At 37.6% G+C, this 144,179-nt stretch overlaps 3 protein-coding genes and 1 non-coding gene across 9 annotated transcripts in view; 3 read left to right on the top strand and 1 right to left on the bottom strand.

Moving 5' to 3' along the window:
* Positions 1 to 60,483: 60,483 nt before the first annotated feature.
* Positions 60,484 to 135,916, bottom strand: cd276 (CD276 molecule). Of its 6 annotated transcripts, none has more exons than XM_066701662.1 (10): positions 135,351 to 135,913; positions 133,093 to 133,172; positions 129,011 to 129,114; positions 119,505 to 119,602; positions 118,193 to 118,543; positions 115,216 to 115,512; positions 89,611 to 89,745; positions 79,466 to 79,507; positions 76,812 to 76,849; positions 60,484 to 61,690 (listed from the first exon to the last, which is right to left on the bottom strand). In XM_066701662.1, exons 4-9 carry the CDS (start codon positions 119,554 to 119,556, stop codon positions 76,827 to 76,829), a joined length of 900 nt encoding a protein of 299 aa, XP_066557759.1. In that variant the 5' UTR covers positions 119,557 to 119,602; positions 129,011 to 129,114; positions 133,093 to 133,172; positions 135,351 to 135,913; the 3' UTR covers positions 60,484 to 61,690; positions 76,812 to 76,826. The 6 variants fall into 6 exon arrangements, with proteins under 6 accessions (XP_066557759.1, XP_066557758.1, XP_066557757.1 ...); XM_066701661.1 differs by having other exon boundaries at positions 76,817 to 76,849; positions 129,011 to 129,109; XM_066701660.1 differs by having other exon boundaries at positions 76,817 to 76,849; positions 135,351 to 135,911.
* Positions 135,917 to 140,535: 4,619 nt separating this feature from the next.
* LOC136748796 (eukaryotic translation initiation factor 4 gamma 1-like) lies at positions 140,536 to 143,522 on the top strand. The gene is made up of 5 exons (XM_066702841.1): positions 140,536 to 140,541; positions 140,663 to 140,895; positions 142,319 to 142,430; positions 142,745 to 143,053; positions 143,328 to 143,522. The coding sequence occupies exons 1-5, from the start codon at positions 140,536 to 140,538 to the stop codon at positions 143,520 to 143,522; spliced, it is 855 nt and encodes a 284-aa protein (XP_066558938.1).
* On the top strand, positions 143,134 to 143,210 carry LOC136749001 (small nucleolar RNA SNORD66). The gene has a single exon (XR_010816712.1). It is a non-coding gene; the product is annotated as a small nucleolar RNA SNORD66 (small nucleolar RNA).
* Positions 143,523 to 143,575: 53 nt separating the features above from the next.
* LOC136748795 (uncharacterized) overlaps positions 143,576 to 144,179 on the top strand; it is a 6,142-nt gene continuing 5,538 nt past the window's right edge. The window contains exons 1-2 of the mRNA XM_066702840.1: positions 143,576 to 143,605; positions 143,930 to 144,076. Coding sequence (XP_066558937.1) covers positions 143,576 to 143,605; positions 143,930 to 144,076 — 177 coding nt within the window. The remainder of the gene's footprint in view (positions 143,606 to 143,929; positions 144,077 to 144,179) is intronic.

Here is a 144,179-nt window from a genome sequence, read left to right as displayed (position 1 = left end):
GCTGAAATGACACCATGCCAAAAATTGAACCCATGCTTCCCTATGAATCTTGTCACACTCAATCAAATGGATGTCACGAGAAAATTGAACTTGTCTCCATTTTCTGGCAAGTCTAGCATCTTTGTCTGGCAGATGTTTAGACATTAACCAATCATAAGCCATTACTCTCTAGTGAAGAGAAAAATATACACATATTTTCAACACAGTAGGTCTACAACTGTTTTATTCATAAAGTGTAATACTCCATTATATTCTGATATTGTTTTCATTTAAAAAGGCAATACACTTTGCAGGCCTTAGACATCCTTAGACAAAGGCAATGGCTGCCCTGTAATAACATTTACAATATATAAGACTTGTGGTACACAACATTCACTCCTAGATGGCACCATCAAAGCATCGCCCTCTGAGAAGATATTACTTAGTTGATTGTTTTTCTCTTATTCACACAATATAACACATTGAACCGTATGTGTCATTTCTTGTAAATAAACATTTCACCACAAATATACCTAGTTATACAGTTGACAAGCAAAGACTATGTTCAATATAGCCTATTCTGTATATCGTAATCAAACTGAAACACGCACTCTGTTGCAAAGCCATTCAAAACATGGATTAAAAAGTACATTTTACAAATAGGTGAGTGCCTTTCATTGGTGAAAAAAAATATATAATCTGTGTTAGTATCAGTACAAATGAGGCAAATTGACACTTTTGTTGTTGGCGGCATTATGAATTATTGACAAATTAGTGTTAGTGAGTGTAATAGTTTATAAGCAAGTTCCTTTAAGAGCAGAAACACAGAAGAAAGCAAAAAACAAAGACATCCAGGCAACAAACAGGCAAGGGTCTGTAAGAGGACATTTTAAGATAACATGGAAAGTTTTAAAATACTGCAAGCAAGGATTAAAAAAAAAAAAGGAAATATTAAAATATTACTCTGAGAATATGAAATGTAAATCTGTAGAGGATTAGTGCAGGTATTATGCAATGCCTGCCTGTAATGAATAATTTCTTCCTGTAGTTTGCCTTTTAAGTACTGTACTTTGGAGTGGATTATGAGGTGGTCTTTGGAGGGTTTTTTCCCCTTACTTTTCACTTCTCAAGAAGAATTTGAAAGAAATTCCTCTGGGAAGGCAGCCTGTAGTACAGTGCATTTCTGATAAAGACAACCTGTCTTTCAACCCCATTCAAAATCCATTGGGTTAAAGAGCCTAATACTGTGTCTGAAATTACATCCATAGCAAGGGTTTGTATGAATTGCCTAATAATCCCACTTGTTCAAACAACTTGTCATTTATCATTGAGATAATGTCAGAATTGCAATGCAGGATACAGATCATATGTTTTATTCTTCAACAGGAAAACAAAGCCCTTGGTTCAATATAACTACATTTTCTTGTTTGTTTATTTGTTTTTGTTGCCTTGTGGAGTCAAATTAACAGACAACAATGTGTAGAATAAGAACATAAGGATATCTTCTGCTTGTTAAACCTGGACATTTGTCCATATATGCTAGCTAAATGAAATAGCCATCAGCAAAGCTTCTACATACCACAGTATGAATGTGAATGTGCATTACTTTAGAATTCTTCCGCATACATTACAAACAACATTTTATCAGCCCTCGAACAAATCCAATATTGTCACAATTTGTTTGTTTATTTTTGTTCCGTGCAGTTTCTATGAATCTCTTCTTACTCAGGAGCAACAACAAAAATGATATTACATGCTATATTTACTGGCCTGCAAACTCATTACATTCCAGTTATGTTAGGATGAACTAAACAACAACAAAAAAAAGGTCTAAAAATATACCGGATGTAATTAAATCACACACTATAATTATCATGGTCATCTAGACAAATGCTTCCAGATGAACCACAATTGACCTTTGTTATGGGTTGGACCAAAACTACAGCAGTCAGACTTTCAAATGTTATAAATAGCAGCAGCTATGACCAATGTTTCCTATGGACAAAGAGAAGTACACTCCACTTTGCAGGGTTCTGCTGTTTTACTTTAGAAGGTAAATAGTTATTAACCAATTATTGAGTGCAATAATGAAGGAATACTTGTTCCGAATATTCTAAAAAGGTCCGAAACTGTTAACTGGTAATAAGAGTCAGGTGTGTGGAAACCAAGAGTAATCAAAAGCCTATGTACTAAATATTCATGTCATTTGTTACCGATTAATAAAAGCCGTAATTTCACAGAACAGTGGGGTGTCATGGTGCAGTCAAGTTATCTCCTACAGTGGGCTGGCAATTTAAATTATGAAGCAAAATAAATTAAAAGTGACTGAAAAATTTCAAGTCATGGCATTTATTAGTTTGACCAAGTCTCTACCCCCATTTCATCTTCATGACAACACTCAAACTGTGTGTGTCTGCCTGCCGTGTTAAAAGCTCACCTATAGAATACGTGCTATCGTATGAGGTTTCACTTATTCTCAATTGCTCTGATTTCTTCGACACATAAAAATCAAGTTGCTCAGAAATCCTCGAAGTGCCTTGTTAATGTTTCTTTCACTTCACCCTCCCTCCCTCTCCCTACCTAACCACTACCAGCTACTCCTATTAGTTGCTCATCTTTCAGCTTCATTAGAGCATCTGCCTTTTTTCCTCTCTGTCTCTTCTTGCTCTCTTCATTTTCATTAAAACAATGCAGATGAGGTCCTGAGCCCAATTAATTACATTAAAAACCCATTGCACAACCCCTCCATTAATCATCATGCATGCCGTGCTTTGGATTTCAAATGCTTTTGCACACCCTGCAGCAGGTACTTGGTTTCTTCCCAGATAGCAAAGTACATGCTGGAGACATACAAGAACCCATTTAGAAGAGTAATGCTTCAAGATCCCATTTCTAAGATATATATGTCTTATACACAAACACACACACACACATATATATCTTTTGTTCTGTTGGCATAATGTGGTGAAACGTTTCAGTTGTGCAATGACTATGCAATGCCTTGTGATGCCCTAGTTGAAAATGTTGTCTTGTATTTGCTTTAAAAAATAAATAACAGGGTTTAAAAAAACATTAAAGGCAAAATATATATTTCTTTGTGAACTACATTGCATAACCTGACATTCATTCTTGATGTGGTTGTTGTAACAGAAGCCTATATCTTGTGGGAATCTTGCTAATGAATTCTAAAAGAAAAGAACGGTCACATGCATAAAACTTACCATCTGCTTTACCATGCCCATAATTGTCCTTTAATTAATACAACTTTATAATGTTACACTTTAATCACTTTTAGTGGCACTAAAACTTTACTATAGCTTGCCTTAGGAGACCTATTTTCTTGTTAACGTTTTTATCCTGCGCTGTTGCTGTCTGAGAAAGGCAGGGGGTATAGTTTTAGGGTCTGTACACTGTGGCAACTGTTGTGTCATTTATTTATTGCTAATAACTCCTAACAACCTTTTTGTTATTTCGTCTTTAGCAAAATGAACATTCAATCTTTAGGCATGGGCTTTGTTACATTTTTATGATTATTGCGATTACAGAAACTGCATTTGCAATATTGTTTGTATGCACAGTTATTTTTTAGTTAAGAAATTATTACATTTTGGGACAATTCAACCTGTAAGCAAACAAGGAAGCTATTTTGACATTTTGTGTTCTCTGCTTTTGGCTGATCATATTTGATGATTATCAATATAATTCTATTCCCCCTCTTTTTACCAATTTGGGCAAAATCCTTTTACATAGGTTTGGTTCATTTTTTATAGTTATTGCTACCATAGCAACAGGGTTGAAATGCTATTTGTGCAGGGATTTTCAAACAACAAACTGTTCACAATGGCAGCCATTTTGAAATTTTCTAACGTTGTATTTACCTCAGTCTGTACTGACAGTTTTAAAGTACAATGTTATGAAACATATGCTTGTCATTTATAAATTCGTATATCTCATTATAATCTCCTCATCAACAATTAAACAAATATTTCTCATGTAGGTTCTGCGTTTCAGCAATGCTTCTCTGCATGCCTTTTCTTGTTAATGATTCACAGAGGTGTTTGTCACCCATAATATTGTGGATGATGAAAAACATCAGTTTTTGCAAGCAGTGATAAAAATAATACATAATTTGTACTTTTCTTCTGTAAATGGCCCATTCTTAATTGCTTGGCAAAAGTCCAAAGGTTGCACAGTCCTATTAGCCAAAGACTTAATTTTACTCAACTGCATACTAGTGACATTTACTGGATCTGCCTTTGTTGAGATGAACAGAGACATGTATTTCTAATACTGTAATCTCTTTATTTTGATCCCTTTGGTGCCTGAGTAGGTGAAAACTGACTGCAGTTTGATTCCTTGTTGGCTTGATTTAGAACTAGACTAAATCAAAACTTTGACCTAGCTGCAAATCATAAAGTACAAATCTATACCCTGTGACAGTTTAATTTACTGGCAAAATCTATGTTATAATATAAAACAAAACATAATAGGGTACAACTTGGTAATATGTGATTTGCAGGTGTGTTAAAGGTTTCATTTGGTCTAGCCTTACCTGTTGGTATTGTAGGCAAGCCTGACCACATAAAGAATACAAAAAATAATATGTAATATGTAAAACAGTTAATCAATGGATCATTAAATATGTTTTTAAATAAATAGATAGCAACCTTAAACAAAGCTTGTGTTTTCTATTTTCCTGGGGTGAGGCAGGGAGAAAGCTCTGTGTTGTATTCAGGATACAACATCTTGATACAAGTAAAACAAAGCAGCATTTATAGTAACTAATAGTTATGTTAAGTTTAATAATGAATATATTTGGAAATATATAACAAAATATATTTGTTTGAAAATCATAGCAGTACAATAGTTGTCATTTTTTTTTGTCTGGTCTTATTATTGTGTTTGATTGCTGCAGTGCAGAGCCAGACACCCCGGGGTTAATTTATCTTGTGACCTTAACAGAAATGTTGAAATGACAAACTCCCGAGATAATTAATTTTGTGATCTGCACATGACAGATTTGAAATGTCAGAATTCTTAGGTATTTTATCTAGTCACCTTCACCGTCTTTTTGGCCTTTTTCATTTTCCTTGTTTTCAAAGAGCCACCAAAGAGATTAGATCAGACTTCCATTTAACTGTTTCTTTGATTGAGTGGAAATAGTTTTCCAATCCACTCTGCATTAAGTAGTATTACGCATCTTTAGGGGGTTGATTTTTACATTATAAAAGTCTCAGAAGGGAGTCACATTGTAAAAATGCTTGAATATATTATGGAAGTACATTTTAACTGGACTGAACTTAAGTTTACATTATTTGTATTAAAACAAATAAATACATTGATATGTTATTCAGCAGAGGTTATCATTCATTTTAAATGACCGTTTCATCCAGAACACGGTGACGGTGAACTAAGGCCTAACCCAGCAGGCATCGGGTGCAAGGCAGGATACACCCTGGATGGATGCCAGTCCGTCTCAAAGCAGCAGTATTTACCTAGCTTTTAAAATAAGATTGTGAACTTTTTGCATTTGATTCCTTTTGAATTGGCAGTGCCCACATTATTTCAGTTGGCTGCTAAGTATGCAACAGCTGGAAGGGTGGAGATGATGCGATAGTGCTGAAAAAAATGGAACCAAATGAAGACATGCATAGATGATTTGGAAAACATATCCAGATGCTTAATAAAAGCACAATTAGGTAACATAACACCTGCAATTCTAGAGACTGTACTGCTCACGTGTCATTCATGTTCAGATGGTTTCTATAGAACATGGAATACAAGTTTGAAACAGACAAACCATACCTCTTCAAGGTGGGTATAGGAGTCTAGTCACTGTTTATATTGTAAAAGGCTTCCTAAGTGATGTCAAGGGAGACACCTGCGTATCTTAAATGGCCCTTCATAGAGTGAAAATGTATTTTTTGCAAAATATGAATTGTGAAGGGTGGTGTGGTGGTTAGTGCTGCTGCCTCACAGCTCTAGGGGTCCCAGGTTCAAGTCCTGGCTTGGAGTGCCTGCCTGTGTGGAGTTTGCATGTTGTCCCTCTGTCTGTGTGGGCTTCCTCTAGACACTCTGGTTTCCTCCCACTGTCCAAAGACATGTGGGTTAGGTGAATTGGCCATGTTAAATTGCCCTGTAGGTCTGTGTGTAATGGCCTGGTGTGTGCTGTCCTGGGTGTATTCCTGCCTTGTGCCCTATGCTTACTGAGACTGACTTCCCTGTGACCCTCACCAGGATAAGTGGTTTTGACAATGGATGAATTGTGAAATTCAGCAATTTTTGAAAAAAACAGGATATGACTGTAACTGGGTGTATTGAACATACTATTTTAGAGGAACAAGTTACCAAATGGATGTCTGTGGGTCTACTTATTTTTACATAATTTACATCATAGATTCTCCTCCTTTATTCCAGTAAAACTGTCAAAAAAGTCCACTCTCTGCTGATCAACACTGAAGTTCCACAAGGATTTGAAAATGTGAGTGTATATATGGAATTAATGATATCATCACGTGGTCTCAAACTGATAACCAATGCTTAAATTGCACTGATAAAACAGATTATCAGACCTAATAGCATTTAGGTAGTAAAGCTACTAAAATACCCATTGCCCACTGTTATTTTTTTAGGTTTGGAGATCAGATTCTGCCAAAATTCATTTTAGCCTGCAGCCATGATGGAGAAACACACTGCACCAAAAGAACAGCTAAAGTTCAAATAAGGACCGTGTTAAACATTATGCTTAACACTGAAAGGAACAGAGAATTAATTTATCTCTCTTGTCCCCCCAGGGCATTCTCAAAGACTGGGGATTCAAATTAACTTTAAAATGAGTAGACCAGTCTTTCCCACTCCTTGTGTTAACTAGCAGGAAGAGAAAGGAGGAAATAAAACCTGTTTTCCAAATTACAGGTTTTAATTATATATCAGACAAAGACACTGGTAAAATGGAAAACAAATTATAATGTTGTTGGCCTTTTCTATTAATTAAACTAATGGTATAATTTATAACATGTTTCTACCTGTTAAAAAAAAAAAAAACATCTCTGACAAAGATGAAGTTTGAAAACCCATTAGGTTCTTTTAGCAACCTGTGAAAGCATATCCCAGAAAGGAATACACTAATCTTTACTAAAAGATGGGTTTCTTTAAAAAAAAAAAAATAATATATATATATATATATATATATATATATACACTCACCTAAAGGATTATTAGGAACACCATACTAATACTGTGTTTGACCCCCTTTCGCCTTCAGAACTGCCTTAATTCTACGTGGCATTGATTCAACAAGGTGCTGAAAGCATTCTTTAGAAATGTTGGCCCATATTGATAGGATAGCATCTTGCAGTTGATGGAGATTTGTGGGATGCACATCCAGGGCACGAAGCTCCCGTTCCACCACATCCCAAAGATGCTCTATTGAGTTGAGATCTGGTGACTGTGGGGGCCAGTTTATTACAGTGAACTCATTGTCATGTTCAAGAAACCAATTTGAAATGATTCGACCTTTGTGACATGGTGCATTATCCTGCTGGAAGTAGCCATCAGAGGATGGGTACATGGTGGTCATAAAGGGATGGACATGGTCAGAAACAATGCTCAGGTAGGCCGTGGCATTTAAACGATGCCCAATTGGCACTAAGGGGCCTAAAGTGTGCCAAGAAAACATCCCCCACACCATTACACCACCACCACCAGCCTGCACAGTGGTAACAAGGCATGATGGATCCATGTTCTCATTCTGTTTACGCCAAATTCTGACTCTACCATCTGAATGTCTCAACAGAAATCGAGACTCATCAGACCAGGCAACATTTTTCCAGTCTTCAACTGTCCAATTTTGGTGAGCTTGTGCAAATTGTAGCCTCTTTTTCCTATTTGTAGTGGAGATGAGTGGTACCCGGTGGGGTCTTCTGCTGTTGTAGCCCATCCGCCTCAAGGTTGTACGTGTTGTGGCTTCACAAATGCTTTGCTGCATACCTCGGTTGTAACGAGTGGTTATTTCAGTCAAAGTTGCTCTTCTATCAGCTTGAATCAGTCGGCCCATTCTCCTCTGACCTCTAGAATCAACATGGCATTTTCGCCCACAGGACTGCCGCATACTGGATCTTTTTCCCTTTTCACACCATTCTTTGTAAACCCTAGAAATGGTTGTGCGTGAATATCCCAGTAACTGAGCAGATTGTGAAATACTCAGACCGGCCCATCTGGCACCAACAACCATGCCAGAAGCAACATGAGGCTGCCTAAATCCACAGAAGATTTGTGGTTAGTTCTCCAAGATGTTTGGGCCAACCTATATGCCGATTTCCTTCATAAACTGTGTGCAAGTGTACCTAGAAGAATTGATGGCAAAGGATGGTCACATCAAATATGGATTTGATTTAGATTTTTCTTCTGTTCACTCACTTTGCATTTAGTTAATTGATAAATATAATCTATTAACATGTCTATTTTTTTAAAGCATTTTTACTTTACAGCATTTTTTCACACCTGCCTAAAACTTTTATATAGTACTGTATATATATATACACTCACCTAAAGGATTATTAGGAACACCTGTTCAATTTCTCATTAATGCAATTATCTAACCAACCAATCACATGGCAGTTGCTTCAATGCATTTAGGGGTGTGGTCCTGGTCAAGACAATCTCCTGAACTCCAAACTGAATGTCTGAATGGGAAAGAAAGGTGATTTAAGCAATTTTGAGCGTGGCATGGTTGATGGTGCCAGACGGGCCGGTCTGAGTATTTCACAATCTGCTCAGTTACTGGGATTTTCACGCACAACTATTTCTAGGGTTTACAAAGAATGGTGTAAAAAGGGAAAAACATCCAGTATGCGGCAGTCCTGTGGGCGAAAATGCCTTGTTGATGCTAGAGGTCAGAGGAGAATGGGCCGACTGATTCAAGCTGATAGAAGAGCAACTCTGACTGAAATAACCACTCGTTACAACCGAGGTATGCAGCAAAGCATTTGTGAAGCCACAACACGTACAACCTTGAGGCGGATGGGCTACAACAGCAGAAGACCCCACCGGGTACCACTCATCTCCACTACAAATAGGAAAAAGAGGCTACAATTTGCACAAGCTCACCAAAATTGGACAGTTGAAGACTGGAAAAATGTTGCCTGGTCTGATGAGTCTCGATTTCTGTTGAGACATTCAGATGGTAGAGTCAGAATTTGGCGTAAACAGAATGAGAACATGGATCCATCATGCCTTGTTACCACTGTGCAGGCTGGTGGTGGTGGTGTAATGGTGTGGGGGATGTTTTCTTGGCACACTTTAGGCCCCTTAGTGCCAATTGGGCATCGTTTAAATGCCACAGCCTACCTGAGCATTGTTTCTGACCATGTCCATGCCTTTATGACCACCATGTACCCATCCTCTGATGGCTACTTCCAGCAGGATAATGCACCATGTCACAAAGGTCGAATCATTTCAAATTGGTTTCTTGAACATGACAATGAGTTCACTGTAATAAACTGGCCCCCACAGTCACCAGATCTCAACTCAATAGAGCATCTTTGGGATGTGGTGGAACGGGAGCTTCGTGCCCTGGATGTGCATCCCACAAATCTCCATCAACTGCAAGATGCTATCCTATCAATATGGGCCAACATTTCTAAAGAATGCTTTCAGCACCTTGTTGAATCAATGCCACGTAGAATTAAGGCAGTTCTGAAGGCGAAAGGGGGTCAAACACAGTATTAGTATGGTGTTCCTAATAATCCTTTAGGTGAGTGTATATTGGCATATAGTGTTGCCTAAATATATTACCAAATTGTCTGTTAACAATCAGTCTCCTCAATCATTTGATATAATTTGCGACTTTTAAATACACATAGCAAAGAAAAAATCATGTGTTTATGTATATCAGCACAAAAATAAATGTTAATCTTTGCATTAAATAGGTGCAATAGGCAAAACTGCACAACTGAGGCAAGGTGCAATGTTATTGTATCACAGACAAAAGACCTTATGGCTGTTTACTGATAATATTTTATAGACCACTAATTACAAGTGTGTTTCCACTGTTGTGTTGTTGTGTGGATATTACAAACAATTGTGTTCTGAAGCATAGTTTTAAATAATTCATGTTTGTGTTTTATACATATTAAAATATACTCTAGTTGGAATTACATTTGAGATGTGTCACTTCTGCAAAGAAACCATTTTGAATATAAATGCTCTCTAAACATCCGTTCTGCTCTGGTAAATGGACAAAGTGACATTTAGAGTGAATGTAGTGTCTCAGAACACCAGCTCTCTATTCCGCTTGTAAAAACCAATGACTTTTTCATCAAAAACGTAATCTTGAGAGCAACTTTGAGAAACTAACTATGATTGTATAGCACCCAAGTCAGTACATATGCATAACTAAATATTATCTATAACCAGATGGTTTCATTAAATATTGTCTACTTATGAAAACATCATTCAATCTGACCTAAGAGGATTAATATTTCACACAGGCCTTGCATCATAAAAATCCATCTGCTAGAATTTTGTATGTTGTATTTTAAGGTTTTGAAGGATTAACAAAAAACAATCAGTAGTGTTAAGAATAACATTAAAAACTTAAACTTACATACATATATATATATATATATATATATATATATATATATATATATATATACTCAATTACAGATTCTTACATTGAATTCTATTACTATTATAACCCTTTCCCAAGCAAAATAATTACTAGGTTTGGTTTGTGGTTTATTATGGAATAACAATCTCTAAAGCATAACTTTTAAACCCTCAAAGTTATCATTTCAAGATATCTAATTTAAAAGTACATTTAGAGATATCTTTAAATCATTTCAAGATATCTCTAAATGATTTGCAGATATCTCTAAATCATTTAATGATATCTGTAAATCATTTAGCGATATCTGCAAATAATTTAGAGATATCTTCAAATGCCTTCCTGTTCATTTAGAGATATCTTCAAATCACTTCCTGTGGGTTAATGACAATTCGTCGTCCCCATCATTATACACTCACCTAAAGGATTATTAGGAACACCATACTAATACTGTGTTTGACCCCCTTTCGCCTTCAGAACTGCCTTAATTCTACGTGGCATTGATTCAACAAGGTGCTGAAAGCATTCTTTAGAAATGTTGGCCCATATTGATAGGATAGCATCTTGCAGTTGATGGAGATTTGTGGGATGCACATCCAGGGCACGAAGCTCCCGTTCCACCACATCCCAAAGATGCTCTATTGGGTTGAGATCTGGTGAATGTGGGGGCCAGTTTAGTACAGTGAACTCATTGTCATGTTCAAGAAACCAATTTGAAATGATTCGACCTTTGTGACATGGTGCATTATCCTGCTGGAAGTAGCCATCAGAGGATGGGTACATGGTGGTCATAAAGGGATGGACATGGTCAGAAACAATGCTCATGTAGGCCGTGGCATTTAAACGATGCCCAATTGGCACTAAGGGGCCTAAAGTGTGCCAAGAAAACATCCCCCACACCATTACACCACCACCAGCAGCCTGCACAGTGGTAACAAGGCATGATGGATCCATGTTCTCATTCTGTTTACGCCAAATTCTGACTCTACCATCTGAATGTCTCAACAGAAATCGAGACTCATCCGACCAGGCAACATTTTTCCAGTCTTCAACTGTCCAATTTTGGTGAGCTTGTGCAAATTGTAGCCTCTTTTTCCTATTTGTAGTGGAGATGAGTGGTACCCGGTGGGGTCTTCTGCTGTTGTAACCCATCCGCCTCAAGGTTGTACGTGTTGTGGCTTCACAAATGCTTTGCTGCATACCTCGGTTGTAACGAGTGGTTATTTCAGTCAAAGTTGCTCTTCTATCAGCTTGAATCAGTCGGCCCATTCTCCTCTGACCTCTAGCATCAACAAGGCATTTTTGCCCACAGGACTGCCGCATACTGGATGTTTTTCCCTTTTCACACCATTCTTTGTAAACCCTAGAAATGGTTGTGCGTGAAAATCCCAGTAACTGAGCAGATTGTGAAATACTCAGTCTGGCACCAACAACCATGCCACGCTCAAAATTGCTTAAATCACCTTTCTTTCCCATTCAGACATTCAGTTTGGAGTTCAGGAGATTGTCTTGACCAGGACCACACCCCTAAATGCATTGAAGCAACTGTCATGTGATTGGTTGGTTAGATAATTGCATTAATGAGAAATTGAACAGGTGTTCCTAATAATCCTTTAGGTGAGTGTATATTCTCCACTTGAGCATTTGTAACCATGAGTGCATTCACTTATTGTAGACTCATAGAACACACGTATGTGTATATTATTATTATTATATATATAATATATATATATATATATATAGATATATATATATATATATATAGATATATATATATATATATATATATATATATATATATATATATATATATATATATATATATATATATATATATATATATATATATATATATATATATATATATATATATATATACACACACACACACACACACACACCTATTTTGTATTATGTATTAATAATTAATGTTTTTACTCGATACATTTATTTGAAACAATAACCCCAATAACTACGTTGTATACAATTAGTCACGACAGCTGCACACCACTTAAAATAGGTTTCATGCAAAGGCTGTAAGTCAGGTGTCGCAGCGGTTAGGAAATAGCACTGTAAACTGAGTGATCTGGGATCAATTATTGATTGGTAGGTTTAGTTTTCTTACGTGTACATTATTATTATTATTTTGTTATTCTTTAATTTAAGCGTTAAATTCAGTGCATATTCAGTGCCTTCTTCTTCTTCTTCTTCTTCTTCTTCTTCTTCTTATTATTATTATTATTATTATTATTATTATTATTATTATTGATTTCTTACATTAATTTTGGCTGAATTCGAATAATGATCCACTCTAACTGGATATTAATGAGTGGATTTGCCTTGCTCTCTAATTCGCTACTAGTTCATGTTCCCTCAACCGTGTTATTGAAACGCAATTCTAATTAGGATAATTTAAAATCCTTATTACTCGCCTTCCAATTGTTATTTCTACTCTGATACCGTTTAATTGCTGGAAATTATATATTTTAATAATAATAATGTACACGTAAGAAAACTAAACCTACCAATCAATAATTGATCCCAGATCACTCAGTTTACAGTGCTATTTCCTAACCGCTGCGACACCTGACTTACAGCCTTTGCATGAAACCTATTTTAAGTGGTGTGCAGCTGTCGTGACTAATTGTATACAACGTAGTTATTGGGGTTATTGTTTCAAATAAATGTATCGAGTAAAAACATTAATTATACTTAAATGATTTAGAGATATCTTTAAATGATTTAGAGATATCTGCAAATCATTTAGAGATATCTTTAAAAAGCACCTTATTAAGATATCTCTAAATGATTTGCAGATATCTATAAATGATTTAAAGATATCTTGAAATGATTTAGACATATCTCTAAATATTTGAAGATATCTTGAAATGCATTTAGAGATATCTCTAAATGATAATTTGGCTTGCCATAGAGAACAGGGTTCTAGTCCCCGTCGTGGCAGCTACCCCTGAAACACTACAATATTTATTAAAAACAGTTTAGTGACCAGCCTCAGACTGCCCAGGAATGATGGTGATATTGACCACTATGCAACATGTTTGTTTTCAATTTTTTTTGCTATTTTTTTTATAGCAAACAGATGTTTCAGTACATAATATAATTCATAATTATTTACACATTTAACATGTTCAAATTTAAGTTGTATGTAGTACATTAACTGTTAATTACATTTGTTACACCTGTAATTTTGTGAGTGTACCTTGTGTAATTGATCTATGAACAGATCGGGGATGATTGTACATGACTGAGATCATTACAAGTTTGGGGGGAAGGATGTCTGAAAGGGGGGATTAATAAAAGCATGACATCATAATATGAATTGTTTCACTCCTTTCAAGGTAGTTGAAAATACAGATGATGAACCACTGCCAAGCTTATCAAAATACCCAAGGGTACAATTTATATAGATATATTTATATCTATCTATATATACATACATACATACATTTTCATTTAAAGAACAAAGGAAATTAAATAAAGATGTACCTTTTGTTGTTGTTTTCAATTACATTGGATAGAGAATCCCCCTGAGCAGCATGATTTCTGATTAAGACCTGGAAACTGGTACATACAATTATGAACATATTGAGCTTTATTTTAAAGGTCTTCTGTTATAAATGTTTCACTGAAGTACTGATATGACAGGTTTACATTATAACTAATAATTCTTGATACTTTTAAAAAGTTTGGACTTGGTATGGGCTTCCATCTGTGTACTTGTAGAACAATGGAGTTGGCCATCTTGCAGCCCCCATAGCCTTCTGGGATATGTAGTGGAGGAGTGGAGGCAACTAATATCCAAAGAAGGGGGGAACAGTTTCTTCTTGACATATATAATTGTTTCCCCCTATGTTGGATATGTGCCCACCCACCAATCTAATATGTGCATCATGCATAATAGCTTCTTCTGCTTCAGAATATGTTTCTAATGTTTTATAGTAACATTTTGTTTAAACATAAAAAAACAATGCTTCCAGGCAGAGAGGCTTCATTTATTGTTTCCATCATTCAAATAGACTTGTAATCCTTTGTTTCACAGTTTAAGCTTTTGTAAATCTGCAGTAAAGAATTGAGTATTGAAAACATGTTGAACATTTCATGATAAAACTATATTTATATAGATATATATTTCTTAGCCCTTATCCAGTGCAAATTACATTATATCACATTTTTATTACATATAATTACCCATTTATACAGCTGGGTTTTAACTGGAGCAATCTAGGTAAAGTACCTTGCTCAAGGGCACAGCAGCAGTGTCCCCCATTGGGGATTGAACCCATGACCTCCTGCTCCAGAGCCCTAATAGCTACTCCACACTGCTGTCCACATGGTGTAAAAATGGTTAAAATACTGCTTTTGCATATTTGTTTTTGTTTTTCTTTATTTTGGGAGCATGACAAGATGTTTAGTACACAAAATTTGATTTGTCCCAAGGCAAGCTTCCACAGATGTTATCTAGTCTGACATTGATGGTGAATAAACACAAAATGTTCATAACAATGCATCTCAGCAAATATAAAGCTGTGTAACACAATCTGTTTAATCAAAGAAGAACTAAATCAAATTTCAAGTGTTAAATTAAGGAAAACTAAAATAAATTTTGAAAATAAACAGCCTTTGAAAACTAGCAACAGAAATTAGCAGCCAATTAGTTATATGCATAATGTTTTAACACTTCACTCACTATATCACCACCATGTCAAGACAGAAAATATTGACATTTTCTTATTAAAATACAGCAAATATTTGCAATTTGTTTAACTTATATCTTATATCACAAAGGAAAATGTTGCTGTATTTCTCAGAAATATGGACACAAATGTTAATCTGTGGACATCTGGACATCTTTGGTGTCAGCAGAAGAATGGATTGACCCAGCATAGAGGACTCATAAATTGACATTTAACATCTTGGCACAACTCCAGGACCATCCATAATAAGAATGCAAAATTAGATGATCGTTTATTTCTGACAGATGGGGATTTCCTCAGTGTGGAAGAACCACAGATGGACTGCATTCCTGTGCTTGGTCTGAACTGCATTACGATGACTCACATTTTCATCCCATCCTACTTTCAGGACTGTAAACAAAGTGCATTTGAGACTTTTTTTCGTTTGAGCAGATGGATATTCATGACGTTCCGATAATCTAAATATCCAAACTTTTACCTTTATCATAAATCCAGAATATAATCATATACATTAAAATGATTCATAATGATAATATTGTTTGTCTGGATGCATTTCTCCATTGTTATTAAACTACATGTTTTATATTTGTTGAAATATAGGCTAACATATAGTGTAACATAAAATATAAACAATATATATTTGATCAAACTATTTGTATGACATATGCACAAGAGTAAAGCTAAATTGTTTAAAAATAAAGACTTTTGTCTAATATTATTCCCTGTACTAATAGTGACATTACATTATTTTATTTAGTTTACCATTATTCAATAGTGTTGTTTTTAAAAACACAATCAACAAAGGCAGGGCAGGACATTCTTCTTATTATACAGTATAAACCAAGATGGGAAATTCTCTCTGTGGTTGATCAAGCCTTCAAAATGTCAACACAGCCTGTGCAAATGACCTTAAGGGTGGACTCCACACATGTTGTATGTTGTTAAGCAAATTACAGAATATTTTTTTGTTTATATAACATGTACCTGGGGACTGTGTGCCAAACAATAACTGCTTTATAATTGTTGACATTGTATTGGGAGCTCCTTGACTACAGGTAGCATGTAAATGTTTGTGTTTTTTGTGGTTTGCAGTTTACATGCTACATATTTAGATAGCTGAGCATGTACTGACCTTTTGTGAGCGACCCAGTAGGTAAGAGCAAATGATCATCCCCCAAGCTGACCAACTCAAGTTTGTCTGCTAAAGGGGTTGATAGACTGAAGCTCTGTCTTTATATTCCTGTGTACGACTACAAGAACGTGGGAAATAATTAGGGCTGAGCTATTGCTTATCTTGCTTAATTTTTTGTTTGCAAAGCCATCCCACTATCCTTTGGAAAACTGCCTTGTATTTGGCTCAAACCCCACTGAAGTGTGAATATTTTACATTGCACCTGCAGTTTCAATTTGATAAAAATGCATTTGATGAAATAAAATTGTACACACATTAGACATCAAATACAGCTCTTTTCACAATTAACAGGTTTATTAATGTTTTAATTTAACAAACCAAATTCACTGATTAATAATAAACAAAAGCACACTTAATTTAGTCAAAGAATTAATTAATTTAGCCAAAATGATATTGAATTGATATTGATATTGAAATTGAATAATTAATTTAATTTTATGTAAATTTGAAAGGGTAGTCTGGAGTCATTGCAATCAATATATTTTCCCTGTTTTATGTAGCATGGCTGGGGAGCCTAAACCTTGCAATCAATTTTGGCAGAAAAATCTGTGCTTTCAAAAAACTGATGAAATATTTAAAGATTACAAATCGCTAATGGTGAAACAGAGAATTTCCTTCCATAATATCCAAATATCCTCTCAGTCCCTGAATTGTATTATAAACAGATGAATCAGGCATGATGTGTCAGTGCCATAATCTGATCTGCCTGAATTTCCAATAAGGGCTCCAGTAATGGACTAAAAATATCACATGGATATAGAACAACTGTGATGCACTTACCTTTCATTAAACGTATCAGAAGACATCAAAACTAAACAGCTTAGACTGTCTGTGCAACACACTGCATGTTTTTCTAATAAACAGAGTTCCAGGAGCGTAAGTTATCAGTTCACAGTTTAACCACCCTTGAACAAACACTATTCTGTTTCCTTCCATACCAATAGAGCAGGCTACACATTTGCACAAAGTAGAAGTAGACTAATTGGAAGTGTTCCAGTGGACTTTGTCATACAGGACAAAATATTTGTTCGAGCATGAGAGTGATTAATTTTGTATCTAATTACATCAGATCATCTATGGTGATATATAGTTTCCCTTGCTGCATATACTATAAAATAAATGTGAAGACTTGCACACACAAAAAAAAGAGATCATGTCTTTTTTATTTTCTACAGCATGGAGACATTAATGGCATATGTGCTATGAGTTTAGCAAACCGTTACACTGCTGCCAAGAACATTACCCTCTTTAAGAGATGGAGAAAAAAATGAAGAAACAAAAAACCTTGGAGCCTGGCTGGGTAGCCTGTGGGCTCATTAAAACAGAGCATCTTTCTTCTTAAAAGCAGCTCACCCATCTGAGAGAGATGCAGCAACTCGTAACTGACAGAATTTTTCATTAGGTGGCTTGAATATTTCATTGGATACATGTCCCCAACGCATTCCCGCTTTCCTCTTATACATTAGGAATAAGAACTGCAACAATTAGATACACCGATCTGCATATGAAGGGCCCTTTGTGTTTTCCAAGCATGGCTGGATGTTTGGCTTTGCGTTCTGCGATTCAACCTGGGATTCAAGGTTACAAATGAAACCTAAACCCTATAGACAAATTGAGATTTACACCACCGTTAAAACATGTCATGATGATATTCAGGATTTCTTTAGAATATTCGAATTTAGACTAGTAGAATAGATCAGGGAATTAGTGTTTACTGCATTTCTGCAGTTGGTTGTAATTTATTTGAAATATGGAAAAGACTAAACAGGAAAGTTTATTTATTTATTTGTAATGTATCACGTTTTCAATGTATTGAAAAGATCCTTTAACAATGTGTTGTTATAGTGGTTTTTTTTTTGTTCTTAATAATGTCAGGTAAGGTAAGTACTTAATAATGTCATAAAAGAAAACAGAAGACTGCACATATAATGCTCATACTGTATCGGTTATTCAATAGTACACAGTCGGTAAGTAGATAACTAGTAAGTTGTAAATGTTATGCTTGAAGTATTTCTCCCGAGACTTGGCTTAGAGCTTGGAAGAGTACAATCAAAAAATAGATACCAACAGAAAAACACTGCATAACTGTTCTTCAATTATAATTGATAGTGTTAAATAATGAATTGTATCTAATAAAAGAGCTTGCCAAATCTGGCCAGCTGCTCATAAGAGCACGAAGCACCTTCACAGAAACATCCCCTAGAAATAATCAAAAGAAGACATACATCGACTCACAAAACAAATTTCAAAGGTAGGCTAAAATAACTAAAGCTTTTTATTGTACAATATTTTTTTTTCCATGTACAGTACCTGTCAAAAAGTTTGAGATCTTGAAGTGAACCGCCGACAAGATAGAAGAATGATTTGAACTGTCAAGCCAGTGAAAAGGATGGAGAATCATTATGTGTTCATTAGAAACTTTTTTTTTTTGTCTGCACTGACTTTTCATATCAGAGAAAACTTCACTTTTATCACCAGGCACAATTTCCCCTTTGATCAAAGACTGACAAATACATTGTGCTCATTGGAGAATTTGTTTGTATTGTTTTATTTTGTTCTTATTTAGAGATTTCTTCGAATAGGGGTGAGTGGAATTCCTTTCTATGTTAACTCCTGTGCTACAGTGTGTAATGTGAGTTACGCGATCCAGGGGTCATTAGTCCTGATAATGATAAGTAACAAATTATAGATGTGGACTCCACACAGGAGGTTGCTTTTCTCTTCAGGCTGAGGAATAGAAAATATGGGCTGGGAATTGAATCTGATCAATGCATCACAGCACTCCTTACTGGGCAGGTTCCCATTGGGGCCAGACAGACCATTCAAACCAAGACCTTCGATAATTAGTTTGGAAAGATACACAAATCAGTTTCATCACTGGAAAATGGCCTGTGGTCAGGATTCAGAAGTTGGCAAATGATCCTTAGTTCAACTCAAGCAGCATACGAATTAGGTTTTAAAACTGGAGATGGAAAATTGAAATATTATGATAATTCCCTAAGATCAAAATATGTCTTATTCTTATTTTCATTCTTGTTCTCATTCTCAGAAAATTGCCAAACTTTATGTTAAGATTTCAGCCTGACAATGACCCCTGGAGACGTGTAAGTTGTGAGATACCACGTTTTAGAAAACATGAATCCACTGGCACATAACAGCAGCGTCCCTCTCGGTGTATTGTACTGTCTTTCACTGAATTAGCCTCTGCTGCAAGTTGTAGCATAGGAGGTCACCTGTGCTTCCCAAAGATTTTTTTTTCTTCAGAATCCTAGCAAGCAATCCTTGCGTTTTGCAGCTTTTAAAATTCAGAAATGTGGCATATCGATATAAGCTAAAAAACAGGTAAATATGTTTTTGTAAAAAATAAACAAGGCTTCTAGTTTTGTAGGTAGATTTTTTAAATTGCTGTATTTTAACTTGTTTGTGAGTGAACATGTCATGACCTCAAACATTTTTTTCTTTCTACTCGAGTTCCAGATATATTGGAAGTAATAATGATTGATTTTAATTGTGTGTTGCCTCGTACTCTTGTTTACATGTAGTTGACCAAAAGCAATTGATTAGCTTGGGTTTCTCAGTTTCTCAGTTTCTCTATGGTGAGAAAGTCCAAACTATCTGTGATCTGATGACTAGTGAGAGCAAAAACCTGCTGAAATCTGCAATCTGCATTCTACGGTTTAGCATCCACATTTAGATAAGCGATGCCTCAGAATAACTAGACATTCTAATTGGAATTTTTGATGGATTATCAGGAGTTACTGGACGTACCTCATTTCCTATGTTAATTTACCTGTCTCTTTCCTTTTGTTTTTTTCAGCCTGCAGTCTTTCTGAAAAGCAATGCTGCCTGTAGAGTCCATTATTAGTGTCTTATATGTTAATCAGTCATTATACCAAAGACTGCTTAAACATTTTTAGTTTGTATTTTTTAATTATTTTATTTATATACAAACATAATACATGTTCCTATATATATATATATATATATATATATATATATATATATATATATATATATATATATATATATATATATATATATATATGTATTGTTTTTCATCTATGATGCGTCTGTATTATGAAATACCTCATTTAAATTACTTTCCTTATTAACAAATCAAGCTGTGTAACATGCGTAATAAGGGACCCATCTTGAATATCCTTGACTATATTAACTGAGCAACAGACAAAGCACAAGCCACAGAGTTTGACTTTCAGCCTGACAGCAGGTTGTCCAAGATCTACTGCAGTAACAAATGACCAGAAATTGGAACCTACAATTCCAGTTCAGTCTGTTATGTTGTTAAGGGAATATATAGGTCTTACCATTGCCTCAACCTATTGTAGATCATATGCAGTTATCTCTTTAGTTGTTCACCTTTAATTTTAATAAGGACGCTGTAATTGCTATGGCTTCATTTTGGATATCAAAGTACAATAAAATTAACATCACCCCTGATCTATTTCACAGTGCAAGTATTCTGCTGTCTATCTAGATTGTTTGTCTTTGTTTGATTTCCTTTTTGTGCTTGTTTTCCTGCAGAATACCAAGCAAAATATGTAATTGACAATGTCATTCAGACTCAGTTTCCTGAGATGATTCAATAATTCTAATGTAGCAGAAAAGACTCGATCTGTGAGCTAATATGTGCAATGGTTTCCCATGGAGAATGTATGTGGCTCCTAGTTGTAAGAATACCTCATTGGAGAGAGAAAAAAAAAAAGTAACTTTGAATTCAGGCTTATATTCCCTTTATTCTTTGCATAAAATAAGTTTCCCTTTGAAGTGTAAACTAGAAACTAGAGTAATTGATTTATGTCTCATTTTCTGACCTCAGAATGATTAAAAAAAGGCTGCGTGTTTCTTGTGTGTGTCTTTTGTAAGTTTCTGATGATTTTCTGCAGTATTAAATATTATAATGAAACACTCACATTTATGTTACCATCATTACTATACTTTTCTTAAATAATATTCATGTTATTAACCCATTTTGTAGCTACACTGATTGATTCATCTATAGCTGGCCCTTATTTTAATACTATATGTCATTCCCTCCAGGGGACAAAAAATATGTTTTACTTCTCCAAGTAGGACACCATTGTTTTAGAATAGCATGTTGCAATATGTTGATTACTTTAACTTAACACAAGTATGTGGCAGCAATAAGCAATATAATATTAATAACATGATTGCTATTGACATTGTTATTGTTGTTAATAGTAACACTACATTTTACATTTTATCATTAATAGATTCCCATCAATAATGGTTCACTAATTTATTCTTAACCACAAATTGCAACCCATACTTCAGCTTTTGCAGAGCTTTCAGATGTTGTCTTTCTTGTTTATTTGCTGGTTTGGTCCCCTCCCCTTCTTTTCCAAAGCATATTTGGCAAGCAGACACGTTTCTTTTTAGTCCACATTTCACTTTGCAGCTGGCATTACCTTAAGTTCAAAGCACCAATTATCCATGGGTGAAGTGATTCGACCCTGAGGTGTAAAAGTGTATACAGTTCTTTCTTCTGCCACTACAGGATGAAAGAAGATAGAAAAGTGGGATTAATTAATGTAACAATAAAACAAAGATGCTTACATAAATCTCTTTAGCACAGTCATTGACATTGAACAGTAGAAGGGATTAATTTAATTTGCAATTAGTTTATATTTCAGGTGTACTGCCCAGGAAAATAAGTTATGTTTTTCTAAATATGTATTCAGTTCAGAAAGTAAATAGGCAGCAGTAAAAGTGATCTTATTTAAAAACATTTAAAATGTGATTCCTGTTCTACATTTGTCAATTGACATGTGCTACAGTTCCATATTTAAAGCTTAACCAAGTCAATGAAAATATTAGTATCCATGTAAAACATCAAACAATTGTCTGTGGTTAATAAACTATTTGTTTTCAAGTAGACAGACAATTAAAATTCTCCCATTTCAACCCTTTCCTATAGGTACAAATTACTGATTGGGAATCATGACTTTCAAAGAGTATAGCAAATTACTTCTGGTACAGTACATTGAAGGCAGAGGGAGGCTTGGTTATACATCAACTTATACATCAGTATAATATTAGCATAAACATCGCCTGTTTAATTCAAATGTTAAATGTAACATTAATGAAATGTACTTACATCGTTTAAATTAGGTTAAATGAGAATTTCACTTGTTGTAAGCTGCTAATTCCTGTTATGATGGAGAATAATGCTTGCTCACATGGGTCTGGTTTTTCTTTTGCCTGTTGTTATTTATTTCTGAAAAGTGTCATGTACACTGTCTACTTAAATTCAAATGCCAACTTAATATATTCAAGTAAGAAAAGGATTTAGGCAAAAAAATTCTCTTAATAATGAACCATTCACACTTCAAAGAAAAAAGCATTATGAAAAATAACAATAATAAAAATTGATATGTATTATTCAGAGCTTTAAATTGGTGTACAGTGACAGTTCTTAAAATGTACTTCAAGACGCATATCTATAAAATCATTTCTAAAGGCATTTCATGGCATGATTACAACACTAGTATTTAAGGTATACATTAAACAATAATCATTAAACAAACCTAACAAACCAAAAATATGTTACACTTGCCTTTAAAGTAGAATTGTGTTTGTAGTTTATATGGCATTGTGTTTAAACAGAAGCAAACAGTAAAACAGGGTTTACGAATTTATTTTGTAAACCCTGTTTTACTGTTTGCTTCTGTTTAAACATAATAAATTAAATGCATTATTTAATAGGGACTATGCTGTGCTAAAAAAAGTCTAGCTGTAAGCTCTAACTCTAAACTCAGTCTTTTTTAAGGAAATGTCTGCAACAAAAGTAAAATGTTGATCAACCAAAGTGCCAAAATGGTGGTTTTCAAAGTGGCTCAGAATGATAAAGCTTTAATAGAATCTCATTTCTTAAATTTAGACAGCACAACAACAGCTGCTTCATGTGCAGAGCTTGAATGATTTGAAGCAGACTCCACTGAAACATGCTTAATGCTCAAATCATACGTTCTGCTATTTGGTAGTACATTCCAGTTCATGTTACTAATATGGAAATCAGATGGTTTGTGATGCTGGTGTAATGCGTGGAAAATAATTCTGAAAGTGAAATTGCACAAGCCAGAGAGCAAACAATACTTGGAACTGATATGTTTGTATCAGCAGAACTGCACCTGCCTGCAATTATAAATAAATAAATACAAATATTCAAATTCCAATTCAGGTACAAAACAAAGACTATGAAAAAGATACAGATATTAAAGACTGGAGTTTTGGATAAACCCAGAAACAGCATTCATGCCTGGGTGGAAAAAAACAATTCCATTTGAGAAATTTAAATGCAAATTCAAATGCTGCAATGGTTCAGGGACTTTGTGTTTAAAGAAGCACAGACAGGGGTGTAGAGAATAATGTGAGATCAGGAGTGTCCGTTCGAGTCACGCACAGTCTCCATCTTCACCTTGACGTCACCTGCCATAAGGAGGCACCAGGGAGCCAACATCATTTTGTTCATTCAGATTATGCTGTCTAACTTACATTCATACAGTATTGTCAACCAACCGTGGTAAAACGACATTGGAATAACTACTGATACAGAACTTGCACTTGCCTTGTGTTCCAAGGTTATATGAGGTAAGAAATGCCCTTACTCTACAAATATAAAAACAAGTCGTCAGTCAATAATGAATTATTGTTGGCCCCAGTGGATGATAGCTAAATGGAACCTAAAACTACCAAATCAAGTCATTGTATGGTCCATTGGCCTTATCGGAGAAAGGAAATAAAGTGAAAGAGGAATGGGACCTTCTGAGATGGATACAGTAATTGTAGTAAAGCTTTTCCAGCTTTCCCTGTGAAGGACTCATGCATTCACCCAAAGCCTTTAGGAGGAAGCTAGGCACACAAATCCTTTTACTTGTATAGGATTAAGAGAGGTGACACCGAACCAGTCATTACTGAGATCCAGTAAAATGTCTGAACTTGTATCATAGTTTGTGGCAATGTTTTCCTTTAAAAAGTAATGCTCACCTTACATATTTATTGGTACATACTTATATTTAGTGAGTGCATGTAAAAATGGCAATAATCAGAGCAGTGTCTCTTGATGTTGAGGAGGATTCCAGATTTCCGGATTTTCCAGATTCTGAATTCCGGATTTTCTTCTGAACATAAGATTCACATTTTGTTTTCTTTTGACCAAATGTTAGCAAACCAAAATGAAGATTCACACAATACAATATTGATAGTGACACAATTCTTCACTCTTTGATTAACTTTAGAAACAATTTTAAAATGTAATGCTTAGTTCTTAGTTATACTTCATCAAGGCTCTGAATAAATGTGGATGCTACTGTATATGTTCTAACACCACATGTCCTTTACTTACCAATAGTCTTGAAACAGCGATTACCTTAATCCAGGGCACTTTATTGCTGCCTGGGATGTGTGCTTTATATGTATGTTGTACTTTGCAGTCAGGGTCTGAAATCTGTATAATAGCATATCACCTGCGGCATTTAGCTAATGCATTACTGACATTTCAGATACCATCTATGAAATACACAAATAATTAACCCCCTAAGCTTGTTTCACAAATTAGCAAAATAACCATGTTTACTCTGAAAATGATCTAAATGCAATAAATACAAGTTGTTTTAATAAAAACATATATCTGGCAGTTGTCTTCAATGCAAAGTTTCAGCTATAAAATCTGAATATTAACAAATGCTTGGAGCCTAGTTTGGATGAATGGCATAATGTGCAAACAGAAATGCAAAGTAGATGTGCAACTGATCGCAAGGCACACTGAGTTTTTAAGCAAAACATGCAATTTTGTTATTAAGTATGATTGCCATTTCTTATTTTCTTAAAATAAAAGGACACTTCATTGTCAAGATCTTGCTAAACCCAGCTCCAAAACTTTCTATTAATAGTGCTCTCATTTTAAATGAACCAATGTATGAGATTCATAGCTTTGCTAAAGGCTTTACATAACTTACTGTTAAGCTGCCTATTATGTAATTTAGCAACTGTCTCACTTCTACTGTCACATATAGATATTATAAAAGTGCTGGTGCGCTCCAATGCAGTATATCTGGAAGAAGATAATGAAGGAGTAACAGTAATACATCTCCATCTACGGCAGAGTACTTTCATCATGAGATCTTATAGCATCCAGCAGTTCATTAAACTAACACAATTAGTTAATTCATTATTGAAATACTGTTCACGCTAAAGGCAATAGGTGTGTGTGGATCAGTACAGGAAATGGTGGATATGATCTCATGAATTGATCAAACACACATTACAAAGATTGGTAAAGTTGTTCACACATCAGGAAAGATCTCTTTCAGGAAACCATGAGAAGTTCAATTAATGGACTCAAATCTCCAGGTAGCAGGTTTATCTATGCATTCTGGACACTCTGTTAATCTAAAAATACAATAGGACTTGTTTTCCACACAGAAGAAAAGTCTCCATGGAAAACACATAGCTACAGTCCATCCAATGTCATGCTGTTCCATACTGTCAGTACATCAAATAATCCAATAATAATCATGATTTTGATATGCAGATGTTTTTTTGCAGCTGGATTTCCACCAAACTATCCTCATTTTTTCTTCAGTGATGCCACCAAATTCTATATTGCATTTTATAATAAATTCTAATTCAACTGTTTCCCTCAATTGGTCCAAATACATTTTGGACAGGTGATTTACCACTTGACGATGCAGTTACCCCCACAAAGCCATCTTCAAACCCTGCCCGGTTCACTAGCTTGGCATTGCCAGCTGATTACGGTCCCCAATAAATCAACCCTAATGTGACAGTGTACTCATTTTGACACATGGAGAAGGAGGGGAATTGCCATTTGATTTAAAACCCCCGTGTCATTTTTTTTTCTGTCTTTATGATGACGTTGGAGGACACTTATCAAGAGGGATCATTAATCCCTCTTACATCAGTGTGGGCCACCGTTTTAAGGTGAAATTGAACTTGGATTTACAATTGTGCAAAAACTGAAATAAGGTTAATATGATAGAAGTGTACACAAGTGACTCCTACATTTCCAAGAGACATTAACAAAGAGTCGCACAAGTTCAGTGTCCTGTTCACAAATTCTTCAATTTTACAAGAAAGGCAGACATTAAAGGGTGATAAGCACTGTATTAATAGAAGGTTATATTCCACATTAAAAGGTATAGAAGAAGAGCCCACAAAAGAGAATTAGGATAGTGAGCATTACATTGAGTGGCTCTTAACATTGCAAAATTTAATGACAAGAGATCATCATTTTAGATTCAAATAATAGATTGGTTTTAGACAATAGATCCTATGCAGAGTTATTATTTTCACAGATGAAAGTTTATTTTGTGGACTTGCAATCAGTATTTTGTTTTACTATTGTTATTATAATGAATGATTAAATATTTATTGCCTACATGTCAGTGGGGAGCAATTTAGCCCCATGTACAGAAGATTCCTGTTAATTAACATAGCCCATTTGCCTAACAGTTTCCTGCAGTTAACCAGAATATTCATCTACCAGGTATGCAATTAAATGGAATGCAATCTACAGGGCATTGTAATACTATTTAAATATTCATTAATAACTGTTTTCCTTGACCTAGTTTATCAAATAAGGTCATTGATTAATTTTGGCTGCAAACACATCTGAAAAATGCAATTTTAATAGAGTATGACTCGCTTTAGCTAATGGTACAAATGATAATGTTAACATTTTCAAACTTATAAGAATGCTATTTAAGATACGCATTCTCGTGAATGATCTTTGAGGGCAGTACAAACAAGAAATGGTCATGGTGCTCTACTACAGTCAATCTATCCATAATTATTATTATTATTATTATTATTATTATTATTATTATTATTATTATTATTATTATTATTATTTCTTGGCAGACGCCCTTATCCAGGGCGACTTACATCATAAGTGTAAAACAAATTGCAAAAATACAGTTAAGTAAAAGGCATCAATCATTACAAATTCAATTAAACTAAAACATAGCAATTCAAAATAATACATTTTACAAATTCCAATTTACAATTTAAACAAGCAAGTACAGTAAGTGAGGTCCTACATCCTGGAAGGTAAAAGCTAAGTGCTGTCAAGATGTAGGGTCACAGTCAAGGGCTACGGGAAAGGGAGCAAGGAGGAAAACAAATCGAAAACACAAGAAGCATAATAAAACTGAGAAGTGCTATCTAGCAGGGATAGAGGACAAATATTACAAGTACTGTTGGAAAAGATGTGTCTTGAGTAAGCGCCGGAAGGAGGTCAAGGACTCTGCTGTTTTGACTTCGGTGGGCAGGTCATTCCACCATTTAGGGGCCAGGGATGAGAAGGAGCGGCTCTGGAGGAAGGGGAGTAGGGAGGAGGCAGAGTTAGCCTTCTGGCACTGGAGGAGCGCAGTTGTCTGGAGGGGATGTATGGAGAGCAGTGTAGACATTTGAAAACACAACTTAAGTGGTTTTTGACTACTTCATGGTTTTCATGGACTATTTCATACTGTTTCCTTTGCAGATCATGGGAGTCTTCCCTTAAAATCTCTAGTAGCAATGAAAAGAGGCATCTTTAACTTATTAAAGAGCATAGAGTGCTTATGTAAAGCTAGCCTCCCATTGAGAGATTCAGCTGCACTTGTAGGTAGAAATGTAAATGCTCTCCAATCTTTTACAGGTTCATGGATGTTGCAGTGGTGAATGCAGGTGGGTTGTTTTGCATAAAATACAAACTAATAAGAATCTATAATGAGATTTTTCTTTTTTGCAACAATGAAATAAAGGCGTGGATGAAGGTGTGAGCCAAACTAAGAAATATATCTGCAACAAAGTATTAAAGTCATTAAAACAATCCCAGTTCTAAATGAGACACTGAAAATTAAGATCCCTAGTCGCTGCATCTACTAGAAAACCACTGCCTGGAGTTAAAACAAGTTCTATAGCCATAAAACTGTCAGTGGCTTGGAATCCCCTGTGACAGACCAGGATTGTATAAATATCACTGGGGTTGGATGGAGTACAGCCTTCTTTAATATTTTTATTTTTTATTTTCCCTTGATCTTCCCCTACATATTTCCTCTCCAGTCTCTTTTTGTATTCTTGATATGTTCACAGGTTCTCATTTTTTCCTACCTTTGCAAGCTTGTGGATCTGTTATCCTCACACCATGACTGCTGTGCAATCAGGGTCTGTCCTTTAGTTGACACTGAAACAGTATTCTGTGCAGACCTGTGGTGGCAATAAGAGTTGGGCGATATGTGTTTTGCAAGTTGCGATTGTTCCTAAAGGTTGTACCATGGCGTTCAGTGGTGCATCAGTTTAACTTTCCATTTTTGATTCTCATTTGTTTAGTCCAGTTTAACAGTTGTTTTTTGTAGTTTTGATTAAAACTGCTAATGTCACATGTTGTCTGGTGCAAGACTATATTAGATGCCATATGTTAATTAGGTGTCCAATCATAATGAATGTCTGCATTAGCTTTCTGTCTGTATCTTCCAATTTCTCCCCCAGTGATAAATCTATTCAGTGTGTAACTGGTTGATGGGAGAGCAATCCTCTTGTCTCCCAGCATCCCCCATAAATTAGCAAGGGTCCTCAGGTTATGCAATCCTCCTCATCACTAACAGCATAATTTGGCTGGCTGTCAGATGTCGCACTACTGATGTAATACTGTAACATCACAGCTCACAGGCTGCGGAGGGGACTTCGAGAGAAGGATGCAATCCTTTGGACCACAAGGTCACAATGAACTTAGAAATGCCAGAATCCTGAAAGATAACCATCTATGACGAATGGCTGAAGCAAAAAAAATGGCTTTCAATTGTCACATGCAACAGTGTAGTTTGTAAGGTGTTTTTATAGAGGCTGGGAATTACATTACCATAGTAATGCTCAGCAGATAACCAGAAGTGAATGTGCTAATCTGTTCAATCAGTTCTCTCTTAAAATGTATTACAGTGTAAGTGAAACAAAACAATTACTTTAACTTGCATTTCATTCTTGCCATTGCCAACGGGATATCTTATCTTTGTGCTTTTATTATTTTCCTCACTAGTGTTCCTAGAGAAGTCCTGATAACTTTTATTTTCCACATAATGTAGTTAGACACAGAGTTCACACTAAACTTCAAGTATAGTTTTATATGCATTAGGATAAAGAGTTGATTTAACAGGTTTTCTGAGGACAAATTGAAAGCCAAGATTGAAAAAAGCCATAGTTTGAAAGGCCTGATTATGTGAAACTCCACTAAGTTGTTCACCACATTTCAGTAAGCTTATGCTGATAGTCAGCCACTAAACATTCTGCAGTCTCTTCTGTCTAACTGTGTGTATGCTTTCTTTGGAGTTGCCCTTGCTTCATTCTGCGTTCCTTGTCAAACTGACAAAGCTAGCACATTTGACAGGTATTTCAAATGACTCACATTTATAATAGCACTGAAACTGTTCCGGAGAAAAAGTGCAGCCTTAGTAGAATTAAAATAAATAATTAAATTCATAAATGCTGCCATCACATCACCTTTTTAATACACAGCTACATTCATTATTGCTGTTCACAAACAATTTGTGGTCCACAGGAGTGTTACCTTTGCTACTGAGGTATACGTTTGTGCAGAGGGCTGCTGCTGGATGTATTTGTTAGTTCAGCTAATAAATGTTTTTTTTTTTTTTTTGTACAAAATGTATAGATGAGGAAAACACATTTTATGCATAACTGTAACGAACAGCTTGCATTTTGATGAATTGATTGATCAATAGAAATTCTCATTTAACTCATTTAATTTTGTGCAAATTTTGAATCAACAGATTATGCTTTGGTTATGTATTTTTATCAAAGAGCAAAACAAACTATATTGTTGAATTAAAAAAATACCATTTCACAGATTTCAAAGAAATGGCAATGATCTTATTGTATTTTATTTTAATTTTTAGTTTGTTATAAAACAAGATTTGACATTTTGACATTTACAAAATTGAAATTGCATACGTTAAGTTTAGTTCTTATGTTCTATAGTTTGTATAATTTAAGTAATTGAATCTACACTTGCAGGTTTTCTTCTTTGTCAACAGTTTTGCCTGCCAGTCTCATCTATTACATTTATGTTGCATTACATTATTGTAAACCATTGAAACAATTGAATTTTGCTTGATAAATAGATGTTGTTGTCCCTTACACAGATTGTAACACCATCCTATTATACATTACATCTGAGAAAAATTATGTTTTTTTCCCTCCTTGTACATCTCAATTATTTTTACAATAATTAAATAGCCAGCTTCAGTAACATTCTAGATTAATTTCAACAGCCTTGTAAGGAGAAGATAATCATAGCCTATTTAGGAGATGATCGGCTGAGATAACTGAATAAATTCCAGTACCAAGAAACATTCACACACACACATAAAATGCAGATTAAGTTTAAGGTGAAATAAGAGGGGACGAATCTGATTAGCTGTATCATAGCTTGAAGATCATTTTACAAAAGCCGATAACTATTCATACATTTGCATTAATGTTGCAGTGTTTAATGACTCTATCCCAGGTCCTCAAGGCAGTAGAGAGTTCATCTCCTGGGACACTAGCCTCTTGAGAACAGCATGAATGGTTGCAGATCAGGAATGGTTGGGCAGCTGATGACGATTCCCCCTCAGAGGCATTTTATCAACGGCCTTCCTTCCTTTAGGGGGTGACACAAATGGTCACTTTAACTGTCGTACATCATACTTCATCTCATCATACTCATCAACTTCTAAAGATAATTTTGTCCATATGACCTTTCTTGCATTAAAATGGCTACCGCTGTTTCTTGCAATTGCACAAAGCTGGATCAATTGATTCAGTAAGAATGAGGTCACCATAGACCAACAGTACTTCATTTTGGTAGCTCCTCTGTTGGGTAGCAAAAGTTGTTCATTATTGCTTTCGCTATCGATGCTACTATATCACATTTTCTATGGATTTACTTGGTGCTAGAGGCTGAGGAGCAAGATCAATAAAAAATATACTAAACACACAGCACATACTTCTAAAACACCTCTCATGTATGGACCAATCTACAGATGCCTTCCTTACTTCATCTGACTTATAAATAGTAAAAACAAAACAAGAATAACAAATTCTGCATAGATAAATTTTTCATATGGAAAACACACATATGTATAACACATTTCTATAGTTTTACAGAATTACAATTACAAATATATGAAAACATATAATACATATATGAGTTTTTCATATAGTTAATTTGGTCTAGTATATATATTTTGTAATGTCCCTACTGCAGGTAGAGAAAGAGAAACATAAAACTTTACAATGTAGATCCACCTGCAACTTAATAAAGTGAAAAACAGCATCAAAGGTAAGATAGTTTTATGAAATTGAATCTTTAAGCAATGGTGAACTATGTAGATTTATTTGTTGGGCCTTTTAAAATCTGAATTCTTGACAATTGCTGACAAAAATGTCAAGGTCTTTATAGTTAATTAGGTATCTCGCTTTTCCTAGAGTTTCCTATCAAAACAAAATAGAACGAGTATTTTTTAGAAAATGTTTATTCTGGCCTTAGAAATGCTGAACAAAATGACAGCTATTATATTTCATGACTGGAAGTAAAACAATGAATTGCTTACAGACAGACATATTAGTGGCTAAAAAGAGTTATTTTCACATTTATTAAAATAATAACCACTTTAAATATGACAATTAAAAAACAACTCTCAGCATGAACAATACCCTCTTTCTATGAGAAAAAGAAGAAGTTGTTACATGTAAAGTCTCAGCACACTTTAAGAACAAATATATATATATATATAGATATATATATATACACTCACCTAAAGGATTATTAGGAACACCATACTAATACTGTGTTTGACCCCCTTTCGCCTTCAGAACTGCCTTAATTCTACGTGGCATTGATTCAACAAGGTGCTGAAAGCATTCTTTAGAAATGTTGGCTCATATTGATAGGATAGCATCTTGCAGTTGATGGAGATTTGTGGGATGCACATCCAGGGCACGAAGCTCCCGTTCCACCACATCCCAAAGATGCTCTATTGGGATGAGATCTGGTGACTGTGGGGGCCAGTTTAGTACAGTGAACTCATTGTCATGTTCAAGAAACCAATTTGAAATGATTCGACCTTTGTGACATGGTGCATTATCCTGCTGGAAGTAGCCATCAGAGGATGGGTACATGGTGGTCATAAAGGGATGGACATGGTCAGAAACAATGCTCAGGTAGGCTGTGGCATTTAAACGATGCCCAATTGGCACTAAGGGGCCTAAAGTGTGCCAAGAAAACATCCCCCACACCATTACACCACCACCACCAGCCTGCACAGTGGTAACAAGGCATGATGGATCCATGTTCTCATTCTGTTTACGCCAAATTCTGACTCTACCATCTGAATGTCTCAACAGAAATCGAGACTCATCAGACCAGGCAACATTTTTCCAGTCTTCAACTGTCCAATTTTGGTGAGCTTGTGCAAATTGTAGCCTCTTTTTCCTATTTGTAGTGGAGATGAGTGGTACCCGGTGGGGTCTTCTGCTGTTGTAGCCCATCCGCCTCAAGGTTGTACGTGTTGTGGCTTCACAAATGCTTTGCTGCATACCTCGGTTGTAACGAGTGGTTATTTCAGTCAGAGTTGCTCTTCTATCAGCTTGAATCAGTCGGCCCATTCTCCTCTGACCTCTAGCATCAACAAGGCATTTTCGCCCACAGGACTGCCGCATACTGGATGTTTTTCCCTTTTCACACCATTCTTTGTAAACCCTAGAAATGGTTGTGCGTGAAAATCCCAGTAACTGAGCAGATTGTGAAATACTCAGACCGGCCCGTCTGGCACCAACAACCATGCCACGCTCAAAATTGCTTAAATCACCTTTCTTTCCCATTCAGACATTCAGTTTGGAGTTCAGGAGATTGTCTTGACCAGGACCACACCCCTAAATGCATTGAAGCAACTGCCATGTGATTGGTTGGTTAGATAATTGCATTAATGAGAAATTGAACAGGTGTTCCTAATAATCCTTTAGGTGAGTGTATATATATCTATATATATATATATATATATATATATATATTCAAGTTAGATTAGTTAGTGAACAAAATTGATAAATAACGACCAGGATTGAGGATGCCAAAACTAACCTGCTGTGTAAATTGGAACTGCCATCTCCAGGTGCCAGTCATAATAGGCCTTCTTGTCAACTTTTTGTGTCTTCCTGTAGGCACACAAAATCGCCTGTTTTTGTTGTCTCATTCACAGACAGGAAGTAAGTCAATGTGTTGAAACTCAGCATATCTCAAATGATATATGGAGGTAGGTATTCATCTCTCCTTGGTCAGTATAATACGGTCATACTAACTTGATGAAGGACAATTACAAGAATCTTCATAAGAAACAGTCAGATGACTGCATTCTAATCCATTCCAAATGGATTTAATGAATGAAAAATGGCTTGAGATGATGTCACATGGTTGGACATAATGTAGCAGGCCCCACAGCTGGGAAACCCACACACCTAATGTCCCTTAGCTACTTTGCTTCCTACTTCCTTCTGCTATTAAAACCATGTATCAAATATTGCATTGAGAAAGTGTGTTTTTATTCCGGACAGCATTTTGTATTAGGATCACTACGCATCAATATTTTGGGAACATAGGATAAAGCAAGAGTTCACCTAGTCCCTTGTGAGAAACAATGAACTAATTACAGCATCTACCACAGCTGTCACCACAGCAGCAGTAAAGAAAAATGTATAGGGGATGGGATGCAGAAAATCTATTTGACCTGATTTTCTTTTTTCTGCTAATACTGTAGAGAAATGGGTCACAATGCAGTACAGCAATAAACAGCTTTTACAGATTCCTCTTTCCAAGCACAGTTACTTGTAAAGTTATTTTGTAAAATAATATGAAATGAAGGCTATATAGTGAATACTTAACTCAGGAAAGCGTTATTTTATCAGTACAGCAAAATGAGGCCATAAAAGATGTCTGCTTCCTATTAGAACCAATCAGCACAAGCTCTCCATTGTATACATACACAGACATGTATTTGTATTATTAATATTAACAATAAAATTAGCTTGTGCTTTATTCATAACACTCAAAGGGACCAATTATTAGAGATCATAATTACTGCCAGCCAATGTTGGGGGCCATTATTACAAGGTAATTAATCTCACCGGCATAATGAAAAGAGAAGGGGGGAGCCTTGTGAACAACAAGTTAATAGCAACTCTTTTAAGTTACATTATTTGCACATGAACAAATGCTGAATAATACATTAATGGAACCACCAGGAGTCATAATGAATAAACTACAGTGAGTGATTAAATTAAGAGGTGAAAATCATATTCATTAAGCGCATACCAATTATTGCATATATGATGGATACAATGCGAGATATTTGTCGGCAAACATGAAACGCCTGTGGATTGGTAGCCAACACCCCACACCCCTCCTGCATTTTTACCTCATTATTAGATTCCACAGAGAAATACAGTCATGCAGTAAAGCTTTGATATTACCTCAGGGGCTAGATCAGATCTCTGTGACCTGGTGCACTTTTTAGCCTTGTCCGGCTCGGAGATAGGAATGAACCTAAAGATCAGACATTCACTGAATATCAGCCATCGTCACTTACTTAATACACCTCACGTAACACTACCATGTTACAAATACATGCCAAAAAGGTATTAACATGTATAGATATTTGTATGTATCTATGTGTACCATATTACTCTCTGTAGGGGCCTCTCTTACCTCACTTAGCTTTCCCCTCAAAGGGATTGTTTTTTTTATTTCTTAGTTTTTTTTCCAATTCCAGCTTTGCAGAAAAAGCATAACTAGGAGTTAGAACGGTATTGAACAAGATCTCCGAGTCATCAAAACTGGGAATTTAAATACGCATATTTAAGAAATGTTCTGCAAGATATAATTTAAAGATAATCAAAAAGAAACTAGCAAATATGTGCACTTCAGATATTTCTGTACAATGCATACAACTGCCTAATGACAGAAGAGGCATGTTTAATTCCAATAACAAGGAAGTGGTTCCATTGTAATTTCATGCATAATATATTAAAGCATTCACAAAGCAAATGCACAGCTATCCCTGTGTTAAATCATTTAAGTTTATGTGCATTATAAGATGTATACTGTAGTCTCAGGCAACATAAAAACATGGTTAGCAAACTCATATTATGTACCCTGAGCCCATGTTACCACACAGAAGAGTTCATATGGCTTGTTTAATGTAGGTTGCAATACACATAGCACATATGACAATAAAAGGGTTACGTAAGAAATCCGCATATAAAGTAAGGTAGAAAGCAGATAGCATTCATTAAAATTAAATGTACAGTTCAGCAATTCAGCAGTTATATTACATGACTGCACGATGAAACAGTTACCTTGGGAATTACCTACTATAAAACAAGCGTAAACTCACAAAGCTGGATATGAACTTTTGCAGTTTGCAGAAGGAGTAAGTATATCAAATAAATATATACAAAAGGTATGCAGTAGCAATATGCAAGTACATAGATGGACTAAGGAAGCTATGCAGGGTATCCTAAGAGACAGATAACCAAGACTACAGAGAAGATGGTAGGATGAAATCAGAGGTTTTGCTGGTGTACATATATATGTACTCTATATGTGTGTGTATATATATATGTATAAGGGGTTGCAGTGAATATCTGAAATGTCTTAAAAATAAATTAACTGATATTCATAGTACAGTCAGAATGTGTAGATGTTACTATAACTACTATTTCTTTGTAGCTTGTTTTGTTTTGTTTTTTCCTTGATACTATTATGTAAATCAGGAGCAATAACAATTATAATTAAAATCGGTTTGTAATTATCTGCTCATGTTGTTTGTCTTCTCTATTGGAAAAGGTTTTTTTTTTGTAAAGCATCATTCATAATTAATTGATGCAACTATAATACATGTAACCACAGTTAGCTACATCCTCACTGAAACTGAATGCTAACTGTAATGCACTATATATATATATATATATATAAAATATTTAATCGTGATTAATCGCATGATTGTCATGAGTTAACTCGTGATTAATTGCAATTTAATCGCACATTGTTATCTGTTCTAAATGTACCTTAAATTAATACTTTTCAAGTTTTTAATACTCTAATCAACATGGGCATGGACAAATATTGATGCTTTATTCAAATCTATGTTATTATTAGTGAAACCATACTCAACATAGAGCATGAAGACTAGACATGTTTCAAAGGTCTTAGATGTTTGTTCATGTCTATTAGACACATGAAAAAAATAACATAGAAATACCAGGTTCTCATTACTTCTCTTTCTTTGCACTGAGCAATTTACTTACACAAGCCTGTTTACATTTAGTTATTTAGCCACCCATTTAGTTATCGCTGTGGTGAGTCTATTGCTAGTGGAGTTGTCCATCCGTCTCCGCTGCACATTATCTAGTGTGGTCTACCTTTGGCGAGGGTGAGGAGAGCTCTCTGCATCAGTTGTATGCTTCGCCATCAAGTGATATTTTAAACTCGACGTGCTGCGGTGATAACTTAATTCACATTGACAATAAATGCAGACAACTTTTGTATTGTCGACAGGACCATCAGAATTCGTTTTGTATATGAATTTTCCATTCAGAAGAACTTTTCTTTCTCCATTTCTTTTTGCTGCTGCATCCTTTCCTGTATTATGGCTCCCTATGGCTGCATCTCCATTTCTTCAACTACGGGCTAGGCTACGGGTCAAATGCGTGCTGCATTAATCGCCCGTTAATAAAATTAGTGCCATTAAAATTAATTTGCGTTAATGCGTTATTAACACGTTAATTTTGACAGCCCTAATATATATATATATATATATATATATATATATATATAGGTTTATAGAATGTTAGGCCACAACATACTGAATCTGATCAGGCTGTTTCTTGAAAGGTCTTTGTGAATCAATATCCAAAGTTCTGCAAAGCATTTTATGGAATACCAACATTCCTTCAGCACAAGAGTATAGACAGATCCAACATCAATTGACTTAAATTGTGCGATATTGAAGCTTTTCTCCTTTGTTCTAAACCTATTCCAATATCAGAGCTAGTGTAGGTAGAAAACCACATGTGTGGTCATACCATCGGCCAAGTTTGGAATTATATCCTTACATGATTGGCTGGGGGAAGCAGTGGGCAAAATAAATAAATAAAATCGATAAGCAAGAGATTGCACAAAACTCCTGGGAAGAAAAGGTAGCAGACATTTATTTAGAAGAACCAAGCATTAAGTGTTGAAAAGCACATCAAATATTTAAGGACTGCTGTGGAAGCCAAAAGTTAATCTAAATGCAAAATAAAAAAATTCTTTCCACTGAACTCCAAATAGATGCCACTGAGAAGGATGAATGAGAGTGTGTAAAGTTCGCTGTGGAGAGCCAAGGCTCATTTACCAGCTTTTTTTAATGCATTAGATATCATTATATATGGCATGATAGGCCAGGGAGAAATACTGTTTTCAGTGGATATTACTGTAGCTCATTGGTACCTGAAACGAACTCCTTCTACTCTAGATCTTAAACTGAAATGGGGGAAAGAAGATTATCAAACGAGGCAAATAGAAAACCTGTTGTTTTAATATGGAATATCTGATAAAAATAAATTAGAACAAAAGGGAGGGAGATGAAGAATTTATGATAACATGAACAACATACAATTGAAGAGTGCCTAAGTATAGGCAATATAATGGGTAGGCATCAATGATAAATATCTGATTTTATAAAGTGTGAGTTAATATAATAATAATAAAAAAAAGCTTCTGGATTTTCTTTCCATCTTTTGTTGCTGCTGATTAGGCTGGGGTTTGATTTCCACAGATGACTTTCTGCTGGATGAATAATAATCAGGTGAAATATTGTTACTCAGCTGATTTGGAGGGCTGGTAGATAGTGTTATGGTGTGTTTAACATGAACATGTGGCTTTACATTCTGTAAGTAAGAAATGTTTGGAAAATGTTGATTAAGAGTCAGCAGTTTTGTTAGTAATACTACACTGCTGTCCTCTTCCTGCATTGTTTAAATGCAATTTGGACAGTGTATTCCCAATAAGCAACTAAATTTGGTTTCTTGGATGCTATTTTAGGAGTAAGATTGCCAGACATGCAATCTTGCTGACATGGACTTGGCCATCCACTCAGTAAAAGGCTTAGTTACTTAAACATGCCACTATTGCTTCCATTAGAGCAGTGGTTCCCAAACTGTGGGGCAGGCCCCCCTGGGGGGGGGGGGGGGGGCGCGCAAGACCCTTTATGGGGCGTCGCAGCAAAAGAGCTGAATATGTTAAAAGTCAAGACGAGACACAAGAAATCCACGAGAGCATCTGACAACTGTTGATTGCAGCCCCACTGAAATCTCATTGGATAAACTGATATCTTTTGCATCAACCTCTCTCTGTGTAACGACTTTTTCTACACTTACACACATTAAAAACAAAATTAAAACTGTACTGTTGCGACTCACAAGAGTGGAAATTGGGTCTTGGTTATTGGATTCTTCCATATCCAGTCCTGGCCAATCAGAATAGAGGACTGTCAGGTAGCAGTGTCTGTGAAAGCTGCTAATTGGTAGTTTCAGATCAAAATACACAGCAGTTTATATGAGGTGATAATTACGGTAAAATAAATACATAAGAATAATTTGCAGCTCCAAAATGCCATTGAGTGGGAAACGAGCTCACCAGGACTCTCTGCTGCAATATATTGGAAACGCATTAATAAAAATACATTACATGTGAAATAATGCAATGTGACAATTTTTGCAATTGCAAGAAGTTCTGAACTTTATTTTAAAATACTCATCTAACACAACAACTTTATTAAATACATTTGGAAACATAACTGTGTGTTCAAGTACCAGTGAAAACAAAATATATAGCAATAGCTGGCTGTGTGTGTTTTAATAACATTAGTTTGTTTGTTGCGCCTCTTTCCTTTTCTGTCATTGCTAGTTTCGCAGAAAGGTGTTTGGCTTTTAGGTGGGTTAACATACCAGCTGTAGATTTGTGGTATATTAATTGCACTGCACATATTATACACTTAACAGTGTATAACTGGACACTCGGGCAAGCCAGCTGAGTAGTCGCCGCAGTTAAGTATCGCTTTTTCTCTCATGTTTCTTAGTTTAGTTGTGAGTGAAATTGATTGTTTACATGGTTACTTGTTTAGCTAAGAATTGTATATCTTGCACCTGTATTGTAGTATGAGCAGCGACTGTTTGTCAGTTAATTTAGCAACTTACGTAGCACACTCGACACACCCTTTCTGTAAATCAGAAGTGTTACATTGTAGGCTGTGATTATTTAGCATTTATTTAGCATTACTACGAGCTATTGTCCAGTGTAACTGCGTGTGTCCGGCTCAGTCTTTGTCTGTATTCAGATATAAAGCTGCCATTAATTGTGCAATTAGCTTTCCTGCGTGGGACCCCTGCGCCAGAAGTCAGCGCCAGCAGCCTTCAGTGCCCCCCTTCCGAAGGGCCCCATCTCCAAAGGACAAGGACTCCAGCGAGGAGAAGACTGCGAGGAGACGCCACACAGCAACAGCAAGAAGCTATGACGATCTCTCTGATTCTCGTCCTGCTTGCTTGCTTTTTGGCGTGCACCTGCACGCCATTCCTTCCCTATTCCCTCTAACCTCATCTCCCTGCCTCTCCCCTCCTTCTCCCTCTCCTCTACTCCACTCTCTGGAGGCCTGTGAACTGCCTCTAAGCTTCCAACAAAGCCGACTTCATCTCCGCCTTCACCTACCACCACTCCCTGGATTTCCTCGCTCTCACCGAGACAAGGATCTCCCCAGACAACTCAACCACCCCTGCAGCCTTATCCTCCCTCTTTGTCCTGTCCCACTCCCCTTGTCATACTGGGCGGGGAGGAGGAACAGGGCTCCTGCTCTCCCCTTCTCTCCTCTTCTCTGTCCACCCACAGCTTTGAATTCCATGCAGTGGGAATCACCTCTCCCTCTCACCTCTTACTTATAGTTCTCTACCGTCCTCCCGGTCCGCTCAACTCCTTCCTGGATGAACTCGACTTTCTTCTCTACTCCCTCCCCTTGCTGTCCTCACTTACCATCCTCCTGGGAGACTTCAACATCCACCTCTCCAATCCTTCCCACTGTGCCAGATTTCTTCCTCTCCTTCACTCCTTTAACTTCTCTCTCTCCCCGTCTCCCCTCACTCACAGGGCTGGCCGCCAGCTAGACCTAATCTTCTCTAGAGGCTGCTCCCCGTCAACACTCTCCATGACACCTATGGACATCTCAGACCACCACTTCATCTCCTTTCCCTCCCCTCCCTCCCCACTCCCTCTGTCACCTTCTGCCATAATCTCTGCTCTGTCTCCCCCTCCACCCTTGCTTCCACTGCCCTCACTCTCTTCTTACCTTCCATTGACTGTTTTTCCCATCTATTTGTCAACTGTGCTACCTCCTCTTTGTTCTCTTCCCTCACCTCCTCCCTTGACTCTCTCTGTCCTCTCACGTCTCATCCTGCCCATCCCTCCCCTCCTCAGCCTTGGCTCTCTGCTGTTCTCCGCTCAACCCGAACTAGTCTGCGTGCCGCCAAACGGAAGTGGAAAAGGACCAAACTCCCAGCTGCCCTCGAAGTCTACCGCTCTCTACTGTCTACATTCTCCTCCTCACTCACCTCAGCCAAGAAGTCTTACGTCCAATCACTCTTCGAATCCACTGTCAACAACCCCCGCAAACTCTTCTCCACCTTCTCCTCCCTCCTTGCCCCCCCACCCTCCTCCTCCCTCATCTCTAACTGCTGATGATTTCGCCTCCTTCTTCTCCTCCAAGATAGCAGACATCCGCAGGCTCTTCAATACTCCACCCTCATCTCCCATCACACCCAAACCTCCCACCAATCAAGCTTCCTTTTCTTCATTCTCACCTGTCTCGGACTCTGATGTTTCCGATCTCCTCCTACGTCACAAAACGTGTGCCCTGGACCCTCTCCCTTCTCGCCTCCTCCAAGCGAACACTCCTGATCTTCTCCCCGTCATCTCCTCCCTCCTCAACTCCTCACTCCTCTCTAGCTGTTTCCCAAGCTGCATAATAAGCTGCTGTCATCCCACTCCTCAAGAAACCTACCCTTGACGCCACCTCTCTTCAGAACTACCGCCCTGTCTCCCTTCTCCCCTTCCTCTCAAAGACTCAAGCGTGCTGTCCACTGTCAGCTTTCTGACTTTCTGTCCCAACACTCACTCCTTGATCCTCTGCAATCCGGCTTCCGCACAGCTCACTCCACTGAGACGGCTCTCCTGGCTGTCACTGACTTCCTCAGCTGTGCTCGGGTAGCCTCCCTCTCCTCAGTCCTCATCCTCCTTGACCTCTCCGGTCAAGGAGATCTCCTGTTTTTCCCCCACTCTTCCTCACCTTCTGCTGATCTCTCCATCTCAATCCCCTTGGAATCCACCACACTCTCTCCTTCTTCTTCCGCTAAAAATCTAGGAGTCACCCTCATCCTGTGCTCTCCTACACCCAGCACATCACCATGCTGACACGCACCTGCAGATTCTTCCTGAGCAACATACGCCAAATCCGTCCCTTCCTCATCGACTACTCGACTCAGCTGCTCGTCCTGTCCCTGGTCCTCTCCCGCCTGGACTACTGCAACTCCCTCCTGGCCGGCCTGCCTGCATCCACTACCCACCGCTCCAGCTCATCCAGAACTCTGCAGCTTGTCTGGTATTCTCTCTGCCCCGATTCACACACGCTACTCCACTGCTCCGCTCCCTCCACTGGCTCCTGATACCGGCACGCATTCAGATCAAGACATTGACCCTCACCTACCGCTGTATCGACCACACTGCACCAAGTTACCTTCAGACACTGGTCTCTCCATACATCCCCTCCAGACCACTGCGCTCCTCCAGTGCCAGAAGGCTAACTCTCCCTCCTCTCTACTCTCCTTCCTCCAGAGCCGCTCCTTCTCATCCCTGCAACCTAAATGGTGGAACGAACTTCCCACCGAAGTCAAAACAGGAGAGTCCTAGACCTCCTTCTGGTGCTTGGAATTGGAAGTTGTAAAATGTATTATATCTTGAATTGCTTTGTTTAATGTAAATTTGAATTTGTAATGTTTGATGCCTTGTACTTAACTGTATTCTTGCACTTTGTATTCCACTTATGTTGTAAGTCGCCCTGGATAAGGGCATCTGCCAAGAAATACAGATAATAATAATAATAATAATAATAATAATAATAATAATAATAACTGAGAGGATGCCATTGGTCGCGTTCTTGTAGCGCCGCAGATTTCCGCACAGCTGCGCAGATCTGCAGAATTCCACCAATCCCATTGGCGGAGTCATGCAGATCTGTCATTGTCAGTCAATCACAGACAAAGAAATAACAAATCCCACCCTCCTGTCAATCTTCATTACAGCTACACAGAGAGACAATCAACTGTACAGGCTTTAAAATAAAATCATCATCATTATTATTATTATTATTTTAACTATCGAATGTTAGATTCACTTGTCGATAGTGGCCATCTTTAACGAATAGTTGAATTTTCGACAATTCGGTCTCATCTTTAATATATACAGTGAGGGAAAAAAGTATTTGATCCCCTGCTGATTTTGTACGTTTGCCCACTGACAAAGAAATGATCAGTCTATAATTTTAATGGTAGGTGTATTTTAACAGTGAGAGACAGAATAACAACAAAAAAATACAGAAAAACGCATTTCAAAAAAGTTATAAATTGATTTGCATTTTAATGAGGGAAATAAGTATTTGACCCCTTCGACTTAGTACTTGGTAGCAAAACCCTTGTTGGTCAGACGTTTCTTGGAGTTGGCCACCAGGTTTGCACACATCTCAGGAGGGATTTTGTCCCACTCCTCTTTGCAGATCCTCTCCAAGTCATTAAGATTTCGAGGCTGACGTTTGGCAACTCGAACCTTCAGCTCCCTCCTTAGATTTTCTATGGGATTAAGGTCTGGAGACTGGCTAGGCCACTCCAGGACCTTAATGTGCTTCTTCTTGAGCCACTCCTTTGTTGCCTTGGCTGTGTGTTTTGGGTCATTGTCATGCTGGAATACCCATCCACGACCCATTGCTGAGGGAAGGAGGTTCTCACCCAAGATTTGTCAGTACATGGCCCCGTCCATCGTCCCTTTGATGCGGTGCAGTTGTCCTGTCCCCTTAGCAGAAAAACACCCCCAAAGCATAATGTTTCCACCTCCATGTTTGACGGTGGGGATGGTGTTCTTGGGGTCATTCCACCTCCTCCAAACACGGCGAGTTGAGTTGATGCCAAAGAGCTCGATTTTGGTGTCATCTGACAACAACACTTTCACCCAGTTCTCCTCTGAATCATTCAGATGTTCATTGGCAAACTTCAGACGGGCCTGTACATGTGCTTTCTTGATCAGGGGGACCTTGCGGGCGCTGCAGGATTTCAGTCCTTCACGGCGTAGTGTGTTACCAATTGTTTTCTTGGTGACTATGGTCCCAGCTGCCTTGAGATCATTAACAAGATCCTCCCGTGTAGTTCTGGGCTGATTCCTCACCGTTCTCATGATCATTGAAACTCCACGAGGTGAGATCTTGCATGGAGTCCCAGACCGAGGGAGACTAACAGTTATTTTGTGTTTCTTCCATTTGCGAATAATCGCACCAACTGTTGTCACCTTCTCACCAAGCTGCTTGGCGATGGTCTTGTAGCCCATTCCAGCCTTGTGTAGGTCTACAGTCTGGTCTCTGACATCCTTGGACAGCTCTTTGGTCTTGGCCATGGTGGAGAGTTTGGAATCTGATTGATTGATTGCTTCTGTGGACAGGTGTCTTTAATACAGGTAACGAGCTGAGATCAGGAGCACTCCCTTTAAGAGAGTGCTCCTAATCTCAGCTCGTTACCTGTATAAAAGACACTTGGGAGGCAGAAATTTTGCTGATTGAAAGGGGATCAAATACTTATTTCACTCATTAACATGTAAATCAATTTATAACTTTTTTGAAATGCGTTTTTTTTTTTTTTGTTATTCTGTCTCTCACTGTTAAAATACACCTACCATTAAAATTATAGATTGATAATTTCTTTGTCAGTGGGCAAACGTACAAAATCAGCAGGGGATCAAATACTTTTTCCCTCACTGTATATACACTGATCAGCCATAACATTATGACCACCTGCCTAATATTGTGTAGGTCCCCCTTTTGCCACCAAAACAGCCCTGACCCGTCGAGGCATGGACTCCACTAGACCTCTGAAGGTGTGCTGTGGTATCTGGCACCAAGACGTTAGCAGCAGATCCTTTAAATCCTGTAAGTTGCGAGTGGGGCCTCCATGGATCAGACTTGTTTGTCCAGCACATCCCACAGATGCTCGATTGGATTGAGATCTGGGGAATTTGGAGGCCAAGTCAACACCTTGAACTCGTGATTCATCAGACCAGGCCACCTTCTTCCATTGCTCCGTGGTCCAGTTCTGATGCTCATGTGCCCATTGTAGGTGCTTTCAGCAGTGGACAGGGGTCAGCATGGGCACCCTGACTGGTCTGCGGCTACGCAGCCCCGATATGCAACAAACTGCGATGCACTGTGTGTTCTGACACCTTTCTATCAGAACCAGCATTCACTTTTTCAGCAATTGGAGCTACAGTAGCTCGTCTGTTGGATCAGACCACACGGGCCAGCCTTCACTCCCCACGTACATCAATGAGCCTTGGCCGCCCATGACCCTGTCGCCAGTTCAGCCCTTCTCCTTCCTTGAACAATTTTTGATAGGTACTGACCACTGCAGACCGGGAACCCCGCACAAGAGCTGCAGTTTTGGAGATGCTCTGACCCAGTCATCTAGCCATCACAATTTGGCCCTTGTCAAAGTCACTCAGATCCTTACGCTTGCCCATTTTTCCTGCTTCCAACACATCAGCTTTGATGGCAAAATGTTCACTTGCTGCCTAATATATCCCACCCACTGACTGATAACGGGATTATCAGTGTTATTCACTTCACCTGTCAGTGGTCATAATGTTATGGCTGATCGGTATATATATATATATATATATATATATATATATATATATATATATATATATATATATATATATATATATATATATCTGAGCGACTGAGGGTCAGGGGGGTTGGGGGCGTTGGGGGCGTTGGGGGGGTGGCACGAGCTGTGACCCAAATGTTTTTGTGGGGGCGCCACCCAGAGAGTTTGGGAACCACTGCATTAGAATACAGGTACTTATTATGATCAATGGGTTCATTTGAGTCATAAAACTAAATTAAATATGAAAAAAAAAACTATTGAAAAAATGTATTAAGCATGTAAGTCTATGTTCTGCGACAGGAAGCTCAATACACATGAGAAGATGTTACCACTCTGGATGGCATTTTTGGTTGCCTGAAATTTGATAAACTGTTATGAGTTTTGTAGTTTTGAAGTTTTATTATACTCTTTTGATGAGAGCGCCAACAGTGGCACTTTATTACACAGTCGTGAAACAATGAGTCATCTATCACAACTTATCATATGCATGCAATTTGAACAGTGTTTGTATGCGGTGAAGTTATTTCTTTGCCAAGTAAACATTAGCCTTCCTCGATGCTGCTTTTAGATTATTTATAGTTGTTCTTAAACGTCAATTGCCCGGTGTCAGTGTGTTTAAACATACGTTTTCTCTTTCCAAATCCAAAGAGGAGTCATTTAGGGCTTTGGCAATGAACAAAACTAATTAATAGGTCCAATTCATGAACACCTACCTTTCAGCTTCCAAAGGGAGAAGGGAGGAGTGCCTGAATCATTTGGCCAGCAGCTGCCAGGGTATCAGCATTTATACAAGAAGCACAATCCACGCATGAATAATACAGTACTGTCAGATGTCCATGAATCAGAGCGATTCTGGCTTGTCAGGCCCTGTGCCATCTGTCTCTAGCTGTCTGTGATTCAAAAAGACGCAAATGATTTCCCATTTCTACTTCATGCACGTTTGAGATGCCATGGGTCTTTTTAGATGCTGTCCCTCACATTCCTCAGCTGTTTCTACCTGGCTTGTTGTGTTGTTTTCCATTTGAGAGGCTTGTCCTTTCAATAAATGGCCCGATTACAGGCGGCACATATACAACTGGATGCAAAATGTTCCCGGGTGTCGGGATGATGCATTCTTCGTTCTAAGTTCAGATCAACTTATATATATATCAACATATATATATAAGTTGATCTGAACTTAGAACGAAGAATGCATCATCCCGACACCCGGGAACATTTTGCATCCAGTCCCTGGATATTTATTTATATATATATATATATTATATATATATAAATATATCCAGGTACATTTACCAGGATCTCTTTCTAGTATGCAGTATTAGCAATAAAATCTTTACTGCAATTCAAACTTTCCATCAGGTGTGTTGCTGGTTTGCAGTGGATCAGTGATATCCAGCTGATTGCCTGTTTACATGTAAAAAATATTGAATCAGTTTTTTTCCAGATCTTCAGACATTCAGAGACGTTTACTTAAAGCTGAAACATGGAAACTGACAAGGATATTGAAATATATCTTGACTTTAAAGTCATGATAAACATCTAAAAGAAAATAAAACTAAATGGACTTATTCTTTTAATTTTCTAGCTGTGACTTTAGACTTTGATTAGATGGCAGGGAGCTTTGGATGTGCAGAATGCCAAATATATTCTACTAGGGTGATAAAAAAACAAAAAACGAAACAAGAACTAAGAAGCCAAAAACCTAATTAAAAATGCTTGTAGTTTAATGCCAAGAAAAATCACCCACTCTTGCAGGTTTCTGACATACATCTGTCCCATCAAATAGGAAAATGATGGATTGTGGATCCATCCAAGTGATGTTGAATTACTATTTCAGCTACAAAATTGCAAGCAGTGCATAATCCATGTCTCTTGATGACATAATATTTGACAAATAAGTTTTCCACGAGTATCTTCTCTTACTGGTTTCACAGGGTGGTCTTGTCAAGCATGCGTACTTTGATGACCTTTGTTATTTATCTTTTATTATGTGCATTCATTTTTGGTGATCTCTATCCCACCTTGAACAGAATCTTAGATATTTCAAGAACTTTCCAAACAGGTTACATTTTAAAATGCATTATTATTTCTACAGAGATCCCCCTTTTCTTGGCTTAATGATTCAAAAGCAAAAGGTCAGGCTGTCAATGATATTAAAATGTACTGCTGAAAGCTATTTTGGGTGGATTGGAAATCAGTCAGTGTTGATTTGACAAAAGAGAAAATTAGAATCTACTTTTTACACTTACTTCATACGTAATTTGCCATTTGACTAACTCACAAATGGTGCTTGACCTTTCTGACATAAAAAGCTTATTTAGATACATGAAGATATAACTCTAGTTTAGCAGCTAAACAAACAAAACCAAACACCCACAAAGCTTTTGTTATTTTAAGATATTACGGTTTTATCTATATTAGCAGGATTTATACAACTTTCTGATCCATAATAATGATCATATTGCAGTACTTCATCATTCCATTCTTGCTTTATTTGTATGGTTACAATAGTGTACATTACAAATTGCACAGAGAATGTCACTTGTTATTGAAATTTGTGGCAGGAAGAAATATTTCTCTTTCCTTCTCCAAGGGTAATTATGCTTCATTCTGCATCCCCACAGAAAAACGATCAACGTCTCCCATAGATCACAACAAATGCTGATATTATGTGCTGTAAATAACAGTAGCCAGAATGGAAGATTGGAACTTAAGATACATCAACAGAATCAGATTTAGAGAAAGGTGCTAAATATACAATACTAATGAAATTAATCTAACATAAATAGATAAGCATATCTATTAGATGTATTTAAGGAAATTTTTCTGCAAGAAAGGGAAGGGCCTTTCATATGTTTATTCATGTTTCACACAACTAGGCCTAAGTTGTCTTTATTCAGACTACTGCTGACTTTTAAGCAGTAATAGGGATTGCCCTAGAAACACTGTAAGTGTATGATGTTCCTGGAAAAAGCTTTACCTTAGCTTTGCTGTGAATCTTACAAAATGGTAATTTAACTTTCTAAGACAGAACATATCAGGGCACTGGTTAATGGCTGCATCCTGCCGTTTTAAAGCATATAAAAATCCCTCGAGAGAGATTTTTGAGCTGCTAGAAACTCAACACCAGCCCACAATCAGGTATAGTGAGGAGCTTTTATTAAAGCAAACAACTTGAACAAGAGAAAAGCTTTGCTTGTCCAACAGTGGGACCTTTGAAAGTCAGATAGAATGGGCACCACTTTTCTTACATTTAGATATAACCTCTCAACATCAATAAGACACCATGCACAGAAAAATGATTTGAAACATCTCTTTCTGAACCACTGCATTAAGCTCCCAGCACTGAGACACAATATACTCCTTTTGGTAGATGTATGGTGCCCTCACTGTTAAACCGTTACTGGAGAAACACTGTGAGTATTACAACATGAATTAGGAGCCATGACGCCCTTTGGTAATGCCAAATCCATTACAGGTACAATCCATTACTGTCAAACAGAGGCTTGTCACATTATTTATTTTCAGAAACAGTATATAATATCAATTAATATAAAAAAAATCAGCAGATCAGTGCTTTGACAGAAAAGTACAAAATCATCTAAGCTCCATTATCGGCTCTTTATTTGGAAGCATGCCTCCTTGATGTTGGGCAGCCACTTAGTGTATGGTATTTCAGTAGGTATTCTAACACATTTGATATCCATATTCGATTGTTTTAATTTGACTAGGGTGGGTAATTCATTTTGCTGAGCTCTATTTGCAATGTGATTTTAGTTTAAAAACATATAAATGCTTCACATACATTAAGTGAGGGATGAGTAATCTTTGTTTTAAGTTCCAATCAGACTTGTGTAATTTGTTCTATGAACAAAAGTAATTAGATCCATTTGATAGTGGAAATGAGGCTGTTTTGTTTTTTCTTCCTGTGGACCATTGCACCATGGAGTGGAACAATTTAATTAGGAAGACCACACCAGAACTAAAAGAGAGGAAATCAAACTTGCTAAACATAATTCTTTTCACAAAAAATGCCTCGTCAGACATTTTGAATTTCACAGTCTGCTGTTTAAAGGAATAGTTTTTATAAATATCATGTTACATTTTTTTCCATTTGTTACACTGGCTATAAACCTTAATTCTTCATTCATTCATTCATTCATTTTTTCCTTTTCTTCTCTATATTTGACATGTCCTGGCAATCAGTTTAGAGAATCATTTGTTATATATCATGTGGTATCTATAAAATTGGAAAACCCTCAACATATTTAGTTGATTATAACAATCACACTATATTAGCAACTAAGAACATATTTTAACGTGAGTCGTTCGCCTTACATTAATCAGAAAGCCTACATTGTTTCAATATGAGAAACATATGGAATCTTTACACTGCAGTCCAATAGAGCATTGTATTAGTTAATGTCACTGGGTTGATAGATATCATTACTATTTCAAAAACATCTATTTAAGTTGTGAAGAATTGTCCCTGGAAACCCTCTCCAAAGCACCACAGCAGTTTATAATTATATTCTGCATGCCATGTTTGATGCCCTTAGAACAGCAGGGATTCAAGAGCACATCCGTATATACTGTTCACATGCATTTTGCTTCAAATTGTGGTGCAAGGGTCTGTGAATTGACAATTAATGAGGCAACCAAGGGTATGGATAGTGCATGACATAGGCACATCTGTGGGATCCACCGGTACAGAATGTAAATTATTGATGTCCATCATTCAAAAAAATAAAATAAAAAAAATACGCTTCAATAAAATGGTCAATGTTGATCTGTCTCAATGTAAATTACATTAAGAAAAACTAAGTTTAACAGCTATACAATTTGTTAGAGAAAAAATACCTTGGACTCATCCTACTACTACTACTACTACTACTACTACTACTACTACTACTACTATTATTATTATTATTATTATTATTATTATTATTATTATTATTAATAATAATAATAATAATAATAATAATAATAATAATAATAATAATAATAATAATCTGCTATAAGATAATGGCTTTTCTCTATATATTCTGTTGCTCCCGTTACTGATTTTCACATTCAGAGGGCATTATGTGCTAACTTCATTAATTGTATAAACCTTTATTTCTATTTTGGGTAATCTAACATCACCCTTCTAAGCTCTGACCAGCTCCACATTAATTTACCTTTTAAAATCACATATGATTGAAATCAAGGCGGCGTGTTTCTGAGTAGAACTCTCTCCTGCCATTCAGTTGATGGAGCTTATCAACTTCACATGGGGGGAAAAATGGCATCGTAGCCAAGTTCTCAAGAGACACTTCCTGACAGGTGAAACACACAGACATCATCAGATATATACGATTGCATAAAATTGATGAAGACGTACAGTAACCATGAAAACCAAAGCTTTCTTCTTTTTTGATCTCATCATCTTAAGAAAGAGAAGAATACATAAAGTTGAGCATAAAACAATGCTGCTATTTCAACAGTAGCCAGGGGGTACGTATGGTAATTCTGAATTCTTCTGTACTGTGGCTGCTAAATCCATAGACAGTAAGCTATTTTTGGATCAAGAAAAAAAGACTGGCCATTGTACTATATTTATACAATGAATATGTAGGATGGGGTATCATGTAACTCAACTGAAGTAACTGAAGACTAAAAGGATACCATTTATTCTATACATTTCAGGATCTAAAGGAGGAATGTGGGTTGAAAACCACCTATAAAGCACAACTTGAACCCTACCACCAATGTGAAAAATGTATAGTAGAAAGTTTATCTATTTTATTTCGGTTCTATTATTAAAGTACTACTAAAACAATTATCTCTTATGGGTGTAATTTATGATTCAATTACAATTCTGTTACCAGTTGCTCACAGATATTGATGACAAAAAAAAAAAGTCAGATTTCCATTACCCTCTACAGTCATCTTCAGGGGTGACGCAAGATGTCCTTCCTGGGGTTCCAATCATTATTAGCTCTGTTCAGCCATCTTGATTCTGTTTTGAACTCTGCAATTTGAATGGATGTAGTCACAAGATTATCCACAACTAGTACGCCTTTTTTCTCTCTCTTTGCAATCGACCCATTACATTTTTGTGTTTTTCTTTTTTTTAACTTTGAGGCTTGGCTGAACTTATATCTGCAATGCTAAATCATTCATGTTATAACATTCATATCTGTATCTTACCAGAGAGCACTTGAGATCTAGGAATAACATGAAAAAAACTAAAGGAAAAGCTTGGAAAGATTGTGGTAAAACAGAAATCAGTGAAGGTTGAGAGATGGACAAAAGTGACAGTAATGAGAGAACAGTGTATGTGTGAAGGGTGATATGGAGGACATATTTCTTCATATAAGATATTATGTGTATAACAACAAAATGTCCGTGGCTATCAAGAAAACTGTAAAGGACTCTAGCAGACACTGCACATACTTTGAAAATCAGTGCTCTTGAAACGTTATTGAAACCTTACTTTTCTGAAGTTGTCCTTCAACACATTTGACTGTCATTTACATTTTTATTTTAAGAATTAACTTAATGTAATACCAACAGAAAAATTTGTTCATGGTGAAATTGTTTTAACCTAAAGGGTTTGCATTATAACATGGAAAAAATATATATTTGAAATATATTTCATTAATTAATGTTCAAGCTTTGAAAATAGAAGTGCACATTTTTAATTTAAATGATTAAGAACTTCAAATGCAATCATTCTCTTTCATGTCTTCTCTTGTCACGTTACTGTATAACCTCATGAAATTAAATCTTAAGAAAGTGTTTATCAATCCTAGCTCTACATTCTTTCAGTCTGTCTGTCTTATTTATGAATGAAAAGCATTGCTTCACAGTCAAAACACATTACATTCTGATACAGGCTGTGATCAAAGCAATTCTTTCATTACGATGGCAACTATTCTTGTCACCGTTTTCCATATCCGAACCAGAACAGTTTATAAAACAAATGGATATGGAAGTGAAAATATATAAATTGAGTTAATGAATCCTGGGTGTGCAAAAAAAATATAATGAGCCTTCTTACCTAATTGAAAAGCAGTTAAAACAGTGAAATAAACTATGAACCTTAAGAAGTCAAAAGTAAAACCCAATATACAAGACTGTGAGGCTTCAGGCTTCAGGATTCACTAGAATCACACACCAATCAGTCTGTCACCGTCTCCCACAGGTATGGATCTCTGGTTGTGTCTCAAGACATTCAGACTGATTCAGAAGTATATCAAGATTTCAGTTCAAATTCTTTTTTTGATAATCAGCCCAAAACAAACATGTTTCCCTTTCTTTGTAATATCAGCAGAGAGCTGTCACCAAAGAGAGGCAGACGGACAATGATTCCTCTGGAGGCGAGCCGAGGCTGAACTTGGCAGAGGGGTGGAAGAGATCAGACAATCGGAGTGTTCTGACTTCTACCTGTTGATGGTTTCATTGTTCTCTTTATTTAACAGACCCTAAAGTGAGCAGCCTATGAAAATGTCAGTTCTTATGGGTCTTGACAAAATATCTCTGTATTGAAGATGATGGTAATTTCTAGATTTTGCAGGAATTAGTTATTTTCATACCTAATGTAATATTTAAGACTGTGGTGTTCTTACTGCCCTCAAAAACTGCCAGCAATTACTTAATCAGGAATACACTTACTGTCGAAAAAATGCAGAAAATTACTCTTGCCTCAGAGTAACGGCAGGTTTTGATTATTAATGTGAATACACATTTTACATAATTCCCAAGTAACTTAATTTTTTCTGACTCACCTGACATATTTAGCCCATGAAATAAAGTGAAGTAAAACAAAAGTAATGATAATAATAATAAAGGTTAGCAGGCTTACAATAAAGTTAGTAATTATATAATATTATTTATAAAATAATGAAAAGCAGATTTATTGTATTCCTTTTCCCTAATCTGTAGCTCAGCATTCTCCAAAAATGTGAGCAGATTTTGTTATGTATAGACACATATTTGTAGACATTAAGGATGTACTTACCCTTATGTTTCAATCCCATGTTGGATTTCTATCATTTAAAACAACGCTTTTGAGCATACTAATTTAGAAATTTGCATTTTTCTTTGTGTATGTTTGTAAACCAATTTCTGTATAGTTTAGCATGTCTGATTGTAACCATTGTGTCATTTATTATATTAGAAACATGAACATAACTGGTACCAGGTACAACCCTCTTGCTCTAAAAATGAATCCCCAAATACTTCCAACCTGCTGTGAAGGAGCTGAAAAAACACATTGAATCTGAAGTTGGGTTCACCTCGGTTAGTTTGTCTAGTAAAGCATTCAACCACAGCAGGATTTTGTTAGTCAGTTGGAACCCAAATGGTAGCCTCCTGAGGTGGATGTATAGTAAATAACCCCGCTGAAGCAGCTACCTTCTCTAAAAGGAATTTGTCACCTGAGATTCAGGCCCAGAAGCCCTCACAAACAGATAACTTTCTTGTCACAGACAAGGAAGTTAATTCTCAGACACTGCTGGTGGTTGAACTGGAGTTTGTCAGAGAGCCCGGGGGTGGCTGTGATGTGGGGTGACAATGCAATTTGCTCATCAGCATTCACACAGCCACCAGCCCTCTGCAGGCAGATCCTGCACAGATACTCTTAGCTGATGCTATCTCCCATCATCAGGGAGCTCCAGCCAGCTTCCCTGCTCAATCCTTCCATTTTTCTCTTCCCTTTTCATTTTATTAAAACAGGCACTAATTACGAGGCCAGCTCATCCATCTTACCTCATTCGCCTTTCAATTACTCTGCCCGCCATTCTTTATCAGCTGCTCCCTTTCTTCTTGAAAGCCAGGGATGGACTCTATCTCCCCAATTTCAAATTAGACTGGTGTCAACACCAGTGTGCCTGCCCTTATCCCCTCATCTCTCTTACTTACTTATTTTAGGAAGGTAATACCAGCTCTAACCTCAGCCATCAGGTTACACACAAAAGCTTACAGTTCCTTAGTTTACAGAAGAGAAAGGGGGTAAGAGAGTGCAAAAGTGAGAGCAAGCAATGCAAAAACTTATCAATTATTGATTTTGTCTTACTGTACTGTTGCGAATGGCTAAATAAAAAATATTTACATTTCTCAAAGGTTTCTTCTGTGAGTCCATTAGGTAATGAACCATGCAGCTATAGATCTCCTTGAACTGTAAACTCAGTGACTTACATGCACTAAAAGTATTTTGGAAAATATTTTTACAGACAAAAAAAATAAATTTTGAAAACTGGAATATTCTAAATTTTCCTTTTTTGAAACGCAGTACTGACGTTATTGTTACAAGCAACGAAAGGCAGATGGTTCTGTGGCATAAAGAATAGTATCAAAAACAATAGTCAATTTGCATCTAATATCTGATGTGGACGAGTGAACAGAGCAGAGGAGTCAGGAGTACTGGAGCATATTTTATCTACAAAATAGATCTAAATTGCAACATGTTTCAGTGATTTATTTTACAGCTTGCCTTTAGACAAGAGGTAAAGTAGACCTGGTTTGATGTTCGTGATTATTAAAGTTAGAAAATGTAAATAATGAAAAGGGAAAAAGAGGCAGGTCTGGCCAAGAAGGTACAAGTCAAGGTTTTCTAACATGAAGAGCACATGATTCAGTCTTTCTTCAATAGTTAATCTAGAACTCTTCTGCCAAGATAAGCAGAGTGTTAGTCACCTTGCCAGTGGCTCCTCTCTCCAGGCAAGGTTAACAGAGCACAAAAACCCTATACCACACAAAACCCTTATACCACACAAAACCCTCAGCAGCTGCATGAGACCTTCACAGAGCAGTCTATTTCGTCCCTAGTTTGGTGGAATAAAGATGCATGAGAATGAGGCTTAAGCTGAGGAATCCTGTTGACTAACCCTGAACCCAAACCCTGGTCACCAAGCATAAAATGCCCAAAGGGAAGATTTTGAACAACGGGGCTCAATTAGTTGAACTTCAAAGGGACCAAAACATTCTGAAGCTTTTCCATCTGCAGCCTTTACAGTTTTGAATAACAATTGTTAGCAGGCTCATCTGAAAATGATATAAAGTGATTTTTAAATTTGTATTCCTCTCACACCGTGCACTCCATCCTCCCACTCTGCTTAATAGTCATACATTTTGAATCTTCTTAGACAGTCTATACCTTATAGCTGACATTTTGTCTATGGTGTCCTTCTATCAATAATACTTGTCCATCTGGCTGCAGGATTTGCAATACCACTGCATTTTAAACTGAAGTATATAGTAGGCAACATCAACTAAAATGTACAGGCTGGTAGCTATTAAAATGTGTGCCTCACAGCTGTGAACTACCTCTTCTAGCTCTTCCACAACAGTTGTTAGCAGGTACTGGATTTCAGCAGGGACATAACAGCAATCAATTAAATTCAAAGCTGATAACTTGTTATTCTTCTTACCGCCGTGTCTCAACTGCTCCTGTAATCAATATTTAATGATTCAATACAGACAACATCTCCACATTTAAAAGAATTCAGGCACCAGCAGATGCCGATATATACAGCGTGCTGAAAATATTTCACATTTAAATGTCTTAAATTTGAATCGTGGATAACATTACAAAAACAAATGCTGACCTTTTTTATTATCCGTGGCTTGTGTAGATTACGGAAATAGAATGATGACATTTTTAACTACATCAACAATGTACAGTTAATATAAAAAACTAAAAACTCAGAAACAAGGTCAGGGTGAGTTAAAGGGAAAGGGCACAAGAAACAAATGACACCGGCACAACGCTTTTGAGAGACTTTAAAATATTGCTCTGTGGACTGAGATCAAATTAACCAGAACGACAGATTATTATATAAAAAAGTTAAATATATTTAGCTAAGGATTCGTTTTTATTCCCTTCATTTAGCCCAACCACTGAAGGAAATGAATTTCCACAAGACCTCTGGCTTCAACCTTCTGCCTTTCTTTTTAACTCCACTCTCTGACAGCTTAGCAAACCCTAGGGCAAATCTCCAGCCAGTAATTCATCATCAATTATTAAATACACTGCTTTTTTTTTTTCTACCAAGTGCTAAATTTCCATAGACGTGGAGATTTTTTTCCCCTGCTTACCCAGGCTTGTTTTATTGATTACCTGCTTTTCCACTTTTCAGAAGTAGCTGAACCTGGCATTTATTTCAGCCAATCCACATTTTAACTGCGTAATATGAATACTCTGATAGTATATACATCTTGCTTTACACAGTGAACATGCCAAATTTGAATTTACAATCTGCAATTAAAAGTAGCAAGACATTGTAATGATACAAAATCCTCATTAATCATTTAAGATCCTATTTTATAAGAAGAGCCCCAAAGGGGGAACAGAAAAAAATGGTTTCTGTATTTTACACATTCAATTAAAGAGACCCTCATCCATTCTAAACTATATGATAAATTCAAACATTAGGATATTGTCCCTGTATTAGTGGGAATCCAACATGTACGGTAATGTAGTATACAAGTTGTTGTTTTTACTACTATTACTTCAACAAATACTTAACGATTAAGAATCAGGTAGGCGTCTTGAAAATGTAGCATAATCTATGTTGTTGCCACAGTTTTAATAATGTATGTGTTTTCTATGCATTGTGAAGATCCAGACTGATTTTAGCACCTAAACATTTTACATCTGGATAAAGATCTCTTCATAATGTCTGGTAGTAGACAGAAAAGCCAAAAAGAATATGCTATATTATCTGGACTTAAGACTTAAGTGTAAAAGACTCTACATGAAGAGGAAAATTACACATGCATTACTACAACAATGGAAACAACACATGGTGAGGGAAGGGAAAGGGACATATTTTAGGACACACTGGGAATTTCACTGAGGTACAAAAAAGTACATACAGCTTATTTTTTTAAAGTAACAAACTTTTCTGATTGTTACGTAAGTTAGGAACAACGTGTTCTTCCCTCAGCTTGTGAAACCTGAAGAGATTTAAAATCGAGTCTCAACAAAGCTGACTGGTACAGCTGGTGCAGCAGCAACATGCTGACCTCAAACTCAAGATGACAGCGCACTAGAAAGTGAACATCCATTGAGCTCCAATAGCACCCCAGCAGTGACAGCAAAGGAATATTCCTCATGGATATACCTCTTCCCTACATATCATAGCATCTCCCGGTTGTGGATCAGTTGTTTAAAGTGAATTTAAAATTGAGTGTTGGTTCAAGAGGTGGCGTACAGTGGCCCCTTCAGGCTACAGTGAGTGCAACAATGAGACAGGATTTATGAAGGTGTCCAAGCTAAACACCTCCACATACACAACATATTTTGACTCAAGTCAGGTGAGGCTGTAGTATCAGAGCAGCACTTTAAAAGAAAAGGGAGTAAAATAATTGAAATATCAGTTGGTTCTTTAAAGTAATAGAAAGATAATATGAAACTGAATTGAAAGAACAAAACAAACAAAAACTAAACAAGGCTTTATAAAAGTCAAGGCAAGTCTATAAATTAACTGTGAAAATTCCTTTTAAATCTCGGGTAGTCAGACTGACAAATTAAACTGCCAACAAAAAGCCACACTCCTCCGATACCTCAACATATCAATTAGACAAGTTGATGTAATTCAGTGAGACAATATAACTCAACTAACAAATATCGTATTTAGGCTCCTCATTGGCAGAGACATATTAACAGATAATATCAAAGGCCATGACGTTCATCAAACTGTACTAAAAGTGCTACTGTCATTATACTGCATGGCGATTCACAACACAAGCTTAATAATACATATGTTCTACTTAATTTTAGTAAGAAACTGACAGCACAAGATGATTGCCTAGTTTTTACCATGAACGGATGATTTTCCTTTTGCAAATTATGCAACAGGCCAAATTATATCATGACTGCTTATCTTTCGAGTTGAGAACCCTGCCCAAAGGGGGATGGGATATCGCTCGCTACCATGGGAGCTCATGAATGCATTGTCTAACAAAGCCACCTATAGGCTATAGTCACCCAGGAAGACACCCCTTCTGGCGATTTAACTAGTAAAACTAGTACAGTTTTGCAGACACAGATAGGATGCACTTCATTGACAGCCTTATCTCCCCCCGGGTAAATGTTCAGTCCAGCAGTGGAGTCCATGCTCAATTGCTCCTTGAAGGCAAGGGAGCAATGGAGGCAACTTGCACAGGTTTACCCAGGCCTGTCTTCCTTCCCCCTCCCCTCGGACCCAGGTGTCCCACACGCAGATGCACCCACCTTCATCCCAACCTCCTGGCGATCTACACAATCACTTGACACCTCCTGGCGCCCAACCCAGAGCAGTTCTGTGCTCAGGTTGGCCTTGCCATATCCGGTCTGTCACTGTCACTGAACACGTGGCTGCCTGGGCCTGCAGGCACTGCCGCCTCGGCCACCACCTGCGCCCTGGCCATGAAGGGTTCCAGCAGTCACCGACCTAGTCGGTCACTAATTGTTTGCTCATGTAGATGAATACTGGGTCTAAAGGGCATTAACAATTTCAACTGGTCTATAAACTCTGCAGTACGGTTTCACTCAAGGACAACATTTGGACAGCTTTGGTGTAAACAGGGTGGAGGTTTAGAAGTTCATATTGCCTGGCTCTTGCACTGGGACTGGTAGATTAAGGCTGATTCTGAAAGTTCAGGGCATGTTTTGGGTAAAAGTGACGACTACTGAAAACTCTCTTCATCGGAAAGAAGAGAACAACTCTTCTGTGGTTCATGGTTGTCTATTTAAAACATTGCCCAGAATTATTGCCTCAGATTATGTAATGTAATGGGCTTTTAAAAGAGCATGCAATACATGTCATGTAGGTCCTGTGCTGAACCCAATAAATCTCACGGAGCTTAAAAAGTGAGAACAAGCACTAAGATTTGAATGAGGTAGACGTTCAATCTTTTCTGCAGCTAGTCTCCTTTTAACAGTATATATTCTTACTTTTTTTTGCCCTTCTGGCCAATTAAGCAAGGCAATCCTTACTTGACCTTGATATCCCTTTAAAGTTCCCACATTCCCCTGTTTGCAAAAATCAGATTTAATGCTCATAAAGCAGTCACCAAACACTTGGAAATGGACATGGCGCATCTGCTTTGAAGTGGAAACCTGTCCCAGCTGGCATGATATTAATCCAATCAAATTTTGCAGCCCAACTAAGATTGATATGAATTGATTTAAAAATTCTAAGCAGGTTTCAGGTGTGACACTACAGAGAGAGAGAGAGAGAGAAACAGAACAAGAAAGAAACTGAAATAAACTCCTTGAAGTGTTAGTTGCTAATCTAGACTTTATAGATGATGTTTGATTCGGGGAAGGAGGGTATAGGTCACAGAGATCATAAGCATGCTCTTTTGTAAGAGCCAGTTTGCATTTGATCTATATGAATAATGTCTCTTCAATACTGCCCACAGTAAATGATCAAGGTGAGAGCAATATGAAAGTAATTACATTACAATAAAGTGATTGAGAAAGCACTGCTTTACTGCTCTGTACCCATCATAGTACCCAAAGTAATGGAAGCACAGATGAAATACAAAAGACCTGGCCTTCGGTTTAATGATTGCTGCCCATGTTTTATAAAGCTGGTCCATTTCTCCTGCAATACAGTTTTGAGTGCAGAGAGAGATGCTGCTCTCTGTAGTAAGTTCACAGAGCCCACACCCCCTGGGAATTAAAATGAGCTTAAAAGAGGTGACTCAGCATGTATGATATAAAATATTGTTACAAATAATCTCACTCTAGGGGTAATGCATAATATAAGTCAGTAATTAAGTAGGTGTCCAAGAGTATGTCAAGCTGGGGCTCAGTATGTACTGACCCTTCACTGAGATGCCAAAAAAGAGTGTCAATACATAGGTGATCTGACTATTAGAAGTGAAGAGGTGTTTGACTTCAATTCAGAGGTCCAATCTGAAGATAAAAACAAAGCTGCAATTTCTTTATTCTACGATTAAGCCTGCTCAACTAAATCCATGTTTAAATTAAATGAACAAGTTGAAATGTACAGTTACATATACAGTGCAATGACAATTGTGAATGAATGGCATATCTGAAAGGTGAAGAGGCGGTCAGAATTGCTTAAAAAATATCTGCACAGTATTACATCATATATTTGACAATGGGATGCAAGTGGTTCTGAGATCTGAGTTCTCAAATTTTTTTGAACTTGACAAGCATTTAAACTGATAAAACTAGGCAGACTCGTACAATCCATTGAAAAACACAAATGCATTACAAACTGTAGGAACAGATGCTGCAACTGTCCACATTCCTTTTGTATTCCTTGCATTCAAACATCTGCATGTGAGTGTAGGCCCTTGGTGCTCACCATGCACAAGTAACTATTGCTAAAGGAAAGGCATTATTTTTTATGTTTCTCCAGTTATCACAAACAGTGGAAAAAATGACAGTACATCACAGGGAGCAACTAATGATAAAATCCACAGTAAAGTGACAGGGGGACATTTTTCCCTTTAGATGACATAAGTAAGTAGGGATGGGAATGTGTGCTCTATACTCTATACTAAATGTTTGTAACAGATCTAAATGCAAGATATTTTCATTGGACAAACAATTTAGCAAATTAGTGGCATTATTAATTATAATGTCCTTTCAGAGAATAGAGATACTTATTATATTCTTATTCTTACTGAATTATTCCTCATACATGTTCATTTCTGATTCAGTGTTCCCCAGATTGATTTTGGGGAGTGGTTCTGGAATATTCTGTCATTGTTTATTCTGAAGACTGTACAGTCACATCAAGACTCATAGTAACAATAGGCACTTCAGTGCTCCTATGGCTTATTTCACTAGGTAACAAAATGGTATTTCAAATCCCTTCTGGGATAGGAAAAAGTCAAGGAAGGGGGGCCTGCCCTTCATTGATTGTAGAAGTGAAGTTGCATTTTGTAATGTATAATAGCAGAGAAAAAAAAATCTAAAATACAGTTGAGTATATGTCTTCTTAAATGAGTCCAGCAAAGCCATTTGTGTTGCCCGGGCGTGAGGAAATCACACTGACATCCATGTCACCTTGTCGTCAATAGGTCCAGTAAATGTTCCCATCTTAAGTCTTGAAGTTGTATTTGTCAACACTTCAACTCTGTCTCTAGCACCTGAAAAAGATATAGGAAAAAAGATGCAGAATGATGGTTCCGGAAAAATGCAGGTTTAAAAGGAAAAATTATGTTTTAGAAGATTTAAAATGCTTTTTATCTTGGCGATTACCTACACTATAAACATGAATTAATATTCTACTGAGTTAAATAGCCTTGGGTTTCTGGGAAGTTAAGCATTGGTTCCCTTTAACAATTTAAGTAGATTTTTCTGCATGTGCACTGAAATGGTACTGAATCTGACATAAAGAATCCAGGCATGAACATTAAGTTGACAAGGACTATAAGTTTAACATTACATTAATATATTAAAGTCATTTAAAAAGTACAGTTTAAGGAGGTTGAAAAAAATAAATAAATTAATATGTATAGATGAAAATATTAAAAATAAAGCTTACAAGGACAGTGTACCAAAGCAAAATGTTTTCCTTTCTGACAAACTTACATACATTTACATTTTGTTGTCGCTACCTTTAAATACTGTTGAAATCCAACGGAAGACAGAGAAAAAACAAACAGAAACAGCCTGTCATCATGCCACTATCATAAATAATTTAAATCCCATTCCCACCCAATTGACTGATTGATGGCCGTGTCCCCAACCTGAGGAAAAAATAATGCATTTTCCTTGTAAATCCTTCCTTTTGTTTAATGTAATTTCCAAGTTCTAAGCTCAAGATTGGTAAATACAAGGATGGACTACAAAATAATGTATGGAATGGAGAACATACTATATTCTGTATTACTGTAGTACTAAGGTATAATCAGTGCTAGTAAGTGCAATGGGTAAACAAATACATGGGAAGATCTGACACCATTTGGTGCCATTCCCACATTTCTTGCATTTAAATATCATAGATGTACTATTTTCATTCCACTCCCCACACAACTCATTCTTATTTTCAACACTGATTGCATGCACAAAGCATTATAGAGGCAGCTACACATCAGTAGTATCACTCTAGTTGAAATGCTTTATTTGCATTAGAATGCTTGTCATATAATAGTTAGTTCTGTGAAACTGAAGGAGCACTTTTTATCTATCTACTCTTTATGCTACTGATGAAACTGTAGTTCTTCTAATGTGTTTTTGTATGTTCTCTAAAAAGAGAAAAGTAGATTACGTGGTCAATAAACAGCAGTAAAAAAAAAACTCTGCACATGTAATGTCCCTTGAATTAAACTGTTCCGTTGTTCTCATGTAATGCTTTTTTTTAATGCTTAAAATATACTTTTAGGACTTCCTAGTGGGACAGCCATTACCATTCTGGACTTTGAACACAGCTAGAGGCTTTACAGTCAAAGGTTTAAATCCAGACTGTACCCCATGTAACATCGGGCGAATGTTGCCAGGATATGAGCACTGCTACCGAGGCAGGCTGGAGCATGGCTACAGTGAATAATGAGGATGGCAAGATGCCAGTGAAGCCGTTTGGAGACAATGGACTCTGTGACTGTCCTTGGGTAACACCTATACTGCTCCCCTCTGTCTTCTGGAAAACAAATTAATATTTTAACCAAATGATCACACGAGTGCAGTAAATAAAGTAAAGAGAAATATGCCAATACAAACAAAGACAAGGTAAGAGGAAATTATATATATCCCATTTCTTTAATTCTTTTGGGATCACATCACCTGAGCTCACCACTATGACCTTTGTAAAGGTGATGGATTTTACCCAGCTTTTTGGATATCGCTTTCTGCTTAATTATGTGCACACACCAGTCCAATTAATCATTAAAATACACAACTCTGTTGAAGAATACAGAGAAGAAATGAACAAAACAGATAGATTGTTTAGAAGGACTGGAGGATCACTGGTAAAATAAGAAAAAAAGGAAACAAGTTCAGACTAGGCCAAAGACGCACTCCGCACATTGATGCAAAGGAGACAAAAGGTTGCATCAGCTCATGTGATTCAAACCAACAGTCCTAGCTTTTACAATCCTTCCTGCTGTCACTTGACATCTTGCTGATTGTTTCCAAATGCACCAAACATCAGAGAAAGCTAACCCGCACGTACAGGTTCTACAAAATTATTTTTAGGGTGAAAAGACATTGAAGGACAGTTTATTTAATATGTCTATAGGATATTCTGCACTTAAGTACATCAGCACACACGCTTAGAGTAATGAATACCTGTAAATCTGACCAATATTAATGTCTCCCCTCATTTGCATGGAAATAGAAGTGTCATTGTGAAGAACCAACTTCCCACTGAACATGAGACACATTCCTCAGTCAATTAAATCTTCATGTAATGTGGTCGAGCAGCCAAGTTGGTCGAGTGATCATTCAAAAGGACAAGGTTGGTTTGGTAGTAAATCCATAAACCAGGAACTGTTTTTGGAACCGGCCAGGCATCAGGTACAAACAAAACATAATAATAATAAAAAGAAACAAAAGAAAAAAATATATACTAATTTAAATCAAAGAAGGTACTTTGCTCTTTGGTAATAACCATTTGAGTCAACAGTTCATCAAAACTCAGCAGACATGCATACAACCTCCTGTATGAGAGTCTAAATGCCTTCCCTCTGCTCTTCACCTTGGGCTTTATATACCCACCCTTCCCTTGATGGAACAAACCAAAAGGATAGAATACAGAGAGCAAAAAAAAGAACACTTAAAGTGAACTAATAATAAACAGTAATCACACTTTCCTACAGTTCCAGATTACATTTAAATATATAAATACAGATCTCATTTATATAACATTAAATTTTGTTACAGTTTATTGGTTAAAAATCAGGGTTTACCTATAGTACTTATAAACCCCTTTCACCTTTTACGTTGCCATAGTACAACCGGAACATTCTTTAGCAAGGTGTAGATGCTGCGCTCCAGCTATAGACTGCAATTGCGGCTTCTCCCCAGACTAGTAGCATAAACTGGAGTGTGCTCCCAAACACAAAACTTAAGGGATAGGTAAGCTATGGGTACTTTTCTTTTAACCTCGAACCGGTATAAAAGCCAGTTCCCAAGTTAAACACGTTGGATCACCACACACAGCAATGATGCATACAAGACAATAAAATGATTGGTATGGTATCAATCGCATTACTGGTATAAGAAGGGAGAAAAAAAGCAGTGACTATACAATGCTGGAACTTAACATTTGTCTATGCTCTTAAATACCAGAATGAAAAATATCAGACAAAAATAAGGATTATGAATAGGCTAGCAAAAACAGACAGCGTTTACAGGTTTCATGAATAAGAACATAGCACAATATGGGCGCATTATTTCCAGTCGGGTGATGACAGGAGCTCCCGTTCATCACAGTTATATTTCATTTTGTACATGTATCCGTTCAGTTATTTATATACTTGAGGTACACTGTAAAGAAAACTATAGGCTTGCTACCATCATGGGATATGTTTTTTGAAATTATTGCATAAATTACAGCAAGAACATCACTCGTGTTTTCAAGCAAATAATTTGTCCATAATTGATCAAAACCAGCTCTTTTTCAACAGATCTTTTTTTTCTTCCAGGCCTTGATAATTAGCTAAGATACTCAAAATACATTAAAGAAGAATCTCTCATTAACTTTATTGATGCAAAGGAACAAACACTACAAATGCAGTATTATTTTTTTATATTTTAATTCCCCAGTACAACCAAGGGTTTTATAGAAATATTCTTCTGAAATAAATTCTTACATAAGAAGTGAAATTCTCCATTCTTGATGAAATGTAATATTTTGTGTTTGGCATATGTCGATCTTGGGGGTTAAAATATATTTGATGTCCTATACAATGCAATACAGTAAGCAGCAAAAGCAACTACCTATTAGTATTACCTTTCTAATTACCTAATGGGGGGGGGGAGGAGTACTAAAAACACTCACAATGGCAGTGAAATTATGTATTTTATGTTTAGAAATGAACTATCAGTTCTGTATTATTAAAATTATATTTTTTCAGGACGCATGGTGTTAATTATAGCAGTGCTCTCCCCCTGGAGCTGGTGATAGCTGTGAAAGTGTATTAATCTTGATTCTCCAGCACAGTACAAAGTGTTGTTTGAAGAGACTCCCGTGGTAAACCCCAAAGGCAGCATGATTCATATGGAGCAGGATAGAGAGGAAAATCAAGGGGCCATCAAGGATTTCTCTGGGTTTCTAAGAGTACAAATACCTTTTTTTTTATTATTATTCCTCTCCCTACCATGAAAAATTATCCCAAAACCTGAATGCTGCCATTGGTTGATCAATTTCCTTTGTTTTATTTGCAGTTTAAAGGTCAAAAAAATACATACACCCCTGTTCCATATGTGCTGCAGTGATTGACACATGATTTTACACCTGCACTATGTTGTCAAAAAGCGCCATGTAAGCGCTAGTGAACATCTGGCATCAGGTTTTGGATTTCTATGCCTTTCTCCCAGGACTTTATTTGAAAAAATATTGCTTCCACACACCTCTGCAAAATCTCTATTCATCATGCATGATCACTTCATCATTAATTTGACTACAAACATACTTTCTCCTTTCTAAATGAACAAAAATCTGCACATTTTTGTTGAAAGCACATCACTCTGTTAGCCCTTGAAATCAATGTACTTTGTAGGCTTCTTCTCCTATTTAAAAAAGGTAGCTATTTTGGATGCATGGAAGTGATCACTTAGTTCAATAGGGCCAGACCTCCCTATATATACCATATTTAAAAAGAAGAGTCTTGACAGGGGGATACTATGTGTCTGAGAACACCACACACTGAATGGAGAAGTAGACAGAAACAATCCCATTTCTGATACCTTGTACTTGTATATCACACAGCGCCTGATATTGACAAAGAGAACATAGCAGACCAGATGCAACAATGTATGTATAACTCTGCACTGCTATTACAGATCTAAGAAATAAAAGTACCAATCCACTTATGCTTCACAACATTTCTGGATGCAAAAAACGATATCTGAAAAAGGAAGCACTGCCCAAGGGGGAGGGGTTTCTGCGCACTTCTGTAGGAACCCGATCAAAAATGTCACTATCAAAGCTGCCGTTGGCCTCTGCGCTCGTCACTCAGAACAGGTCTCTTCCCACTTCCTGTTCCATAAAATGTGACGTCAGCGCAGGTTCGTCCTCTTTTGCCGGGAGCTAGGACTATCGCGGAACACAGGAGCAGTTGACGCCTGCGGAGTAGACCAGCTAACTCAGGGCAACATTAGCTCTACTGTGCTGACTAATGAACTATGTACACAGAGGAACACGAGAGCCCACTCAAGTGCTTACTGCTGAGAACAGCAGTAGCAGTCTCTTGCTCAAAGACCCCGTTCACACTTATTAGGCCGGCCCTGGGCCGCCTCAAATTTAGTCCGGCTTTTTTCAGACACCCTGTTCACACTTGTGGTTTTAGGAGCCTAAGTGCGTCACATATGCGGGCAAAAAGGCGGCCTAAACGAAATGCATGCCGGGAAGTAAACAAATCTGCTCAAACAAACCAGTGACGCATGACATTACGTCTGCTTACAGGTGTATGCGATGGATTTATAATCACAACTTATTAATATCAATTGGCTTTGTTCTATATTTTATTTGAAAGTAATCTTAACCCTAATCTTAAGCTTTCTAAAATAATTAAAAATGTGCTGGTTCAATGGGGAATCTAATTCATATATTTCCCTTTTCAAATGTCTATCTTCGGTTCTGCAAATCTAAAAGTGCTGTTATACAATTCACCCGAAAGTGAAGCACCTTTATTAGGACATCCGCATTAAATCACAGTAAATCGTATGCATTAGTATGCAATCGTATGCATCGAAAGCAGCCTCTGTGATGTGTCTATAGTGATATCAGACAGCATCCACATTGTAAACAGCGCTTTAATTTCTGCATCGTCCCAGTTTTTACCTCTAATGCCGGCATTTGTGATTGTACTGCTCAGCTTAATATAACTGCATTTCGGATTGCATAGTAAATAGCTGGTCTCGTATTAAAATGCACTGATTTAAATGGAAACCTGCTTTGGTTAAATTTATATCGTTTTAATGCAAAATTCTGATAATTAATGAAGTTATGGTCCCGTTCACAATTTCACAATGCAATTTCCACGTGTAAAATGCATACTGTTCAATTTCAGACTTCAATCATACTAAGTACAAGAACAAACAAGTTTTCCAGCTACACACACTTATTTTAAATCGACCGAGTAGTTTACATTACATTACATAGTTTACTGTTTACATTATAACTCATTACTTAGCCTAGACTTTTATAATATATATAAAGATGTGAGCTAGCGAAATGTATCTGTACATTTAAGGCTATAGATCGATATGACATTCAAACAATACAGAGACAATACTGTGTGTCCTGCAGTGGTGTGAGCTGTCTTGGTGCCCGTGTTTATTCTGTGTTTATTCCACGTCTCTCAGACACGCAGTCTCTGGGGGCGGGGCTTGAGTTGCGTCACACTTTGACGCTTTCCACCCAGCCCAGTCCCCGGAGCGTTCACATTCACATTTTGGGTCGAAAGATTTAGGCCGGGTCAAAAAGCAGGACTAGTTTTGACCCGGCCCAGGGCCGGCCTAAATCTATGACCCCGTCACACTATTTACTATATATTTAGTCTGCATACCTGACAGCTCGGGACAGTCCACACAGGACACGTTTCTCCACTTTCCCTGCATGAGCTCAAACCTCACACTGCATTTTGACATCCTTCTCCAGGTGAACACTTTTACTCCACGAATATATGGCATTGCAATAAATGCTCCTCCGCTGATAATGTCCATGAATCAATATTTTGCGTGCACTCTGTGCCATTTGGACCTGGCATTTCACTCGCAATGTTTTCACAGCACTGGCACAAACCCACGAATGGTCTGTTATTCACTGATGCCCCTGAATCAGTCATGTTCACATACATGGCATTTCCAAAACGAGCTCTGTTCAATCTCCGTTTCGAATCCATGTTGATTTGCGGGTAATCACTGTATCCACTCAATCTGACTATAGTTGTAAGAAAACACCTGTAATGCTGTATAATGCGTGTGTTTTTCAAGCACATGAAAGTCTGTAGACAGGTAGAGATCGCCACTTGAGCGCCAGACTGACTCTATTGTAAAGGGCAGGCAGGATTATGGGTTATATTTGAGTTATTATGTATTTTAATGACCGTTGAAAATAATCAGATTTTGGCTATTCTAGGTAAATGTGTTTATAACTTTTCGTGTTTATGCAGTTAAAACACAGTAGAGATGTTTGTTACATAAGCTTAGCGCTTCTAGTGTTAAGTGTATGTCACAGAAATTATTTTTTTTTCAAATGGACTCTAGGGCCGGAGCAAACAGCCTCAGGGGCCGTATACGGCCCAGAGGCCGGACGTTCCCCAGCCCTGCTCTAAGGCACACAGCGAGAGCGGGCCACAGACCTGTTGACCAAGGAACTATGTACACGGCGAGACAGCAAACAACTAAAGTGCCATCAGCTGGGAACAGCGGCAGTGAGCTCCATGCTACAAAGGCTAGAGCGGTGTCACAGTCCTGTTGTCAGGTCATAGTCTGGTTGAAGGGAAGACACGGTCCAATAGCTCCAACAGTATTCGCTTAGCAGGGGCAGACTGGGAGAGGAAATCAGGAGCCAGAGACCATGGGCTACTGGGGCTCAACTACAGCCAACACCGGGTTTCCAATGGAAGGGACCAGTCCTGTCACATCCAACCTGTAGAACCGGACAAATGTGTGCGGCGAAGCCCAAGCTATGTCTGCTAAGGGGGTCCTTGAAAAAGCACCCACGATGTGGCAATGCCTCGAGTCGAGTGGGCCATCAGGTGTTCAGGCATTGGGGTCCCGGTGGACTTGCAGGCCATGGTAATAGTGTCCACAATCCAATGCGAGAGGCGCTGCTTTGAAAGCAGTGTCCGCGCTCCATGAGACACAAACAGTTGGTCCAAGCGCCTAATGTCCTTAGTGCATTCCAAATAGCACCTGAGGGCCCTAGGGTTCCTGAGCGGTCTCGGACGGAGAACCATAGTGGACAGACCTGCTCCCTTGAGTGAGAACAGACAAGCCAGTCATCTAGATAATTGAGGACGCGGACCTGGCAATGGGGCTAACATGACGTCCATGCACTTGGAAAGTGCGTGGGGCTAGCGACGGGCTGAAGGGGAGAACAGCAAACTCGAAGGCTCGGCCCTCGAAGGCGAAGTGGAGAAACTTCATGTGCACCTGCGCAATGGAGATGTGAAAGTACAGATCTTTCAGATCCACCGTGGTGAACCACTCGCCGGGCTTGATGGCCTGGGACATAGTGCGCAGGTTTGAGCATCTTGAAGTGCAACACCTTGAAATGGCTGTTCAAGCGCCTCAGATCCAAGATGGGACGGAAACCGACATCTTTCTTGGGTACTAGGAAGTATGGGGAATAGAATTCCTCATGCTGCACCAGAGGGGGTACTTTGCGGATTGCTCGCTTCTCCAGATGCCGTGGGTTGCCGGGGGCGAGGGCGGCAAGCCTGGGGGGGCGTCTGCCTGCCAGTGAGATGATGGCAGAGATCCGCAGGATGGCGGGGTTGTTGCCTGGGCTGTGGCCTGGGAGCCGCGATCGGGGGGCCTCCCCATCCGGGAGCTGCTGCAGGCTGCCTGTGCTGTTGGGCCTGAGGTACAACTGGGTAAACCCAAGCCAGCTGCAGCGGACTGCTCTCTCTCTTGGAGGGTGCATGAGAGAATCTCCTACACAGAGAGACCAAAAGTGAAGCCCGGCAAAATGGGGGCTTCCATGAGGCAGGTCCTGTGCACCTCAGGAACCTGTCATGCCTGGGACAGCCAGAGCTGGCAGCAGTCAAGAAGCGCTGACCTCTCTCGAACCTGGAGCGCAGCAGGGCAGGATCAGAAGGCCAGGGGAGCTGGAGACACTCCACGGCCTTCTGAATCATCGCCCAGACTCCCGTAGGGAGATCTAAAACTGAGGCCTGCACACACAGACGAGGAGGCATAGCAGAGCTCTCGCGAATTGTCCTACAGCCGCAGTTGCGGGCTGTAGTGCGGACACAAGCTGGTGGAGGAGCTCCTCACGTGGGCGAGATCTCTTACGACAGACTGAGGTTCAGGCTGGGCAGCCAAGCCTCTAATTTTCTGCCGCTGCTAGCGCTCCTGCTGTGGAGGAGAAAGCCCTGTGGACAAAAAACCAACACAGCAAGCAATTGGAATATACAAGGCACTATATAAAACAACTATTCTTTTTGAAAGTGCTCTATTTAAAAACGAAACTGAAACCAAAAGCGCAGCTGGAGCCCGGGTGCGAGGATGGAACAGAATCGGATTAGCTATCAATAATAACTAATACAATAAATATAGACACACACACACACACACACACACACACACACTAATAACAGTGGCGAACAACACAGCTGTGAAGCCAACCAACCGAAACAGTGGTAATTATAATAAGGTCTAGTGCACAGACAATACACAGAGAGCTCATGTTCTCGGGTCCAGCGAAATGGCAAAAGAGGACGAACCTGCATTGACGTCACGTTTCATAGAACAGGAAGTGGGAAGGGACCTGTTCTGAGTGTCGAGCACAGGGGCCAATGGCAGCTTTGATAGAGTGACTTTTTTGAAAGGGTTCCTACGGAAGTGTGCAGAAACCCCTCCCCCTTGGGCAGTGCTTCCGACTTGAAAGATAACTCCGAAGGGGGGGGGGAAGCATTACAGGATGCCTCCATGACTTTTTTAAAAGGACAAGGTTTTACTAACAACATACTTAATTTAATGTTATCCCTCTCAGTTGCAAAGAGCCTGTAATCCTTTGCCTAAGCCATTGTACTACAGGCATTTCAATCTGGCCTAAATTTCAGAACTTTAAAGAAACAGGTTCAGAAGCAATTTCATATGCCTTGCTGCAGAGAGGCATGTGTGTGCGTGTGTGTTTGTGTGTGCATGTGTTTGTATGTGTGTGTGACTGAATTAGATGCTTCTCTTAGCAGGACAACTATTTACTCCCATTGTCTAGAAGGAAGACTGTGGATTAAGGAACAGTGCCATTTTTTAAAATATCAACTGAAAAAGGGTGACTTAATATGGCTTCAATGTGCAAGACCTTAAAATATTCAAAATTTGTCGCTGTGCTGCATTCCTTGTTTTATTATATCACTAACAAATCACATCAGTGCTCTTGGTTTTAATTACCATTTCAGTGCCCAATGCAAACAGCTTTATCTTCTCTCTCCTTCCCTGAAGGAGATGCATTAGGGCATTGAGGCTAATTCATTATAAAATAAGAACAACTTCTGGAAAAAAGAAAGGAGCTTCTGGAGCTTAAGACATTCTAATAAAAAATATACATGTAAGGATGACCACATTTTCTTAGGCTAACCTTCACAATTGCACATACCATAATAATTAGGATGTGGGTGAATTATTATGGAGCTTTCTTACCAGAGGGTGGGGCTTTAATAGTTCATTCAGCTACTCTCATATTCAGACATTGAACAATTCACAGTTCGGTGGATTTTTTCAGCATAATCACTCCAGTATTGTTCAATTGATCAAAACGCATACCCCCCCATAATATTTTTGTTTTATTATAGTAGTATTATTATTAGTCAATTAACATTGCAGGATTTTGATTTTAACACTTGTCCATTTGCTAAGCATCTTCAGGCATTTTGAGGAATACAAGCTGCCAATGTATTACATGTTTTACTAGTGCTTCATTACTAAAACATATTTTACAAGTAAAATCTTGGGCCCTTGAAATTAAAAGAGCATATTCAAAACCTACAGACAAAAAACAATAATAATAATTTAAAAATAGTTTATGTATGGAATTTGTTAGAATTTCAAAATTTTAACTGGATATTGCCATGGCAATTGCACTATTGAGTAATGTCATTGAAATAATGTTATTTTCTACGTAACTTGAATGACATACAATATATGTAAAACAGGAGACCTTATGAGGACTCGTATATAATGCAGAAAGCCAAGAACAAACTAACATTCACTTGGAGAAATTCCCCTCAGGATAAATCCTGTCGTTATGATTCTGTCCAACTGGATCAGCATCAAGCAGGTGAAGCTGCCATTTTATGGATGAGAAACAAAATTTCACCCAAAGGGTCGGAACTCGTTTTGAAGAGCAAAATCGGCAGTTTGACCTCCTCATTTTTCAAACTAAAGGTCATTCCAATGTACGCTTCTCTCTCTCTCCTGCTCTCTCTCTCAAAAATAAAAATCTGAACCAAAATACTGAACTCTATCACATATTCCTGCAACAGCTTCTGTGCGTTTTCCTTCTTTTTATAAATACCTTCCCCTAAGCGGCGTGCCATTTCTGCTACCTACAAACTAGATAATAAGCCCCTTGGCAAAACAATAAAATAAAATAAATACACTTTAACTGCAGATGTCATAGTTGGCTGTCAATGAAAAAGGAGGACTAAATAAAGGTTATTTGAATGCTCTGCTCGATAGTACCTACCATTATCTGGCGCTAACTGTACCTACAGGGTTCATCACTTAAGCTGTAATAATATGGGCTGTGAATCTTAAATGTAACTTCTCTCTGTGTACTTTCAAATATACACTTATCTTCTATAATGACAGCCCTTTGGTTTTTGGAAAAACAAGGGTAGAAATGTTTGAAATGTTATGAAAACAGAACACTTTTCTCGCAAGTGACAGTTTATTTCTCCCCAAGAACTGAACACTGAGTTCCAGTTGCATTATATCTATTTATATTTCCTAGTTTGTTCATTCTGGATGCCACCGGTTCTAACATTACCAGAAACCAACATCATCCCTTCCATTTCTTTAAAAACGCTTCTGTAAGAAATATTCCCTTTACCGATCACATTTACATTTTAGTTTTATTAATCTTCTTCACAAATAGTTCAACAATAACCATCTCCAAAGGGGAACAGCTTAGCATCTCATAGTGTAGTGATAGAAACACATGCTAAAATCAATCCTATCTTTGCGAACTCTGTTACAAAAGACCGATAATATGATTTGATCAGAGTGACGTTCTGGGGTGTTCAAGTCTTACAGGAGCCACAGAAACTTGTGCATTTCATCCTGACCTACCACTCAATTACTTTTATTGATTTATTGATTTACTTAATTGTTCAAAATACAATTTTCTTCAAGCCTTCATCTTTTACTAATTAAAAATATATCTACAAAGCCTGCAGGAGTTCATCACCCCTGATGGATTACCAGTCAGTGCTGCAAATGCAGATTCCTAAAGATCTTTTATGGATTATTTTGATGAGGGTTTTGGATAAATAAGATATAAGGTGAGCTTGATGGGTCTCCTGACCTCTGCTGATAGTAGTGCATTCTAATTTTGTGAAACTGTAGAAAAAGTGCCCATAATAAAATGCATACAACTGCAAGTTCCTTGTAAAATATTCAAGAGTAAGTGTAGGTTGGTGCTATGTTTGAACTGCTTCTTGAAGCTCAGTTGCTACAAATGTTTTCTTTGCCTTTATGGTCTTTGTGTACTTCATAAGTCCTTGCGCTACAACAGTCTTTAGGGATACAATAGATGGTCTCTCATTTCAAATTTTATTCAATGTCATTTTAAACAGTGTGGGCTTATTTTATCTCCTTCATACTATCTCATTAATCCGAAAGTGTATAGCATTTCCTAGACATGTTTAAAGCCTGAAACGGCACACAGAAAATTGGAATGGTTATCAAACTGAGAATAATTACATAAGAAGCCAGTCATGCCTTCACTGTATGAATCTATATATTTCCATGTGTCACACTGAATGATACTGCTGTCCATCTCTCTATTATTTATTTGAGAAATGCACCATAATAATCAGTTCTAAACCACTCATCACCAGTTGTGGCTAATTATAACATGACACAGGCTGTCCAGTTGTGTATATTAAGATCTTACAAGCCACGATATCCAGATCAATATCTTGGGGAAAAATCCATATGAGCAATTGCCAGAGCATTCCAGCCTTCTAGACAATGTTGTCTTTTATTGTCGAAACTCGAAGCAGAAGGGATTGAACCTGATAGAAACAAGCCAATTAATTGAGTGCATATATAATTGTGAATTTCTGTTCACGGTCATGATTACAATTACAGGGGCCCAGCCTATTCTTCTTCAAGGACATTGGGGATTATAAACTGATAATGTGACTACAGAAAAAATAAATAGTTAATAATAATAATAACTATAATAATAATCAGACAACGGAAGAATAAAAAACTGGAATGATAATTTCAATGCACAAAAACATCAAGCATTCAAAACTATTTTTTTTAGTTGCATAATTAAAGCAGTGAACAATATGAACAAATTAAGAAAGAATAAAACTTTTTTTTTTTACAGAATTGCTATTATTAATATTTAAAGTTATTAAACTTGTACAATTAAACAGTATTATACAGTACATAGTGAATTATGTTTTCATATGAAGGGGAAATATTGTGTTATGCAAAACACCACAGTCATCTTGTGGTTTTGTACAGGTGAAATTCAATTTAGACACCACTTAAGTAATGTTAAAGCAATGAGTGTGAGTGGCTGTTAATGTGGTGTGAATCAGAGCAAAGAAATGTCATCACTGACCCGTTTTTTACATACTGAGATTTTCAGCTACTATGCAACACTGATCACTTTTTGTAATGAACAGACTTATATATTTCACGACTAGCAAAATGTATGTTGCACAGTGTATTAGATTTTTCTTTACTTTTCATCTGTGCCTGTCTGTAATGTCTGTGTTATTTATTTGACAAGACTGTTCATGTGAGAATATTTGCTAATTCATATAAATCGGATTGTTTACCCAGTGACTGTTACATCACTGCTTTCACATATGTTATACAAACAGTTAAGACTGAGGAATTACAACTATTCTTTACCATTTATTCTGTTCTTATTTAAGGCCTCCTGAAGCATGAAGCCATTTTGCTTTATTTAGTGCACAGTGAACTATCATTTACGTGCATTTCTCTTTAAGCTAATTCAAAGACACACAGCGGCTTGTAAAATTAAAGTAGTCTTGCAAGACAGAAGGTGCTGTAATAAAACGCACACTGAACCCTGCATGTGGGTGGAAAACAGTTGTAAGGCTTAGTTGTTGAAATCATACTTTGTATACTACTAACAGAAGTGCCTTTTGTCAGGGGAAGGAAATAAATGTAGCTTTTTCTGTTAAAAAACAAACCCTTAAAGCACCTACTGCATTTGCTTGCCCTCTTCTTCACCGAGCGAGAGGCATGGAGCAATAAAATGTAACACCCACTTTGATTTACGTCAGGCTGTGGAATCAGGTGGCGGCTGCCACACAGCCCTGATGCATAACCATCATACATCAACTTCAGTCAAATGGAGCAGCTAGGAGAGCAGTACATCAATCTTTTCTGGAGGAAGCGAGATGGGGTATGTGGTGCTGACAGTCTCGGCTCTTGGTCACACTGGGAATGAAGTGCACTTGCTCCTGTTGCTGCATTATTTCAACAAAGAAATCTAAACCCAGGGGAGGTATTGGGGACAACCTTTTATGGAAGTTTTCCCCTTCAAGCACAAAGACAAGGCAAAGCCAAGTAATTCATTTATGACTAAATACAAATGTCTAATAATATTGAGGGACAAATAAAATGCTCAAATAAATAAATTGACCAAAAACTTTGTTTATATTGAGAATGGAAATTGGTGCATTTCTGAAAAGGACAACGGTGTGCTCACTACTCTTATCAACAGTCAATTCATTTTTCAAAAATGCATCCTCTCTTGTGACAGTGAATTAAGATTTACATTTCACAACCTGATCTTGGTAGCTTTTGAAAAAGGCGAGGGGGGGTAGAAGTATATTTAATGAGGAAACGTATTAATATGAACTAGTCATGGTTCCTGGTGTCTCTGTGATATTCATAAATTAAAATGTCAAGATGTCCAAAACCTTGAATATGCTTTATGGGTTTAATGCAGCATTGAGTCATTATAATGATGTTGTTAGAAGCTACACTGAAGCAGCATTGGTGCGTTTTTACCAGCTCAAATTCATAATCACAGTCGGAAAATTTGACATATTGCAATGACAGAATTTATAATTATCCTTAAGGGTTATGATTAAGGTATGCAATCATTAGTTACATTCTTTTACCAAGAAAACTAAAGTAAAAAAAAACACAAACCTTACCTTGCTTCCATTAGACTTTCAGTGGCGTTGTTACTTCAAGAGAAAGAGACAGCTTTAGTGCACATGTATCTCACAATATAACCTGCTCGGGGAAGCTCAAACAAATGTGATAAAATATTAACAAATTAAGGTGTTTGCACTTCCTAATGATACAGCATTTGTAAATAATTATATATTATTTATTTAAGATTACAGTCAGGGGTGAGATTATAATGCTGTCCGCTGACCGCTAGGTGTGACAGAGTCATCACATTAAAGATTAAACCCAGTGCTCATTTAGAAGGCTTCATAACTTAAAGGAAAGTAGGATGATAAAAAATAAACCTGAAAAGCACTTAATGCTCCTTTTGACCTGTGAATGAAATTGGATGACTGCAAGTGGCTACTTTTACCGTCATCATTTTTTGATTGATAGTTTGAATTAGTAGTCCAGTGGGGAATAAGCAACTACAATTTATGACAGCGTGAGGTGGATTTATTGAAGAGGTTTCCAACCATATTGTAATTTTCTATATAGACATATTTATATACATATTCTAGAGGAGAAAATGTCTATGTGCTTTAAAAAATAAGCCTTTGACCAATGAGTAGTGCCTGTATTGTGCAACATGGATGCAAAATCAGAACTCTGTACGCTAAATAATAAGCAAAAAACTGTTTAGAAAAAAATAGTTTGGCAAAGAAGCCTAAAGGGTTAACGCTCTGACTGTAAAAACATATTTTTCATTTAAACTCCAGAGAACTTTTTCTTTGTGAAAGAAACTGGGTCATAATCTACACTCCCAGGATTTGTGTTGCAATGATGTAAATCCTCTGAGCCTTGTATGAGAAGGTTTGCATGTGAAGTGTGTTGAGTTTCAGTCTGTCTACAGGCACCTGACAGTGCCCTGAGCTCTTATCAGATGGCGTACTTCAGAGGTGGTGGTATTAGTGGTGAGACAGGCTGCTTTGAAAAGGTTGTTTTTCAGCATCTTGTTTACAAAACTGAGCATTTTCCTCAGCTGTTCCCCCAAAAGATAATTAACACCCTCCTTAATTCAGAAAATCCAGACAGCAAGTTATCATTGTAGAACCGTCCAATCAGAGGGGCTTTCACTGGGACCAACAAGGTAACTGGCAAGCTCATTAAGATAACACAGAGAAATGCAAAAGGCTCGCTGTCATCCCAGGTCGATTCAATTGGGTTCAATTCATCTCCTTTATTTTATGCTGGGCCTCCTCCTTTGTTTGATCCATTGGAGCCAGATGGCAAAACAAAAGCAGCTGTCTCGAGTGCTTAAGTGGCATCTTTGATTATGTAAATAGCTGCACATTTCTTTCATATGAGATTGCACAGGTGTGACATAAATTTTCTCAGAGGAAAGTGTGAAACCAAGGGGAAAAAATGCCCTGTTAAGACCACATCTTAACCATTTAGCTACTTCGGTCATTATCATTTCACCACACATATAAGGGCCTTTAAATAACAACCATCCATCCACCCCTTTTCAATAGCCACTTCATTGCTGGGGGACACCCTGGTCGGGATGCCAGTTCATTGCAGTATATAACATCTCTCTTTAATCTGGTGTCTGGTCATTTTATTATTCTTGTTTTTAAAAACACTTTATTATTCTCAAGACATAAACTCTCAAGATTAATCTTTTCAATTGTACCATCCTTAATCATGTGGATCTATTCCAAATTCAGAGACACACACTAAGCCTAGAGGTGTCATTTTCAATAATCAGGCATTGCTATCTGTTCCATTGTAGAACTCTTAAATTCAGATGCTTAATTATTTAGCTGATTAATGTTATATTAAATAATTAAGGGTTCTGTTCTAAAAAGGTCCTACAGTGGCATGGCTGAGGATCTCTAATGTAGACAATACTGTTATGCATAAATGTATACCTATTTTTACCTAGCTGCCATTTTAAAATGATTTACCTCTGGCATCTAATAACCATCAACATTTTAAAGGCAATTTGGATTAAATTACTATAATGGAATCCTAAATGAACCTATACTGTTTATGACAATGTCAGACTGATAATGGCTTACGTGTTTTACATTGTCTACAATGGATGACACTACCTCACAATGTCAGGTGGAATTAGACTCAAGCTTTTTCTACCCACTGAATTTCTTGTTAACAAAAGTACAATGGGCACTTAGCTCACATGGAAAGATTATATATCATATGATGTATCTCACTGGGCGAACTGGATTGTAACAACTCCTGTAATTACAGTTTTCATTATAGCTTGTCCCCATTTCTAGGACAACCTCCTAATAGATGCAATAGATGCAAGTCAAACATGTCTATGGGCTTTGAGAATTTCTACCCAGTTCAAATAAAGACCTACGTTAGTACATTTGTAATTATATTTAAAAAAAAGCTATTCAGTTTAATCCCCATAACAGGCATGGGCAATTACAGGCCTTGAGGACTCCAGTGTTCTCTGGTTTCTCATTCTACCCCAGATCTTAATAACATAATTGAACTAATGATCTGTATAATAAGTCAAATCACTTCCAGGTGTTAATCAACTGCTAATTGAAAGGTATTTCACTTGCTAATTAAAATGTACATCAAAAACCTGCAGGAATCCAACCCTCAAGAAATGGAGTTGCCCATCGTTTTACTACAAGGTGGACATAACTGACCTGTCTTGGATTCATCCTCTTCAAGTTCCTTCCCCTCTGCAGCTGAGAAAAGAAGAAAACAAGTACACATTGTTTAATAGAATTCTTAGGGCTTCATTAAATACATTATTCATTCCCAAGAGTCAGAGCAGTATAAAGTGGTTCAGTAAAGCTAACATTACTAAAGTAACAGACAATAACTCCGTTCTGACATGGAGCATGGCATTCTGGAAATACGTTGTCAAGTTAGTAGAAAAAAGTCATAAAAAAGAAATGCTGATTATACACAAAAGGCAAAAGCTCATTTTAGTTTGTCAGTATTTCACTATTTCCAACAGAAACAATGGGGTGTCTTTCAAATTCTCATTTTAAAAGCTTTGTTAATTTCCAAACTCCTGAGTAACAGTGTAATAAAGATGTCATAGATTATATAAACAAACACGAGTATTTGTTTGATTTACTTCTTTGTTGTTGTTTAGTTAGCCACTTCCCAGTACACCATATAATATTTCACAAAGCCCTGTGTGGTGGGAATTTGTGATATTCTGAGTACTTAATAATGCAATATTTTATAATTTAGATACACTTCCATCATTTCCAGCAGAGACTATAGCATTTTGCCAAGTTTTACGACCATATCTATAAAACAAGCACCCCTGACAATGAATCTGAATTAGACGGATTCAACTTCATTATTCTAGAACCTGACAAAACTTATAGCTGCATTAGGACAGGCTAATTCACATGCATTTGGGACAGAAACCTTGTGATTTCCATCTAGCCTCTCCAGTAAAACTGAGGGGAAAATAATCAACTACTGGCTTATTATAAAATATTGCATTAGGATAAGGGTCAATATTGGTGATTCAGCTGATTAATTTAAAGACAAATATTTATTACCAATATTGTTCTGAAACAACTATATAATCTAAAGCTACATCAGTTCCTCAGGAAAGTACGTATGTATGGAAGAAATATCAACAGTAATCAGAACATGTTCAGATATTTCAACAGGTTTCAGGTGTTATTTTTAATACTTTCACTGGTTTTGTATCTGACAATGGAAGTAATATAAACACTTTGAAATTCTGTGCAATATTCCTCCTAGATATTTGACAAATAGACTGTAAGGACTCTGGATCTGAAGCAGCGTGTTCCAATCTCCAACTTTACAATTCATTAAAAGTTGCCAAAGTTATAAATAAACACTCAGCAGTGGGACAGCACAAATGCTGAATAAACAAACCTTAATATTAAACTTTTCAAAATGTTTCTCATCCGTGCAGACTTAAAGCATGTTTCTGAAGGCAATGATATTTTGTATTCACATTACGTTTGCGCTTTGGATGAAGTGACACCACTCCCACATTCAATCCATGATTCCACTGAGGATATAGGAATTGTGCACTACAGATTAATAAAATGGTATTTTATATTATTAAAATATGTGGAGAAATGTTAACAATATAGTTATCAAACCTAAATATCAGGTAATTTAGCCTCTTTTTTAAACACACTCAAAACGTTTCAGTTTCAGTCTATATTTATTTTCAATTATCCACTACAATTTTGTCAAATAGTTTTCTCACATTGAATCTGGACTATGTTACACTAGACTAAGGACTTTTGGCCAGAGTGCAAAATGATGTGCAAGGAAAACTTTTTCCAATGTAAATAATGCTTGTGGAAAAATGTAAACTAAGGTAACAATAAATATTTTTTAAAAATGTGCCTACAAAGAAATACACGTCACCACAAACCCAATTATGCGTCTGACTATAATTGAATCATGTTTCTCTTTCTTTGGTAAAGTGTGCTTGAATTGTGACCCTGAGTAAAACTCTTTATTGTAGTTAGAAAACTAAACTTAATTAATTCTTGTGAATACTTCACAGTGAGCAGAAGCTTGTATTTAGCGTCTGATATTTAGGTTTCCGTTTTGTTTGAACTGGCTCTCTGTTCCATGGAGATATAGACTGTAACTGAACCTAGCAACATTTGCAGCATGAAGTATTTTCAAGAATTAAAATGGAGATTGCACTTGCATCATATAGTGTTACACATAGCTATTGAATTTGAAAAACAACAAAGAAAAAAGAATAATTACTAATATAAATGTGTCCCAATAAAGGGAAATTGCTTACAAAGTATGGAAAACACTGTAAAGATGTATTTAAATGCCTTCTAGATATTGTCTTCAGATCACTTTTTCTTTTATGTACCTACATTTAATTTAGAAACACTTGTAGAAGAATACAATAATGCTTGTAAATATATTTAAATGGTAGAAACTACAGTGAGAGAAAAAAGTATTTGATCCCCTGCTGATTTTGTACGTTTGCCCACTGACAAAGAAATGATCAGTCTATAATTTTAATGGTAGGTGTATTTTAAAAGTGAGAGACAGAATAACAAAAAAAGAAAATCCAGAAAAATGCATTTCAAAAAGTTATAAATTGATTTGCATGTTAATGAGGGAAATAAGTATTTGATCCCCTATCAATCAGAAAGATTTCTGGCTCCCAGGTGTCTTTTATACAGGTAACGAGCTGAGATTAGGAGCACACTCTTAAAGGGACTGCTCCTAATCTCAGCTCGTTACCTGTATAAAAGACACCTGTCCACAGAAGCAATCAATCCATCAGATTCCAAACTCTCCACCATGGCCAAGACCAAAGAGCTGTCCAAGGATGTCAGGGACAAGATTGTAGACCTACACAAGGCTGGAATGGGCTACAAGACCATCGCCAAGCAGCTTGGTGAGAAGGTGACAACAGTTGGTGCGATTATTCGCAAATGGAAGAAACACAAAATAACTGTCAGTCTCCCTCGGTCTGGGGATCCATGCAAGATCTTACATCATGGAGTTTCAATGATCATGAGAACGGTGAGGAATCAGCCCAGAACTACACGGGAGGATCTTGTTAATGATCTCAAGGCAGCTGGGACCATAGTCACCAAGAAAACAATTGGTAACACACTATGCCGTGAAGGACTGAAATCCTGCAGCGCCCGCAAGGTCCCCCTGCTCAAGAAAGCACATGTACAGGCCCATCTGAAGTTTGCCAATGAAAATCTGAATGATTCAGAGGAGAACTGGGTGAAAGTGTTGTGGTCAGATGAGAACAAAATCGAGCTCTTTGGCATCAACTCAACTCGCCGTGTTTGGAGGAGGAGGAATGATCCCAAGAACACCATCCCCACCATCAAACATGGAGGTGGAAACATTATGCTTTGGGGGTGGTTTTCTGCTCACAGTAAGGTCCTGGAGTGGCCTAGCCAGTCTCCAGACCTTAATCCCATAGAAAATCTGTGGAGGGAGCTGAAGGTTCGAGTTGCCAAACGTCAGCCTCGAAACCTTCATGACTTGGAGAGGATCTGCAAAGAGGAGTGGGACAAAATCCCTCCTGAGATGTGTCCAAACCTGGTGGCCAACTACAAGAAACGTCTGACCTCTGTGATTGCCAACAAGGGTTTTGCCACCAAGTACTAAGTCCAAGGGGTCAAATACTTATTTCACTCATTAACATGCAAATCAATGTATAACTTTTTTGAAATGCATTTTTCTGGATTTTTTTGTTGTTATTCTGTCTCTCACTGTTAAAATACACCTACCATTAAAATTATAGACTGATCATTTCTTTGTCATTGGGCAAACGTACAAAATCAGCAGGGGATCAAATACTTTTTTCCCCCACTGTACTTTAGGAGATGCTCAGTTCTTTAGAACGTATGTACATACATACATACATACATACATACATACAACATTTTTGTTTTTGGAAAATACATTTTAGTAGAAGGTAGTCCAAATTAGACAAATACAACATATTTCATGTTAGGCATAGAAATATATTCTATAAGTCTTATTTTTTCCAGGAACTTTTAATAAATCTCAGGGTGGAAAAACAGCAAAAACTCTTCAGAAATCAAAATATGAGAAGTATGTATATTTCTCTTCCCTTCTAAACATAAATCATTGTATCTACAATGTACAACCTACCATTGCTACTGGATAAGCATTGATGACTTTTGCAAATGTGAATAAATAGTACAGAAAGCAAGTTTGTGTGGACCACTTTCAGTTTTGACCGTATTGAGCACCAGTCGCGACCAATATATTAATACTGAAGCTGTTTGAGCAGGTCTAAACAACTCCTAAGGTTTAAAAAACATCAGCTCAAAGACTCTTCTTAAGAGTGTGGCAGCTAAGCGAGGGGAACAAATATTAATGTACTGGATTTCCAAATGCTTCCTGTTTGCTTTTTGAAGATGTGTATGTGTGATGGTAAAATTAATAAGTAAATTTCCATGTGATGCAATGAAGCTAAGGACTACTTGATTGTGCTCTTCACTTCATCCCACTGTGCAAATGCTTGGATACTGAATAAATATAAGTTATAGGTTTCATTATTAAACTTCAAAGTGCTAGAAATCTGTCCAAAAAAATCATATTCACTGTCTCCGTCTACCTCCTTGATATCATACTGAAACATTTTCAAATTAGTGTGTTTGAGAAGGTCATGGATTTAAGAGAAGACTCCTCCCCATGAAGTGCCAAGCAGGGATTTGGAAATAACAAGGATTTTGAACTCATTACAATACCACCCAAATGTCAGAGTCTGTAACTTCCACAAAGTGGGCCTCAAGAAATGGCTTCTGACAGTCTAATACCAGGGCATCTTCGCAGCTGCTACTTCTTTCTTTTGAAAGTAGGTGACTCCTTCGGAGGATGTTTTCAGGAGAAACAATAAAGGTATAAAAACGTTTTCTTCTGCGGATGGTTTCAAGAACATTTTAATCTCTTGGAGGCCTTCCGTTTCTAATCCATTCCACAAAACACACGAATGTCAATGATGCGTTTGAATGGAAATAGAGATTCTTGAATTCAGAGTGCAAATCTTACTTAGCAAAGCAAGGGAACGAGAGGGAATGAGGTTAATTCCTTAGCTATCTTTCCAAGTCTATTCAGATGATTGCACTTTAACTGTCATTCTGAAAAAAAATGGTTAGAACTTGAACTAGGTTAAGTAGCTGGGGTGCAAACATGTGAGATGAATGAAGGAGGAAGCCAATTCAAGGCTCTACTATAACACTCTTATCTTGGTGTATTTGCCGACTACAACCCCAAGTTTAGATAGAAAAAGCTAGGACTATAAAAGTCTGAAACCTGACTTTAAAAAGACTATGTTCGCTGACATTGATATGTATGCCTTTTGTTGCCATGTCCATACAATTATGAAAAAATTGTAAGGTGGCAAAAGGCTTATAACTTCGCTTATGACTGTTGAGTACAAAAGGCTGCTGTTGGGTGGACTTAAGTCCATTGCATGCTTTGTTTCTTGTAAACACCATTTGTTAAGAAAAACATTCAGAGGAAGAAATGTACAGTAATTATGAAAGGTACTTTCCACTGGGGGAAAGAATAAGATATTTCATCATAGCCGTAACTGTTGTCTTTGAATGTAAAAATTATGTCAGGTACCTAACAATAACAAGAATATGGTTTGAGTTCAAAACTGACTGCATATAGCGATGTATTTCCCATGTTTGCAAGCAAGATGCTGTACTTTATTTAGCAAGGTTGTTATAATATTAATATATTTAATATTATATAAAAAAAAAAAAATTAGCACTTTTTCTCACTAGAACCCAAGCAAACTGCACAAGACGAGTGCCAGCACTTACAATGAAACTTTCTCTTATTACTATAACTCTGCCAGTGTACCTCCTCACTGACCTGAAAATCTTTACTGAAAAATTACTTCTGGGCCTCAGCCAAGGGAGACTTCTGAAGTGGGACGAATTGTGTGATGGTTTTGTAATTCAAACTTATTTCCTCTGGGACTATTGCTGAAACTACCAATCCAATATCACTAATTTCCTCATGCAGACCTGCACCCAAGCCTAATGCTAGGCTATGCTTGGACAACCTCAAGACCCAACACAGCACTCCTCCCCATTATCATATCAACAGATTGGGTGAAGTATTAGGTTTCCAATGATACACAGCCTGTGAAACCCTTCTTTTTTATGACCTGGCCCTGCTGCTGTCAGTAACACTGGTGTGAGTGCAGCAGGATGCCTTCAGTAAGAGTGAGTGGAAGCTGTGCAGTCACAATGGTAGGGTTAGTGCACTGGGGACAGAGCACATCCTAATAATCACAAACCTAACCAGTGCCCCCAATCCACCCAGGCTCTTCTCCTCAACTTGCAGCCCAGGGCTAACCCTGCTCTACTCGATCTGCTTTTTATTCTCCCTGACATTTTTCAGAGAGAACACACTGTACTTCATGGCCAAGGGGCAGCAGCAATGCCATTAAGCCATCATTCCCTCTAGCAAACCATAACCCAAGCTTTATATTCAAAGGACAGCTAACTTTCTTAGTGTTTGACTTGTGCATGACTTCATTGGCTCAGACTACACAACCATGACACAATGCTTTCCAAGCTGACCGTGAGAAACTGCCTTCTGCAGAATAGATAGATTTTGGTCTCTGCTTTAGATGGAGGCTTTGTAGGTAAGCATTTATGTAGAATAAATACATGACATCTGAACCACAAGAGAAAATGGCCCGTTGGTAAATATTGCAAAATCAAGAAACGTCTGTTCTGAAAGATAATTGGCATAATTATCTGCTAAATTGTATGGGAAAGAATGCTTGGTCTTCATAAACTGAGTTTCTCAAACTGAGATCACTGTATTCAAACTGAGTAGTGTTAGTAAAATGTTTCGAACACCTCCTGAGTGTAACATGACCATCTAAATGTAATTTATCACAGACAGTTTCATGAGGCAGATGAGGTCAAAAAGGCCCTTAATGCATACTTCTGATACCCTGACAATTTAAGCAGCCTTTTGAGCTAGTGGGGGCCATGTCAGGTGAAACATTAATTATTGGACACCAGTCTTCTTCACCGATTAATTCAGATTCCGAGACGAGCAAGAGTCTGGAGAGTGCAAGAGTGGTGACTATTTCTTGATACATGTCTTTCAAACTGGTAAAACATCTCACATTTAAACTCCTGATAACATATGTTTTCTGTCTTCACAGCCTAATGGCATCAAACATGCCTTTTCAGCTGACAAAATCATGCACTAGTAGAACTGTTAACAAAAATGTATTTTTCATTCTACTGTTTCATTTTAATGTTGAAACTCAAATTCTTCTTTATTTTTATTAGAAATCAAAGATCACATTAAGTATTGACTAATTTCAAATACATAAAAGTTGGCTTCCTAGACTAACAGTTTGAGAACAGAAATACAAATGTAATTACTGGCAATACTGCAACTGTTACTGTCCCATCCAACAGAGCCTGTCTCTTCACTTTTTATAGCATCTGAGCAAGGCTCCAGAAATGTGCTTGACTCCGCTCTGTCTGACATGTACAAAAAAGCCAAGTTCTTGCCCTTTATTTATTAATATAAATGGGATTAAAAACAGGCCCTCGTACTGAGGATATAATGGTTTCCAGAAAGTTCAATCTCTATGTAAAAACGAATAAAGAAAAAATTAAGTAACTAAAACTGAATTAAACTAAAGAAAAATATTCTGTTTTTGAAAACAGTAATGCTCTTACAATGACATAAATGCTTTGCAAAAGCCTATTACTGAACACCGAAATGCAAACCAAGCTCCTCACATACACATCAGTATGATCTTCAAGAGCATCAAGTCTTAGTCATTGCTATTCATTACAAGGTGGACCTTGTGAGAAAGGACATTTCTGCTGTTGTCTGCTCCACCCTTCAAATTAAGAAAGTAAAAGAGAAACAGATTGGTTGTGCTACTGTTTCATGATCAACTGAGCTCCAAGATGAGACTTATCAACTGAGCGCAATACCAACCTGGGGGTCCTGAACTAAAAGGTAAGCTAATGGATTCCCTGCAATTCCACAGTAACAAATACATACGTTTATGTGTGGTTCCACATGCTGTTCTGCCTGTTAAGATATATATACACATACACACTCCTGGAAATTATTACTGAAAAAAATGAGTTACCTGACTATAGACTAGTTCTGAACCCGATTCCCTTACTACAGAAGCTTCCTGTGCTGAGAGTCTACTTCAATCTGTCTGTCCCAATGAACTCCATTAAAAGATAAGACAGCTTAAATTACGTTGCACTTCTCTCCTTGTTATAGCTATGCCTTTCTTGGCAAACCCAGTGATATTTATTTATTTATTTATTTATTTATTTATTTCCAAATAACATCTCTATATTTGTACAGCAACGACATCTCCAGAATGGAAATTATACTAATCCAGGATATAAATCTGTGTTGCTGATGCAAGTTTTGGTAAGGTAAAAATTCCTGTGTTGAATTTTGAGAACTCTATTTCCAGGTTGCCATTCATCAAGCTGGAAAATAATGTTTCATGCAAAAGATACTAGTCCACTGAGATGCTGCTTCTCTTCTGATAGTATTACATCTGGTTCTTACTAGTGATAGTTTAGAGATACTAGAGATATTATTATTTTATCATTCAAAATGAAAGCTTATTTTAGTTTATAAGGTGAAAACATTACTTTTGGATATAATTAGACAAATGAAAATAGTTTTTCATAAATCCAGCCATATCCTCAGCTGGTAAGTAAAGTAAAATCACCAGCACACTTTGTGTTCTAGTATCACAATGAAGACAAAACAATAAAGCAAGGAGGGCATGTTACCAGGATGCACCATTTGCCATGCTTTCACAATAAAATACAAACCTACACAACAGTAGCTATAGTAAGCCATACACTTTTAGGGATCCAGACACAAGGTTCAGACTTTTGCAATTCTTAAAATTCTGGATTTATTTTAAAAAATCTCTGGATACTTCGCAGTGGGTATCTGACCTTTAATTAAATGTCTTTCCTGCTCTGAGGTTACCTCATTACAGGGCTGCTGACTTTCACAGCATCCTTTCAGCTCTCAACTTTCCATTTTCCAGGTTTTAAAAGGTTTTTCACCCCCTCCCTATTTCTTGTCCTAAGCCATTCTTTTGCAGCTAATTACGAAACGGGAACCAGCATACTGCAGCATAACTTACTCTTCCACTTTGCAAACACGCCACTTTTTGTCTTTTACTTCCTTTGCTAAATTCCTGCTCCTGCACATTATATATATATATATATATATATATATATATATATATATATATATATATATATATATATATATATATATATATATATATATATATATATATATTCACATTATCCAAGCAAGACAAAAAAAAAAAAAATTACAGGTTTTACTGCTTGAAAGGCAAGTACTATGTACATTTTCCAGATATAATATAAAGATTATAATCAAACTGTCAAAGGACATTGATGGACCATACTTTCCAATTTTCTTCCATAGCACTTGGGACATTTTTTTTTCCCTTGGCTTTAAAATTTCCACTCATGTTTCGAACATTCTCCATCTAACCCAGCTACTGTGTAAAACGACGATAAAGAGAAAGCACGTAGTGAGAAGAAGCCTGAAATAACTTAAAGGCTTTAAGGGGTGAGAGTGTTACAAAGCTAGCTAATGAGTACTCATGAACTATCCAGAAATCTGAGAGAGCAACAGCTATGAGATGCCTGCTGCAGTGTGCTCAGACAAGCCAAACGTTCAAGGAATGAAGGATACTGGTAAAAATGATTGAAGGAAAGTTAGGAAAAGTAAACCTAATTCCAATCCAGTCGAGAATCATTTCGGACTCTGATAATTACAAGAAAGAAAACTTCTGTGATTGACTAGTGAGCCACGTGAAAAGCTCATTTGAGTGGAGTTCAAGCCTGACAAATTGGTACCATAGTACGCCGCTACATTCACATGTACTTTTCTGTAGACTAAATTAACACATTCTATGAAGATATTGATAAATAGGTATACATTAATGAACAGCAATTCTTAATCATCTAATAAAATGGTTTCACATGAAGGGTGTGAGGGCATTCAACTATAACTGTATATTGTACCGTTTAGTAGTTCTCAATTTACTAAATAACAGACAAAAGTATTTATTTCTAAATAGTCTGATATTTCTGATATTAATTGAAAAAGAAATAAAGTTTCCTACAAATATTATTCAGGATCCTCAAATCTACACTCCAGACCTGTAGTTTCTTTGTGAGACAGTGTGCACCAATAGTACTCAAATCCACTTCACAATTCCTACCTTCTTCTCCCTCCTTACAGCTTTCATTGATCTTCTTCCGGCAAATGTATGCCAAGGTAACAAGAAGTCCCAGGAGGCAGACTGCAAGGCCAATAGTCACCCAGAGAGCCACTTTGGGGAAATCCGCCTGCGACTCTGTTAGAGGTGAGAACAGAATAACGTTACTATGGTACGGTAGTCAAATACAGAATGATAGAACTTAATTTTCAAGCAAAAACAATTAATGAAACACTTAACGCCACCTTTCTTGTGTATTCACTCATTGCATTATATTGTAATGCCCTACAAATTAAGTATTCTGCTATGGAGGCAATAGATTAATTATGGCTGGTGATGTTTTTCCTGACTCTATATTTGCATTTTGGCAATTATCCTGTACAGTAATATGCTGATCTCTGCAATGCTGTTTTAGGAATCAAAATGTGACTTCTGTGTTTTTGATTTTTGGTGGATTGATAAACCTGACAAATATACTTTATAAAGTATTAGGGTTTTTCCATGATTATCTTTAAATTTTAAAGTTCAAAGGATTTGCGAAGTAAAGTCAGGTATGGCAATTCAACTTCTAAAAATAACATCCAAGAAAGTAACATATTTTTAGGGGTCATGTTAATGGTGCAGATTTACAATACTTGTTAAATACTTATTCAACACATATCTTTAACACTGGTAGGCATAGAGTTGGTTCTTACAAAAAATGTTAAATACAATAACCTGATTGGCTTCCTTGAATAACCCAGAGCAGTGTCAGGACCTATGGATTTAAGAATGTTTGATCCAGAGTGGAATAATTTATTTAATGTTGTTTGCTATATCTTCCAAGTTTGTATCTTGAAAAAACTTTATGACGTACAGACAGGAAGGCAGGTCTGGAATTTGTGGTAAGAAGCATCCTTCATATGACAGAGAACTCTCTTGTTATTTGGACAGATTCCATAACAGAAAGAATTAAACCTCAAGGGTGATGACAGCTTACCAAAATGAAACTGCCAAAACAAAGGGTGACTGAGACAAAAGAACATTAAGATTTCAAATTTCCCTGGGGCTTAAATGCACACAGTAAGGCAGACACTCTAAAGAGCTGTAAGGAGTCGCTAAAACAAACAGGCCTCTGTAAGAGCACCACATACAAACAGATAATTGAAAAGAAGACAACTAAAATAAACCATGTTGGTAAAAAAAACACTAGAAAAAAAATTAGATGTTGCTATTGAACCAGATGAGGTCAATATGAGCTTTTGAAAAAGAACAGCACTTTTCTTTTACCTCAAAATGGTACTGATACAGATTTCTTATAAACCAATCATGGCATTAAAGTAGAAATGTGAAACACTGTTGTATCTACAATATCAAAAATATGATCCTGCAAGAGAACATACAGTGCAGTCAAGAAAGTGATTTCAACATAAGAGGTAGGCTTTAAATATTATTCTCATCACTTTAGTATGATTTGATTCTGTGTGTGGATTCAAATGAAAACCATAATTGTCTCAGAAATATGACTCTGGAAAGGATCCAACAGAGTACAACAGAGCCAGATATTTCAAAAAGATAAATGCTTTAAATATTATTTTCATCACTTGAGCATGATTTGAATCCAAATAGTTTGTGGACACAAAGTGAACGCAATGCCAGGGATTCAAATACATTCAACATGGAAAAAATCAATTCATAATCAAACACAATACATTTAAATAACAAACTGAAATTACTGTTGCCACAAATGTTATATTCATGTTGAATTATTTAGCTATTTGTAGACATTTTAATGTGAACTTGGAATTGAATTGGAAAAAGTTCACAACTTTCTTCAACTCTGGAAAACCATATTATCTTAACATCTATTATCTTTCGAGTGTTAGATATTACTCAAAGGGAGAGAGGCTGATGTCAAGGCTGAGGTCCCAATGGGACCCCATGTGAATGCATTTCGTATAACAATGCTGCCCATGGCCGTATTTACAGATTTGGGGGCCCTGGGCTACAGTCATTTTCAGGGCCCCCTCCGAAAAAATGCAATCAGCTGATAGCAAACTTTCAACTACACAACAACACACACGGCACACTAGCATAGCAACAAATGTCAATTACTAGGAAATGTTAATCACAGACAGCTCAGGGTACCCTGCACCTAAACCAGCCTATACCAGCCACACAGTAATGATAATTAGTGTAATAATTACAGTAAATTCTCATCACTGACTCTCTCAAGAGGTAACACCAGACAACATGGTCCACGCTACAAAATAAGTAAAATATGATTGACTCGCCATTACAGGAACTTGTGACTTTGTTTACACGGAGCTTAATAATCCGACTAATAACTAAATCGGAATACAATACCTTCATATAAAGACCTGAACCTGAAAGACCAATTAATTAAATTTCGATCTGAATGGAAGGGGTGGTGTAGACCTTTGATAATCTGTTCAATAGAAGAATATTAATGTTTAATAGCCATGTAAACGCTTAAATCCGACCACTTTCCCAATCGGAAACTATGGGTTCTTTTAGTACAAGGTGAAAAAATTGGTCTGTTGTGTTTGTTAAAATTTGAAAGACTTGAAAATGACGAAAGGCATCAAGATAATCATATAAAACGATCTGGCATTATGGTACACTAATTCTTGTTCTTGACTTCTAACGTTCAACAAGTGCACAGGCAGTATATTTTGCGGAGTCTGTAGAAATTTCTATAGTATTCGTACTAGTATTGTGTACGGCACGCGATACATGTTACCACTACCATCGGCAAGAATGGCATGAGCTTTCTGTTGTCATACTAATCTTGACGATAAAGGGTGCTCTACGCATATGCAAAAATGTATTCCAATGACATCCTTGGTAACTTTAAATGAATACCTCCAACGGATGCTTTATGTTGTGTTCATATAAACAATCTTCATTGATTAAATTCTTTGCATGTAAACATAGCCACTGAACCCTTTTCTCCCAAAGGGTTTGGATTAAATGTATTGGTGAAGTATCACTATTGTCCTTTGTAAAATTGACAAAGTGACAATTCTTCAGCAAAGTCATCATGTAAATTGTAGTGGTACCTTGTTTGTAATTTGTGGGCTGCAGATCATAGCTCAGCATCAGACAGGGTACACTAGATTAATCACGAAACCGAAGTGTGCACACGTTCCATGTTCAATTTAGAAATAATTGCAAAAAATATTAAATTTGTCTCTCTCCTGACAAAATATGGTGTTTGCTTGAGTCCGTTTTTTGCTATATACAGCAAGCTATGGCGTCCTTAAACTCTGGTTGCATGTCTTTTGTTTTGTTTTGTTTTTAAGAAAGTGTTTTCTGGTTCCACTTCCGTGACATTGAAGATGTCAACTTCAAGTGTGTCCGAAATCTGGTTTGCCAATGCAAGCCGGCCCTGATGCTGCCTATTTTCCACTCTGCGCTGTCACAAGCACCCCTCCCATGCCTGTATAAAGACTATGATGCACAGAGAACCAGCCTCTTTTTGCTGTTCATCCCTCGGGATCCTAATAATTATGGAATAAGACTTTTTAGTTTAAAAAAAAAATATATATATATATATATATATATATATATATATACATATATATACATATATATATATATATATATATATATACATATATATACATATATATATATATATATATATACATATATATACATATATATACACACAAGTCTGTACAGTGCTCTCTGTCACTGTCACTAGTGCAGCGGTATAACTTGTTGGTTAACTATGAGCATAGTTCCTGATAAATTACATTCAACTGCAATATCCAATCATCAGTAAATAAAGCAGTTATGACAGCATTTTACTTCTTTGTTTTGTTAGAACTATTATCTATTGACTGTCAGCGGTCTAATGAGAAGCTGTTATTGATGACAAAATAAAGCTTTGATTTTATGTCTCCAAGATATGACACAGCTATAAACATGTTATTCCTAAAATCTCTCTCTCTCTCTCTCTCTCTCTCTCTCTGTGTGTGTGTGTGTGTGTGGCTGGCAAGGGGAGAAGGAGTTAAGAAGTCTGCATTTCCCTGGTCCCTCAGGGCAGGTTGATAAAGATAAATGCTATTGCTGGCTATCATTTCTCCTGTAAACCCCTGGGCCACAAGATTGTATTTTTCTTTCTGATGCTTGATGATGTGATTTTGTTTTCTTCAGAAATAGATTTGTCTCTAATGGCTCTGTTACCAACCTCCTCCTCCTCCTCTCAGACCTTTCTCTCTCCCTCTCTCTGAATTACTTTTTGCTGGGGGGTGGTCAGGGAAAGGGGGGCGAGGGATGTTGCCTAGGATGGAGCTGCAGTAAAGCAGTATAGTCTGCAGGGGACGAATGATAAAGGTGGTTTAAGTTTTTGAAATCTATGAACAGTCATGGTTTCCAGCTCCTTAAAGTTTTCTTGACAATTTCCCCCTTTGTCCTCACCTTCATTGGCTTTCCCGTGGTGAGCTGCTAACTCCCTCAGCAGTTACCCTTTCCCTATCTCTTTGTCACTGTCAGAAGTAAACCACATTGCACATACAGAAGTTCTGTAGGGCGAGCTCTTGTAAAACTTCTCTTAAGTTTTCAATGGTAGGCTAAGCTTCAATTCTGCAATACTGGCATCTGATATCTAAAGAGGAACAATCTTTAAGGGTGCATTTGTAAAAGCAACTGAAGAAAAATACAGAAAACACAATACAATAACAGACACGAAACTAATAACAGACACTATTCTAGGTATTTTGTCTGTCTAGCTTACACCATGTCAATTGCTTTGCCATGACATTTTTGCTGTTAAATGCTGAATGATGGTAAACGTGGATTCTATTAGTAGCTCGTCACAGTTAGTCCAACAGTTAGTTAGATAGTTAGTTCCTTAAATTTTGGTTATATGGTTACAGTACACAAGGTATAGGCCTACTGGTTAAAATGGTTTGTGGTAAACAAAATGCATGGCTCTAAATCAATATTGCTAAAATCAAAAAACGAAAATGCATGTCATAAATTGGTATTTTATATCAACAGCAAATGTTTTCATCAAGACTTCTTTTGAGGACTTAAATTCCACATGATTAATAGGCAATGGACTTCAAATGTATGATCATTTAAATGAACAAATCATCTGATACCTGGCAAAAATCTAGAAAGAGCAATAAATACTAACTTCTTCAATAAATAAAAGAGACTGGTAATAACTGGATTAGAAAACCAGAAGACCCTGCAAGCCTTATGTATTGAAGCTTGAGGTTTCTAGTATTAAAGTCCAATAGCCTATATTGTCCAAAATCTACATTTCATTTCTAAGACTCCATTGACATGAGATTTAAAGATTAACTGAACAGGACAACACTTCTTCCACTGCGCTCCTCCAGTGCCAGAAGACTAACTCTACCTCCTCTCCACTCTCCCTCCTCCAGAGCCACTCCTTCTCATCCCTGGCCCCTCAATGGTGGAACGACCTGCCCACCAAAGTCAAAGCGGCAGAGTCCTTGACCTCATTCCGGCGCTTACTCAAGACTCATCTTTTCTGACAGTACTTGTAATATTAGTCCTCTATCCCTGCTAGATAGCACTTCACAGTTTTATTATGCCCCTTGTGCTTTTGATTGTTTTCCTCCTTGCTCCCTTTCCCGTAGCCCTTGTCTGTGACCCTACATCTTGACAGCACTTAGCTTTACCGTCCAGGATGTAGGACCTCACTTACTGTACTTGTGTAAATTGTAAATTGGAATTTGTACATTGTATTTTGTATTACTATAGTTAACTTGAATTTGTAATGATTGATGCCTTGTACTTAACTATTTTTGCACTTTGTTTTGCACTTATGTTGTAAGTCACCCTGGATAAGGGTGTCTGCCAAGAAATAAAAATAATAATAATAATATAAAGCAGAAGGGATGATATTAAAACAGCAATAGAAACTCAAATTGAATTGACTCGAGTTGCTTGAAAAGTCAGGAACATGGAAATGATGATGGGATTTGCAGACAAGATATGTGCATAAAGAACGTGCACTAGACTGATCAAAAGCAATTAGGCAACTGATTTATCGAAATGCATGAAAGGAAATTGTTGCACCTTTCATACAAGTCTTTTAGAAGTCTTTTTAAACTGTTCTATACCAATCAGGAGTTTGCTCAAAACAATTTTGTCTTGCATAATTATGCACAGAGCAGATAATAAAGATCTCTTTTAAGTGATTGATAGAGGACGCTATGCTGAGACTAATATGTCCTAGGTGTGTAATCTGTGAACATTTGTAATTGAGTCTTATTATTTTACGAGAGGATCTCTAGAGACACTTCTGAAATGAAAACTAGTATAGTACCTCAGTGCGCCATTAAGGTAAAAATAGATTTTAATAAGAGAGTCAATGTGCTAAGACAGCGTGAAGCACCCTGAGCCAGGAGATCATCCTAATTTAACCAAAGCACTATAAAGCAATTGTACTCTAAATGTCTCCGTGCGTTCCCATTGGATACCACAGGCTTACAGGAGTGTTACATTAATTATTTATTTGCTTTTTGCCATAAGGTAGATGTTGTTTGAAGTTAATACTCAAGATTTTCTTTGATTTTCCTCCAGCGCAAAGGTTTCAATTCTTTGTTGGGTTTAAACAGAATTAAATGCGGTTAAGAGTTTCTACCATTTAAACACTTGCACGTAGACACCACATTAATAAAAGATACATAAAAATACTGTAGATACACGTCTGAGTCAGCTCACCTAAACAAAGGCTGTGAAAAGCCTTCATGACTTTCATTCTATGATCCTGATTCACACAAGTCGCTCCAGAAAAAATAGCAAAACAGTACATAGAAGACTTTATGGAAGGTATTCTAATAGCTATTCTGATGACTAAACCCTAACTATTCTTATATCATTCTACATATTTGGACACTCAGACAACACAGGCAAAAATCAAAACGGAGAGCAGTAAGCGATCACAAAATGGTCAAATAATGGTTCTCCTTTGCTTTCTCCATAGGTCTTACTCCACTGCTTACATGAAGGAATCCATATGGCCATACGATTATGACAGGGGCAGCAGCGTAGAATTCATTCAAACACTAACCATTAGTAAAGCAGGACAGGGCCTTGAATCAGGAATGTGTCAGAGAGCCTGAGGTCAGTGTCAGTGACGTAATCCAGCTCATATCAGCATTTAAAATTATGAAAGGTTAATAAATTTGACTTCCGCCAAGACTTCTGATCATGGCACTGTGACAGCATGGGGAATCAGCATTCAATCCCCATAGCTGGCTTCGAGTGCTACTCCCACGTGTTGGATAACATTATGCTTATGATAATGCACACTTAGAATGTATAATTGGAACAAATTGGTGGTCTTTCTTACTCATGTATGAGAATTATAAAGGACACCTTTCTAAGGCTTTCCCAAACAAATGCATTTCCTTACAGCATACAAAAAGTTGTAAAATTACTCTGGGATTTCTGTTTGCTTGTTTGTTTGTTTTTTCACACAGCACCACTTAACAAAACCATTATTATTTATTCTTTACATTATTAATGGGGACACATGGACCCAGGGACACAAATGGAAAGTAGGCTTAAATGCATTCAAGACAGAAAACAGGAGACACTTCTTCACACACAGAGTCGTCACAATCTGGAACAAACTCCCCAGCAATGTGATTGAAGCAACAATTTTGGAACATTCAAAAATAGACTGGATAGGATCCTTGGATCACTTAGTTATTAAGTTATCTTACCCTGTCTCTATCTTAGGTTCATGGTTTCTTGAATTGTATACATCTATTGTTCAAGAATAAGATAGGAAAATGTCTAATATAAAAGGTAATAAAAAAGGCAAATTAATAAAAAAAGAGCAAAAAAGACATGATATTCTAAACAAAAATGTAATGTTACTTTCAGAACTATGTTTCAGAATTCACCTTTTCCGTGTTACCGTGTGCTTCCATTAATCTTATAGTTATTTTTATGTTTTTTACTAGTATTGGGATTGATATTAAAATAAAAAGAGATAGACGAGCAAGACTTTTGTAATGTCAGCATCTTTACACACAGAGATTTTCAATGAATTGTTTTTGTGCAACCACAGTGAACTGCCTCATTGATATGCTATCTTTGACTGCTTTGGTAGTATGCGAGCATACTTAAGTCTTTTTCCTTAGAAAGGAGACTATTATCCTCACTTGAGGACCGTGGCAAGTTTTAAAATCAAGTGATCATATGTTTAATAAGCCAATGAGCAAGAAAATTGGATTATTTGAATGTTATTGCATAATTAAACCTCACTGATTCTGAACAACATTGTCGAGAGCTTTTCAACCAAGTAATGTAATAACATACAAAGTGGGATTTTTTTTTAAACATTTCACACACATATATTACAATACGATGCACTCATGCAGTTTCCATTACATATTTCTGTGGATACCATGAAGTGAATCAAACAAACACAAAACTGCCTTAACAAGATGATTTTTTCTTAATATGCAATGGAAAAAAACGATTAATTCATTTTTAGATCAAACTTGTATAGAAAGAATTTTTAATTCAGTTCCCTCTCATCTCACACTACTGACCTGTAAGCACCAACCAGCTTGTGTTCACAGCTGCTCAACTGCTAAATGTGTCTCTTTGAAACAGTGTAAATCATTCTAATTCATATATTAGGCTGAAAACGTCCATTCACTGTACCAATAGTGCCCTCATTGTACAGGTTTAACACTAGAAGCGCTGACATTTTGAACTACCTACAAGCGCCAAAATCAGTCATTGTAACTGATAGCTCTTTAACAGCTGTGATATGATAATCAAATGCAAACCATCATATAAAACTCAGAAGTTTTATTCATGAACATGAAATCCAACATTTAAAAAGCACAAATGGAGTTATATAAATAACTATTGCATTTTTCAAAACATAATTGTACACTAAAGTAAAAATTGTCAACATACAGTGCTTGTATTCACTGTAGCTTTGAATTTCAATAAACTATTTACTATATATTTAGCCTGCATACCTGACAGCTCGTACAGTCCACACAGGACAGTTTCTCCACTTTCCCTACATGAGCTCATACCTCACACTGCATTTTGACAGCCTCTCCAGATGAACACTTTTGCTCCACGAATATATAGCATGGCAATAAATGCTCCTCCGCTGACAATGTCCATGAATCATTATTTTGGTGGATGTGCTGCGCTATTGCACTCTGTACTGTGCAGTAGCAATCGCGTATTGATCAGTAAAGTAAAAGCACTCGGTGCCATTTGGAACTGGCGTTTCACTCGCAGTGTTTTCACAGCACTGGCACAAACCCACGAATGATCTGTCATTGCCAGTGTCACTGATGCCCCTGAATCAGTCATGTTCATATACACGGCATTTCCAAAACGAGCTCTCTTCAATCTCCGTTTCCAATCCATGTTTATTTGCAGGTAATCACTGTATCCACTCAATCTGACTACAGTTGTAAGAAAATCACTGTAATGCTGTACAATGCATGTGTTTTCCAAACACATGAAAGACTGTAGACAGGTAGAGATCACCACTTGACTGTATTGTAAAGGGAAGGCAGGATTATGCGTTATATTTGATTTATTATGTATTTAAATGATCGGTCAAAATAACCAAATTTTGGCTATTCTAGGTAAATGTGTTTATAACTTTTTTATTTTTGCGTTTATGCAGATAAAACGCTGTAGACATGTTTAATACATATATTTAGGAAAAGTCACGAATGAGTATGCGCAGTGTATTTAGGAACACAGATTAATTAAAATTTGAATAACCAAAATCGGTCAAATTGACCCGCTTGGCCCTTCTAGTGTTGAGAGTCCTTATACAATATCCCAGGGCTTGATTAATTTGCTCAGTTTACTGTCAATGTATAAGGCAGCTTGGTCCTTTCTGAGACCATGAAACAGTCAATACATACTGCCTGTTGATTTTAAATAAAGCTGGAAAAACAAATTTAGCTGCAGACTAATTTCCTAACCTTCAACCGCTGGGTGCCTGGATTGACACCAAAGAAAATAAGACCAGTAGTTCCTAGTATAGCCTACACTGTACATGAGCATTTTCAGATATTGTTACAATACAGTGTGCATATATGAAATAATGATATCTGCTACAGCAGCACTACCAGCTTCTTTCAGTCACAAGGGATCATTGTTTTGTCAGTACTGTACTTTATCCTTTAGATAAACCCCTTCAACTGTACAGGCAGCTTTCTACCGACTCCTCTTATTAGTCACACTGTATTTATAAATTAACTTATGTAATGCACATAGGGATGTTTTTCTATAAATAGCCTTGCTTACAAAAAGCAACACAAAAATATCTTGAGTTTATTTTTATTTTTTTGCCATTTTCTATTTGCTATCTATTCTGAACAAGATGTGTACATAAAACCATTTAACTGGCAAACTTTCATGCACTGCAGCTATGTCTTCAACATGTAGGTTTTCCCAGTTTACCACTGTTAAAAAACAGAGTTTAAAGTTAGAAGAAATAGACCAAAAATAATAAGTAACAGGATTTTTTGTGGTCATTGTATCCCATAGATGAGATCATTATATTCAATATTACTCCAACGCTGATTCCAAAAGCACGAACTAGAGCCCTGAAAAATCATGGATAATGGAATTATATTAAGATTATTCTGTACATTGTTTATTATATTCAACTTCCTGTCAGGTTCACATTCTGTGAATGGCCTTTTGCTTGTGTAGAAATTACAGGAAACTACAATCTACTACCATTTTTTAAGTTTAAAAACTTCACAGAAGTAGGTTTTGGTTACCCAGCGTTCAAGTGGTTTTAGCACCACACCAAAATACAACTAAAACCAAAAAAAGCAAAGCAAAAGGTCTTTCTAGGATATGTAATTAAGCATGTATACTATTTAAAGCAAAAGGATCTTAGGGTATTTCGATGCTTTTCATGTAGTTCCTACTTCTTATATATAAAAATACCTAAAGGGGAACCATGACCCCATTAATTGGCCTGGTGAGGCTAGTTGAGAAGACTGTTAATACCACACGATGCTTCAGTGCTGTACAGTCTCTCTTCAGACATGAAATAACCCTGGAGACCTAAAGTAGACTCTGTATCAGCCTGTACTAAAGGCACATTTGACATTTCCTAGCTGACAAAATCATTTTGCCTTCCATTTCGAAGACACAGGCATTAAGATGTCTGAGCAGAGCAGGTGATTGATTTATTTAGTTTTTACCATCTGTAAATTTTGGATCAGTAAGTTGCTGAAAACCCCTCTCTTTTGAATTAGCATTAAAACTGACTGGACCTGGAATGAAGATTTCAGCAGTCCTGACAATTTGCTCAGCCAGTTGTCTTCTGTATAGGGCTGGAGGTGACGGCTAAAGAATAAAGGGACTTCAAATTAGAAAAATGACGGGGCCCTATTTATGGTGATCCAAATGGACCTGCTTATGGCTTTAAATATTCTCAGGCATTGAAATGTGATCCTTACAGAAAGAGACCCCCAGTTTAAACGAATTAGAACAGGGAATGGGGAGAGGAGTTCTCCTATTGGTTTTTACAAAACTCATTATTAAGTCAGGCATCATTCATATTTATTTTCTGGACAAATTATAATAATAATAATATACTTAAGATTGCTGTTATGATCAATCTTAATGATGCTCATATTAAAGCAATTCGTTTTTTTTTTAGTTTGTTTTTTTTAATCAGGATATGGTATTCATAAAATGGCGAAATTGAATAGCAATCAGTTTTATGACATTCCCCAACCTAAACTGCAGTTCACTTTATCTAATCCAATTCATAGAAAGAATAAATCAATTAAATTCATGTTGTGCCTCTCAACATTACGACGTCACGAGTCACGGCCAAACCAAATATCATAAACTGAACAGCAACCTCCTTTGGAGTTATTCCACAGCAGCACACCCATGGGAATATCTTCCAAGCTGACTGGGCACACAATGCATGGGATTGAAAGACTGATTAAGCAAAGCTTTCAGTCGGTGGGTTGTAGCCCAGAGTCAAGTGTGAATCCCCACAAACAAGACGTAGACAAATGCAGTACAGAACGGTACCAAGATGCCAGTTTTCAAAACTGCAGAAACAGGACTAAACCTTGCAGAGTTCAAATGTACACCTCCCATATATTTTAGAGAGGTCTATGTGCATGGTATCACACACACACACACATACAGTGAGGGAAAAAAGTATTTGATCCCCTGCTGATTTTGTACGTTTGCCTACTGACAAAGAAATGATCAGTCTATAATTTTAATGGTAGGTGTATTTTAACAGTGAGAGACAGAATAACAACAACAAAATCCAGAAAAACACATTTCAAAAAAGTTATACATTGATTTGTATGTTAATGAGGGAAATAAGTATTTGATCCCCTATCAATCAGAAAGATTTCTGGCTCCCAGGTGTCTTTTATACAGGTAACGAGCTGAGATTAGGAGCACACTCTTAAAGGGAGTGCTCCTAATCTCAGCTCGTTACCTGTATAAAAGACACCTGTCCACAGAAGCAATCAATCAATCAGATTCCAAACTCTCCACCATGGCCAAGACCAAAGAGCTGTCCAAGGATGTCAGGGACAAGATTGTAGACCTACACAAGGCTGGAATGGGCTACAAGACCATCGCCAAGCAGCTTGGTGAGAAGGTGACAACAGTTGGTGCGATTATTCGCAAATGGAAGAAACACAAAATAACTGTCAGTCTCCCTCGGTCTGGGGCTCCATGCAAGATCTCACCTCGTGGAGTTTCAATGATCATGAGAACGGTGAGGAATCAGCCCAGAACTACATGGGAGGATCTTGTTAATGATAAGGCAGCTGGGACCATAGTCACCAAGAAAACAATTGGTAACACACTACGCCATGAAGAACTGAAATCCTGCAGCGCCCGCAAGGTCCCCCTGCTCAAGAAAGCACATGTACAGGCCCATCTGAAGTTTGCCAGTGAACATCTGAATGATTCAGAGGAGAACTGGGTGAAAGTGTTGTTGTCAGATGAGACCAAACTCGAGCTCTTTGGCATCAACTCAACTCGCCGTGTTTGGAGGAGGAGGAATGACCCCAAGAACACCATCCCCACCGTCAAACATGGAGGTGGAAACATTATGCTTTGGGGTGTTTTTCTGCTAAGGGGACAGGACAACTGCACCTCAAAGGGATGATGGACGGGGCCATGTACCGTCAAATCTTGGGTGAGAACCTCCTTCCCTCAGCCAGGGCATTGAAAATGGGTCGTGGATGGGTATTCTAGCATGACAATGTCCCAAAACACACAGCCAAGGCAACAAAGGAGTGGCTCAAGAAGAAGCACATTAAGGTCCTGGAGTGGCCTAGCCAGTCTCCAGACCTTAATCCCATAGAAGATCTGTGGAGGGAGCTGAAGGTTCGAGTTGCCAAACGTCAGCCTTGAAACCTTAATGACTTGGAGAGGATCTGCAAAGAGGAGTGGGACAAAATCCCTCCTGAGATGTGTGCAAACCTGGTGGCCAACTACAAGAAACGTCTGACCTCTGTGATTGCCAACAAGGGTTTTGCCACCAAGTACTAAGTCAAAGGGGTAAAATACTTATTTCCCTTATTAACATGCAAATCAATTTATAACTTTTTTGAAATGCGTTTTTCTGGATTTTTTTGTTGTTATTCTGTCTCTCACTGTTAAAATACACCTACCATTAAAATTATAGACTGATCATTTCTTTGTCAGAGGGCAAACGTACAAAATCAGCAGGGGATCAAATACTTTTTTCCCTCACTGTATGTATGTATGTATGTATGTATGTATATATATATATATATATATATATATATATATATATATACACACACACACACACACACACACACACATTATATATATACACACACACACACACACACACACACATATATATTATATATAATGCACACACATTTAAACATTTAATTTATAACTGCACAGACATTTTTCCCCTGCACTGAACATCTAGAGAAACATGCCAGTGTCCTCAGAGACCTCTGTTGTCAGGCTAATCACATATTTTCGGACTTTGAAGTCATTAGGGACACAACACAACTGCATAGCCAAGCACAGGGCAGACCCAGTTCCCACAGGCACTGCCCAGTTCCACCGTTACCCTGTTAGCCATAAGGGTTGCTTTCATGTTGCAGAATAATTCAATTTCTGTAGAAATAATTAAAATCAACACACGTCAAACCCGGAGGAAACCTGCAATCTCCATTCTGTAGAATATTCTAGCATCCGGATGGAAGTTTGAACTTGGAAAGCCTCACAGCACACCGAAGGGTATGTCTTTCCTTTATTGTATAAACACATGAGTTTATCTGGGACTTCATCATGAACCTCCCTAAAGCTAGAATGATTTCTTATTTGTTTGATTATAAAATCCTCCTCTTCAAGTTTCACCTGCTTCACCACAGACAAATTAAAGGAGGTAATATGGAGGTTCCTTGTTTGGTTACTTATAGCTTTTTGATCCAACAACCAAGTCAAGCTGTTTATTTCAGGATCCTCCTGCATCAGCGGCATTCACAGCATGGTTTAATAGTCTGTTCGACAAAGTCTTTTCTATCTAGGCTCTGAATATACCAAAATATTAGGGGTGTAACGATTTCGATTCTAGTTCGAAAAACGAAAATTATTAGGTTCGATTTTGAACTGCAAAATTTAAAAGGAGTTCGCGATTCTGTGATTAAGTGACCATACATCATTGATTGTGGCCAGCTGTTACCACCTCCACCATATCCATGCAACTGATCATGTGTGGTTGATGTAAAGGAGTTGGCATTAAACTAACTGCACTCACAAAACTCTATACTGCACTCACCGCTCTATACCTCCAGGCCTATTATTTACTTAACTTCGGAAGAGTTGTTACTTTTAATAAGCTACTTTTTGTATGCAGTCATTGACAAAATAGATCCGTGCTAAATTGCTACTGCCCCCGCACCCATGTTTTTGCCTATCGATTAAATAAGGTGCAGACGCAGTGGGCACACACATTCGCTTTTCTAGAAAATACGATGGCTGCTTCGGGAGCAGGAGGTGAAACTATTGAGCTTGAGATGCCCCCTGCTTCTTTGAAATCAGCAGTATAGCAACATTTTGCATTCCCGGTGAGTTACGAGAACAATGTTTGTGTCGCTGCTAAGAAAACTAGTTTGCCGTGTTTGCTACAAGTGGATGTCATACTCCGCCACCGGTAACACATCAAACATGGCAGGTCATATGCGGAGGCATCACAAAGAAATTGATATGAAGTGGAAAGAAAATACTCACTCAACCTACTATCCCAGCTACATGTAGAGCCAAACTACCAATAAACTCTACTCGTGCCAAAGAAATAAATGCAATAGCGAAGTTTATGGCAATCTTTTTCGGTGGTAGAAAACACTGGATTTCAGCAATTAATGGGCGTTCTAGAGTCCCACTTTCAAGTCCCAAGCAGACTGTATTTTAGTACAAACGTGTTGCCTGAGCTGTATGGTACTACAAAAGCACACATTGAAACGGACCTGAGCAATGCCGAAATAATTGCATTGACAACAGCTGGGGACATTGTGACTGCTCAAAGGTCAGCTCTCTCTCCAGAGAATGTGGACATTCTCATCTTTTTGAAGAAGAAATTGAAAGAGTAGGGTGTAGTGCATTTCCAAATATATGCCAAGGTGTAAATAGTTATATTAAAATAGGCAACAAGTGCTGGACAGAGTTGCCACCAATTCAAAAAATATGTTACATTGTTATTGTTTTAAGTGATCTATTTTTGAGAGTTGTTCAAGTTTGAGTGTTATTTAATTGTTCTATATTTTTGTTATTTTTACATTGTATTTAAATAAAAGTTGTTTTAATAAAAAGCAAGTGTTTTGTATTTACAAAACAGCGCCAATAGTCTTAACAGCAGTGCAGTCAGCACTGGAAAAAAAAAAATGTATATAAAAACGAAAAGAGTCGAATCGTGACCTAAAAATTGAAAGTCAAATCTATTCGAGGATTTGGAGAATCGTTACACCCCTACAAAATATGTATTATGATTTCTCCATATAGAAATACTAACATATTATCAGGTCCAAGTGAAAATAAACTGCCAATTAAGTAATGAAATCCATTGCTGGAATTTGTATTGTACGTGAAGCCCTGAGATAATATATGGGATTAATAGCCTAACATATGGACTATATAAGCTTTATATATAGAATATATGATACAATTAAATAAACACATAGGAAATCTACCAACTATTTCTGAAAAGCACAATCAAAATAGATAACAAGAAAAGCTACTTTATTTAATTTTAGGAACAGCCATGCATACCTCTCACCTCCCAAGGCAGGTTTGTCCTGCGCCTCTGTAGGACATCAGTGATGGGAACACAATTTACACTGCTATGCTATCGATTCAACTCTCCTGTGAATTAAATAAACTCCTGAAACTAAATCAATCTGGGATTTTTGAAGCGACCAAATAGATGTATATTAGTAACATCACAGTGCGAGTATATGTGTGATTGAGAAGTACAATGCAGTCATTTCATTTGGAAATATCTTTGAGGGACTGACTGATGGAATTAAATGTGGTTGATGAAATAAATAATTGAATAGCAGCAACAGTTTATTTCCCTTTGGACAATTTTGTTTCCATAAACTCAGAGCTCAGTAATAAGCTTAACAATGTCACACATTATAGCGACAAGTACAGATAAAAGGGCCCAACTGCAATAAAACCTTCATTCGACCTGAGGCAGCCCAGCACCCTCTCTGTGTCACAGACACAGACATTTGCACAGTTAATATACTTTTATGATACGATCTTGCTGTGTAGATTTATTTTTATTTTATTATTTTATTATTGTATTAGCAAAAGCTTTCCCATCATCTTTATATCACAAAGACAATGTGTTTGATTAAATTGTGTTTCATTAAGTTAGATTAAAAATAAAGATTTCTCACTCATTTCCAAATACTGCAGAAAATTAAAGGCATCCAAATTCATGAAAGAAATAAAGCTATTGTAATATTCTGATATTATCTAAAACAAGCAAAAGCATATGATTAGATTAGAATTAGGAGTTATTAGAATTCCAGAATATCTATGCAAGTTTTAACATTTCAGGGAATTAAAGGAACAAGGGGCTCAGAGACCAAATCTAGATACTATTGATTTTTAAATATCAGTACATATTTATGTTTCTTGCCTTTTTTTTTTTGTTTTGTCATATTCCTAATTACTCTTGTTCACATCTGCTTCGTCAAATAATAAGGATGAGGGTACATGGAAAAATACAAATTTTAAATATCCCTTGTGAAACTTTGCTGCATTATATTTTGCTCGGTTTTTGAACTACAATATGTTTTTTGCCTCTTCCCACAAGGTCGACACTGACTAGCAGTGTAGGCTATGAAAGAATATACCATATACAGAATTGTTTATCTTTGTTTTCTTGATTAAAAGTCTCATGACGATGAATCCTTGGTGGGGGTGGAAATTTACTGCAGTGTTGCTGTTCAAGTATAAATTACATCTCAAAACCATGATGATTTAAGCCACTGCCAGGTAACTGAGGTTGTCTGGTGAGGGTTTCCCTTGTGCACATTGAATAAAGAGTTTATTCCAGCACCAACATCTTGATTTTCAAGTCTGATTTAAAATACACAGAGGGTACAGAAACCAACCCAGTTAAGAAAGCTTTCTTTCAAGATGACAATACTACCCAAAAGGGGATGGGATATTTGTGGGTTACCATGCAGAACTCATTAGAACAAGATTCTAACAAAGCTGCCTATACTAGGTTGCTTTGTGTTGACCCTCCCTCTGCCTGCTTTAACTAGTAAAGCACACAGCCATTCTGCCTCTTTGCTGTTCACCTGAAACAGTGTTCTGGATGCATAAGACAAAAAGCTTGTTCCATGGCACGGTGCACCAAGAATACTACCCAAAGGTGGCTGGCTGGCTACAGCAAGAAGAGGCAGAATGGCTGCATTGAACTAGTTAAAGCAGGCAGGGAGTGGGTGTGCCTGAGTGACATATACTGGTAGTATTAAACCAGCAAATCGCACTCTTTTTCAAATGCATTATGGGATTCAGTGCATTATATTAACATTTACATTATGAATCCGAACATTTAATAAATCAAACCTAGGCATCTCTGCGTTCTAATGACAGAATATAAACAGCTCTTTTCTGAAGTGAACTCCTGGGTTGCATTAAGTTGTCTCCTAAGGGAAAAACAAATCGGGCAGATCCATACTTAAGTTTCATTTCACACTTTGCAATCAATTACATTTCAACTAAGCTATCAAAGGAAAGTGGCACCTTTTCTTCCCAGGAAGAAGCAAATCTCCATGCACCTTCTAATTGAAAATACATTACGTTGCAAGACAATACCCTTTTGTGTATGGAAGGCTTTTGGCTGCATTGACGTATACCATTGAAAAGCCAAGCATAAAAGCACATTAAAAAACTGTAGAAAACCTCCTTTATGGAACATTAATTTGTGGTTGTTTGCTTAGTTTGGTTTCAATTATAATAGAAAAATGAATACATAAATAAAATGTCACTGAAGGAACAATCTACAATGCTTGATAAATATTCACACCAACTATTATCAACAGCTGTTACAAATATTCTATACTTTTACACTGCAACTATCAAAGGATCTCTGTATGCCCTAGTAAGACCTTCTCCTTTCAAGAACATTTACCCCATGAGGCACTACTTTACACTCACAGAAAAGTGTGAAGCTATTTTTTTCTTCTGTTGACTTCCTCATCCTAAGTATGATATAATAAAGAACTCTTACATGCAGAATAAGAACTAAAAGCATGAGTTTTGTAAAAACAGCTACATATAAATATCAGGTTTATTAGCACAAAGCCCTTTTTGTGCCTAGGATTTGAGGATTTACTGCAGTTATAGGAAACCGTTAAGAAACGTAACCTCACAGAACATGCCCCCGTTCATCACGCTGTGACACAACTATGGTTATTGTTGTTTTGTGACAGCCATAATTATTACAGCACAGTCTCAGAGAGAAGCCAGATCATTTAAAGGTTGCCAAGCTTGTGGACTGGTAGGGGAAAACAAATATTTAACTTGCTCGGTGACCAGACCTCTCAGAGGAGCCTTTATTTGCTCATTCACAATATTAAATGGTAACAGGAGCCCCTATTTATCCATCCCTTGATGTTTAGGTTTATAAGTTCATCATTCTACAGACAGTCTGTCAGACATTTTGTTTTGGTTGTGTTGTTTATTTATTTTTGGTTTAAGGGATAATCCAAAAAAGGGGTTTTAATGTAGGGTATCGGCAGGCCCGATCAGAACAGATCATCAGGGTGGCTGGTGTTCTGCTTTTCTCAAGCGAGGCTGGATAAGAGATCATTAAAGAATCAACAAGTCAAAAACAAAGAACGATGGGAATGCTCAAGTTACTTCCAACTCTTTTGTTCAATGCAAAAAGTTGATGCAGGCCTTCCCAAGCAGTTGATTGAGATCAGCCTGTTTTGAGTTAGAAAGTTTCATACTACCAGTGTAACAAACTGACTTTATAAACCAAAGAATACTAAAAAATCCAGTTTACTTGTATTCTGAAGGTTGAATATTAGGCTATGCATTGATGAAGGTTGACAAGAAAAAGAACAAATAAATTACAGCTCCCTCAGAACAAATCACTCTCAAAGCTGTAATATCAAATAGAGTGAAATAGAAACATTTCCAAAGCAGTACAGAAATTCATATGAAGCATAAATGGGACAGAAATAGAGAAAATTGATTTCATGTTATTGGAAAAATATTAAATCTATTCCATATATCCACTCTACAAATCACGTTTGGAGACAAACCAACATTTGTACACATATACCAGTACATGAACAGCAGGTATATAGATATATTCAGTATACAGAATAGGTGTTTTCTTGAATGTTTTTAAAGAACAGTTCAGAATAATGATTATTGAGGTATTAGATCAATTAATAGTTATACTTGTATTGACTGAAGGATTGGATGTTAAAATTTGCATTGGTACATCTGAAATAGGAATATACATGAAGGTGGTGCTTAGAAATTATGTGGTTAAATTATTTCCATTTTGCACTTAAATTAAGTCTGGTGAGGAAATTACATTTCTTTATTACATTTTGGTCTGGGCTAAGGTAAGGGCTGAGGTCCCTAATAAACTTAGACATCCACGTCAGTTAGGATTGCATTTCTACTGAGTTTACAGAATTGGGTGTAGATTTCTATGGGCCTAGCTTTGATTTTTATTGTTGGCTAGGGTTGGGGTTCAGATGCTTTTAGGGCTGAAAATGCTGTAGGGTGTAGGTAATCTATTGATGTAACACAATGATATATACTGTCAAGTCTGCAAGAGTGGCAATACATTGCAGTATCGCAGTTGAGAATGTAATGCACTTTGGGAACTTTTTTGGGAATTGTATTTTTATTTTATTATTTTCTTTCTTTTGGTTGTTTATTTATGATATATTGTTAACTTTGTTTGATGGCATTGTGATATAGTTATACAAAACAGAGCCAATTAATTAATTGTTTGCCCTAAACCTCTATATGGACACTAATTAAAACATTGTTCACCAGGGGAATAAGCTGCTGTTGATTAAGATGCTGGAGGAGTTTCATTTACACTGAGATTTTCAGCTTCTGTAACATTGGTAATTGCATTTAAATTAGATTTGAAAACAAGCTACAAAAAGCTATCAAAAACACATAAAACAAGATGTAACAGTATATATAAAGAGGTCTTTATTGTGGGTAATCTTGAATGACCAGAAATAGAAACCTAATACATATTTTAAGTTGAGACACACTTTATGTGACATCACAAATATGATCATGTAACAGTATTAGCATTTTGATATCTTAACTTGTTACATACTGTCATATTTCTGTGCTGTAATTTCAGCTCAGATTCAGTCTTGTTTTTGTTTTTTGTTTTTTATATTGCTTTGTGCTGGAATACTTATGGAAGCCCACTCCAGCCACATAAAAAAAAATAAAAAATAAAGATTTTAGATGAATCTTAGAATTCCAACTTAGTCTCTCAGAATTCTGACATAGTAATGGTATGGAAGCCCATTCCTGCCACAAAATGACAAATAGTAATAATACCTGTCATAATTCTGAGAAACTACATCATAATTCTGAGAAACTACATCATAATTGCGAGATACTACGTCAGAATTCTAAGATACTAAGTTGGAATTCTGAGAAACAACATCATAATTGTGAAATACTATGTCATAATTGAGAGATACTACATCAGAATTCTAAGATACTATGTCAGAATTATGAGAAACTATGTCAGAATTATGAGAAACTAAGTCACAAATCGTTAATGATTACCATGTCAGAATTCTAAGATACTAGGATACAGCTTATAGTACTGTAAAATACTACAATAATTATGTTCCCGAAACAATACTATAACTATATACCATGTAGATGCATTGAAAATACAAGATGTGGAATATAAAAAGAAACATAGAAAAATCAGCTCCTGTAAGTTATAGGCAGATGGAGATGCTTTAAATGTGAAACTGGGAGAAGCATCTGTTCTCACAGGCACACTTTCTGCTGTCACTGGTATAGGAGTTCTAGATTTGACCACCCATGATACTGAACACTCCAGCGGTCTTCACAGGTAACTAATGGAAAATAGATGAGCTCAACAAACATTCACAGTTCTGTCTTCATCAACACTGAGTCCATCTAGTTTCTATCAGTCTGAAGCCAAAAACACTGTGGCAGAGTCCTGCCAACCCGCACAGGCTGATCAATGACATGTTCTCTCAGTGTGAAGTGGAGCAGGGAAAGAGCGGAGACAATGTTTTTAAATGAGGATGACAAGAATGCATGGATAACAAAGCTTCCTGTTCCATACTAACATGAGGTGCCATTTAGAAAGAACAAAACTACTTTTCCTTGATTGCAAGCGTGCCTCAAATAAGACACACCACAGACATCTGTATTTTCAATTAAGCGAAGCAAATCAGCAAACATCACAAGCTTTGAAAGTCTAATTGAGATTATTTTAGTAACACAGGGAGTACACTTACTGGCATTTTGTGGATTTCAGGTCCATTCTGCCTGTGATTGCAAGTAAATAGTGTTAGATTGTTTCTCGACGCTGCCATTTTGACATCTTTGCAATCAACAACATAAAACCGACATGCAGCTTGTCACAAGTTAAGTTAATTCAGGTGGAGGTATAAGGCTGAAGTAAGCACTGAAATATGCTTCCAAAGAATCTCTCAGAAGGCCTGCTAAGCCACTGTATGTTATATTGTACCTAAATTAAGCACACAAGGTTAAGCAAAATACACAGTTTAAAAAAGTTTAGCATGGCTTAACAATAGCACTGGGGATAACAAGACAGGACCAAGTCAGACTATACCTGCATTTTCATCTCCTTGTCTCAATGAGACCTCTGTAGATCAAATGTAATTGTGAAAGGAATAAAATAATATGAAACAGTTTCTGAGGGGTTATTGACATGGAAAAGCCTTTTACACAAATTTAAAATAATCCATCTGCCAGTAAGAGGTCCAAAGCTCCCTACAGTGACAGTAGAGGTTTATGTAGAAGTTGCATTTCTACATAATGTGCTACAATGCTGCATAACTGTATTATAGATCTTCATTTAACTATTAATAATAAACCATTCGTGTAATTTTTTTTCAATAAACATTAAAGAGTGCACATTAGTTCTTAATTTTACCTCAACATTCAGGACTGTGTTAAAGCAATTTTAAATAAATTGAGGGACATCCTATAATAAACTGCATAATGGGAAAATGTATTTTCAAAAAGCGGAGATGCACACTGAAGATGCACACTGGAGATTGTAAAGCAGGATATATAAAGTTGGGTAGACTGTGTTCAGGTGACTCAGATGTCAACTCTTAAGTATGTAAAAGTGGAGAAAAATAAGGAAATGCAAGTTTGGATTAGAGCAAGTCAAAGAACAAATAACAAATGTTTTGCATATGCTGTGGACAAAATGCTTTTAAAGCATTTCAAACAACATTTATATTCAATCCAATATAGCAAAGTAACACCATTTATTTACTTATATAACCCATATAACCCACTCTGTTGAGCCACCCCATATAGCTTCTTTTGGAAAGAGAAATTAAAATAATTCAACCAGCCTGTGTGACTCAAGATCAGGGATTATGGCTGGAAACAATTGCCTTTTTCTGTAGTCTTTTTTCCCTTTTGACTACATGGTCTGTGTTTACTTTACAGTCTGCTTCTCTGGGATAACTACTGAGCCTTTGTCATTCTTCTGTTTTCATTGTACTGAACAGATCACCTGTCTCTATCAACAGACTTTGTGTTTGCCCCCATTTTTCTGAAAAGAGAAAAACATTCAAACACTAAAATGCCCAAGAGAATAGAGCAACAGTCAATGGTCTTAACTGTGCTCCGTATAATAATAAAGTATTTTTATGCCTTTGAAAATTTGTGCAAACTTTTTTTTTTGCTAAGCACGTCATAAGGGTTATTCTCTCTGGACACCCGTCATTGACTCTGCTGGAGTGGGAGAGTAAATCGGAAGCAATTAAAATCAAAACCCCCAAGACTAATTCCTCCTGCCAAAGGCAGAGTGGCCATCGGGCAATTCTGGCAAATGCCAAATGCATTTCTTAGTTCGGTGGGCCGGTCGATTCCCATGTGTGCCAGTTGCCCCGTGTAGACACCTGGACCGCACATGGCCAAACCCTCACTCAAAATATTAACTATTACCTCTATTTATATGCAGCTGTAAGGGGTAAGTGAAAGCTCTGTAAAGTGTTGTTTTATGTGCCAACATGTACTTTGTAGTAACTGGATGATCAATTAGACAATTGGTGTATTGGTGAAAAGAAAATAAGTGGTTAATGTTTAAATGAGTATTAATCACCTTCTTGCTACAGTGACTACTACGTCATTTTTGGCTGGACGACTAAATAAGATATAAGTCCACATCTAGCGAAACACCTTCGTTTCAGGAAAGCCAACAAGGATTTTTTCTAATGTTGCTATTGCACTGAGGACTGAATGTTTCACAAAGCTTTCAATAATTGCTTCATATAATAATATAAAATACAATCATGAAAATAAGGTCAATTTACAGAATAGTAGTGGGTGACGAATGACGTGTGAGAGTGTGGGAAAGCCGGGAGACAACGGTTAAGTCCACTAACCTCAGTTATTGATAACAAATATTCTTTAAGCATAGGTACTGGTTTATGAGATTGGATTGTCCAATCTAATGGTTGTGTTTAGCGGTAAAGGGAAGTGATTTCAGACTAGACTACTCTTCATGAGAATGAGTTGTTGTGGCTGGTAGATAAGCGGTGGAAAAGTGATGCCAGGGGGCTTCGGCAGCCCTGTGAGCCGGAGAGAAAGAAAGAGCATCAAGAAATTGTTTCAAAATGGCTTTTGTGTGAAAACATTGTGCTTAGCCTTTGTGCAAACTGGAAAACATTACTAAACCTTTATATCGCTCATAGCTTCACTCGCCCCATCGGTCTTCAGTAACAACACAAAAAACTCCGGAAACCAAACATGTTGACCAAAGTGGATACTTTTGTCACGCGTTAAAGCTCGTGGTTGCCATGGTTGCACTAAGCTCTGGTGGCCCATTAATTAACAGTGGGAGTGGAAAGCCACAGGAATGAACTGCTGCTCAGGCCTCTGTCTGGTCAGGACTGCCTTTCTGTACATAAACACAGAGCACTCCCATTTCTCAGAGCACTGGAGCAGCAAGACAACAGGGAGAAACCTGTGTGCTAAGGGCTGACCTCCACAACCCCCTGTCCAGCTCTGACACTCGGGCAGGTAACACCACCACTTTTATTTATTACCTATTTCACACAGGAGTGCGCCCATCACAGCTTCTCTAAGTTACAGCTCGGGGATCCACAATGAGGAAAACCAGACCCAAAGGTTACAGGTATATTTCGGAAAATACACTGTAATAAATATAACTAAGGAGTAGATATATAAAAGTATTGGGTTATAAAGATATTTTTTTATCACTAGACTGAGAAATGGATTATTCCTTTAACATTTTTATTTAAACTCAGGAAGGATATTATTTGAAATTGAATAGCTTTAGGCAATGGTTTAAGCTATGCTGGAATAAAATAATGCTTGCATAGAACAGATTTCTTACAGGAAATCAACAGCAATTTCCTTTAAACAATTCAGCCATGATATGCCCAGAGAAGACATGCAAGCCTATTTTAACACTATGTTTCCATTTGACTTTCACCACTGTTACATCTGAATCACATGCGATAGGACTGTTTTCTAATCTATTTCTGATAAAGCTATAATCACTACATTATTCCCTATATAGTGGATTGATTTAGAGGACTTTCATATTCAAAAGATACTTACTAATGTTTGTAGACCAACCGGAAGTGACCTGCACAGAATCTCAAGATAGAATCATCTGTTTTATTTCTTATCAGGATGAGTTTACCTGTAGCTTAGTCTTAAGCTACCACACAAACTCAGATGTAAATACTGACTTTTCCCAGCATGGACTGGACTGTACGAGAAACATTTCTTGGTAGAGTAGGACCAGGAGGGACTGACCTGTAATCGTGACGGAGGAATGGGTCACCTCGTCCAACACTTCGTTCCAGACCAGGCAGCTGTAGTTGCTGTTGGGCTCCACCATCACGGTGAGGACACTCAGCACACTAAACAGCCCTTGTTCATTGGCCACCTGTGATGTGGTAACGTTGTCTGTTAAGTTTCTTCCACTTCCGTCTTGCCAGAGGATGTTGGCCATGGGATAGCCACCATAGGAGTGGCAGTTCAGAGCCACCACATCCCCAGCTCTCAGGTTGGACTCTGGTTTCAGGGCCAAGTGGGGCTTTGAGTAAGAGGCTGAAGAGCAAAGAAGAAGGTGTCACAGAAAGCCGGTCTCTTTTACCCACTATCCCGCAGAGAGCTTCAAGCAAAGGTCCTGCTGAGTCAGACTTCAGTAGTGAAAGAATCTCCTATAAACTAGATGTCGGTTTGTCAGAATCTCTATTTCTTTTCAATCTGCCCTTTGGAAGAGAAAATGTAGATCACATTAAACTTAATGAGGAGCAACTTATGCAGGGCGCAAATGATTATTTAAAGTTATAATCTAAAAAGCACTACAACTTGATTTATTCTAAGTATGTATAATAAATTGTTGTAGGCTTAACCCTACCTGGCGCCGAACTACATAATATAATGCAGAACCGTCACACAATGACAAACGTAAAGATTTAAAATAGGCCTAAGTTTGTATCTAGTGGTTGGATTACAGATAAAATAGGTTATAATTAATATAATGTACTGTTGTTATTTCCTTAAAATGTTCTTAAATTGTTAAAGTTTTGGCAGATGTGTTGCTTTGTTTCAGGGAGAATATTTTGACTGAGATCAAATCATGACTATCCTGAGCTCATACAGTTAACATAGACATAGGTAGAAATGTTGCCTCTATTAAACAGATAGGATACTAATCAGTTATAACGCACTGGGATATACATTTGACTGACATGTACATTTCCTTTTAAAAAGAATACAAATATATAGGTCTATATATTAGCAGCTGCAGTAAAAAAAATATTATAATAATTGCCAAACAGTGTAATACCAAACAGAGCTGACAATGAAATTAGCCTATGAATACTGGAAAATGTGATAATTAATTGATATTCATTTGTCAGGAGCTTGTCGAAACACATGGTTTAAACATTCATGTGAAAAGCAAACAATGTATTTAAGGCCAGGTTTTGCTCAGCAATTCCATATGTTGGGGTGAGATGAAACGAAATATCAGTTAAAACCTGAAATGATTAAATGAGGGAAAAAAAAATACTAAGCTCTCTCTAAATAATTAGGAAACATTATGCCTTGTAGAGGTTTAATTTTAACAAACAAAAACATTTTTCATTAAACTGCCTAATTTGGGGAGTAATGAGGGGTAACTGAAGTGATTACCAAAAGTGTGAAAAAAACACCTAAAAACATACATATGCTCCTATGTAAAATGTTACTATTCAAATTAGAATAAACTGAGTGATAGGGGCAGTGCTTCACACAGTGTACAATTTTTTTTTTAAAACAGCAGGTTTTCCATATTACACAAGGTATGATTGGAAGCTGGTAGGTGGGAACCCATTTAGTATAGATACTAAACCAGATACAAATCTGATAAACATGATGAAATTGCTAGCAGATACACACACATTTGATGGACTTTTCCTGCTTAGAGAGATTAGTTTATGTACATTGACATTTGTGACATCTATCAATAAACAGGTCAGTCATTGGGGTGTATTTAGTGTGATTTACTGAATTTAATGCATTGAAACACAAACATAACATAAAACAAATAGCCCAGAGCTGGTTTTGCCAATGTTGTGTAGGTATTTGTTTCGAGTGGGGGGCACAGTAGTAAGATAGCAGTTGCCACTTAAGTAGATGCTGTTGCCAATGGAGTTGTTCTATAGGGTTCATGCCGGGAACACCTTGTCACTTCCAGGCAGTTGTTGTGTTTGAAGTACGATAGATAGTAACGTGTTCTTGCAGTCTTCTATTTTCCAAAGGGAATAGCAACTTGACGAAACAATGGCAACAGATTGTTTTTTAGACTAGAAATGAAGCCTTGTGAATCTAGGCATCACTTCAGGAATACCAAGTCAATCTTGTCAACGTACCAAAAACAGCAGCTGTCTGAGTGTGATAGAAAGGAACTCAACTTCTTCCATGGGTGCCTAGTGTGAATAACACAGCTAGGAGAATATGTTCGCATCTCACTCATGGGACCCTTCCCTGAAGGAAAGACTGGACCAGGCCATAATTAAGGATTTCTTGCTTAATTGTTTAAAAACAAAACAAACATCAAAGTATATTTTCTCACAGTTGTTTTCAATTGATAAGGGGACCGTGTACAAGTAGATAGTCAAGCATGTATGTTTGTCGAATTAGCCTAAAGCACTTTGCAAAATAAGCTTATTTATGTGGCTGTAGTACCACAGCTGATTGTAATGAGATGTCCCAATTAGTTTAATTAATATCACATTGATATATCCAGTGTAAGCCTTGACCCTTTGGCAGTGTATTGATAAACTTAACATCTACCTCTTGTTTCACTATCTGGATATGGATTTGCCAAAATTCCTTTCCCTTTCAATTATCCCATGATGTTCTCACCCTCTTTATAAAAATACATAAGTCCCTCTGAAGTTGCCTGAGACTCAGATATATTTTTACACAAAGATGGGTCACAGCTCGCTTTTTCACCTAACAAAGGAATGCTTTACAGATCAAAGATAATGTATGTAAAAGTTCTCTCCTTTTAGAAATGTATTTATTTTGGAGGAAAAGGCGCGTTGAGGTAATAACCCCTTTGTTCTCCATGTGATGCTTTGACATGATAGCAGGTTTAAATAAGTCTGTATACATTAGGGTTTTTCAGCTGATCTCCATAAAATCTTGCATTCCCTTTGTGTTTCTAGTTGCATCCGCACCTGCTTTAATAAACAGTTGTGTAAAGAGTAACAAAGCTTCCATTTATCCACCTTACCTGCTACCTGCAGCTGCAATGCTTCGCTGCGGTATTCCTTGATTCGGACAAAGCAGGTGAAGCTGCCTTCATCTGCAATCTTGACCCCACGGAGTAGCAAAGAAGCATTCCCAGAAGCCAGTTCCTTGTGAAACAGGCTGGTGCGGTTGATGTACGTGTCACCCTGGTCTCTAAGATGGTCTTGCCCTGCTGAAAAGCTGTGGACTATCTTTTTGGTGTCAGTCAGCTGCCAAAACACGCTCAGGTCTGAGAGGTTAAAGGTCATGCCCGTTGAAAAAGAGCAATTTAGGATTGCGTCCTTTCCAAACAAAGCCACCACTGGAACTTCAGGGACCTTCATCTCCAAGACAGCTAGTACACAGGGAAAACAGAACAGGTCAGAAATATACAGTCAAACACACAAGGAGAAACGCACATTTTATGAGTGAAATACATACATGATAACCCAATACACTAAGTTATGATATTAGGTTGGGATGCATGTAGAAATGCATACTAAATATTATGATTGAAGTCAAAGCCTAGAATTTAAGAACTATTGAGTGAAATATAAGCTTTAAATTTGGACTTTGTGTTTACATACATTCAGAATACAATTTTGAAAAGTTATATTGGTTTCAATTCAATTAATTTGCAATCAAAAGTGAATTACTGCTAGCTGTGCTAATTTTGCAGGTGTACAAATGAGCATAGCAGGGTTTTGTTCACTGGCTTCTGCAGATATGTCAAATAGTAGGCAGATATCTAGTGGCACAAAGAAAGAGATCCAAGACCCCTGATACTGCTGAAGGATTCAAAATAAATTCAAAAACACCCATGGAGGCCACGACAACACTACAGAAATGTGGAGAGAATATGTCAAATATGTATGGGATGCTTTTAGAGTTCATATCCTGTTGGGTTAGCTTGTTTTCAAAGAGGACTTGTATCCAAACTGGAAAAAACTATGTTAACACAAGAAGTAAAAGCATCCAATTTGCTCAGATTGCTAGGAATACTAAAGGGGGGGGGGAACAAGCACGTTTGTCAGTTTACAAACACACTGAAAAACAGCAATTGAAAGAAACACCAATAGCCCAGTCTGTACAGAAAACATGCACACATCTCTAATACGCCTCAGTGCACGTCACTTTCACAGAGCCTATGGTTTTGAAGCAGACTTAACTGCTCCCGCTCCCTGTTGAGCAGCGCTTTTAATGTTTCTCTTGCTGTCAGCCCAACAGCCTGTGAACAAACTTCAAGAACTGCCAGGATCAGAAAGTAAACCAAGAAGGCGGACCCATCTGTTACTGTGAGGATTTGCCTGACATACCACAACATGCCTTTAAGATAAAAGGACCAGAGGACAGCATGTTACTCAACATGTCCTACAGGGGGCAGTGGTGAGCTTTAATCCATGCTGGGCAGAACCTGCAAACAACAAAAAATTAGGGAGATTAAATAAATCCCATCTGTTTTAAACTGTTCTTGGGCCAGTTTGCCAGCGAATGCCCCAAGGTTTTCTTAAGATAGAAGATCTGAAGACAGGAGGAGGTTGTGGGGGTTGAATACATTCACAAAATGGGGCACAGCAATGGGATTTGTTTCTAATTTGCACCCGTCTGGAATGTGACTTTGCTGAAATGTACTACCTACTACTTTGGAGAACAGGAATTATGCAATGTTTTAATGTGTATTGGACTACTCTAGGGTCTTGTTTGCTAGCCTTTCGTATTTGAGTCTGTGGAGCAAAAGTAAAGTGGTAAATTAACCCTACCCATTATTGCTTTAAAAATATAAGTAGTCTGTCCAATAGCTGCAAATTTAAATATCTAAGTAACAAGTCTGCCCTTACATTGCCAGGCATGCTGGGATCATTTTCCATCTCAAACCTTTCACATTTTCACTGTGAACAAGGCATGTCTCTCAGATCCCAAAAACAGAGATTATTCTTTATGACAAGAATGTATGCACATTCTAAGAGATGGTCCTTACAAGCAGAGGTGAACACACGACTGCTGTGAATTTCTCAAAATCACAAAAAAAATCTCACTGTCCCACATTTATCCCACATAAAATCAAGCTTTTGAAAGATGCTTTAAATATACAACTGTTTTATTTTTCTTCCTAATGTTGTGTTACTTAAAATGTAGCCTCTTATCTAGGCTTGATTTTTAAAAATATAACCTGATGTGCACTAGAATACGTTTTGTGGGTATAGGAATCAATGTTTACATTTGTAAATTAAACATCAATATTCTGTTTCCCCTGACTTGCCTTAAAAGTATTGTTTTCAAATAAAATGGTGTATGTTTCATGTATTTTAGGAACTGTATGGCATCAATGTGGGTGTGATCTAACCATCAATTCTGGAGTAGGAGATCAGCCAACCAGCACAGCCCCACTTTAAAGCCATGTGGGTGTAGGAGGCAAATCAGCATAGTCAGTGTGACACAGACAAGCAGGCGCCAAACACAGACATTCGTGAGCTTGTGACTGACAACACAGAGGAGCCACTGCCAGGCTGACACTGGTCCTCACCTTTGAGTTAGAAGTTATCTGTGTGTGCCTCCTCTGTCTACAGATACACTGCCACCCATTGGCCATCTTTATTTCATATTTTGCAATGCAATGCAAAATCTTTCTTGAATCTTTTCCTGACAAACAAACACCATTAAGCAATTCTCTTTTCATACTATCTGGGTACAGTGTTTCCTAATTACAAATGTAGAGAAGGAGATATAACAGGTGAGTTAAATCTGGTCCATAAATAACAGCCTCCTCTCAGCACAAAGGTCCTGCTGCCGAGCCATCGCTCGTTCTAACCTGCATAACATCACTGGCTTCTCTGGGCTTCTCTCATAGGCTGGTTCACATTTTGGACTAGCACTACCAGGATTGGGTTGTGTTGATCTGAACATGGTTTCAACAGTGACCCCTATAGCTTCTAGGCACTTGACAGTCTGCCATGTTTTTATTGAGAGTCATTTGTTTTGGTTTTGGTTTTAAACCCTTGCTGAATTCAAGTCTCTCAGTTACACCGAGTACAGTGACAGTAATCAAGATGTAGTCACATTTACTGTTCATGAAGTGTAGTTCAGACACCACAGTACTGCAAACAGTCTAGAGTAGAGCAATTAGATAAATCCTTGTGCTGAAGGGTATGACTCACATGGATAAGTTCAGGGAAAAAGAAAGCCTTTTAAAGGAGCTTCTTTAAAATGGTAAAGTAGGCCAGGAGTGTAAACCCCAGGCACTTTTTTATTTTTTAATTCAGCACAGGGATCAAGTCTCAGCAGAGCTGACGACCATCATATTGAATCCAGTAGCTCTGATTCTAGATTTTGGCAGACTGAGGTGCATGGATTAGAGGAAACCGTTTGATCTACAGTCCGGTGGGGATTCTTCAAGATTCTGATGATTTGAACTATGTGCCACCCATCTTTCAGATTACAGAAGGAGGCAACTGTGATACTTAAGACCTTTTTGGTACATATTTTGTCAAATTTTCCATTATACAGATCTGGTGGAAATCACAGATTTGATTGTATCACAGTAATTCACAGCCTATACTCTGCTTTTTAAATATGCTTCTAGACAAAACACAATTTAAAGGGCTACACCAAAAGCCCTGCTAAGATAAAAGTTTCTAAAAAGAACACTTTGAATGGTAGGCAAGAGTGTGGCTTCAGAGAGGGGCAGATTTTACTGTTTAGGGTTTCTTTGTGAATAAATACCAGGAAGTTAAGGGTTACATTTTATAACGATGTTTTGTTCAGAAAGGAGAGTGTGCTACTAGGCTTCCATCTTTGTTAGCAAATGCCTTAATTGGAACTCTATTTCCTGACTGTCCTGAGATTCTGTCCTTCAGAAGCCCTGCATTGATGAGATGCATTGAGGATCTCTCCTGAGAAAACAAAGGAAACTGAAGAGACTTAATGCTCCGGGCTATTTAAATTTATGTTCTGTACTTTGTATTTATAGGCCTTTCTCTGCTTAAGTGCTTGTGAGACATAGCTGTGCTCTTCACAGCCAACATGAAATAAACAAATTAAAGATCATGAGACCTCCTTCTTCGCAATAACATTCTGTCCAGGCTGACAGGTTATTTACATCACAATGCTTCCACTGCTTCATTTTGCCTTTAGTTTACATTCCACATTGATGTGCTTTATATATTATAATGTTCATATTGTTTTAAGATACGTACAATGAACACCGCAAGGCTGCAATAGGCCTTTAAAAGGATTGAAAATCAAAGGATATTACATAATTTCACACCAAAGGGTGCAGGATCCAGCAGTGATGTGACCCACAATGTTCAGCAATAGAAATTCCTAATTCATCGCACGACTGAGCAGTGACAACATGGTTTTTCATGCACAATATAAATATGCTGAAATGATTTTTCAGTACAGTCCTGTCCTTTGACAGTTCTGCAGCATAGCAGCTTTACGGTGCCTCGCTCCTCTGAAGAGAAAGCTTTTTCAGGTTCCTGTCACGACAGACAAGGAATGCGCAACACTGTGACAGAGCAGTTAACGCTGCACATTCATGTGGTTCTTAATAAAAGGTACACAGTAATGACCTCGCAGACATGAAGGCAAATTTCTAACTGGCACTGTTGACTAAGCAGAGTAAACAAACCACATACATATTAGATGTTCTGCTCAGAAGGGGACTGCAGATCTAAATGATGTGATAATACTTCCCTCTAGTGGTACACCCATCTCACTACATTTCAGTTAAAAATACAAAAAAGTAAATAAAACTAAAATGTATAAAAGGAGATGCAATAATATTTGTTACTGTATGTTACTGTTTAATACAGTAATAAACACTTGATTTTTGCAGGATTCACAGAATGAAATGAGAAGTGAATTCTTAATAGCAAATGGGAATAGCCACACACAAAAAACATTTCCTGTTAATCTTTAAAACTCTGTAATTTAACCACCACTTTTATTCAATTCATATTTATAGAAGTTCATTGGCTTTTGTTTATAATTTTTACAGAAAATAAATTAATAACAGGCAACATCACCCATTAAAACTAATATATATATATACATACATATATATATATAAAACCAGGGGATAAAGTGGAATAGTTTGTGATATCTGTGATATTTTTGCCTGAAGGGAAGAGAATGCGGTGGAGGGTTAAGTCCAATGCAATCACTTTAAAGACATCCACTTGCAATCTAGTGGGGCAGTACCCTCGAGGCTGCAGTTTGTACTTGCAGCTGCTGAAAAATCACCAAAACATTTCTCTAACAGCTCCAAATGAAATCAGATACAGCAGGCTCTACAACACATCCCCTGCACGAAGGCAAGCCAAGATCCTGCAATTGCATTACACTTGTTTGTCAGACATAGAAAGAACTGGCTTTCTGAATAACTATTTTATTTTCTCTTTATAAATTACCTACAAATGTTAATGACAATGATCTACATATATTATCTACAGTAATCTACAATTCAGATGTTCATCTGAAAATCCCTTCCAATAAAGGCCGTTATTTTATTTGTATTAACATGTTGAAGAATAAGAATTAAGTTTATCAGAAACTTTTGGAGAGATCAAGATGTGAAATGTAACATCCCCTGCAAATGTCAAGCCTTATTTTCATCCTGGAACAGAGGAGACTACGTGGGGACTTGATTCAAGTCTTCAAAATCATAAAAGGCATCGACCACATCAAACCAGAGGAGCTTTTCCAGATCAGCAGGGACACACGCACCCGGGGACTCAAATGGAAATTGGGCTTCAAGACAGAAAACAGGAGACACTTCTTCACACAGAGTCGTCACAATCTGGAACAAACTCCCCAGCGATGTGGCTGAAGCTGAAAATTTGGGAACATTTAAAAATAGACTGGATAGGATCCTTGCATCACTTAGATACTAATAGACACCAAACGAGTATGATGGGGCGAATGGCCTCCTCTCATTTGTAAACTTTCTTATGATCTTATCATATTGTGACATTTCGTTTTTTAATCTTTTAGAAAAGACACCCTAGTAAAAACTGTTCTGGGTTCAGTTTGTATGAAATTGAATTCATTCATATCACTACCCAAAAATGTAAGTATTACAAAAAATGCTTTTGCTTAGCTTAACTGTCCGTATTGGTATTTCATGAGAACAGAGACCAGGGGACTACATCCCATGAGCCTTCACCCTACCTCCTGTCTGAAACACACAATGATATTTTATTCATCTTAAAAGGAGTAATTTAAATTATTGAATTGTCTGAATTGCCCAGTTATTTCAGATTTAAGTGGTTGCATACTATCAGATGCACTCTGGGTGAATCTTTATTCTGGTTGTTATTTTCCATGCTAACTGCCCATTTCTGAAAGCAATAAAATAAAAAATAAAAAAAGCCTGGAAAGATTTCTCAAAGACAAATTGCCAGGAAGCAAACACATGGCTCACAAAGCCCATCACTGAATTATTCACAACTTTATGACGGCTGATGTTAATACTCTTCTCAAAATTCAAAACTCAGATGCATATTTCTGAGGCAGTATCAAAACAAAAATGATAAAGCCCGAACTCATTTAAAAAAAAAGGAACAGATAACCTGCTAGATATTTTTGTCAGAAGTAATTCAGTCAGAATATTATCCTGTGCCAGCCCTCGTGACACCACAATCTCTTACTACAATGCTTTAACAAGTTTATGTGAATAACTCGATAACCTTCTCTCCCCGAGAAAATAAACAGGAGTCAGTACTTAGAGGTGATTTATTTTAAGTAACCCAATAACTCAAGACCCCTCTCACTCCCTCTCTCCCTCTACCTGCAATGCCCTTGCTTGACACTGGCAAGAGTTTTATCTCGGATTCTCGTTTCATATCCTGTCAATAACACATTAATGAACTCCTTGCGGAAGATAAGCAGCGAGGTGGTGGGTCATGGTGCAGAGATAAGACACTGTAGCTTTGACACTGGTGAAAACTGCCAACAGAAGATGGAGTAGAAGGAGGGCCACAGAATAGGAGGGTTAGATAGGTGCAATACCATAACTAGGTAGGGGAGATAATAAGGTTGTCTTCTGGCCCGGTAATGCCAGAACACTTTGAGACAAGTAAGGGTTTTGAACTTGGGAATCTGCACAGCTTTAGAGTGAAACACCTATTGAGTGTATTGCCAGTGGGCCTTAACAGTACAAATATAGAAAAAAAACAAGCACTAAACTAACAAAAAAGGACAGAACCGCAAGAGAATTAAGACTATGTTATGTGGGATGTGAATGACCTACCCCAGAATAGCGATTTCCTTAACATACTGAATTAATGAAGCTAGCAGCCACTCAAGAAGTCAAAACTGGAAAAAGCATTATACGTGCCTATATATTTTCAATCTATTTTCTTTCTTTCTTTCTATGTCTTTCAATGAGGGATATTATATAGGTGATTCTGCTTGTTGACAGATATTCACGCAAAGCTATAGTACAGTACATTAAAACACAACATAGCCCAGATGATGGAAGCAATCCTTTCAGGAAATGTCAGACTAGATAAATCATTTTAGGATGTTTAACTAGTAAAACAGTGAAATCAATGCACTGAGGTATAAATAATGCCCTTTCCCTCAGAATCTAATAAAGTTCAAGAACAAGGAGCCCTCTAAACATGTTCTACATAACACCATGCAGCAGTCGTGTTATTTAGATGGAGCAGAGGTAGAAGAAAGAAAACCAGGCATATTAGTAATAATTTTATAGTACATTAATCTTGAAGTGAAGACAGCATCTTTAACTTTTGATCGACAGCATTACATGATTTTTCTCTTCCTTGAAAATGTATCCTTGAAACAGAAAACAAAAACAGCTGCAGGAGATTTCTCTTGATCATGCACAATAAATCATTTACCAGACTCCTAACAGGGTGAGTCACAAGTTAAGCATTGATAAGTCAAAGCAAGTCTAAAATTGGGGATATTTGGCAAGACAAAATTACATGTTACCATCATACCAGAAATGCAAACACTTCATAGGATCTCAAATATAAGATGACCCTGTGACTTATGTAATGGGAAATTGTCATTTAATTGTAAAAATAGATATTTCACCCAAGCCTTTGATGAATCTTTGCAAATTTCCAAATACTAATTGTATTTTTGGCAAAAGAAAAGTGACTTCATTTTAGAAGGACTGCCACTAGTTTCAAACTGCAATCTGAATACCAATCACAAGCACTCAAGCAAAGCATGTTTGTGTTCCAACTTAATTGTAGTAATAGAGGCAAATCAAGAATGTTAATTTGGTTAATGAGCCTCTTTGATAGGGAATAGCATTCCTAAACTTGCTAGAATTTAAAATTGCAAAACTGGGTAATCCATGGAATTAATTACAGACCACTAACTCAAAGAAATGTTTATACAAGATATGCTGGTTAAGAGCAGTTACAAAACAGATAGACTTGCTGGACATTATAGGCATTCATATTTAAGTGTCTACAGGATTCCTTTTTAGGACTTGTTGAAATAATCATGAAGTACCTGGTTCATAATACTTTCCATTTCAATAGTTAATGTGTTTAGGTGATTAAGCAGTTTCAAACAATGGAGATTTTATTATGCATGCTATGCAGCCAGAGAATCTCTACTAAGCCTGCCTTCAATGGTTTTAAAAAGACACTCTGGAGCACACAATCAAATTAGTCTGAGTATCACCGATACAGAATAATAAGCCCAAATTGAATTTCCTCAGAGAAGAAAGTAGAAAGTGTTGCTTTTACAAAGAATCAATTGCTATGAAGTGAAAAAGAACCGAAAAGGGCACACACAGTTAACAAACCTCAACGGAGGAAACAAAAGGAAATTGGAATGTGAACATAACACATTTAGATCCTTAAAGTCATTGTAATGAAGTGTACAGACCACCCACAGGAAAGCAATACAGTCTACTGTAAATACTACATCCTGTAACAAATAGAGAGTAGAGACTGGAGAGTGATTAAAGTACTTATGAATAGGAGTAATTTTAAGAAGTACTTGGGGCAAAACCAGACTGCTTATTTTATACAAGAGTAGGTTAAATGTCAAGTACACTTTACATTTTTAAGAGACTCCTTATAAGAGGTGCACATTCAAAAAAGGGGGGTATAAGGGGTGTATAAGTAGATTCTAAATGTAAGGATTTCATCTCATTAGCACCTTTGCTGGCAGGCCTCACTGGTGCAATCTTATTTTATAACTTCTAAATTAAAATAATCATCCAATTGTTTTTAAAGGGATAAAGGACATTTTTGAAAGATGGCTAAATTATCAGATTCCCGCAGCTTTTGAAAGGAAAGCAGCAAGGAAAAAAGGGTATTTTAACATACAGATGGCAGTAAACAGCAGAGCGAAAAATATCAGAGATGACAAGTTATTATAGTAGTTATGAACTTGAGATGCACGATAGTACAGCGTCACATAGAGACCTTCCACTGTAGACTGAAGTTAAATTTTTGAAGGCCACACAAAACATACCGTTACGCTTCACAACACGCGACTTGACGTTTACAGCAAAAGGATTTACATAGCTTGACTTTCAAGGAACTACAGAAATACTGTTAGGTCCATAAAGATGTGCTTTAAGTGTAGGCTTTTTTTTAATGGTGTCACTGTCCAAATATTTATGGACCTAACTGTAGAGGACAAAAAAAATAATCTCAATTCATTTCATCCATCAATTAAAGGATTTCAAAAAATCTCTCAGGCAGGAATGTAACATTTGGATGAAATCAAGATATAAACAGTCAAAACTCACCACAGCAACATTAAGAAGTTATAAAGAATTATGTTGAAAACCAGAGCCTGATTTGTTGTTCATTATGCTACACCAGCACAAAGTGTTTTCAGGCGATTCGCTCCTGGGACACGGCCAATGCAACGCCTGATGTTGCCTACATTAGAGTAGGTGACGGACAATTAAATTCCTGCTCACAGGGTTATGGAGGAGAATTAAGCACAGGTCATAAGATCCGAAAATGAGCAGGTAGTCGTTTGTAGCACGTTGATTGCACCCATATGATTTTTGTATGTGAATTAACACCCACTGCAAGTTTTGGTAGATTATTCTATTCACATAAACAGATTAGGCTCATCAGGTGGTAAGGGGATCTGATTAGATAGCGAGACTGAAGTAATGTCATCGATCTTCAGCGCTGCTCCCTCAGATGTATGTTATAACACTGAGGCGAGGTTTGCACAGAGCATACCCAATTACAGGATAGAAAAACAAGGAAAGAAATGGGTGCAATAAATTAGGCCAACAGATTACTTTAATATTGATACATGGCTGGTACTCCTGTTTTGTATCGGTGATTTCCACTATGCGCCCTAACCTTTAGCTCATACCTATCACTTCAGCACAACATGTCTGCACTTGTCACCTATTAGAACTAAGATGTATGACTTGTATTTGATTTATTTGGAAACTGTAATTGTACTATGCTCTTGTATCCTGTAAGTAACCCTATTAAGGGTAATTATAATAAATGTATCCCAGAAATGTAAACTCCATAAAATCTTTGGCAATCCAAATCCTTTACCTCACTATATAGAAAATATGCAGCACTGTGAGTAGTGGTTAGGGCTCTGGATTCATGACTGGAAGGTTGTGGGTTCAAATCCTGGGTGGGGCAGTGCTGTTGTACCCTTGAGCAAGGTACTTCACTTAGATTGCTCCAATAAAATACCCAGCTGTATAAATGGGTACAAATGTAAGTTGCCCTCGATAAGAGCTTCAGCTAAATGACAATAATAATAATAATGATCTTTACAGTGTTTTGTGTCTTGTTTTTGTAATGGAGAACAGTGTGATTTTTAAGACGGGACTCACCAAAGACTCTTAGTGCAAACAAAGCTGGGATAAAGAACAACAACATTCTGGAGGCAGCAAGGCGAAAGACTTCTCTTCCTCTGTGCGTCTTCTGAACTGCTGGTCTAGGAAGAATCAGGAGAATCATTTTAAGAATTTTGATCAGTCGTTGCACGCGATGCACTCAAGCAGAAACACCTATCACCCACATACATTTACGGTGATATTTTCAGCAGTGTTACATGGCAATCATGCCAAAAATCATTAAGCACCAGAACAGAATCGCAAGTGTATGAGGGATACTACAATTTCACAGAAATGGAACGCAAAAAAAAAAAAAAAAACTGCCACGTATAGGAGAAAGGAAGGCAGAATAACAAATTTTGTGTCAGATTTCAGTAACATAGGCCAGACTGCAATTGGCTGCAGGCTGCAGAACAAAGGCCGTATGCACCTTATTAAAAAGCTTTACCATCTGCCTTGTTCCATATTTGTTTGGTAATACAAATATAACAGTCTTAAAACAAATGACATCATACTGTCACCGAATATTGCATCTACTTGAGAAAGGATTTTTTTCCAACATCTTTATTTAAAAAACATTGCTTATTTTAAAATAAAAAGGGACAATAATAGCAAAACAAAGTCAGTGTAGGCATAGTACGAAATGTATGTAAACATGATTATGGTAGTGTGACTAGTGAAAACTTCAATGCATTTTCTTTCAGTTTAATCCTTCTTGACTAGAATATGCTTGCAAATGGTGAGTATAACTTTAATGGCCATTAAAAACTTTTTCCACAGTTCTTTCAGAGTGTAAACGTCTTTCATAGGATATGATGTCTAGATCAACTATCAAGTATTAACTCGGCCAGTTGGAAACTCCTACAAAGAAGACCTTAAGCAGGCAGCTGTACTTTTATCCAGCCTCTTACCAATTAGGCAGAGGTGGAGTTATAAGTGTGGAGAGCTTCAAACAGCCAAGCCATTCACTCCATACAGGCGCCCACAACAGGAAATGCGGTAATGTCTTCTTTGAATCAATCTATCTCAGACTAAGGGATACAGCTTCCAGTTGGAGTTTCCGCTTTTAAGCACATGAAGGAATTGCAGCAGTCTAAATGTATAGAGATTAGCTGCAGATTCAGCAATAAATCATGTGGTTCACTAATAAAGTTCTCTGCTGGGGGGCTGCTTTCCAGCGGTCAGAAAGCTTCCAAATTGGCAAACACCCATTGTTCTAATCCTTTCAAAGGCTGTTATAGAACCAGCAACCCCCCAAACTGAGACACATCAGAAGTGTTATAAAGTTCCCAGTTTCTTGCTTTGAAAGATCTAGTATTTAGGTACATATTTTTCTTTCCCTTCCTAAAAATGGCTTTGATATTCTATTGTTTCTTAAAAAAATTATTAAAAACAGTAATATTGACATTTAAGCTTTCAGCCCTATTTATATGGATTCTGTTTAACTGAGATTTATAACACACATATAAACAGCTGTCATATTGATGCTTCTTTGACTTTTCACAGCTTAATTAAATATTTCTTCAAACACTCCATAAAACAAAAAAAGGAACAATCTAGCATTTCATGTAAAAATCTGGTATTTTTCCTTTCCCTTAAAAACTATTTTCATGTTCACACCTCTTTGAATTAATGGTGAAATTATAATGATTAGTTTTAAACACCAAATGGATTATGGAAATAATAATTTAAATTGAATACTATACAATAGTCTGCTGAGGCTCAAATGCTATGATGAACTAAAAATTGAAAGTAAGGATTTAATCACAATCTGAGAATCACTGGCCCCTTACTGTGCTATCTTGGTAGACCTTCCAGGGTATTACTAATTTTACTGCAAAGAATCCAAGGGCATGTCTGCCACTTTCCAGCTTCACACTCGCTCTGCCTGCTGTATCTCGCCCCTGATCCAACCCCAGGCGCACAGACAAGCCATACCCAACCACCAGACGGGCGTCACCACACTAAGCTGAATACATAAGAAAACATAGCTCTTCATAGCAATTCCCAACAGAGTTGGAGCATATCCTTTAATTTGAAACTATCCAGTGTTCCTTCTGATAATCCTTTTGAATCAGCCATGACTAACAGTTATTTCTGCCTCACGTTAGAACTTGTGTTTATAAATAAATAAATAAATATAGTAAAAAAGCAACAATATGCATGGCAATTGCTGTTTTTTAATTACACGATAATTAATTAGACAATATAGATTTTATTTTTTTACTTTTCAACAACAGCCAAGAACAGTCACTTTTCTCTACACATAATCATCCATCCAGCACGTAACTTTTTTTAGGAAACGTTTTCTAAAATCATATATGTGATATTTGTAGTCTGGTTTCTTAGTTTATTAAATACTAAAAATATATTTTTATGGATTTTCATTAAGCCATTTCCACAAGTAATAATTATATAGACACAATTTCCTCTAGAGACGATTTCCTTTGTTGACATTCTATATATGGCAAAACAATTACATTTTTCAGTTTTAGCCTAAACAATCCAATTATCATGTGTTTTTTGTCTTTTGTCAATACCTTTTATGTGACATTTACCATTCTAAATCTTTATTTCTCAATTATACACAAGTAAGGCTGGTCAAGAATACTCAAGAAGCTAGTATAAAATCAAGTCACTGGATCTAATTTTATCTAAAATCTAATATATCATCCACAATCTTAAATAGTACTTTTTTTTTAGCCATTACAACATATTGGGTTTGTAGTTAATATCTCAATACCCTGAAAGAGACACTGATAAAATTACTTGTAAAAGTAACAATCCTTTTCTTGCCAAGTTCCCTTTTGCTACAACATCTCAATGCAGATGTTAGGATGTGGTTAGAATTGTAATAATGAAAACATATATAGTTTCACACACTGCTGTATAAACAGCACTGTTGACTTAAGGTGTTATTCTTTTTCTTTTTACGCACCTAAACAACTTGGTTTAGAACTAGCTTCTTGAGTAAATTTCCATCAATCAGCAATCCATTGGCTTACTTCAATAGCTAGAGTTTAACTTGTGTTTCAATTAAGCCCATTTCTTTATTTTTTCTACTTTATTTAATTAATGGCATACTTTACTTAATAAATTGTGTGCTTAATATACTAACACCAATACAAATTAGTTGCATTAATCATGGCTTGCTCACAGACAGCCTCACTGACACAGAAACTTTCAAGCTGTTCACCCAAAGCCCAGGTAGGGCCAGATCATCTGAAACTCACACTCCCCCTTTCAAAAATAAATCATGACAATGATGGAATAAACCCTTCCCAGTAAATTGGGATTAACAGTTTTAAAAGATTCTGTCAGCTAATACATTCATTATACAAGATAGAAATACAAATGATGTATAGATATTTTCATCAACTTTTACCACAAAGCTGCTTAGTAGATGGTATTGCTGTACTCTTCAGAGTTCAGCTATACAACTGTGAACAGTAGTGGAAAGCAAGACCACCTATGATTCTCAAACATGCATTGAATAAGGTTTAATCACAGAGGTGTGCATTTTAAATAATGTTTTTAAAAGGCCTGACACATGAATCATTTCACAACTATTATATGATTCCCAAGTTATCACGCTTCACTTTCCTCTTCTTTAATTTGCTTTACCACGCTTTCCTAATCATTGCAAAATAGTTAGCATGCATTGTGTGGATTGTGTATATTCATGTAGAAGAAAAAGTTACACTTGTGACTATAAATTGTTCTGGAATGACATTCCTCCACCATTCACTCAAATAAATAAATATGTTTTGTAGGTTTTACACCATATGCCTGTGTATGCCCTAGACTACAACACTGTCCTATTGCAAACTTTCAATGCTGTTGCTTGACAAAAGTCACATACTCTGTTGTTGTAATGTCTCAACAAACTGTTTAAAATAACAATGATGTGTCATTGCTCATTTCATTTTTAATCTCAGACCTGCCCCTTTGTTTCTGAAGACATCAGAACAAATCTAAATGGCAAAAAGTAAAACATCAAACGAGAATCTAAGGAATTGGTAAAAAATATTTACATAGATCATACATTGGTTGTGCTTCTGAATATGAAACTGTCCCACCTTATGTTGTAGTGTGGGAAATGTAGAGGGAGAGCACCTTCTCAATTTTACAGCAGAGTCCCTGGAGAGCAGACAGTCACCTAAAAGATATACATGTTGGTATTGCAAAACAAATCTAATATGCAGTGATAACAATAGTACTTTCATTACACTGGGCAAAAACAGTAATGTGCAAATATAGCTTAAGAAGGAATGATTACTATTTTGTGCAATCTCAAACTAGGCTTCAAAACCACTCTTATGGCAAACCTCAAACTGACTTTTTACTTTGATCATAGAGACCACATAATATGATTTTGATTTATGTAACACTGTAATTGAATTAATAATTATCATAATAAATAGATAATGCTTTGTGCACTATACTTTGGACCACTTTATATGGTCCCATGACGTAATTATTACTAATTCCTAATAACCGAGTCACAATATGCAGTTTTTATTGTTTTTTCAATACAGTTTTTCTTTTCCAGGTTTGTCACTCTTCTCTAAAGCCAGATGTCTGAAATTGATCTTCCTGGCCTCCAATATCCTGCTTTAGTTGTTCACTTACAGGTTAAGGGTCATAACGAATCAATTTCACAGGAACAAAACTCAAGAAAGGAAGCCACTCACAGGAAGTAAACAATAAAGCAAGTGCAGGCTCAAGCTGGTGCTGTGTTTTATTTATGGATGTTTTACAGCTCCCTGAGGTCCCACCCATCTCCAACAAATATATACAGATATATAATGGTTGAGCATGAACATGATTGTATAAACTGCGAAACAGAACATTGGCTGGGTGGTCCCTGTTATACTTTTAACTTACTTTTGATGTAGGAGTGATTTGTTTAATATATATTTTGGCTTCCATATAGTATAATATTGTCTCTAAACTGATAAACACTTATTCTGAATCACACTGTGTTTGAATTTAACTGTTGGAAGCTCAGGAGATTTTATCCCTATATCTTTCCCATATTTGAACTCAAAAAGACAATCTTACATACATTTAATTTAAAACGCCTGATAATTCCTGTGCAGTTTATAAATATGGAATGGGGATTTTTTGTTACACTTTTTATAAACCATTATATTTGTTAAGTTTGTGGCGTGTTTCACTTCCTAATTGTTGTGGAAGCACTTTATCAATCCTTGTGTATACTCAGTCGGGATAGTCCAATAGAAATGTCTAATTTATTTTTATTTTATAGAAATTGTGTAAACTAAACGTAAAACTGAAAGTTTGCTTGCAATATCTTATAGTTCTTCTGGATGTTATGCAGTTGTCTCCCTCTCCTATATAAATAATCAGCACAATGTAAATTTAGAGGCCACAAATGTATTAAATGCAAACCCCACAACTTACTTCATCCCCTATCAGAAGATTTATTTGTGAAGTTCTTTCCATGAACTTTGGTAGGTAGACAAGTTGAAATGTATATTTTTAGCTTTTATTATTTCAAGCAATCAGTTGTCAGAAATATGAAAAAGTAGATAGGTAACCATAATCTAAATTCAAATATAATTTTATGAGAATGTATTTCATCATGGTGGAGGCGTTTCTGTTTGTACTGACTTTGTTTAGTGATTATAGAAGAGAAAACCTTTTAGATGGCCATGTGCCATACAGTACATTCAGTCATACTGTTTTGTTTTTACGGATATAGGGTTATGTTTAATTTAAATACTTCACTACATTTCACATTGTGGTTTTTGCATTCATGTGGTTACTCTTATGCTCTTATTATATCACAAAAAAAAAAAAACACTGACCAAAGCAACTAGGCATTTTGTAATTTCAGAATGGATGTCCACTTCCTCATGGATTCTGTATTATTTGGGCCTATATGACACACTCAAAAATGAACGCTCCTGTAGGCTATATAGTATTTAAGCAGTCCAAGAAAAGGTGCAATTGTGCCGGGGGGCACTGTCTTGGGAAATCAATTCCATTCAAACATAGGCGTGTTGCTTTAACTTCGTTGAATAAGCTGGTATAAAGTTAGAGCATTCGGTAAATACATTGACTAACAATACACATCACATGCATCGCAGAAAGCAGATTATTAAGCAAAACGCTTCTATTCGTAGGTAAATGCCGCGGTAGATTTTTTTTCCAGCTGTTGTTGGTGGCCACATCTGTCGCGCTGAAGATAAAAATAAAGCACAATGCCCAAATGTGGCAATGAGTCTGTGAAGTCGGTAAGTTGTACTAATATGGATTTCACATATCCATAAAGAAAAGGTATTCCTCAAAAAAACTGAATAAAACTTACCCAGCCCGGAGAAGCAAACTTATCCACAAGACAGCGTCCTAAGCAGCAGCACAGTTTTCAACAAATCTTCATAAATAAGATCTAACGTTATGCATTCCTGAAAGTCTCTGAGATTGTCCTTCTAGAAAATGTTTGAATATCTAAACTCTGGACAACATTAGGTTTTTGAATTCAGTACCATTTGTGAATGTCCGATCGGCGCTGGAAAATAAACCAACCCCTCCCTCCTAGTCCATTCGGCTCTTTTGTCCAGTATGATGTCATGCATCTGGGCAGGGATCATTCGGTGGGCCGGCACAAAGCGCTGGGGTCGCGGCCGTGTAGCGCAGACGTCCGCAGTTCTGCATGAATGTGCGCAGATCTGCGCTGCTCCACCAATGGGATCAGTGGAACTATGCATATCTGTGCAGAACTGCGGGAATCTGCGCTACAAGAACGCGACCTGCGATCTTCTGCTCCCGCAGCGCTTTTCCGCCGACATGGTGGCCGTGCTGGGTCGGAGCCGCTGCCTGGTCTGGAGCCGCTCCGCGCTTTTCCACCGCAGAAGACCCGTCTCCCGGCCGCACGGAGCCGCTTTTAATGGCACCAAAAACCTGCTGGTCTGGAACCAAAGAACCAGTGACGTCAGGGCCGGGGCGGGTAAAGTCGTCTCCACAGAAAGTGATTGGCTGGAGTTCAGCCGCCATGTTTAAAATGCCAGCAGAGACGCGAGCAGTGAGGAGAGTTTATTAAAAATGAGCGAAATCAGCAGCAACAGCGGTCTGTCAGAGACACTACAGTGACAGTATGTCTCACCAGGTCAATAACTATAGGAGTTGTCAAATGGCAGCAATGAGAGACGACTGAGCGCAGTTTCCGTGACAGGAAAGCCGTGTTACAGCGAGATTATGATGATGAGAGTTAATGCGACGATATAGATTGAACAGAAATGTTGTTTGTTAATGAACTGGTCACTAACTGGGCAGTTTTTTCCGCCACTGGCACAAATGCGGTGTGACGCCGAACCCAGCGCCCCTGAGGCATGTGTCCCGGGTTGTGTGCGCATGATTCATACATCCATTTTCTTAGCACTGCGCGAATTACACAAAACACACATATTTTACAGTAACAGAAGATCAAATAGACAAAAACCTCTGTGCTCATGAGTGCTTCTTTAACTACGTATGTATATACAACACTAGAGCATACATACACATGTCTCTGAACTCCTCCAAATTTATTAACTATTAATGTTCTTTTCCAACCGCCAGACCCGCAGTTTATGTGATAGGCTATAGCCTACGGAATATAATAAATATAGCCGACAATATGGACTTTGTAATCAAAGTAGTAATTGTGAAAGATTTATAATCATGTTGATTGGTGAAACGCGATTTTCTACACATCATATATTCATTATTTTTATTATTATTGTATTAGAGTTGCACTTGATATAGCACTCGTCTGGTCTGCTCAGCAAGTTTCTCACTTTCCTTTGTAATTCAATCCTGATCTCGGTGTAAACCCGGGTCTCTGGATCAATGCCTCGATCAGTCACTGTTTGATCCTGATGCTAACTGTTCACTCCGTCCACGGAAAGCAAAGTACATTTTACCATTCGTCCAAAATGTCCAAATACGTGGGCATTTCGTGTGAATTAATATACTAAATGTAAATGTAACGAAATGTGCAGTCCTAGGGACAGAATACACATTATGTGGATGAGGAGCTTCATTTTAAATACTTTCGTATGCAGCCTACAGACATCGCACCCCGCCCCCAGCTCTCAGAATGTCCTGCTCAGCCAATCAGCGCTGCCTGACGCGCAGCACGCAGAGACGCAGAGACGCTGTTGAGGGCGCGGAGGAGTGACGTCGGCGCGTCTGCGGGGATACCCAGAACCCCCTGCTCTGCATACCTACGCTTCGACATTAAGGGGACAAATGAACTCACCATGACAGGAAAATGTCCTCCACAGCATAAGCGAGCCGCAGTCAGGCCTGTACCGTTCTCTTGGTGTCCCACACATGCACTCTCCCGCTAGAAAATGGTGAAGGATGTCTCACCTGACCAGATCTCTTTGATCCACATCAATCTCTGTAGTGCAGTGCCTATGGGTTTTGCACCACTGAAATCTCAAATGTGCGTTTGTCTTTGTATTGAGGGGTTTCTGCCCTGCAATCCTACTACACTATCCCTCTCTGTGTCGTTCTCGACGGACTGTTCTTGCTGACAGTCTGATCACGTCCTGCATCGACATTCTCAGTCACCTGGGACAGAGTTGCTCTTCTGTTTGTCCTTACATATCGCAGTAATGCACGAAAGGGCTGGGCGGTATATTTTAAAAAATATATATATATTGAAAAACGATATACCGGTATTAATTTACGGACCGGTTTGGACTTTTACTATACCTTCATATCGGTATTTTAAAGTTTTTAATAATTTACTATTTACTGTGTCATTGAGTCATAGCATTCAGCTACCGGTTAACTGGATCGTGTTCGCCCATCCCACAACTTGGTTCGCCGGCTGCTTGAGACTGCGCTGTCTGACATGAGACGCATCTGATCAAAAAATGCCGATAGTGTTTCTACAGTTTTCCATAATTTCCACAGATCTGAGCAGATCTGCACAGCTCCACCAATGGGATCGCAGAACTGCGCTACAAGAACGCGACCACCTTTCTTCACAAACCCTGCAGAAATCGATGTAATTGGATGATTTGTTATTTTTACATTTTAGTTTTTATTTTTAAAAAAAATAAGTAGAAACTTAATTATTGTGCATCATATATTTACATTCAATTTTTAAAAATTGATGTCATTATTTAATAAAGCATTGACGAGTCGATCTAGAATTCTATATCTGTTTTTGACAGTGCTGTTCACAGATTCATTGTGTGATGAAAGTTGACATTCGCCTCCGCTAACAAGGGGGCAGCAGTAGTTTTCATTCAACTTAACACGTCCCTCTTGATTTCTGCACAATCTTGTGTCTCACAGCCACAGCTCACCTCCCGCAGCAGCTTCTCAGAGCTGCGCTGCGCTGCGCGATTGTGCGCAGATTTCTGTGGGCGGGGCTTAGTGGCGTCACGCAGAAACACTGCAGTAACACGCATCTGTGAATCTCTGCGCAGATCTGCGCTTCTCGAACGCAACCCTTGTTCTGGAATGAATGCGCCTCAGCCAGATATCGAAAATAAATTCCATGTGTATTGCGTGTTGACAAACAAACAAACTAACACAGAACAGGGAAACGTAATTCAATGTCTTTATGAACAGCTTTATGAACAGTATTAAATGGCCATTAGAAAATACCGTCATACCGTCAAAAATTTGAAAAATAACGCAATACTGTATTTTGGCCATATCGCCCAGCCCTAATGCACGAGCATCACGGTCATCGAATGTCCACTTTCCACCACAATGTCCAACCCTATTTACTGATGTCTTTCCCATAGATCTAAATGCAGATGTAACTAGTCACTGTTCCTATTGAAGCACTAGCCAGTTGGGCAGTCTTTGTGACTGAACCTCCTGCCATTCGTGCACCAATAATGACCCCTCTTTCAAAGTCACTTAGATCCTTTCCTCTTGCCTATATATATATATATATATATATACACACACTCACCTAAAGGATTATTAGGAACACCATACTAATACTGTGTTTGACCCCCTTTCGCCTTCAGAACTGCCTAAATTCTACGTGGCATTGATTCAACAAGGTGCTGAAAGCATTCTTTAGAAATGTTGGCCCATATTGATAGGATAGCATCTTGCAGTTGATGGAGATTTGTGGGATGCACATCCAGGGCACGAAGCTCCCGTTCCACCACATCCCAAAGATGCTCTATTGGGTTGAGATCTGGTGACTGTGGGGGCCAGTTTAGTACAGTGAACTCATTGTCATGTTTAAGAAACCAATTTGAAATGATTCGACCTTTGTGACATGGTGCATTATCCTGCTGGAAGTAGCCATCAGAGGATGGGTACATGGTGGTCATAAAGGGATGGACATGGTCAGAAACAATGCTCAGGTAGGCCGTGGCATTTAAACGATGCCCAGTTGGCACTAAGGGGCCTAAAGTGTGCCAAGAAAACATCCCCCACACCATTACACCACCACCACCAGCCTGCACAGTGGTAACAAGGCATGATGGATCCATGTTCTCATTCTGTTTACGCCAAATTCTGACTCTACCATCTGAATGTCTCAACAGAAATCGAGACTCATCAGACCAGGCAACATTTTTCCAGTCTTCAACTGTCCAATTTTGGTGAGCTTGTGCAAATTGTAGCCTCATTTTCCTATTTGTAGTGGAGATGAGTGGTACCCGGTGGGGTCTTCTGCTGTTGTAGCCCATCCGCCTCAAGGTTGTACGTGTTGTGGCTTCACAAATGCTTTGCTGCATACCTCGGTTGTAACGAGTGGTTATTTCAGTCAAAGTTGCTCTTCTATCAGCTTGAATCAGTCGGCCCATTCTCCTCTGACCTCTAGCATCAACAAGGCATTTTCGCCCACAGGACTGCCGCATACTGGATGTTTTTCCCTTTTCACACCATTCTTTGTAAACCCTAGAAATGGTTGTGCGTGAAAATCCCAGTAACTGAGCAGATTGTGAAATACTCAGACCGGCCCGTCTGGCACCAACAACCATGCCACACTCAAAATTGCTTAAATCACCTTTCTTTCCCATTCAGACATTCAGTTTGGAGTTCAGGAGATTGTCTTGACCAGGACCACACCCCTAAATGCATTGAAGCAACTGCCATGTGATTGGTTGGTTAGATAATTGCATTAATGAGAAATTGAACAGGTGTTCCTAATAATCCTTTAGGTGAGTGTATGTAGTTTATGCTCACAATTGATTTAATTTACCAGCAATTAAATGAATTGTGCACTGTGCAGTGGATATACCAGATCACAGAGTGTGCAGGGGGTGATGTGGGGAAGTGTGGCCCCTGCTTTGGACCCTGGGGCCCTGCACAGGTCTGCTTCATGGTGTGGGAGCCTAGGCTGGTGTTGGTGCCTGCTGACCACTGTCCATCCTTCATTCCCCTGTAGCACTTTCTCTGTGCTGTAGGCTCATAGCGAAAATAATACTCTTCCTTTTGGACAGGCATTGCAATTGTATTTCCGTGACTGCTCACTCTCTCTTACAAGAGCACTGAGAACAGTGAGAGAGACGCACACACGGGAAATGCAGGTAGGGTGAGACAGGTAAAGGTGCACACATTGGGGTGTGCAGTGTCCGTTTCGCTGTGTGTGTTTGGGGGGGTGCCTTTATCCAATTATGCAAATGTTGGTAGCAGCTCCGCTCTGTGCAGCGCCAATTGAGCAGGAGACGGCGCTACGATCAGGCCCTGTTTAATGCCTGGGATTACCGGCGCACTTCTGTCCTATCAGAGTTGGCTTCTCTGATTGAAGGCGGGACTAAACAGACTGACAATCCAGAGAGCCTTTCACGGGTCACAATTACTGTCAAGAACAACTGGGAGACAGTAATACCGCAGTTTGGACACAGCGGACGGACAGAAATCAAGAGGAAAACGCGTGTAAGGTGGGCCCTCTCTCTAGACTTAAAGCCTTGTGTTGGTATTGATGAACAGCGCTGTTGCGTTCATTGTACAGGAGGGGGTGCAGCCTGCCAGCTCTGCTGCTGATCGGGGTTATACTCGTGTGTGCTCTGGACTTGGACTGAGGGACACTTGTGCTGCTCGTTGCTGGTTGTGTTGGTGCTGATGTGATGAGCCATGCAGATCAAATGTTGATCCTTAATGATCAGTAGTGTGACTCTTCAGCAGCTACAGACACGCATGCTGGGACAGCCGCGCTGCGCCTCTCAGACCCGGGTCGGGTGTAACGGTGCGCGGTGTGAGTGTGGCTGAGGGGCCGATGCGCAACGTTGACGTGACTCGATTCAGTGTGTTTGGACACAAATGCAAATTGGGCTTCAAGGCATTCAAGACAGAAAACAGGAGACACTTCTTAACACAGAGAGTTATTACAATCTGCAACAAACTCCCAGCGATGTGGTTGAAGCCACAGTTTGGGAACATTCAAAAATAGACTGGGTAGGATCTTTGGATCACTTAGTTATTAATGGACACCAAACGAGCTGATGGGTCGAGTGGCCTCTCGTTTGTAAACTGTTTTATGTTTTTCTGATATGTGTTCGGCATGACGTCAGTTGTTGTCAGTTGCATACGTAACAGTCGCTGGAATTCGATTGTGTTGCTCTGTGGATTTCGCCTAATTAGAGCTGATAGTGTGTTTGGAGACGGAGCCGTATAGTCGACTGATTTTACCAACGAGTAATTTCAGTTTTACCGAGAGAATTTTGGTTGTATTGAATTGAAAATATGGCAGCGATTGCAAAGTTTTGTCGTGAAGGTTCTGCAACTTTCAGGTAGGCCGTTTCATTAATCTATCGTTTTCTTTTCATTGCAGCAGGCTATGTATAGACTACGTGTTTTTAAATGACAGTACAGTTAAAGTCGGGACACAATGTGAATAATAATGTATTTTTCACCAGTACAAGATCGTGTGAATTGCTCCTAAGTGTGGGTGTGTAGCTACACATTGAACCATTATTCTCGTTTACTGATTACTGTATGAGAGGATATGAAATATGGTGAAATGGATATGGTATATGCTGAAATGGTCTTACTCCCTGAGACAAATTAATGAATATAATGACTGTGGTGTATAGGCATATAACGTTTTTGTTATCTTTTTGTAATATTTTCAAGTTTTGTCTGTTATATATATATATATATATATATATATATATATATATATATATATATATATATATATATATATATATATATTGTCTGATATCTGTTGAGTAAGAAATAAACCATTTAAACGCAACAACAGATTTTGAGCCAACATTAAAGTGTATTGCTTTCATTATTTCGTAATCCTCGGCACAACCCAGACTTCTGTGCAAATGTTGTTGCATTAAAATTATGTTGTAGGTGGAAATATACCCCTGACGAGAAGGAGAGTGAGCGGCAGTTCCTGCTGGACTTACAGTTCATCTGTGACAGGTTGCAGAAACTCCGCATTAGCGATGTGGTCCTGGCTAAGGTATGCAGCCCTGCTTGTCTAGAAGACCCTAGAGTTTTATTTTAATGTTTTTATATATAAATACATCTGGTTTAGTTGGTTACCTGCATTGTTCAGATGGATCTGTTTAAAGTTGATATTGGGCACTTGTCTCATTTGAACTTATGTACCATGTTGCATGTTTTTTGTCAACTGCTGTATAATTGTGATTGTTAGTTAGAAAACTGTATGTTTGTTACCTGTCCACCACAGCAAGTAACCAGAAGACTTGTTTTATGGCTTGAAGGAATAGCAGCTTTGGTTTGACCCTTTCTCCCTCCCTCCCCTCTCTCCAGGCCATAAATACCCCTGTGCATCGCCTGGACCCCAGTCAGCTGACAGGGATGAACTCTGTCCCTGACCTTACCCCCTCTCTTGCCAACCTTGGCATACAGCCCATGGGGGGACATGGCCCAGGCTCTTTGCCACCCCAGCCCTCAGCAGAGGGTGCCCGGTGTTCCCGGCAGGGCAAGAGGAAGGAGCCGCAAATCATCAATGTGTCATTCTCGCATGAGGTTCATCTCAACAAGGCCGAGAAGGCCTGGAAGCCTACAATTAAGCAGGCTCCCACAGTGGGTGATGACCCCGAGGTCATTAAGACCCAGGTATGTAGGAGCAGAGGACACGGTTCTTGTTTGGGGGGGTGGGAATAATAATTTGCTAGTCTACTGAAGGGGATTGTGGGCCCCAGTGATGGTCTGTTTTTAGTGCCATGGTGTCTGGGCCACTGACCTCTACTGATAGAGAAGAGGAAGTGAGGGGCTGAATACGCTTACATGCACCCACCTCTCCAGAACAAATAAGAACACGGACTTGGCCGAGGTTTGCAGAACTAACTCTTTTTCCTTCCTTCCCTCCTCCCCCCTTTCCCTTCAACAGGAGCTGTTCCGCAGGGTGAACGGTATCCTGAACAAGCTGACCCCACAGATGTTCCAGCCGTTGATGCGTCAAGTGGACGAGCTGACCATCGACACGGAGCAGCGACTCCAGGGTGTCATGGAGCTCATCTTCGAGAAGGCCATCTCCGAACCCAACTTCTCCGCCACATACGCCTATTTTGCCAGTGCCTTCTGAGGGTGAGAGAAGGAGGGTGACGGGGAGAGTGAAGTAACAGAGGAAGAGAGGGGATGTTAGAGGATTGTGAAGATGCTATTTGTGTAAATTTGAATTTGTAAAATGTATTATGCCTTGAACTGCTCTGTATTATTGCACTTTGTATTGCTCTCATATTGGACAAGGGCGTCTGCTAGGAAATAATAATAATAATACAAATACATGGATCAGATTAGTTTAGCTCTGGAATTGTAATTTGTGGGAGTTCAGTTTTGAATGGACTAGCAGATGCCTGTCTTGTGAAGCGCATATCAAGAGTTTTCACTCTGATACCTGTTTAAGATGGAAGCCGGCATGGCACACAGATCATGCTTAGCAGGTTTCCATCTTGCTTAGGGTTTATGTTGTTCCTGCTCCCCTTTCCGTAGCTCAAAGTCCCGAGCGCTGACAAGCCGGGAGAGACGGTGACTTTCCGCACTCTGCTTTTGAACCGCTGCCAGAAGGAGTTTGAGACGGAGGATGATGGAGACGAGGTCTTTGAGAAGAAGCAAAAGTTGCTGGATGCATCCTTGGTGGTAAGAACATTTGAACGTATTTTTTAGGGCTGTCTCGATTAATCAATTAATCGGGTCTATGAATCAACAAATGAATTGACGATCAATATTTTTTCTATTTAAT

This window comes from Amia ocellicauda, chromosome 4 (genome assembly GCF_036373705.1).
Source record: "Amia ocellicauda isolate fAmiCal2 chromosome 4, fAmiCal2.hap1, whole genome shotgun sequence".
NCBI lineage: Eukaryota > Metazoa > Chordata > Actinopteri > Amiiformes > Amiidae > Amia > Amia ocellicauda.
This window is presented reverse-complemented; position numbering and strand designations above follow the sequence as displayed.

Excerpts from the sequence above, each read along its gene's own strand:
- cd276 (XM_066701662.1), bottom strand. The coding sequence starts at position 119,556 with ATGTTGAGTAACATGCTGTCCTCTGGTCCTTTTATCTTAAAGGCATGT. Across the intron at positions 89,746-115,215 it reads TTCCTCCGTCACGATTACAG|AGTCGCAGGCGGATTTCCCC; the intron begins GTCAGTCCCTCC and ends CACCTCTAACAG. Across the intron at positions 76,850-79,465 it reads AGAGGATGAATCCAAGACAG|TAACAACGCCACTGAAAGTC; the intron begins GTCAGTTATGTC and ends TTTCTCTTGAAG.
- LOC136748796 (XM_066702841.1), top strand. Across the intron at positions 140,896-142,318 it reads AAGAGGAAAACGCGTGTAAG|GTGGAAATATACCCCTGACG; the intron begins GTGGGCCCTCTC and ends ATTATGTTGTAG. Across the intron at positions 142,431-142,744 it reads GCGATGTGGTCCTGGCTAAG|GCCATAAATACCCCTGTGCA; the intron begins GTATGCAGCCCT and ends CCCTCTCTCCAG.